Here is a 139,495-nt window from a genome sequence, read left to right as displayed (position 1 = left end):
TCAAGCACATAATCAGTTTCATTTAAAAAAATTTTTTTTTACAAAAGTATTGGTCCATGAGGGATTGGAAATTTTATATATAAAACAACAACAAAAACAAAAACCAAAAACCAGTCCCTTACTGCAGGCGGTGGTACTGGCAATCACGATTCAGGACCGTGGACAGCACTTCATCCTGCCTCCCAAACCCTGAGTCATCACCCCTGCTCCCAGCTCCTGGTGAATGCCCTTGATGAACAGCTAGTTCCCAAATCCAACAGATGCTTTTCAGCTGTTGTCTTAATTGGCCTTTCTGAAGTGTCTGCCTTTGTTAACACCTGCATCTGTCATTTTCGTTTAAAGATCATTCCCAGTGAAGGAATAAAAACGTTCCCCTAGAATTATCAATGGGCCACACTGATAAAGTGAGGGGACAATTTCTGGTAGCTAAAACATATTATTAATCTTTTTTTTTTTTTTTTTTTTTTTTGCGGTATGCGGGCCTCTCACTGCTGTGGCCTTTCCCGTTGCGGAGCACAGGCTCCGGACGCGCAGGCCTAGCAGCCATGGCTCACGGGCTTAGTTGCTCCGCGGCATGTGGGATCTTCCCGGACCAGGGCACGAACCCGTGTCCCCTGCATCAGCAGGCGGATTCTCAACCACTGCGCCACCAGGGAAGCCCCATATTATTAATCTTAAAACACTGTATTGACATTACTTCTTTGCTTTTCAGTGGGCTCTTAGAGGACAAGAGACAGGTTTTACTCATATTCATGTCCAACATGTATCGTAAAGTCTTGCCCAGAGTTTGTGTGAGCAAATGCCTGCCGCTTATCACTGGATGACCTTGGGCAAGTTATTACTCAACCTCTCTTTGCCACTGCTTCCCCAACTGTTAAACTGGAATCCTATTAGAGTCTACCTTATAGAGTTTTAAAAATATTAATTTAGTTAAAACATTTAAAGGTGCTTAGAACAGTGGCTGGCACAGAAGAATAAAAAGTACTATTATTTTCATCATCATTTTATATTACTGAATAAACCAATGAGCATCTATTATCATCAGGCACTAGATGGTGGAGGACTTCATCCCACCACCTGGGAAGGGCTACTGCTTTATACTGACATTTGAGTACACACTGCCCTACTCAGAGCACCGTGAGCTTCGGAATTCCTGAGATTTGCTATTCCTCAGTCCCTGTCTTGTCATGTTGGCCCCACCCTCCCACATCTTTCAGTTGTGTATTCCCTTTCCTTTTCCAGTTGCATTCCTGCCGACTTCTTTCACCCTCCAAGCTCTCTCACAGTCTTTTCTTTTGGTCCCACTGGATGAAGAGTCCCACCTGTGCAAGTTGGTCTAGCAGCTCCTGCCCCCTCAGTGATTTGGCCCAACTTACCTCCTTCCTCCATGTGCCCATAAACTTTCTTCCCCTAGTCTCTTAACTGGCCTACTGCTGTTAGGCAATTCTAAGTCTCTCCACCTAAATTGTTCTTGCTCCCTCACTGCTCAGGGAGATTTTAACCATCCTTCAGAGCTTGAGTCAAACTTACCCCTTGCATAAAAGGGACATTTCTCCGTTCCTTTCCTGAACTACTACGTCAGCCTCTGAACCCCACAGGGCTTCTCTGCAGTTCTCATTCTGTCTCACCATCACTTCTAACCTCCTCGAGGTTCAGGTCCAGGTCATGCCTGGACCTGCCTACACTCTCAACACCCATCTCAGGCAGCCGCTCTGCAAGTTTCAGAGGGCTAATCCCTTCCTTCTCTCTGAGGCTGTTACCACATCAGCAAGATGGAGCTAAAAGCACCCGCCTCCTTGGGTTTCTGCGCGCATTAAGCGAGGCGGGGCAAGGAAAGCGCTGAACAGCTCCTCACTAGTGGGGTGGGAGCTCGCGTGCCCCTCCGCAACGCGAGTCCGCGCGGGGGCTCCTGGGATTTGTAGTCCGTGCCCGAGTTTGCAGTCTCGCAGGCCCCGCACAGACACCTTCGGACTCGGCTGGGAAGGTGGCGGGGGCCTGCGGGACGCGAGGCGCTGGCGGCCCCGGGCGGGGATGGGGCCGAGCGAGGGCAGCCGGACTGGCCCCGCCGCTGCTTCTGGGACAGCTGCTGGCGCTCACGGGCGGCGGAGGCGCGTTCTACTTCGAGGTCAGAGAGCTGGAGGAGAAGTGCTTCATTCAGGAGATCCCCGATGGCACAGCGGTCATAGGTGCGCGCGAGCCTTGCCCTCCCCGCACCCAGAGTCCCGGCCTTGCCCTCCCCGCACCCAGAGTCCTGAGAGGGAATGGGGATGAGGCCCGCGCTCAGGCCCATACCTCCCCTCTGCTGTCCGGGGTGGGCACGGGTGGGAAATGGGTGGACAGCAGTGTGGGCAAAGCATCCTCTCCGTTGCCTGTGCCGGAGTTGGGGGGCACCGAGGAGGCAAGTCTGATCCAGACCCGGATGACAGCAGAAAAGCGGGGCAGGAGAGGGAAGGAGAGAGGCAGAGGGCTGTGGTCAAGCCCCGCAATCAGACATCCGGATCTTCCTGTTCCTCCGCCCGGCCCCCGTGACTCCTGGAGATCCTGGGCAGGTTCTTGGTCGTGACCGTGGATGGGGATGCATCCAGGTTGCCTCCGCATTAGGTAACTACAAGACCGAGCATACGACCCTGCTATGGAAAAGTACCAGCCCTCCCCGCAGTGGATCAATTTGTTCGTGTTTGTGAAGGACCCCGAGAACAAGGTGAGGCAGGCCTTGACTCCCTGCAGCCCTCCCACCCCCACGTCTCCAGCGTCATTGTCTAGTCCTCCCTAGTCCTCCATTTCTCAGAGGAGGGCTCATCTCCTCACAGGCAGGAGGGCTCAAGGAAGGCCATGCTCTTTGCAATCTGTAGAGTATTGTGTACTAGCAGTGCTGGGATCTGAGATTTTCGATCCCAAACTGATGCCATTTTCCTCACACCCTCCCTACTGGTCTGGCCTGTGGGGATCAGAACCTGGGCTACCCTCAGAGTTCCTCTCCTAGAAGCAGGTTTCTGGTCAGCTTCTCTGTGCTCACGGAAGCTGTTTCATCTAGAATCTGCTGGCCCGTCAGTACGGCCCTCGGGGCAGCTTTACCTTCACCTCCCAGTCTCCCGGAGAGCACCAGATCTGCCTTCACCTCGAGTCCATCCGGTTTGCCCTCTTCTATGATGGCAAGCTGGTGAGTATGGAGGAATGTCACCAACCCTTAACATCTCAGTCCCTTGGGTGAGAAGGGTTCAGTAGGCGGTGCCTCTTGAGGAGGGCTGGGCTTTCCATGAAGTAAGCCTACAGAGGACAGGTCCTGAAGAATGAGAGGGGACCCAGGAGGGAGTCACTCTGACTTAAAATCATCCCTCGGCTCCTTGCCATCCCTAGAATAAAGACCAAGCTTCATAATGTGAAATTCAGAGCTGTCCAGCAGCTGAATGCTCCCAGGCTCTTCATTACCACCTCCCACTGACATGGAACTCCTAGGAGCTGCTTGTCTCAAACACTGAGTCATACACATTTTGTTCCGCACATTTTGTTCTGTCCCTTCTGTCTTTTGGACGTGGAACTCCATGGAAGCAGGGCCTTGATCTGGTGTTTGGGCACCTGGAGCAGAGCTAGTCCCCACATCAATGAGTGTGAGGCATTGAACTGCTCAGGAAGCTGGGTTTCTGGCAGGTGCATGGAGCTGAGCTCCCTGACCCCCACCCTTGGCTCCTCTGCTCCCCAGGCCATTCACTTGGACATGCAGTTGGGTGAACACACCAATGATTATACAGAACTTGCAGCCAATGACAAGCTGACCCTGCTGCATCTGCGCATACAGCAGCTGGTGGAGCAAGTGGAGAAGATGCAGAAGGAGCAGGAGTACCAGAGGGTGAGGGGCTGGGCTGGGCCAGTTGGGACAGTGGATGTGTAACCTCCCAGGGGGTGGCTCTTTCAGTTTTTCCCCTGGGGGTCAATTCAGTTCTAGCCACGCCTTCCTGTTCTCCCCTCCCACAGTGGTGAGAGGAGCGTTTCGGGCAGACCAGCGAGAGCACCAACCAACGGGTGCTGTGGTGGTTCATTCTGCAGACCTTCATCCTTGTGGCCACTGGCATCTGGCAGATGCAGCACCTCAAGAGCTTCTTTAAAGCCAAGAAGTTGGTGTAGATGAGCCCCAGAGACCAGAGGCTTAGTCACCACTCATTCCCCTTCTGCTGAATAATGGGAAGTGGCCTGGCCTGGTCTGTCTCCTGGCTTCTGTCTTCTGTCTCCTCCCAACCCTGAGGGACTTCCTTGTTACTAGTGTGTGTGTGGGGGGGACAAAGGACCTCTTCAAACTGGTTTCTGAGCCAGGACTTGGGAGAGGATGGGTTTCCAGCTGGAGACATGTGGGTGGGAGGAGCTATAGGCTCCTTTGCTGCTCTGTGAGGCTGAGCAGGAGTGGGGTGAGTATTACCCCAACCCCCACGTTAAACAGGATGGGTGAACTAAGAGTGAATATAAATTATAACTGTCAAATTTTCTGACCTAAACATTTATTGCCTCCTACTCTGCAATTCATTATATGTGTCCAATCAGATGTTAATATTTGAGGCCCTGCATGCATTAGTGGGGGACTGATCACAAAATGGATGAGGTGAAGAATACTTTTACCCCAGAAGCCTTAGCAACATGTGGAACCTTTTCCAGAAAAGTCCAATTTGGGCCCATCTTTTGGGTAACCTGAGTGCTGGTGGTGATCCTGTGCCCAACCTGCCTTCTCTCTCTCTGGGCTCTGGTCAGGCTCGTGTGCTATCCTATTCCAATCACCTGGACTGCTGGGTTCTTCAAGGAGTCTGATGGGCACCTCTGTCGTCCTGCTATTTTTCAGTTGACCTCTGTCTCTTTTTATGATGCCATTGGCTAATCCTTTCAGGAGATGCCTAAAGATTCCAAGTCAATGTTTCCATTACATCCAGCATCTCCTGTAACTCAACCTTCACAAGTGCACACAGGGGTAGATGCCCCCCCCATTGCTTCTGCCTGATCTAGTCCACATTTTACCAAGCCCTGTGTTGGTTGCCCTGTTGGATTATAGCCATCTCTCACATGAATTTGACATTTTCTGTTATAAGGAAATTCACTGGTTGGCACCCTCAATAAAATCAAGTCCAAATTGTCAAGGTCAGGAATATCAATGAGGGAGACTCCCCATAGGGTGGGGCAGCTGTGACAGCCCTGGCCCCTGAGATAGATGCACCCTCCCCTAGGATACTCCTGAGGGATGACTGCAAGCATCAGGGGTGCTGCTAACTGGTGTGTCTGGCCACAATTAGCCTCAGAAAGTATAATTGAGACTTAACTGAAGGCTGGGGGTGGGGACCACTGGAGAGTAACCTCTAACCAGAGAATGTGACCTTAGGGTCACTTCCCTTATCTGAAGCTGGGTGTGGGGGTGGGGAGGGTGCTCTGCTCTCTGCTGCAGGAGAAGCACAAGACCCAGGTGGGCACATTCTTGCCCATGGAACCTGTGGTATGACACCAAATGAGGCAGAATGTTGAACAAGATGTAAGGGTGATGCATGCTTCTGAGGAGAAGGGCATGGGCTAAGGGCAATATGTCAGGAGTCCTGGCCTAATCTAGGTAGTAATGGAAGGCTGCTTTTTAGAACTGAGACAGAGAATAGGAGTTAGCTGGGGGAATAATGTTCTGGCTAGAGGGAATAACACATACAGAAGCCCTAAAACAAAAAAGAACATGGCTATTTGGGGAAGCTGAGAGAAGGCCACTATAGCAAAATCCCAACTCCAGAGAGGCTGCCTGCAGCCTGCTTTCTAATTTATGATTTCATGTCTAGGACTTGCCTCTTCCCTAGTGATTAACCCCAGAATGACCACCCTTTTCAGAGGGACCCTGTCCTCTACCCACAGAGGTGAGACCTTATCCTGACACTTCAATAGGGAAACAAGTCACAAAAGAGCAACAGTGAGTACATGGTAGAGCTGCACACACACAGTAGAAGAGAGTTACCCATCCATTTCCACATGAAACCTTCACAGTCACTCTGTAGAGGAAATGGCATGTGTCCCTGATTTAGAAAAGAGAGCCAGCTAATAAGGGATGGGCCATGCTGAAATCTGGCCAGTTCAACTCAGTTCTTGGTGTTCTTTTCTCTGTTCTGGCTACTTTTCTCCAGGTAGAGGAAAGAGCTCATACAAAGAGGTAAAACACACTGCCTCTGATTTTAAAGAGCTGGCCATTTGAATTTCTAGTTTCTTGTGGCTACCATAACAAATTGCCATGAAACTTGGTAAATTAAAACAACTGAAGTTTATTCTCTCACAGTTCTGGAGGCCAGAAGTACAAAATCAAGGTGTCAGCAGGGCTGCACTCCTTCCAAAGGCTCTTGAAGAGAATCCTTCGTCTTCTTTCAGCTACTGGTGGCTCCAGGTATTACTTGGCTTTTGTCTACAACACTCCAATCTCTGCCTCCATTTCCTCCTCTGTGTCCCCTCTTCTGTGTCATATGACACTTGTCATTTGGATTTAGGACCTAACCAGGTAATCCAGGATGATCTCATCTCAAGGTCCTTAATTATATCAACAAAGACCTTTTTTTCCATATAAGCTCATATTCACAGGGTCCAGGGGTTAGGGCATAGGCATGTCTTCTGTGGAGCCATCATTCAACCCATGACAGAGAGCAAGAAGTGTACGCCTGGTAAGGTCCCAAGTGATCTCACAAATGGGGTACTCAGAGCTCTCAGAATTCAGGATGATGTGAGAACTGGGTGGATGGATGGATGGATTGATGAATGGGAAAAGGGATGCCAAGGAGGTCTTTATAAAAGAGAAAGTACATGAGTAGAACACTGAGAGATGAAATGGTTTAAATATGAAGAATAGGGAAGGAATTCCATTTTGGGGAAATGGAGCCTGTAGAGATGCAAATGTATAAAAGATTTCAATATAATTCAAAATATAATCCAATACCCATGAATATATAACACTGTAAGACAGAGACTTTGAAAAAGAAAGGAATCAGGAAAATAAGTGTAGCATAAGTAGGATGAAGACAGGAGGAAAGTTAGATCAAACAACGGATGGAAGTGAATATACCTACTGCAAGTTGGACAACTAGAAGTTGGCTGTTATCAGAGGCTGCAGACTGGTGACCTGCAAGTATATTGTTTGTCCTTTTTTGTGTTTTTTTTTCCAAATTATTTAACAACAGTAACAGTGCCACAGTTTCTGTAGTATAAATTTTGGGATGTATTGGATAGGCAAACTGGTTGGATGAAGGAGCTTGGAGCTGTTTTGCAACACTTGACTTGACATAAATGTGAGAAAATGACAGTTGTGCATATCCAGGAGGCATGATAAAGATTATGAGGAACGGGCTTCCCTGGTGGCGCAGTGGTTGAGAGTCCGCCTGCCAATGCAGGGGGCGCGGGTTCGTGCCCCGGTCCGGGAAGATCCCACATGCTGCGGAGTGGCTGGGCCCATGAGCCGTGGCTGCTGAGCCTGTGCATCCGGAGCCTGTGCTCCGCAACGGGAGAGGCCACAATAGCCAGAGGCCCACGTACCGCAAAAAAAAAAAAAAAAAAAAAGATTATGAGGAAGGAGTGGTCCTCTCTCCCTGGAGAACACTGTCTTAGACAATCACTTATGAATAAGAGAGCCTTTGTGGAAGTCCAGGTTTCCAGAAGAGAAATTCCAGCACATAGTTGGAGCAGAAAAATACACATTTGGACACATTGCAGAGGGTAAGAGGAACAGTTTGACTTTACCTGCATTACCTGTCCCCCAAACTGGCACAGCTTAATGCTGAGAAATCATTTTATTGGTCAGTGATTTCTCCTGCAGGGTAAAGTGAGAGTGTGTGAGTGAGCACCCAGCTTCTCCAGCAGTGTGGGATCCTGTCAAAGAGGTCATTTCTCTCTCTCTCTCTTTTTTTTTTTTTTTGCTGTACGCGGGCCTCTCACTGCTGTGGCCTCTCCCGTTGCGGAGCACAGGCTCCAGACGTGCAGGCTTAGCGGCCATGGCTCACGGGCCCAGCCGCTCCACAGCATGCGGGATCCTCCGGGACCGGGGCACGAACCCGCATCCCCTGCATCGGCAGGCGGACTCTCAACCACTGTGCCACCAGGGAAGCCCGGTCATTTCTCTCTTGCTCCATCCAGAGTACTGAGTTGTGAGCTACATGACTCAGGGGTGGGAAGAGGCTCGGTGAGAGCACATAGGACCCTCAGAGGACATTAAAGGGACATGGATCCTACTAACTGTCATGAGCTGCTGGGGACACTTTACCTTTGAATCCTCCCAAATGGCCCACAGGCACTGCTGATGCTCCATGTGCCTCATCTACACACCTCCCTGTGGCTTATCTCCCTGAATGCACTCCTGATGGTGGTGAGAGCAAGCTCTGGCAGACAGTAGTGAGCATGCGTAGAAAGCTGGCCTAAATCTGCTGGCCAGGGAGAGACCACAAACTTGAGCTTTAGCTCTATCCTTGGAAAAGCAAAAGGGAGTCTGTCAGCCTCTGGTCTGGTGCATTGCAGGATGGAGAGAAGCATATAAGCTTAAGAATTCTGCCACAAGAGGCAACAAGGAATGTAGAGTAGGCATATCCAGAAACCTCAGAATCCCTAGCAAGGCTGACAGAAGGTATTTCTCTCCCAAAGTCAATGAGTAAACACTGGAGGAGGTAACTGCTATTTCAAATGTGAAGACAGCATCACAAGACTTCAAGGAACATGAAAAATCAAGGAACTATCACACCACCAAAGGATCACAATAATCTTCTGGTAACCAATACCAAAGATATGAAGATCTATAGTTTTCCTGATAAAAAGTCAAAATAGTTGTTTTAAGGAAGCTCAATGAGCTGCAAGAAAACATAGAAAGACAATTGAACAAAATCAGGAAAATGATACACAAACAAAATGAGAACATTAACAAAGAGAAATATAAAAGAACCAATCAAAATTCTGGAGCTGAAGAGTACAATGAGTGAAATGAAAATTGCAATAGAGAGCATCAACATCAGAATGGATCAAGCAGAAGAAAGAATCTGGAATTAGAAGACAGGACCTTTGAAATTATCCAGTCAGGGAGAACAAAGAAAAAATAATGAAAAAGAGTGAAGAAAGCCTATGTGATCCATGGGATAATATCAAAAGAAACAGTCTGCAAATTATTGGAATCTCAGAATGAGAAGGGGGTGGGAAGCAGAAAAATTATGTAGAGAAATAATGGCTGAGAGCTTCCCAAATCTGGGAAGAGATTTGGCTATCCAAGTTCATAAAGCTCATAGGTCACCAAACAATTTAAAGAGATCTTCTCTAGGACGTATTGTAGTAAAATTGTCAAAAGACAGACAAAGAGAAAATCTTATAAGGATCAAGAAAAAAGAAACTTGTAACTTATAAAGGAACCTTCATAAGACTATCAGAGGATTTCTCAGTAGAAACCTAACAGGTCAGGAGAGAGGGGGATGATATTTTCAAAGTGCTGAAAGGATGAAACTGCCAAGTGAGAATACTCTATATGGGAAAGTTGTCCTTCCGAGATGACGGAGAGGTAAAGACTTTCCCAGACAAACAAATCTGAGGGAGTTTATCACTACTAGACCTGTCTTGAAAGAAATGCTGAAAGGAGTTCTTCAAGCTAAAATGAAAGGATGCTAATTAGCAATATGAAAATACACAACATACTGATAATGGTAAGTATATAGTCAAACTCAGAATACTCTAATACTATAATATGGTGATATATTAACCACTTTACAGGTTAAAGGAAAAAAGTATTAAAATAACTGTAGCTATAATAAGTTGTTAATAAGTACACAACATAAAAACAGGTAAATTATGACATCAAAAACATAAAAGGAAGGGAGAATAAAGAGTAAACTTGTTGTATGTGAGTTAAGTTGTTATCAGCATAAAACAGACTTACTATCTATAAGATGTTTTATGTAAGGCTAACAGTAACCACAAAGGAAAACCTGTAGTAGATATATGAAAGATAAGCAGAAGGGAATCAAAGCATACCAGCACAGAAACTTGACTCACAAAGGAAGGCAGCAAGAGAGGAATAAAGGAACAACAAAACATCTAGCAAACAATAAGATGGGATTAGTATGTCCTTACCTATCAATAATTACTCTAAGTTTAAATGGATTAAATTTTCCAATCAGAAGGCATAGAGTGGCTGGATGGATTAAAAAAACAAGACTCTAATACAGAGGTCCCCAACATTTTTGGCACCAGGGACTGGTTTTGTGGAAGACAATTTTTCCATGATGGAGGGGTTTGGTGGGGGGGGGAATGGTTTAGGCAGTATTGTGAGTGATGGTTCAGGTGGTAATGTGAGCAATGGGGAGTGATGATGAGTGGCAGATGAAGCTTCGTCCGCTCGCCTGCCCCTCACCTCTTGCTGTGCAGTCCAGTTCCTAACAGGCCATGGACTGGTACCAGTCTGTGGCCCAGGGGTTGGGGACCCCTGCTCTAATACAAGCCTCCTACAGGAGACTCGTGTCAGCTTTAAGGACACACATAGGCTCAAAGTCAAGGAATGGAAAAAGATACTCCATGCAAGTGGAAATGAAAAGAGAGCAGAAGTAGCTATACTTATATCAGACAAAATACACTTGAAACCAAAAACTGTACAAAAGACAAAGAAGGTCATTATACAATGATAAAGGGGTCAGTTCATCAAGAACATATACCAATTGTAAATATATGTGCATCCATCACTGAAGCACCTAAATATATTAAGCAAACACTAACAGATCTAAAGGGAGAGATAGACAACAATACAATAATAGTGGGCTTCAATACCCCACTTTCAACAATGGACAGATCATCCAGACAGAAAATCAATAAGGAGACATTGGACTTGAACTACACTTTAGATCATATGAACCTAACATACATATACAGAACATTCCATCCACCAGAACAGAATACACATTCTTCTCAAGTGAACACAGAACCTTCTTCAAGATAGATCAGGATAGGTCACAAAACAAGTCTTAGCGATTTTAAAAAGAGTGAAATTATACCAAGTATCTTTTCCTACTATAATGGCATGAAACTAAAAATCAATAACAGGAGGAAAACTGGAAAATTCACAAGTATGTAAAAAGGAAACAACACACTCCTGAACAACCAATGGATCAAAGAAGAAATCAAGAGGGAAGATTAAAAAATTTTTGAAATAAACAAAAGTGGAAAAACAATATACGGAAACTTTGCGGATGCAGCAAAAGCAATTCTAAGAGGAATGTCTATAGTGATAAACACCTATATTTAAAAAAAGAAAAATCTCAAATAAACCACCTAACTTTACACCTCAAGGATCTAGAAAAAGAAAAACTAAGCCCAAACTTAGCAGAAGTTAGAAATAACAGAGATCAGAGCAGAAGTAAATGAAATAGAGACCATAACAACAATAAAAAAGATCAACAAAACTAAGAACTGGTTTTTAAAAGATGAACAAAATTAACAAACCTTTAGCTAGACCAAGAAAAAAAGAGAAGATAAAAATAAATGAAATCAGTAATGAAAGAGGAGACATTACAATTGATACCACAGAAATACAGAGGATCAAAGAGACTACTATGAACAATTATATGCCAAAAAATTGGACAACCTAGAAGAAATGGATAAACCCCTAGAAACATACAACCTACCAAGATTGAATCATGGAAAAACAGAAAATCTGAACAGACTAAAAACAAGTAAGGAGATTGAATCAGTAATCAAAAACCTTCCAATGAAGAAAATCTCAGGACCAGATGGTTTCCCTGGTGAATTCTACCATACATTTAGGGAAGAATTAATACCAATCCTTCTCAAACTGTTCCAAAAAATTGAAGAGGAGGGAACACTCCCAAACTCTTTTTTATGAGGCCAGCATTACCCTCAAACCAAAACCAGATAAGGACACTACAAGAAAACTACAGGCCAAAATCCCTAGTGAATATAGATGCAAAAATTACCAACAAAATATTTAAAAATTGAATTCAACAGCTCATTAAAAGGATCATGCATCAAATTCAAGTGCGATTTATCCCTAGGATGCAAGGTTGGTTCATCATATGCAAATCAATAAATATGATACACCACATTAATAGAATGAAAGATAAAAATCATATGATTACCTCAATAGATGCAGAAAAAAATTGACAAAATACAACATTCTTTCATGATAAAAACTCACAATAAATTGAGTACAGAAGGAACATATCTCAACATAATAAAGGCCATATAGGACAAAACCATAGCCAACATCACACTCAGTGGTCAAAGGTTGAAAGCTTTTCATCTAAGATCAGGAATAAGACAAATGTGCCCCCCTCAGTACTCCTATTCCACATAGTACTGGAAGTCTTAGCCAGAACAATTAGGCAGGAAAAAGAAATAAAAGGCATCCAAATTGAAAAGGAAGAAGTAAAATTGTCTTTGCAGATGATATGATCAAATATATAGAAAATGCTAAAGATTTCACAAACACACACATACACACAAACTGTTAGAACTAATCAATGATTTCAGTACAGTTGCAGGATACAAAGTCCACATACAGAAATCAATTGTATTTCTATACACTAACAATGAAATTTCTAAAAAGAAATAAAACAATCCCATTCACAATAAAATAAAATATTTAGGAATAAATTTAACCAAGAAGTTAAATATCTATACACTGAAAACTATAACACTTTGATGAAAGAAATTGAAGGAGACACAAATAAATGGAAAAATGTCCCAAGTTCATTGATCAGAAAAGTTAAATTTTTTAAATTTCCATACTACCCAAAGACATCTATAGATTCAATACAATTTCTATCAAAATTCCAAAGACATCACAGAAATCGAAAAAAAAATCCTAAAATTCATATGGAACCACAAAAGACCCTGAATAATTAAAACAATCCTGAGAAAGAAGAACAAAGCTAGAGGCACCACACTTCCTGATTTTAAACTATACTATGAAGCTATTGTAATCAAAACGGTACAGTACTGACATACACCAATGGAACATAATCAAGAGCTCAGAAATAAACCTTCACATATACATTCATCTAATATTTGACAAGAGAGCCAAGAATACTCAATGGGAAAAGGATAGTCTTTTCAATAAATAGTTAGAGAAACTGGACAATCACAAGCAGAAAAATGAAATTGCAACACTGTTTTATACCACACACAAAAATTAAATTGAAATGGATTAAAGATTTAAACATAAGACCTGAAACTGTAAAACTCCCAGAAGAAAACATAGGGAAAAACTTCTTGACATTCATCTTAACAACAAGTTTTTTTAATATGACACCTAAAGCACATGCAACATAGACAAAAATGAATAAGTGGGAATGTATAAAACTAAAAATCTCCTGCACAGCAAAAGAACCAATCAACAAAATGAAAAGGCAACTTGTGGAATGGGAGAAAGTATTTGTAAGCCATGTATCTGATAAGGAGTTAATATCCAAAATATATAAGGAACTCAAACAACTCAATAGAAAAAAATGGATTTAAAAATGGGCAGAGGGGGCTTCCCTGGTGGTGCAGTGGTTGAGAGTCTGCCTGCCGGTGCAGGGGACACGGGTTTGTGCCCCGGTCCAGGAGGATCACACGTGCCACGGAGCAGCTGGGCCCGTGGGCCATGGCTGCTGAGCCTGCGCGTCCAGAGCCTGTGCTCCACGGCAAGAGGGGCCACGGCAGTGAGAGGCCCGCGTACCGCAAAAAAAAAAAAAAAAAAAAAAGGCAGAGAACCTGAAAAGACACTTTTCCAAAGACATACAAATAACCAGCAGGTACATGAAAAGATGCTCAACATCACTAATTATCATGGAAATGCAAATCAAAACCATGATGAGATATTATCTGACACCTGTTAGAATGACTATAATTAAAAAGATAAGAGATAACAAGTGTTGGAGAGGATGTGGAGAAAAGGGATCCTTATGCATAGTTGGTGGGAATGTAAACTGGCACAGTCACTATTTAAAACAGTATGGAGGGACCTCCCTGGTGGTGCAGTGATTAAGAATCCGCCTGCCAATGCAGGAGATATGGGTTCGAGCCCTAGTCCAGGAAGATCCCACATGCTGTGGAGCAACTAAGCCTGTGCACCACAACTACTGAAGCCCGTGGGCCTAGAGTCTGTGCTCCGCAAGAAGAGAAGCCACTGCAATGAGAAGCCCACGCACCGCAACGAAGAGTAGCCCCCACTCACCACAACTAGAGAAAGCCTGCACTCAACAATGAAGACCCAACGCAGCCAAAAAGAAATAATAAATAAAATTTTTTAAAAAAGAAAAACAGTATGGAGTTTTTCAAAAAATTAAAAATAGAACTACCATATGATCAAGCAATTCCACTTCTGGATACATATTTAAAGGGAATAAAATTACTATCTTGAAAAGATATCTGCACCCCCATGTTCACTGCAGCATTATTCACAATAGCAAACACATGGAAACAATCTAAGTGTCTGTCTAGAGATGAATGAATAAAGAAGATGATATGGACACACACACATACACAAATATTATTTAGCCATAAAAAATAAGGGAATCCTGTCATTTGAGACAACATGGATGAACCTTGAGGTGTTATGGTAAGTGAAGTAAGTCAGAGAAAGAAATACTGTATGCTCTTACTTATGTGGGGAATCTAAAAAAGCTGAACTTATTGAAACAGAGAGTAGTCAGGGATTTCGGAGTGAGGGGAATGGGGAGATTTGACATGTTGGTCAAATGATACAAATTTGCAATTAGAAGAAGTTCTGGGGATCTAATGTACAGTATGGTGACCATAGTTTACAATACTGTATTGTATACTTGAAATTTGCTAAGAGAATAGACCTTAAATGTTCTCACCAAACACACACACACACACACAAACACACACACATACATACAAATGGTAGATATATGAGGTGATGGATGTGTTAACTAACTTTAATATGGTTATCATTTCACAAAATATATGTATATCAAATCACCACATTGTACACCTTAAACTTATACAATGTTACACAATGTTATTTGTCAATATATCTCAATAAATGGGAGGGTTTCAAGCTTTTGTACATCAAAGGATAGCATCAAGACAGCAGAAAGCCTAGAGTCTAGTCTGGATAGAACTTATAAAGAATTCTTACAACTCCACAACAAAAGGAGAAACAATCCAATAAAAATTAAAATGGGCAAAGGATTCAAGTAGAAATTTCTCCAAAGATATATAATAGCCAATAAGCACATGAAAAGATGATCTACATTATTAGCATTAGGAACATGCAAGTCATAACCACATGAGATACCACTTGACACTCACCAGAGTGGCTATAATTTTTTAAATGGTAAGTAACAAGTGTTGATGAAGATGTAGAGAAATTGGGACCCTCACACATTGCTGGTGGGAATGTAAACAGAACAGAGACTGTGGAGAACAGTTTAGCAGTTCCTTAAAAAGGTAACATAGGGTTTCCCGGGTGGCGCAGTGGTTAAGAATCTGCCTGCCAGTGCAGGGGACACAGCTTCAAACCCTGGTCCGGGAAGATCCCACATGCCACGGAGCAACTAATCCCATGCACCACAACTACTGAGCCTATGCTCTAGAACCCGCGAACTGCAACTACTGAGCCCACATGCTGCAACTATTGAAGCCCGCACGCCTAGAGCCTGTGCTCCGAAACAAGAGAAGCCACCACAATGAGAAGCCTGTGCACCACAATAGAGTAGCCCCCACTCACCGCAACTAGAGAAAGCCCACACGCAGCAACAAAGAGTCAATGCAGCCAGAAAAAAAAAAGGTAATATGGAGTTACCATATGACCAGCAATTCTATCTCTAGCTACTTTAAAAGATATGTTCACACAAAAACTTGTACCTCAATGTTCATAGCAGCATTATTCCTAATAGCCAAAAAATGGAAACAACCCAAATACCCATCAACCAATTAATGGATAAACAAAATGTGGAATATCAGTCAATAGTGATGAATAATAATGAAGTACCGATACATGTTACAACACGGATGAAACTTGAAAACATTTAGCCAAGGAACAGAAGCCCGACACAAAAAGCCACATATTGTATGATTCCATTTATATGAAATGTCCAGAATAGGCAAATCCATAGAGACAGGAAGTAGATTAATGGTTTCCAGGGGCTGGGGCTGGGGAGTAATAAGGAGTGACTGCTTAATGGGTGGGGTTGCCTTTTGGGTGATAAAATGTTCTGGAATTAGATAGTGATGATGGTTGTACAAGATTGTGATTATACTAAAAACCACTGAATTGTACACTTTTAAAAGGTTAAAATGGTGAATTTTATGTTATCTCAATTTTTTAAAACCTACACATATATTTTGATACTGAAATAAACGAGGACATGAGTAATAATGGCAACAGAACCAGGAAGTAAAGGGCATCACCTCTTTACTGAGCATTGTCAATTAACAGGAAAGAAACTAACCTTTCCTGAATAAATTGCATTGCAGGACAACCAAATAGCTTTCATTGATCAGGGAAAATTCTTCCGTATGGAAATATTCCAGGTGATAAATGTGGAAGAAATGATGTTAGAAAAAGAATTAGAAAAATATCCTCCTTGCCACCCTTAGTGCAGTAACTGAGTCAGGGAATAATCAATGGATGGAGTGTCTAGATGAGAGGTTGATAGGGAACTTCACAACAGAGGGATCAGACTGAATTCATTGATCCCCTATGCCTCCAGATGGCTTACAATATGCTGTCCAGACCACTGATGAAGTAATCTTTCTATAAAGAGTTGAACCTGCTTCTGACTAGGCCTCCCGAGTTCATTTCCATTTGTAGGTATTCAAGAAATCAAAGTAAAAGTTAAGTGACACTCTAAGGAAGAAAATAGACTTAGGTCTCCGAGAAGCACAGTTTGGCCCTAGGATTCTTATGCAAGTGCTCTCAAAAGAAACCTGCAAGGAACTGAGGGAAGCAGAGTAGGACAGGGGAAGAAGCTAAGGAAATGAGTGCTTTCAGTTGAAGTCTAGGCTCTGCCTAGTCCCCTGGAAAGCTCTGGAGCATAAGCACCACTACAGTATTGTCCCTCCTCGGGTCAAGGAAGCTAGGCTTCAGTACCCTTGTCAATCACTGGCTGCGGGCCATGAAGAGGGTGAGCTCGGGTTGGCTAAGAGCAACTTTTTACAAGCAATTCCCCTGAGTGGGGGGGGAGCTGTGAGCCCTTACAGCCAACATTCACTGCAGACAAAAGTTGGGTATGCCATGGACTTCTCTGGTGGTCCAGTGGTAAAGAATCCACCTTACAGTGCAGGGGACACGGGTTTGATCTCTGTTCGGGGTATTAAGATCCCACATGCTGCGGGGCAACTAAACCTGTGGGCCACAACTACTGAGCTCGTGCACCTCAACGAGAGCCTAGAGCCCACGTTCCGCAAACTACAGAGCCCATGCGCTCTGGAACCTGTGTGCCACAACTAGAGAGAGAAAACCCACAGGCCACAACTAGAGGGACGCCCACACACCACAATGAAGAGCCCATGCGCCGCAACAGAAGATCCCACATGCCTCAACGAAGATCCCGCGTGCCCCAGCTAAGACTCGATGCAGCCAAAAATAAATATAAATAAATAAATAAATAAATAAATAAATAAATAATTAAAAAAAAAATGTTGGGTGTGCCAGTAAAGGGAATCTGGCAGTGCAGCAACACTATCTACTATACAGATAAACAGATGGAGAGTCTGATAGCCATTATACAGGATGACCAGTGTCAGCAACATGTCATTGACCCAGAATAAAAGGGAGAATGCTGTCCATCAAAACAGACTTAAGAGCTATCACAACCAAATGTTGGGCCTTACATGACAAACAGTAGTAAAACTACACCAAAGAAATTCAACTATGAACTGATATTAGTTGATACCAAGGAACCATTGTTAATTTTGTTAAGTATGATAATGGCATTATGGTATGAAAGTAGCTGTCATATTTTTGAAAGATGCATAGCAAAGTATTTAGAAGTGACATGGCAAAATGTCTGAGCTTTGCCTTAAAATACTTCAGCAAAGAAAAAGTAACAAAGTAAATACAGCACAATCTTGGTAATTATTCAATCTAGAGATTGGGTACATGTGAGTCCATTGTTGTATTTCTTTACTTCTGTATATTTGCAGGGATAAATGGATAGAAGAATCAGGCCTGGTCAAACACAACTCTTTGACTAACCACCCACTCTTTTCCAGTCCCAGGAAAGTTCCCAGATAATCTGCTCCCTCTACCTGTGACCTTGGGACTGGAAGAGCTGACAGCAGGCAGCAATGAGTACCTGCCTAGAGGGGATCCCAACCTGGGCTCCCAACTCTCCCTCTCGAGTTCTTCCCACGCCCCTGCTTGGCCTCGCTCCTCATCGGCCCCCAAAAGCCTCTCACCAAAGGAGAGGCAAGACACCTCACCACCTCAGGAGCCTCATCCCTTCCTGCCCGCGTGAGGCTTCCTCCGCATGGCAGGTACCCTACTTGAGTCAGTAGTCAAATCCTTTGCTGGAGGCTGCAGAGCAGGGCTCAGGGCTCAGCACCAATGCACCCTTACTTAATCTCACCTGAGCCTCCAAAACCGGCCCCAGGCATGGGGGGGAGGCAGCAATCCCCTGCCAGCTGGGAGGGTGCCTGCCCTCTACCGGCCACAGGCTGCACTGGCCTCCAGGCTCCTTCTCTAAGCAGAAAGGAAAACTGGAAGCAGGGCACGAGGACTTGTCCTGGAAGTTAAGGGCTATGGAGGGAGGAAGGAGGAGCAAGGAAGTGTCCCCTGAGACTGGCAGATGGAGAAAAGCTTCCAGCCTGGGGAAGGGGCACGCTGAGCCGCAGCAGAGGGAAGCAGAGCCTGTGCTTCTTTCTCTACATTCCTATCTCCCAGTCTTGTTTATTCTTAAAACAGACTGTGCTGGTCAATAGGCTGCCCCTAACTTTGACAATGGGATACAGATTACTAAGACTATCTTGGGAGAGGAGCCTCCAGGGGGCTTGGAGAGACAATCACATAAAGAGAACTATGCCCAGGAGTCAGGGCCATATTGGGGGTGACTGGTGTGCTGTGGGCAGCCAGGGGAGCCACAGAGGTAACCCTTCACAGCAGGGTGGGCCCTGGAAATCTCCCAGGAATAGAGCAGAAGCTAAGAGCCACAGCCCCAGAACTTCCAAAGTGGTGGTGAGTAGTGCCGGGGAGGGTGATGAGCCCAAACAGGATTTCAAAAGGACAGCAGAGCAGAATTGCAGAGAGGCGCAGCAGCCTTGGGACACTCCAATGCAAGCTCCGCACCAAGAGGCTCAGGACAAGGGAGGATGAGGGGCAATGGGGGAGGGAAGCCAGATTTCAGTTAAGCTGGGGGGAAGACTGTGAAAAAGCTGCCGTGAGGACTCCAGTAGCTGGTTCAGGGGGTGGGCATAGGTGGAGAACAGCAAGCAAAGTGGTGACAGAGGTCAGATGGCCTGGAGAACTGACTTTAGAGGCTGAGCTGGAAAACACAGGGCTGAGAGCCCTGAGATTGTGACTTCAGGTATTACCAGTCTCTAGCAGCCTCACAAAGAGCTCTGGGCCCCTCCAGGTCATAGTGCTCCAGAGAGAGAGGCCCAGGCCACAGGCAATTAGACACAGACCTGCAGGGACCCAAAACAGCACCAGGTGGGAGATGGCTGTCCCAGTGACTGTCCTAAGGGCCCAATCCTGACGGAGAGCTCCATTTCCCCCGAAAACAGTATCTGCCCAGGACCTGGTCCAGCCTGGCCAAGTCCCCATTGTGATTGGGAAGGAGATGAGGCAAAGAGAAAAACCCAATGTTAATTTCAAATGGGAGCAACACTTTGCCAAGTGTTTTACATCCATTGCTCCTTTATATCAAGTAGTATTTCTGCCTTTCTGTAAGATAACTGTTTTCTACCATATTGTGGAGACGGCTGAATTTTCTCCAAATTCCGAAGCAATGTTTGACATAGTTTGACTTAAAACATGAACTATATACTACAGTTGAAATTTGGTTTTAGAGACATTGGAGCATTTCATTTATTTTTACTATCATAAACTGGAGTGTATGGGTGGGGGATATCCCTGTAAAGATTTTTAACTGAATTCAGAAATTTACATGTATTTAATTTTGCCTGCATTTTGTAGTAAGGGAGGGTGTGTTAGCTCCAAATCTTCATTACTTCTTCCCAAGCATTTGCTTTTGGTCATTCTTTTATTGGAATTACATGTGAGAAAGGATTCCTCATGACTTCCTGTCTGCCTCTTCTCCCAAACCCATCAAAAGCAGCAAAGAAAATGAGAAACAGGGGCTTCCCTAGTGGCGCAGTGGTGAAGAATCCACCTGCCAATGCAGAAGGCACGGGTTCAATCCCTGGTCCAGGAAGATCCCACATGCCTCGGAGCCACTCAGCCTGTGTGCCACAACTGCTGAGCCTGTGCTCTAGAGCCTGCAAGCCACAACTACTGAGCCCACATGCCACAACTACTGAGCCCGCCTGCTGCAACTTCTGAAGCCCTCACTCCTAGAGCCCGTGCTCCACAACAAGAGAAGCCACCGCAATAATAAGCCCACATACTGCAAGGAAGAGTAGCCCCTTCTCACCACAACTAGAGAAAGCCTGCGCACAGCAACGAAGACCCAACAGCCAAAAATAAAAATTTTAAAAATTTTAAAAATTAAATTAAAAAAGATTTACTTAAGGGACCCATATCCATTAAAAAAGAAAAGAAAAGAAAATGAGAAACAGCAACTCTCTGTCTTTGATTAAATGAGGGAAAACCTCTAACTCCAAACTCTGAAATAAAATGAGAAAAACTGCTGGGGGCAAGGAACACTGGGCCATCCACGGAGACCTTCAAGGCAGGGCCAGTGCAGGACAGACCCATGCAGGTGGGTGGCCAACCCGGGGTGGGGGTTGGGACAAAACAGAACATTTGATACAGTAGAGTGGAAGGAGATAAGGTGCTCAGAGAGATAAGAGGTTACATGCAGGACCTGGCAAAACGCTGCCTGGCTAACATGGGGAGTAGGGAGGGGCTCCAGGGGAAGTAGCTGCCGCTCTTGGTCAGCTCAGTAGAGGAGAGATCAGCAGCCTCAATCACACACACCTGTCTTATGAGGTGTCTCCATGAAATAATGCAAATACTCTGGCTCCTCCCCACACCATCCTTGTGAAAACAGCTCATCCAAGAAAAGTTCAACCACAAAATGAATAGGCAAAGAATCTATACTGCAGGAAAAAAAGAAAGAAAGAGGAAAAATCAACAAATGAAGAACATCTCTCCAAAAGATTTTGTCATAGAAAAGATGAGCATCATGAGCAAAGATTCCCCCCCAAGAACTCATAAAATATACTAAAACTATCACCTCCATCATGCAAGGTCTCAAAGCTGAATCGCAGGCATTTGGTGAAGCAATGATAGGACAGCAGAAAGAAATGAAAAAAATGTTTTTCTACCAGAGCTCAGGAAAAAGAGGGAGAGGAGAATTTGACTACCCCTGAAATAAAGGCCACATATGAAGCCATGAAGACGGGATGAGGTATTATGGATAACAATCAGGGACAGAGAGAAAAGGATAGAAAAAATTAAGAAAGATGAATTGAAAAAGAGCAAATCAGAAGAAAAGATTAGAGAAAAATGTCAGACAGAACAAAAGAGATCCCACTAGACACATAGTTGGAATCTCTGAAGAAGATAAGCAAGAGGAAAAAAAGAAATATTCAAAAATGATTCAGGTAGTGGAAGGAACCCTTTTCCATCAGCTGATAAACAGATAAACAAAATGTGATCTATCCATACAACAGAACACTGTTCAGCCATAAAAAGGAATGAAATTCTGATATATGCTACAACATGGATGAACCTTGAAAACATTATGCAGACCAAAGAAGCCAGACATGAAAGATCACATCTTATATGATCCCAATTATGTGAAATGTGCGGAATAGGCAAATCCATAGAGACAGAAGTAGATTAGTGCTTGCCAGTGGTGGGGGTGGAGGGAATGGGGAGTGACCAATAAGGAGAATGGGTTTTTTTCTGGGATGTTGAAAATGTTGTGGAATTAGATAGTAGTGATGATTTTACAATTTTGTGACTATACTTTAAAACCATTGATTTGTATACTTTAAAAGGATAAATATACTAAAATAGTGTGTGAATTATATCTCAATTTTTAAAAATTTAATTTAATTTATTTTTTGGCTGCATTGGGTCTTCGTTGCTGTCTGTGGGCTTTCTCTAGTTGCCACGAGCGGGGGTTACTCTTTGTTGAGGTGCGTGGGTTTCTCATTGCGGTGGCTTCTCTTGTTGCGGAGCACAAGCTCTAGGCATGCGGGCTTCAGTAGTTGTAGCATGCGGGCTCAGTAGTTGTGGCTCGTGGACTCTAGAGCACAGACTCAGTAGTTGTGGTGCACGGGCTTAGTTGCTCCGTAGCATGTGGGATCTTCCCGGACCAGGGCTTGAACTCGTGTCCCCTGCACTGGCAGGCAGATTCTTAGCCACTGCGCCACCAGGGAAGTCTTATATCTCAATTTTTTTTAAAAAAATGATTTAGATGAAAATAAAACAAAACGATTCAGGTAACTCTTGCAAAACAGAAGAAACTTTGAGTGCACGGATTTAAAAGAGCATCACACTACATGCCAGAAAAGAGTTCTCACACATCAGTCAGCACTGAGACATCACCTGCAAAGACACTGAATTTCAAAGATTAAAGCAAAGCGACAATCTCATGGCTTCCAGGCCAAAAAGAAACAAGCACACAAAAATCAAACCACCTGCAAGGGGTAGATCAAACTACCTTCAGAATCTCCACAAAACTGTCAACATCAGCAGATAGTGCAGCAATGTCTGCAAAGTCATCGAGGAAAAAAATGTGACCCAAAAATGTCATGCCCAAATCTCACACAAGTATCAAGGCATCAGAGAGATGTTTTCAAAGTTTCAGAACTCATGAAGAGCCTGCTAGAATCTTGCCACTTGCAGTGTGATCTGCAGCATCAGCCTCACCTGGGAGATACCAGTCCAACACTCAGACTTTCAGACCCCATCCCAGACCTACTGAACCAGAGTCTTAAGATCTCCAGGTGAATCTTAAGAACATAAAAGTTGGAAAATCACTGTCCTAGAAGACAATTTTCAGCCAAAATGAACAGAAAAACTACCAACAACAGCAACAAAGTCAGTAGTGAGCACTGAATACATTCACATGTACAAATGAGCCAAAAATGACTGCAGAGACTTTGGTTCCAGAAAATAGACTTAGAAATAATCAAAGAAACTGTCTTCAGTAAAGTCAGTAAAGGAGAGACAGATTTTCTCATCTTTCCCAGCAGAATAGTAAGTAGATACTGTCATAAGCTAATAAGTAATAAAAATATATTTAAAGTAATAAGACAGGGTGGAAATACCAAAAACATACTAAATGCTGAATGTAGGAGTCTGGAGGGCTCCTCACTGGGGAATCTGACCCCAAACAATTGGCCCACATCATCACCCACTGTGAAGCTCCCAGTTGACAAGGCCCACCATGTTTTTCAAAAAGTCCCCAATTAATCTCTTAGGCCCCATTCTTTTTTTTTTTTTAGGCCCCATTCTTAATCATGAGCAGGGAGCTAGGAATTGCTAGACATCTGAGTAAAATGTAGAACACATTTAAACAAAAGAGAAAAAAAGCAACCTGGAGGAAATAGACACTATGCAGGGAGAATATTTTATACATGGGTTAAAACTCTTTAAATTATACACCAGAAATAGTGAATGCTACTGTATGTAAATTTTTAATTGAGTAAGATTTTTAAAAACTATCATTGAAATCTTTAAGAAATTAAATATTCTTGGGACTTCCCTGGTGGCACAGTGGTTAAGAATCCCCCTACCAATGCAGGGGACATGGGTTCAAGCCCTCATCTGGGAGGATTCCATATGCCAGGGGGCAACTGAGCCCATGTGCCACAATTACTGAGCCTGCAGTCTAGAGCCCGCGAGCCACAACTACTGAAACCAGCATGCCTAGAGCCCGTGCTCCACAACAAGAGAAGCCACCGCAATGAGAAGCCCTCACACCTCAATGAAGAGTGGCCCTTGCTCACCGCAGCTAGAGAAAGCCCGTGCACAGCAACGAAGACCCAATACAGCCAAAAATAAATAAATTAATTTTTTTTAATGTCATGCTTTAAAAAAAAAAAATCCTTAAAACAATAACAATGCTATTTTTAAAAAAGAAAGAAGGATGGAAGGAAAGGAGGGAGAGAGGGATGGAGGGGAAAAGGAAGGAAGGAATGAAGATTCAGAAGAAGAAGAAAGAAAGGTCTTGGAAATTCAAAATCTGAAAGCATAAATGGAAAATACGCAATGTAAAAGTTGGAAGATAACTTGAGGAACTCTCCCAATAAGGAGGGCAAAAAAAAACGCCTGAAAAAGAGGAGAAAAAGGAGAGAAACTCTCCAGGAGCTCAACCATCTAAATGAGAAAATGGAGGGGAGAAGATAATCAACAACCACAAAAAATAATAATAATTTTAGAAATGTTGCCAGAACTGAAGATCTTGACTTGAAGGTTGGAAGAAAGCTTCAAAAACCTACAGACCCACACCAAGGAAAGTTACTGTGAAATTCCAGAACACGGGGGACAAATAGAAGATTCCAAAAACTTGAAAAGAGGAAAATAACAAGTCACACACAAAAAATCAAGAATCACAATGGCATTAGATTTATCAACAACAACTCTGGAATCAAGAAGACAAAGGAGTAATCATTTCAAAATATTGAAAGAAAATTATTTCCATCCTAGAATTTCATATACAAGACAAACCAGTCAAGGGGGAAGGTTGAATAAGGATATTTTCAGGCATGCAAAGTCTAAAAATTGACCTCCCAAGCATCTTTTCCTGAAAGGTCACTGTGATGTTCTCCACAAAAACAAAAGAGATAAACAAAGGGAAGAGATGGGTTAGAAGAACCAGAAGACCCAACATGGAAAGAAGTGATGGAAATTCCCAGGAGAATGTTGAAGGAGAATCGCTTGGTGCTGACTTTCATTGCACCATCTTTATAACCGGAAGACACAGGGTCTACTGAGCCTGGTTCTGATTTTCATCTGTACTTGGTTATACAGGAAAAGTTCCTGCTCTGTTCCATGCCCTGCTGCCTGCATCAGCTGAGGATGCTCAGCCCACCACATAGAAATAGCCCCTTCCTCCTATCATAATGCTGCCAGATGTGCAGCACCTGGAAACTCCGGAACCCTGTGGGATTTCCCACCTGTGGTGAGACCCTCCAAGACTCACTCACGATCTTGCCCACCCATCAACTTCCCTGAGAGGGAAGTTCTGAGGTATGCCTCAGAACCTCTGTTCAGTGTATCCTCTGGAGCTTCATCTAACAGTGGCCATATTGCCCTTTCCTTACACAGATGGGTTTACTACTCGGGTTTTCAAAGCTATACAGTGCATTCTTTAGGAGTACATACATAGAAGTAAGTAAAACCACAAAGAAAAGCAAAGAAGACATACAAAAGTGAGGCCAGTGGTTATCTGGGGGAGGTTAGGGACATTAAGTGGTTTGTGGGTGAGGGACAAATAGAAGATTAGTTATGGTTCTGGTAACAGTCTGTTTCCCAACCTGAGAGATGAGTATGCAGCTATTCCCTTTATTATTTCCTTTTTCAACTGTAAATATACATTTTCTCTATGTATGTTATATTTCACAATAAAGATTGTTTGATTTTTTACATACACGTATGCAGATATTCCATGCATATTTTTTTGCCCCAAAATTCTAACTCAAAAAAAAAAGTCACCTGGCAGATGGTAGTTGCTGTTTCCTTGTAAAATGCTATGCAAGTAAGCAAACAGACACCACTGTTAACTTTCAAATATAAGTGCCTGTTGCAGTTGATAGGGAGACTGGAGCTCAAAAAGAATAAGAGCCCAAGCCTCTGGCTGTTGAGTTTGCATTCCCTGGTGAAATGGCAGCAAGAAACTGGGAGAGGATCAATTCCACCACAACATCTCCCAATACAGATTGGGCCCTGTACTCTCATTCTACCTGCCAGCTAGACTCACAGCCCTCAGCTGCTCACCATAAACAACAGAAGAAAGTGCACACCTCTCATTCAAGACCACTCTCATCTCCACGCTCAAACCTCATGGGGTTTCTCACTGTATTATTCAAGGAACATCAAATACCTTTTCACACTTTGAACTTTTCACTGGTGATTCCCTCTGACTGCAGTTATCCCGCCCCGCCCCCAGCATAATAAAATCCTACACACCCTTGAAGGCTCACCTCAAATTTCCCTCCCTTATAAAACCTTCCCAGAGCCTCTGGGCTCCCACACCACTGTGTGTCCCGAATGTCAGCCCCTATCACATTGCACTCAATGGCCTTGTCACTCTGTGCTCCCTTTTCTAGATCAGGAGCTCCTCAGCCAAGAACAGTATCTTTTTCTTCTAAATGTTTACCTATCACCAAGCTAAGCTGTGACATGGAGGGAGTGCTAACAAAGGCCTACTGAATGAATAAATGGTATTCTTTTGCAATGGGACAAACTGGAAACACACGGACACTCTATCATCTGAATGATTTTTTTTTTTTTTTTTTTTTTCCGGTACGCGGGCCTCTCACTGTTGTGGCCTCTCCCGTTGCGGAGCACAGGCTCCGGACACGCGCAGGCTCAGCGGCCATGGCTCAAGAGCTCAGCCGCTCCGCAGCATGTGGGATCTTCCTGGACCGGGGCACGAACCCACGTCCCCTGCATTGGCAGGTGGACTCTCAAACACTGCGCCACCAGGAAAGCCCCGATCTACATTTTTAACCCAATCTCCATCAAAATCCCAATGGCATTTTATGCACGGTAGAAAAATCCATCCTAAAGTTCATATGGAAGTTCCAGGGAACTTCCAAAAAGACAAAACAATCTTGAAAAAGAAGAACAAGTTGGAGGACTCACACTTTCTGGTTTCAAAACTTACTACAAAGTTAAACAATGTGGTACTGGCATAAAGACAGACATTTAGACCAATGGAATAGAATAGAGAGCTCAGAAATAAACTCTTGCACATATGGTTAAATGAATTTCAGCTAGAGCGTCAAGACTATTCACTGGGGGAAAGATAGTCTTGAACAAATGGTGCTGGGAAAATTGGATATCCACATGCAAAAGAATAAAGTTGGACCCTTACCTTACACCATATACAAAAATTAACTCAAAATGGATCAAATCAAAGGCCCAAATATACAATCTAAAACTATAAAACTCCTAGAGGCATACATTGGGGAAAATCTTCATGACTTTGAATTTGGCAATGATTTCTTGGATGTGACAAGACAATAAAAGAAAAAATAGATAAATGAGACTATATGAAAATTAAAACCTCTGTACATCAAAAGACACAATCCACAGAGTGAAAAAGAAACTTATGGAATGGGATAAAATATTTACAAATCTATATAAAATATATAGAATATATATACTCCTATAATTTAACAACAAAAACCCAAATAATCCAATTTTTTAATAGGCAAAGGACTTGAACAGACATTTTTTCAGAGATGATATACAAATAGTGCACAAGCACATGAATAGATGCTCAACACACTAATAATTAGGAAAATACAAATGAAAATCAGAATGATTCCAGTGTGGCAAGTAGGGAGCTTAGAAATTAACACTCCATTCTAAGAATAAGAAAGAAAGAAAAGAAACTTGGAATATCAGCAACTTTTCTTAGATCTGTCAGAGAAGTGAGGTCACAGGGCAAACCACAGCCCCCAAAATTGGAGAGACAGAAAAATGGATACAGATAATCACAACTTACCATAGCAGAAACCCACAAGCAGAAACCTCCTCAGGAACCAGTACCAGGGTAGGAAAGTCTGAACTGTAATTTACAAATTGCTAGATGCTCAGTGTGGATAAGTCTGAAAATTTAAAACTCCAGAGGGGGCCCTCACTTCTGTGAGTTTAATCCACAGGAGCTCAACCAAGTTAAGTGTCTATGAGTCCCCCTGAATATCAGGGAAAATCTCCTTGGGCTCCCATCAGGGGGAGTGGAAAAGTAACCATTTTGACATATGCCAAAGCATTCTTTTCTTCTTAACAAGGCCTGCCCTCAAGAAAAACTATTTTACCAGAAACTAACCTATTGAGATTTTATCAGTGTATAACACTGGGAGAAGGAAAATACCTAACTTCAGCCATTGGGGGGTGGGGGTGGGTGGGTATTAAGAGGCATTTGTAAACTTCACAGCCCAGGAGCACAGGCTCATTGAAAGACTGAGAGCAAATCATAGGACTACAGAATGCTTCTCCTACTCTGACACCTTACCACCACATTCCTAAAAGACTATTCACCAGAGTTACTTTCACCCAGTACATTATGTCTGGCTCTCAACAACAACAAAAAAATTATAATGCATATTACAAGACAAAAAAATGCAATTTGAAGAGACAAAGCAAGCGTCAGAACCAGAGTCAGATATGGCAGGGATGCTGGAATTATCAAATCATGAATTTAAAATAACTATGACTAATATGCTAAGAACTCTAATGGAAAAAGTAGATGACATAAGAGAACACATGCATAAGGTAAGCAGAGAGTTGGAAATTCTAAGAAAGAGTCAAAAGGAAATACTAGAGATCCAAAACACTGTAGCTGAATGAAGAATCCCTTTGAGTCATTAGTAGACTGGACACAGCTAAGGAAAGAATCTCTGAGCTTGAGGATATGTCAATAGAAACTTCCAAAACTGGAAAGAGAAGAGAGAAAAGACTGAAAAAAAAATGAAACAGACTATCCAAGAACTGTGAGATAACAACCAAAAGTATAATATAGGTGTAACAGGAATACCAGAAGGAAAAGAAAGAGAGAAAAGAACAGAAGCAATCTTTCAAACATTAATGAATGAGAATTTCCCCCAAATTAATGTCAGACACCAAACCACAGATCCAGAAAGTTCAGAGAACAGCAAGCAGAATAAATGCTGAAAACAAAAACAAAAGCAACAAAAACTATACTTTGTTACATCATAATCAAACTGCAGAATATCAAAGATAAAGAAAAATCTTGAAAAAACTGGGGGAAGGGGGACTTCTTACCTATAGAGAAGCAAAGATAAGAATTATACCCAACTACTCCTCAGAAACTATGTAAGTGAGAAGACAGTGAAGTGAAATATTTAACATATTGAGAGAAAATAAACACCAACCTAGAATTCTATATTATATTTTCACAATTCTGTGAAACTATCCTTCAAAAATGAAGGATAGAAACTTCCTCAAACACACAAAACTTGAAGGAATTTGTGGACAGTAGACCTGTCTTACAAAAAATGTTAATTGGAACTTCCCTGGTGGTCCAGTACTTAAGACTACGTGTTTCCATTGTAGGGGGCATGGGTTCCATCCCTGGTCAGGGAACTAAGATCTCATACAGCCACAAACAAACAAACAAACAGTTAATAGAAGTTCTTCAGAAAGAGGGAAAGTAACATAGGTCAGAAACTTGGATCCACATAAAGAGAGCTCCATTGGAGAAGAAATAAGTGAAGGTAAAATGAAAACCTTAAAATTTTTGTTCTTAATTGATTTAATAGATAACAGTTCATTCAAGTTAATAAAGTAACAATATACTCAATGATTATAGCTTAGAGATAAGTTAAATGAATGACAGCAGTGATACAGGGATAAGAAAGAGGAATTAGAAATATTTTGTTGTTATAAGATACTTGCGCTACCCATGAAGTGATATAGTATTGTTTTTTTGGTTTTTTTTAGAGTCATCAACATTAAGTATGATACTTTTATTGTGCCTAGGTATAATATAAACTAAATAAAATCTTGTTATATCTGTTACAAATTAGTCAGCAAGCAAAATAACTCAATGTAAAGAAATGTTTTTTTAATTTTAAAATTTTATTTTCTTTATTATTTTATACAGCATGTTCTTATTAGTCATCAGTTTTATACACATCAGTATATACATGTCAATCCCAAATGCACAATTCATCACACCACCACCCCAACCCCCCCACCACTTTCCCCCCTTGGTGTCCATACGTTTGTTCTCTACATCTGTGTCTCAATTTGTGCCCTGTAAACTGGATCATCTGTACCATTTTTCTAGGTTCCACATATACACGTTAATATACGATATTTGTTTTTCTCTTTCTGACATACTTCACTCTGTATGACAGTCTCTATATCCATCCACGTCTCAACAAATGACCCAGTTTCGTTCCTTTTTATGGCTAATATTCTATTGTATATATGTACCACATCTTCTTTGTCCATTCGTCTGTCGATGGGCATTTAGGTTGCTTCCATGACCTGGCTATTGTAAATAGTGCTGTAATGAACATTGGGGTGCATGTGTCTTTTTGAATTATGGTTTTCTCTGGGTATATGCCCAGTAGTGGGATTGCTGGATCATATGGTAATTCTATTTTTAGTTTTTTAACGAACCTCCATACTGTTCTCCATAGTGGCTGTATCAGCTTACATTCCCACCAACAGTGAAAGAGGGTTCCCTTTTCTCCACATCTTCTCCAGCATTTGTTGTTTGTAGACTTTCTGATGATGCCCATTCTAACTGGTGTGAGATGATACCTCACTGTAGTTTTGATTTGCATTTCTCTAATAATTAGTGATGTTGAGCAGCTTCTCATGTGCTTCTTGGCCGTCTGTATGTCTTCTTTGGAGAAATGTCTATTTAGGTCTTCTACCCATTTTTGGATTGGGTTGTTTGTTTTTTAATATTGAGCTGAACGAGCTATTTATATATTTTGGAGATTAATCCTTTGTCCGGTGATTCGTTTGCAAATATTTTCTCCCATTCTGAGGATTGTCTTTTGGTCTTTTTTATGTTTTCCTTTGCTGTGCAAAAGCTTTGAAGTTTCATGAGGTCCCATTTGTTTATTTTTGTTTTTATTCCCATTACTCTAGGAGGTGGATCAAAAAAGTTCTTGCTGTGATTTATGTCAGAGAATGTTCTTCCTATGTTTTCCTCTAAGAGTTTTATAGGTCTGGTCTTACATTTAGGTCTCTAATCCATTTTGAGTTTATATTTGTGTATGTTGTTAGAGAGTGTTCTAATTTCATTCTTTTACATGTAGCTGTCCAGTTATCCCAGCACCACTTATTGAAGAGACAGTCTTTTCTCCACTGTATATCCTTGCCTCCTTTGTCATAGATTAGTTGACCATAGGTGCGTGAGTTTATCTCTGGGCTTTCTATCTTGTTCCATTGATCTGTGTTTCTGTTTTTGTGCCAGTACCATATTTTCTTGATTACTGTACCTTTGTAGTATAGTTTGAAGTCAGGGAGTCTGATTCCTCCAGCTCCGTTTTTTTCCCTCAAGACTGCTTTGGCTATTTGGGGTCTTTTGTGTCTCCATACAAATTTTAAGCTTTTTTGTTCTCGTCTCATAAAAAATGCCATTGGTAATTTGATAGAGATTGCATTGAATCTGTAGATTGCTTTGGGTAGTATAGTCATTTTCACAATATTGATTCTTCCAATCCAAGAACATGGTATATTGCTCCATCTGTTGGTATCACCTTTAATTTCTTTCATCAGTGTCTTATAGTTTTCTGCATACAGGTCTTTTGTCTCCCTAGGTAGGTTTATTCCTAGGTATTTTATTCTTTTTGTTGCAATGGTAAATGGGAGTGTTTCCTGAATTTCTCTTTCAGATTTTTCATCATTAGTGTACAGGAATGCAAGAGATTTCTGTGCATTAATTTTGTATCCTGCAACTTTACCAAATTAATTGATTAGCTCTAGTCGTTTCCTGGTGGCATCTTTAGGATTCTCTATGTATAGTATCATGTCATCTGCAAACAGTGACAGTTTTACTTCTTCTTTTCCAATTTGGATTCCTTTTATTTCTTTTTCTTCTCTGATTGCTGTCACTAGGACTTCCAAAACTATGTTGAATAATATTGGTTAGAGTGGACATCCTTGTCTTGTTCCTGATCTTAAATGACATGCTTTCAGTTTTTCACCATTGAGAATGATGTTTGCTGTTGGTTATCATATATGGCCTTTATTATGTTGAGGTAGGTTCCCTCTATGAACACTTTCTGGAGAGTTTTTATCATAAATTGGTGTTGAATTTTGTCAAAAGCTTTTTCTGCATCTGTTGAGATGATCATATGGTTTTTCTTCTTCAATATGTTAATATGGTGTATCACATTGATTGATTTGCATATATTGAAGAATCCTTGCATCCCTGGGATAAATCCCACTTGATCATGGTGTATGATCCTTTTAATGTGTTGTTGCATTCTGCTTGCTAGTATTTTGTTGAGGACTTTTGCATCTATATTCATCAGTGATATTGGTCTGTAATTTTCTTTTTTTGTAGTATCTTTGTCTGGTTTTGGTATCAGGGTGAAGGTGGCCTCATAGAATGAGTTTTGGAGTGTTCCTTCCTCTGCAATTTTTTGGAAGAGTTTGAGAAGGATGGGTGTTAGCTCTTCTCTAAACGTTTGATAGAATTCACCTGTGAACCCCTCTGGTCCTGGACTTCTGTTTGTTGGAAGATTTTTAATCACAGTTTCAATTTCATTACTTGTTATTGGTCTGTTCATATTTTCTATTTCTTCTGGTTCAGTCTTGGAAGGTTATACCTTTCTAAGAATTTGTCCATTTCTTCCAGGTTGTCCATTTTATTGGCATAGAGTTGCTTGTAGTAGTCTCTTAGGATGCTTTGTATTTCTGCAGGGTTTGCTGTTACTTCTTTTTCATTTCTAATTTTGATTTGAGTCCTCTCCCTCTTTTTCTTGATGAGCTGGCTAATGGTTTATCAATTTTGTTTATCTTCTCAGAGAACCAGGTTTTAGTTTTACTGATCTTTGCTATTGATTTTTGTTTCTATTTCATTTATTTCTGCTCTGATCTTTATGTTTTCTTTCCTTCTGCTAAATTTGGGTTTTGTTTGTTCTTCTTCCTCTAGTTCCTTTAGGTGTAAGGTTACATTGTTTATTTTAGATTTTTCTTGTTTCATGAGGTAGGCTTGTATAGCTATAAACTTCCCTCTTAGAGATGTTTTTGCTGCATCCCATAGGTTTGGGATCATTGTGTTTCATTGTCAATTGTCTCTAGGTATTTTTTTATTTCCCCTTTGATTTCTTCAGTGATCTCTTGGTTATTTAGTAACGTATTGTTTAGCCTCCATGTGTTTGTGTTTTTTACGGTTTTTTTCCCTGTAATTCATTTCTAATCTCATAGCGTTGTGGTCAGAAAACATGCTTCATATGATTTCAATTTTCTGAAATTTACTGAGGCTTGATTTGTGACCCAAGATGTGATCTATCCTGGAGAATGTTCCATGTGCACTTGAGGAGAAAGTGTAATCTGCTGTTTTTGGATGGAATGTCCTATAAATATCAATTAAATCTATCTGGTCTTTTGTGTCATTTAAAGCTTCTGTTTCCTTATTTATTTTCATTTTGGATGATCTGTCCATTGGTGTAACTGAGATGTTAACATCCCCCGGTATTATTGTGTTACTGTCAATTTCCTGTTTTATAGCTGTTAGCAGTTGCCTTATGTATTGAGGTGCTCCTATGTTGGTTGCATATATATTTATAATTGTTATATCTTCTTCTTGGATTGATCTCTTGATCATTATGTAGTGTCCTTCCTTGTCTCTCTTTTTTTAAAAGAGTATACCTTGGCCTCAGTAGGTGATTGGGATTATGTGCTATAATATAACTATGTTTATTCTTTTTTTATGATATTTTATTTATTTATTTATTTTATTTATTTATTTTTGACTGCGTTGGGTCTTCGTTGCTGTGCGTGGGCTTCCTCTAGTTGCAGCGAGTAAGGGCCACTCCCCATTGTAGTGCGTGGACCTCTCATTGCCATGGCCTCTCCTGTTGCAGAGCACGGGCTCTAGGCATGCAGACTTCAGTAGTCGTGGCACGTAGGCTCAGTAGTTGTGGCTCAAGGGCCCCAGAGTACAGGCTCAGCAGTTGTGGCACAGGAGCCTAGCTGCTCTGCGGTATGTGGGATCTTCCTGGACCATGGCTCGAACCCGTGTCCCCTGCATTGGCAGGCAGATTCCCAACCACTGCGCCACCAAGGAAGCCCCTTCCTTGTCTCTTTTAACATTGTTTATTTTAAAGTCTATTTTATCTGATATGAGTATTGCTACTCCAGCTTTCTTTTGATTTCCATTTGCATGGAATATCCTTTTCCATCCCCTCACTTTCAGTCTGTATGTGTCCCTAGGTCTGAAGTGGGTCTCTTGTAGACAGCATATATATGGGTCTTGTTTTTGTATCCATTCAGCAAGTCTGTGTCTTTTGGTTGGAGCATTTAATCCATTCATGTTTAAGGTAATTATTGATATGTACCTTCCTATGACCATTTTAATTGTTTGGGGTTTGTTTTTGTAGGTCTTTTTCTTCTCTTGGGTTTGCCACTTAGAGAAGTTCCTTTAGCATTTGTTGTAGAGCTGGTTTGGTGGTGCTGAATTCTCTTAGCTTTTGCTTGTCTGTAAAACTTTTGATTTATCCATCGAATCTGAATGAGATCCTTGCTGGGTAGAGTAATCTTGGTTGTAAGTTCTTGCTTTTCATCACTTTAAGTATATCATGCCACTCCCTTCTGGCTTGTAGAGTTTCTGCTGAGAAATCACCTGTTAACCTTTTGGGAGTTCCTTTGTATGTTATTTGTCATTTTTCCTTTGCTGTCTTCAATAATTTTTCTTTGTCTTTAATTTTTGCCAATTTGATTACTATGTGCCTCAGTGGTTTCTCCTTGGGTTTATCCTGTATGGGACTCTCTGCATTTCCTGGACTTTGGTGGCTATTTCCTTTCCCATGTTAGGGAAGTTTTCGACTATAATCTCTTCCAATATTTTCTTGGGTCTTTCTCCCTCTCTTCTTTTTCTGGGACCCCTATAATGCAAATGTTTTTGTGTTTAATGTGTTTAAGGCCCAGAGGTCTCTTAGGCTGTCTTCATTTCTTTTCATTCTTTTTTCTTTATTCTGTTCCACAGCAGTGAATTCCACCATTCTGTCTTCCAGGTCACTTATCCGTTCTTCTGCCTCAGTTATTCTGGTATTGATTCCTTCTAGTGTAGTTTTCATTTCAGTTATTGTATTGTTCATCTCTGTTTGTTTGTTCTTTAATTCTTCTAGGTCTTTTTTAAACATTTCTTGTGTCTTCTTGATCTTTGCCTCCATTCTTTTTCCGAGGTCCTGGATCATCTTCACTATCATTATTCTGAATTCTTTTTCTGGAAAGTTGCCTATCTCCATTTTATTTAGTTGTTTTTCTAGGGTTTTATCTTGTTCCTTCATCTGGTACGTAGCCTTTTCATCTTGTCTGTCTTTCTGTGAATGTGGCTTTTATTCCACAGGCTGCAGGATTGTACTTCTTCTTGCTTCTGCTGTCTGCCCTCTAGTTGATGAGGCTATCTAAGAGGCTTGTGCAAGTTTCCTGATGAGAGGGACTGATGGTGGGTAGAGCTGACTGTTGCTCTGGTGGGCAGAGCTCAGTAAAACTTTAATCCACTTGACTGCTGATGGGTACGGCTGGGTTCCCTCCCTGTTGGTTGTTTGGCATGAGGCAACCCAACACTGGAGACTACCTGGGCTCTTTGGTGGGGCTAATGGTGGACTCTGGGAGGGCTCGTGCCAAGGAGTTCTTCCCAGAACTTCTGCTGCCAGTGTCCTTGTCCCCATGGTGAGCCACAGCCACCCCCCACCTCTGCAGGAGGCCCTCCAACACTAGCAGGTTGGTCTGGCTCAGTCTCCCCTGGGGTCACTGCTCCTTCTCCTGGGTCCCAATGCACACACTACTTTGTGTGTGCCCTCCAAGAGTGGAGTCTCTGTTTCCCCCAGTCCTTTCAAAGTCCTGTAATCAATCCCACTAACTTTCAAAGTCTGATTCTCTAGGAATTCCTCCTCCCATTGCTGGACTCCCAGGTTGGGAAGCCTGACATGGGGCTCAGAATGTTCACCCCAGTGGGTGGACTTCTGTGGTATAAGTGTTCTCCAGTCTGTGAGTCACCCATCCAGCAATTATGGGATTTGATTTCACTGTGATTGTGCCCCTCCTACCATCTCATTGTGGCTTCTCCTTTGTCTTTGGATGTGGGTTATCTTTTTTGGTGAGTTCCAGTGTCTTCCTGTTGATGATTGTCCAGCAGCTAGTTGTGATTCTGGTGTTCTCACGAGAGGGAGTGACAGCACGTCCTTCTACTCCACCAGCTTGGTTCAGGGCCAGGGAAATGGAGAAACCAGTTTTTCTCACCGCTTTCCAGCCATTTTCACTCACTGCATGTGTAGAAAATGAAATTGTTTTCAGCACCCTGGGGTAAATGGATGAGGATGTTTGCTACTGAAGACCAGTGGCCCAGGGGTTCTGGCTGCCTCAGGCTCGACTTGACCATGGGTGAGAGCTAAGGAGATCAGGATCTCATCAGTCCATAAGCCCTTTGTGGCTGACTGCTGGGGAAACTCAATGTGAGGAAACTTTTAAGGAAAGAAAATGCAAATGAGATAAGAGCTTTGGGTGAACTTTTTAGGAATAATTATGTTTTAGGAATGTCCATCTAAAAATAATCTCTCCAGGGACTTCCCTGGTGGTACAGTGGTTAAGACTTCACACTTCCACTGCAGTGGTCACAGCCTCAATCCCTGGTCTGGGAACTAAGATCCTACATGCTGTGTGGGGTTGCAGCTAAAAAAAATAATAATCTCTCCAGATATTCAACAACATGAAAATTTAGAGTTGTGCTAAATTAAGTTAAATGATGGAAGTTTATTGAATAACTGGGTCATTTCCAAATAAAATAAGATACTGAAACATTAATTACTGAACATTGGTTTCCTTTTACAGAGAAACAAAAGGTTTAGAACTATTAATAAATGTTTGGTGGGCTTCCCTGGTGGCCCAGTGGTTAAGAATCTGCCTGCCAATGAAGGGGACATGGGTTCAAGCCCTGGTCTGGGAAGATCCCACATGCCGCAGAGCAACTAAGCCTGTGCACCACAACTACTTAGCCCGCGCGCCTAGAACCCATGCTCCGCAACAAGAGAAGCCACCGCAATGAGAAGCCTGTGCACTGCAATGAAGAGTAGCCCCCGCTCATCGCAACAAGAGAAAGCCCAAGCACAGCAACAAAGACCAAATGCAGCCAAAAATAAATAAATAAATTTATTTTTTAAAAAACTCTCAGAAAACAAGGAATAGAGAGGAACTTTCTCAACTTGATAAAGATGATCTACAAAAAACCTACAGCTAACATCATACCTAGTGGTGAGAAACTTGAAGATTTCCTGCTAAGATCAGACATGAGGCAAGGATGTCCCCTCTCATCGCTGTTTTTCAATATCATACTGAAAGCCTAGCTAATATGATAAGACAAGAAAAGGAAATAAAAATAAACAGATTGAGAAGGAAGAAATAAAACTTTCTGTGATCAGTTTTGTTTTTTTTTTTAGAACAATAAACACCTTTATTACATGAGCTAAGATAGGCGGGAAGAGGATTTATTTGCCTTTCCGGGCCTTGATTTTCCTCAGACAGAACTCCAGCTCCTTTCCCTCTAGCACATAAGCATCTTCTCTGCCACACTGTCCTGGTCTTGAAGCGATGCATGCAAGAAACTTGCCCTGCTGGAATTGCTCCTCTAGAAGACTGCTGATTTTGGCATTCTTTTTCCTTTCATCATATTTCTTCTGAATTTTTTTTGAACATTTTTTGTTTAAAATCTCTTCCTCCTCAGGAGTCAGCCTGGCCCCCTTCTTGCGGCCCAGGGGCAGTGTATAGTGAGACTTGTACCACTGTTGGTACGTGTGCTGTCAACGAGCACGACGCAATTCTTCACCAGGGTCTTAGTACGGACCAGTTCGTTGTTGGATGCATTATAGACAACATCAGTGATCCTTGTCTTGCGTGTACAACACTCTGAGCCCCAGGAGAAGTTCTCCACGTCCAGCCTCAAGGCCCGGTACTTCTTGTCGCCTCCTCACACACAGACTGTGTGTATGTGGCGGGGGCCACTCTTGGTGTTGGCAGTGGGGTGTCCCAGCTCATACTTCCACTTCTTGTGGTAGGGCTTTCTCTTGCCCCCAGTCTTGCAGCGCTTGTGCCAGTTGTCCCAAGAAATGCCTCCATGTGGAAGTGGGGTCAGGAGCCTGAGCCAGGGAGCCCGGGGCCAGCCCACCAGCCCAGCACCCTGCCTCACACTCAGCTCTCCAAGGTTGGCTCCCCCATGATCAAACAAACTTTGATCATCTATGTAGAAAACCTGAAAGAATCAACATTAAAAAAAAAAAAAAACCTCCTGGAACTAATAAGTGATCCTGGTTGCAGGATACAAGATGGATATTCAAAATTCAATTGTTTTCTTACAATGAAAAAGTGGAATTTGAAATTAAAAATATAATATCATTGTGAAATCTAAAATATGGCACAAATAAACTTATCTATGAAACAGAAACAGATTCACAGACATAGAGAATAGACTTGTGATTGCCAAGGGGGGAGGGGTGTGGGGGAGGGATGGAGTGGGAGTTCCGGGTTAGCAGCTGCAAACTAGCATTTATAGAATGAATAAACAACAAAGTCTTACAGCACAGGGCACTATATTCAATATCCTGTGATAAACCATAATGAAAAAGAATATAAAAAAGAATGTATGTATATGTATAACTGAATCACTTTGCCGTACAGCAGAAATTAACACAACATTGTAAATCAACTATAGTTCGATAAAAAGAAAAGAAAAAATCTAGTATCATTTACATTAGCACCCCCAAAAATGAAATAGGTATAAATCTAACAAAATATGTACAAGATTTATATGAGAAAAATCTACAAAACTCTGATGAAAGAAATCAAAGAAGAACTAAATAAGTGGAAAGATATTCCATATTCATGGGTAGGAAGATACAATACTGTCACAATGTCAGTTCTTCCAAACTTGATTGTGATTCAACACAATCCCAATAAAAATCCCAACAAATTAATTTATGGACTTTAATAAACTGATTCTAAAGTTTCTATGGAAGGGTAAAAGACCCTGTTTGCACCTTGATTTGTCTGCTGAAAATCTGAACTAGTAAAAATGAAGTAACTGGAAAAAAAAAGCCAACACAATATTGAAGGAAGAGAATAAAGTTAGAGGATTGACACTACTCAACTTCAAGATTTACTATAAAGCTACAGTCATCAAGACAGTGTGGTATTGGTGGAAGAATAGACAAATAGAGTAACAGAACAGAGTAGAAAGCCCAGAAATAGAACTACATAAAAGTAGTCAACTGATCTTTGACAAAGGAGCAAAGACAATACAATGGAGAAAAGAGAGTCTTTTCAACAAATGGTGCTGGAACAGCTGGACATCATATGCAAAATAAATGAATCTAGGGACTTCCTTGGTGGTGCAGTGGTTAAGAATCCACCTGCCAATGCAGGGGACACAGGTTCGATGGCTGGTCCAGGAAGATCCCACATGCTGCGGAGCAACTAAGCCTGTGCGCGACAACTACTGAGTCTGTGCTCTAGAGCCCGTGAGCCACAACTACTGAGCCCACGCACCTAGGGCCCATGCTCCACAACAAGAGAAGCCACCACAATGAGAAGCCCGCGCACTGCAACAAAGAGTAGCCCCCGCTCGATGCAACCAGAGAAAGCCTGCACACAGCAACCAAGGCCCAATGAAGCCAAAAATAAAATTAAATTTAAATAAAATATTTAAAAAATGAATGTAGACACAGACTTTACACCCTCCACAAAAATTTACTCAAAATGGATCGCAGACCTAAATGTAAAACAACAAAGCTATAAAACTCCTAGAGGGTAACACAGGAGACAAACTAGATGACCTTGGATACAGCAATGACTTATAAGAGACAACACTAAAGTCATGATCCACGAAATAAATAATGGATAATAATTTCATTTTAATTAATATTAAAAACCTCTGCTCTGCAAAAGACACTGTCAGAATGGGAAGACAGGCCACAGACAGGGAGAGAATGTTTGCAACAGGCATATTGATAAAGCATTGTTATCCAAAATATACAAAGAATTCTTAAAAGTCAACAATAGAAAACTAACAATCCAACTTAAAAATGGGCCAAAGACCTGAATAGACAATTTGCCAAAGAAGATATACATATGGTAAACACACATATGAAAAGATGTTCCACATCATGTCATAGGGAAATGCAAATTAAAGCAACAATGAGATACCACTACACACCTATTAGATTGGCCAAAATCCAGAACACTGACAACACCAAATGCTGATGATGATGTAGAGCAACAGGAGTTCTCATTCATTGGTGGTGAAAATGCAAAATGATGCAGTCACTTTGGAAGACTGGCAGCTTCTTACGAAACTAAACATACTCTTAGCATATAATTCAGCAATCATGCTCTTTAGTATCTATACAAATGAGATGAAAACTTATGTACACACAAAAACATGCACATGAATGTTTATAGCAGATTTATTCATTATTACCAAAACTTGGATGCAATCAAGATGTCCTTCAGGGCTTCCCTGGTGGCGCAGTGGTTGAGAATCTGCCTGCTGATGCAGGGGACACGGGTTCGAGCCCTGGTCTGGGAAGATCCCACATGCCACGGAGCAACTAGGCCCGTGAGCCACAACTACTGAGCCTGCGCGTCTGGAGCCTGTGCTCCGCAACAAGAGAGACCGCAACAGTGAGAGACCCGCGCACGGCGATGAAGAGTGGCCCCTGCTCGCCGCAACTAGAGAAAGCCCTCGCACAGAAACGAAGACCCAACACAGCCAAAAATAAATAAATAAATAAAAATTAAAAAAAAAAAAAAAAAAAACTAAATTCACAAGACTGTCAAAGGGATTAAATTAGATGATACACATGAAAAAAAATAAAAAAAAATAAAAAAAATTAAATTAAATTAAAAAAAAAAAAAAAGATGTCCTTCAGTAGGTGAATGAATAAAAATAACTGTGGTATATCCAAACTATGGAATATTATTCAGTACTAAAAAAAAAAAGAACTATCAAGCCGTGAAAAGACATGGAGGATCCTTAAAAGTATATTACTAAGAGACTTCCCTGGTGGTCCAGTGGGTAAGACTCCATGCTCCCAACGCAGAGGGCCTGGGTTCGCTCCCTGGTTGGGGAACTAGATCCCACATGCATGCCGCAACGAAGATCCCGCATGCCGCAACTAAGACCCAGAGCAACCTAAATAAATAAATTTTTTTTTCTAAAAGTACATTACTAAGTGAAAGAAGCCAATCTTAAAAGGCTGCATACTGTATTATTCTGTAGGGGAGGAAAACTTTTCCTTTCTTCCCTTCTAGGTTTCGTGGCTGGTTTAATAATTAGACATAAGACAGATTAACAGGAGAAAATTTTAATTTGTACATATGAGTGCTTGAAGTAATGTGAGACTCAAAGAAGTGACCAAAGCAGGCTGCTTCTTAACTTTTTGACAAAGAAACAATTACTTGTGAAGATTTGACAAAACAATGGGGTTTGGACTTGGGGTAGCAAATTAATGAAAAGTAACAAAATTTGTTTACAGAGCCTTCTCAGCCTTGAATTCCCTATCTCTGACAATAAGGATGATTTCTTGGGGTGGCCTATTCTTCTCTCCAATTCCAGCTATATGACATTCCTAAAAAGACAAAACTATGGAAACAGTAAAAAGATTAGTGGTTACAGGGGTTAGGAGGGGAGGGTAGTAGGGATGAATAGGCTGAGCATAGAGGATATTCAGGGCAGTGAAATTATTCTGTATGATAATATAATGATGGATACATGTCATTCTACATTTATCAAAACCCATACTATGTACAACACCAAGAATGAACACTAATGAAACTATGGAGTTTGGGTGATAATGATGTAAGATTCATCGATTGTCACAAATGTGCCACTTTGGTGCAGAATGTTGCAAGTGGATGAGGCTGTCCTGTGTGGGGACAGAGGGTTTACAGGAACTCAGTGCATTTTCTGCTCAATTTTGGTGTGAACCTAAAACTCCTCTAAAAAATAAAGTCTGTTTAAAAGGAAAAAAACCCATAATGAGACATCATCTCACACCCATTGGAATGGCTACTATCAAAACAAAACAAAACAGAAAACAAGTGTTGACAAGGATGTGGAGAAAGTAGAACTCTTGTGCATTGTTGGTGGAAATTTAAAACAGCACAACACTATGGAAAATGGTATGGCAGTTCCTCAAAAACTAAAAATAGAATTACCATATTGATTTGGCAATCCTACTGCTGTATATCAAAAATAATTGAAAGCAGAATCTCAAAGAGATATTTGCATACTCATGTTCAAAATAGCAGCATTATTCACTATAGCCAAGGGGTGGAAGCAACCCAACTATTCATTGAGTGGATGGATAAATAAAATACGATGTATACATACCATGGAATATTATTCAGCCTTAAAAAAGGAAGGAAATCATATCACATGCTACAACATGGGTGAAGCTTAAAGACATTGTGCTAAGTGAAATAAGCCAGTCGCAAAAAGACAAATATTGTGTGATGCCACTTGTGTGAGATATCTAGAGTAGTCAAATTCATAGGCACAGACAGTAGAATGGTAGTTGCCAGGGGCTGCGGGGGAGGAGAAAATGGGGAGTTATTGTTTAATAGGTATAGTGCTTCAGTTTTGCAAGATGAAAAATTCTAGAGATCAGTTGCACAACAATGTGAATATACCATACTTCACACTACTAAACAGTACACTTAAAAATCATCAAGAGGGACTTCCCTGGTGGTCCAGTGGTAAAGAATCTGCCTTACAATGCAGGGGACACAACTTCGATCCCCGGTCAGGGAACTAAGATCCCACATGCCGCTGTGCAGCTAAGCCCACACGACTACTGAGCTTGTGCGCCTCAACTAGAAAGCCTGTGGGCTGCAAACTACAGAGCCCACACGCCCTGGAGCCTGCATGCCACAACTAGGAAAGAGAAAACCCACATGCCACAACTAAAGAGAAGCCTGCGCACCAAAACGAAGTGCCCATGTGCCGCAACTAAGTCCTGACACAGCCAAAAATAATAAATAAAATAAACAAATAAATCTTAAAAAAAAAAAATCATTAAGATGGGGAATTCCCTGGCAGTCCCGTGGTTAGGGCTCCACGCTTTCACTGCCAAGGGCATGGGTTCAATTCCTGGTGGGGGAACTAAGATCCCACAGCTGCACAGCATGGCCAAAAAAAATAAAAAATAAAATAAAATGATATATTTTAAAAAATCATTAAGATGGTAAATTTTATGTTTTTTTACCATGACTAAAAATTAAATAAAGTAAAATTTTAATAACGTAAATTAAAGAAGCTAATTATTTTTTAGTGGATCAAAGACCTAAATATAAGAGCTAAAACCATAAAACTCTTAGAACAAAACATTGGGGAAAAGCTTCACAACTTTGGATTTGGCAATGATTTCTTGGATGTGACACCAAAAGCACAGTTCAGCAACGGAAAAACTATATAAATAGAACTACTTGAAAATTAAAAAAATTTTTCATCAATAGACAAAATCAACAGAGTAAAGAGGCAAATCATGGAATGGGAGAAAATATTTTTAAATTATATATATCTGATAATGGATTAACATCCAGAATATATAAGGAACTCCTACAAATCAATGACAAAAAACAAACAACCTGATTTTTAAATAGACAAAGAACTTGAATATACATTTCTCCAAAGAAGATATACAAATGGCCAATAAGCAGAGAAATTGGAACTATTGTGCTTTGCTGGTGGGAATGTATGCAACTGCTGTGGAAAATGGTATGGCAGTTCTTCAAAAAATTAAATGTAGAATTACCGTTATGACCCAACAATTCTACTTCTGGGTATATACACAAAAGAAATGAAAGCATGGACTTGAGCAGATATTTGTACACCAATGTTCATAGCAGCATTACTCATAATAGCCAAAAGGTGGAATACCCAAATGTCCATCAGTGGATGAATGAATATGCAAACTGTAGCGTAAACATACAATGGAATATAATTCAGCCTAAAAAACAAGCAAATTCTGACATTCACTGCAACATGGATGAACCTTGAGGACATTATGCTCAGTAAAATAAGCCAGACACAAAAGGACAAATATTGTATAATTCCACTTACATGAGGTACCTAGAATAGCCAAATTCATAGATACAGAAGGTAGGACAATGATTCCCAGGGGCTGGGGGAAGGGGAGAATGATGAGTTAGTGTTTAATGGGTACAGAGTTTCAGTTTGGGATGAAGAAAAGTTCTGGAGATGGATGGTGGTGAACGATCGCACAACAATGTGAATGTACTAAGTACCACAAAACTGTACCCCTAAAAATGATTACAGTGGTAAAATTTTATGTTATGTATATTTTACCACAATAAAAAAAGACATCCAACATTATAATTTCATTTAGTGAAATAAAACTACATACATATCTTTCATTTTAAACAGGTTATGGAAACAGTGGTAACTTACGTAACTCATAAAATGGATCAGGAAATTTAGAAAGTTTAAATCATGAGAAATTTAACCCTGGCCATGTACAAACCAGAATATTGTGTTGACATTATTTTTATATGGTAAACTACTTTTCCAAGACTCTCAATCATGCCCAAAGCTGTTTTATCTTGGAATTAAAGCTTCTTCTTATCTTTTAACAAAGGCTATTATGCACATAGACTTTCGAGTGTCTACACACATAAAAAACACAGTTGAATAACCTTGTTTTAGACAACTTTTACTATTTACTTGGACTAGACAGTTCTAGAGTGTGCACATAACAACCGAATGTCTTGTTTTGTTTTTTGTTTTAATGGTAATCTTTAAGTTTACTGAGAGAATAAGAGAGAGGAACAGAAAAAGTGAGAAGCAACTGGCTTTAGACCAATCTGAAATTGTTAGTTTAAAAGACTACTTATGGGGCTTCCCTGGTGGCGCAGTGGTTGGGAGTCCGCCTGCCGATGCAGGAGACGCGGGTTCGTGCCCTGGTCCGGGAAGATCCCACAAGCCGCGGAGCGACTAAGCCCGTGAGCCATGGCCGCTGGGCCTGCGCGTCCGGAGCCTGTGCTCCGCAACGGGAGAGGCCACAACAGTGAGAGGCCCGCATACCGCAAAAAAAATAAATAAATAAATAAATAAATAAAATAAAATAAAAGACTACTTATGAAAAAAAAAAGGCTTATGTTTTCTTTACTTATGTTTTCTCTGCAAGGGAAGGGAAGAACTTTAGAAACAGAAAAACAGAAGAAACCACATTACAGCTTGTTTAGAGAGTAACTTGGGCCTTTGACAAACTTCTCAAGCCTCACAATTAGAAAGCCCACATTTACTAATCCCCGAGGTATGGAAATGGAGGCATGGAGTTCATCCTACATTAAATAAAATGATCTCTCTTTTCAACAAACAAGACAATCTCTTCATGAGAGTTTGTTTTTTGCTCGAAGGTGTCTCTTAAATGAACAATCTTTTCAATGTCAAAAGCCCCCCAAAGTGGCCACTGCAATTCCAAATTGTCACTGGTGAAATTGTAGCAGTCAGAAAGCTAAGTACAAGTTGGTGGTGTTGTGGTGAGAAAGCATGCAGCAGGTAAGTGTTTGACCAGGAAGAAGCCCTTTTTTAAAAGAGCCCGTGGAACCGAATGGTCCATAAGGATGGTTCATGTGTAACTTTAGTTCTCTGAAGCTTGGCCAAAGGCCAATCAATCAGCACCCATCAGAGCCAGATACAACCTCCTAACTCTAGGCAAACTAAGCTAAACAAAATAGTTCTCAGGGATACAAGGACAAGATCAAGGAAGAAATCTTTACAAGGTTTTGAAATGATGACCCAAGACAAAGAATGTCCAACTAGAGAATGAACTTATCAGGGTTATGCCCATGTCTCCCATAGAATTTTCATTCTCAAGAAGTAGCAAATGCTGCAGAGGATGTGGAGAAAAGGAAATCCTTGTGCATTGTTGGTGGGAATGTAAGTTGCTGCACCCACTACAGAAAACATCATGGAGTTTCCTCAGAAAATTAAAAATAGAACTACCATATGATCCAGCAATCCCACTTCTAGGTATTCATCTGAAGCAAACAAGATCACTATCTTAAAAAGATATCTGCACCCTCATGTTTATTGCAGCATTATTTACAGTAAATCCAAGACATGGTAACAAACTATGTGTCCCATCAACAGATGAATGGATAAAGAAAATGTGATACACACACACACACACACACACACACACACACACACACACAGAGGAGCATTTTTCAGCCATAAAAAAGGAGATCCTGCCAATAGTGACAACATGGGTGGACCTAGGGGACATTATGCTAAGTGAAATAAGTCAGACAGAGAAGACAAACACCATATTATCTCATTTACATGTGGATTCTAAAAAAACAAACAAACAAACTCATAAATACAGAGAACAGATTCGTGGCTGCCAGAGGCGGCAGGATAGGAGTGGCAAAATGAGTGAAGGTGGTAAAAGGGCATAAACTTCCTGTTACAAGATAAATAAGCTCTAGGGATGTAATGTACAGCAATGAGGACTATAGTTAATAATACTGTATTGTATATTTGAAAGTTGCTTAAAGAGTAGATCTTAAAGTTCTCTTCACAAGAAAAACATTGTGTAACTATATGTGGTGATGGATGTTTATTAAGTTTATCCTTGTGTGTGATCATTTCACAATATATACATATTTCAAATCATTATGTTGTACACCTAAAACTAATACAATGTTGGGACTTCCCTGGTGGCATAGTGGATAAGATTCCACGCTCCCAGTGCAGGGGGCCCAGGTTCGATTTCTGGTCAAGGAACTAGATCCCACATGCATGCCTCAACTAAGAGTTCACATGCCACAACTAAGGAGCCCGCCTGCCGCAACTAAGACCTGGTGCAACCAAATAAATAAATATTTTTTAAAAACTAATACAATGTTATATGTCAATTACATCTCAATTTTAAAAAAGTTTTCATCTTATGAAAAAATGCTCAAGACACTGGGCAGGCAGACCATAGAACAAGTGTTAGAAGGCTAGAAACAAGTAACTAAAACAACCTCAAGAGGCCTTACTCCTGGAAAAAAAATAATAAACTCAGTGCTGAGGGATTTCAACGAAACATCAGATCTCAGTTCAGCATGAGCTTGTCTCCTGACCATGGACACCTCAAATAGGTAGAGACTGGGAGGAGTCTCAGATGCACACAGTATTACTGATTACTGTGATGCACATCACAGGGGAACCCTGAGGCAACTCAGCAAGAGGGTGTTGGAAAGAATTTGTTATGGGATTAGGGCTCCTGCAGGCATTTGGGAGGAGGGTTCAAGGCAGTGGGTTTTCCTCTGGATTGGATGCTGTCAAGAAGCGGGGGTAATTTTACGACCAGGTGTCTTAATAAATCCTATCTGTAAGGCAGGAGGAATGAATGAAGACTAAAGCTGTGATTGATAAAGCAGCAGCCCTCGTACGTGCCAGGACCAGAGGATGCTTGGTCATTCTGGGAGGTTGGGACAATGGTCAAGTTTTTGTCTGTGGTCAGACCTGATTATTGAGTGGAGTCCTGTTTCTTGATCCATCACAGTCACATAGTGACCTTGTCTGATGTTGAGGTCCTGTGAAATTAGTCATGTTCAACAGAACACCAAGGCCTACCTGTGATTGCCAGGCCAGCCCTAGATGTCAGGGGCTGTTTTCCTCTTTCTTGTAGTCTGATTTAATAATATAATATGTAAATAAATGTCTAGTTATTACTATGACTAGTTAGTAAATTAACTGATAAATGAATTTGAATAAAACCAAAATCTCTGTTGTATGATTTAGCTTATAGTAGTCAAATTCATAGAGACAGAAAGTAGAATGGTGGTTCCCAATGGCTAGGGGGAGAGGGAAGGGGGAGGTTATTGTTTAATGAGTACAGAGTTTCAGTTTTGCAAGATGAACAGAATTCTGGAGATGGACAGTGGTGATGGTTGCACAACACTATGAACGTACTTTATGCCACTGAACTGTACACTTTAAAATGGTTTAAATGGTAAATTGTGTTATTTATATTTTGCCACAATTTTAAATATAAAATAAATAAAAACATCTACAAAAGGTTTGAGGCAACTACTAAATCGTACCACTGATGAAATATTTTATTTTCTTGATTCATTTTTTAGTAAAAAAATTAACAATTTAAAACAACTATCAATTGTAATGATATGGGTCAAACTTAATAAAATACTTCATATATGAACGAAAATCTAACAAGATTATTACACCTCACAGTTTGCATTTTTTCCTCTCTCACTGTTTTACATGTTAAACAGAAATAAATGTGGTCACATGTAGAATGACAGAAATGAAGTAACTCTATTACAGAGTTCTCTATTACAGAGAAATTCTATTTCTCTGTCTTTAAAATCATTAGGCCATCGGGACTTTCCTGGTGGTGCAGTGGTTAAGAATCTGCCTGCCGATGCAGGTGACACGGGTTGGAGCCCTGGGCTGGGAAGATCCCACATGCCGCGGAGCAACTAAGCCCGTGTGCCACAACTACTGAGCCTGCACCCTACAGCCCGCGAGGCACAACTACTGATCCTATGCACCACAACTACTGAAGCCCGCGTGCCCTAGAGCCCGTGCTCCGCGACAAAAGAAACCACCGTTGGGCTTCCCTGGTGGCGCAGTGGTTGAGAATCCGCCTGCCGATGCAGGAGACACGGGTTCGTGCCCTGGTCCGGGAGGATCCCACATGCCGCGGAGCAACTAAGCCCGTGAGCCATGGCCGCTGAGCCTGTGCGTCCGGAGCCTGTGCTCCACAACGGGAGAGGCCACAACAGTGAGAGGCCCGCATACCGCAAAAAAAAAAAAAAAGAAAAAAAAAAAAAAGAAACCACCGCAATGAGAAGCCCACACACCACAACAAAGAGTAGCCCCCAGGAAAATTCCACACGCAGCAATGAAGACCCAACACAGCCAAAAAAAATTTTTTTAATAAAATAAAATCATTAGGTTATCATTGTTTACTTCAAGTCTTTTGTTTAAACCCCAGAACGTGTACTATCACAGGGGTGAGGCACAAACTGTCCTTGACTGTATGTAGCTGGAACAATTCCAAACTGTTACAATCTTAGTCTCATAATGAATGCTTGTAGGCTTGTGTTTAGGGGCAGTGGGGGGATGGCTGTGGTTGTGACTGTATAACTGGGAGTTCTCTCAATTAACTTCCATGTGGAACACAATATTTATGTTTATTGAAGGATAAGTAATAAAAACGTGTTGATTTAAAGCACACGTGTATGATTAAAACTCATCAGCGACCACAGCAATTGTTTAGAACTTAGATGCATGGAAGATTCTTTTTTCAGGGAATAGTATTTTATCAGTGACATTGCCAGCATGTGGTGATGATAATAAAATGCAGGTCATCTTTTACTTGGTGTTATTGTTTTTAAATTCTCTGCAGACACACCACTTATTGCCTGCATCCTGGACAGGAGCTTCCACCACCCATCCTTGGTCAGCTGCCAGATTCCTTGCAGAGGGAACAGCAAGTACAAAGGCACTGAGGTGGGAGCATGGAAAGCAAAGGGCTTGGTAGCTGAGGTAGAGAGAGCAAGTGGGAGAGGAGGAGCTCAGAAGTAGGAGGGAATCAGGTAAAGCCTTGCAGCTCATGCTGAGGATTTTGACTTTCACTCTGGGTGATGTATAGAAGGTCTAGCTGAGGACTGAAATGTCCTAGAGGTATCTGAGCACCTGGAGGAAACAGAAGACTCACCCATGGGAGATAAAGGTATCACCACTATAAGGGAGGCCTCGAGAATAGGCAGCAGTTGCCAGACAAGGCAATGAGAAAATGCCTCCTCCGTGGGTTTTTTTTTTTTTTTTTTTGTGGTACGTGGGCCTCTCACTGCTGTGGCCTCTCCCGTTGGGGAGCACAGGCTCCGGACGCACAGGCTCTGTGGCCATGGCTCACGGGCCCAGCCACTCCGCGGCATCTGGGATCTTCCCAGACCGCGGCACGAACCTGTGTCCCCTACATCGGCAGGCGGACTCAACCACTGCGCCACCAGGGAAGCCCCTCCGTGTTTATTGATCCAAGCTCTGTGAAGGGTTATTTTGTATGCGGAAATCTTCAGCCCTGGAGGACCAGGCTAGAAGTACAAGACATCTCTACCACAAGGTGACCTCCAAGAAAGGGCTTTTGGAGGGAGGTCATCAACCATATAACTAACTGCGAAGATTTACCTGCAGAGGAGAAAATAGCCAGGTTAGTTTCCTCCCATTTCCCCAAGCGATGTCCCTCTTCTGGGATAGGAAATGAGGGTAGGCTTTGGAATAGAGGAAAGGAAGTCTCCTCCCAAATTCAAGGCTACCAGTGTGGTCCAGCCCAACATCAGAGAGTCTCTGGAGGCTCTAATGCAGCAGAACTGCTTCTTTCTTCGAGAAGATGGCCAGGGTTAGCCAGAACCTGAACCTTCCATCACTTTCTCTCTCCTGGAGCCACTGATGGTGGCAGAAGTGGTAACTGCCAGGCCGATGGGAGCAGAGCCCCAGCTTCCTAAGGGCACCCCAGCTGCACCAGAACAGGGTACCCCACCCCTGTTGGACCTCTGGCTACACAGTGAGGCTTGGCAGCAACAGTAGCCAGAGAAAATGGGGTGCTTCTGGAGATTCCCCAAGCTTTCTGGGGTCCTAGCCAATAAACATCTGCACCCCAAACTAGCCAGGGCAACTGAGTTGCAGACCTACCACAGGAAAGAGGACATCCTTGGGAATGTGAGTAGGGCCCCAAGCCAATTATTAGGAATATTAAAAGACATGTAACTTTTTTTTTTGATGAGGGGGAATCCAAGCTTTTCCTGTCAGCATGGTATCATCCATGCAGTAGATCAACATGATGTCCTGTAGGTCAAGGTTGCTGTGCACTGACTTGCCTAGAGCCAGAGAACCCCAACCCCTAAGATTTATTCACTCATCATTGGCCACAGGCCTTCAAGGCTCACTCACTGCAGTGTTCCTCTTTCTCCTAGCTCTGAAAATGCCCCTTCCTTCTTTTCTAGCTGAACAATGTATCTAAATTTTGTATACTGAGAATGGGGGGAACCTCTCCTCTTCCCCCATGTCTTGGCAACACAAGGATGTCTGAGACAGCATCCCTGTGGTAGCCAGCCTCCCAGACAGTCCCTAATGATTTTTCTTTACAGGTATCCATGGTCCTATGTGGTCCCCTCTCACACTGAATGGTGTTGACCTATGTAACCAATAGGATGCTGCAGAAATGACAATATGTGACTTCTAAGGCTGGGTCATAAAGGCATTATGCTTCCACCTTGCTCTCTTGATTCTCTCACTTGAGGGAAGCCAGACACCAGTGCACGAGGACACTCCAGTCCCCCTGTGGAGAGGCCCTTGTGGTGAGGAATTGAGGCCTCTTGCCAATAGCCATGTAAGTGAGCCACCTTGGGAAAAGATCCTCCAGTCCCACCAAGCCTTCAGATGATGCAGCCTTGAGTAACATCTTGACTTTGTGAGAGACCCTGAGCCAGAACCACACACCTAAGTTGCTCCCAAATTCCTGACCCACAGAAACTAAGGGATATATGTCTATTTTTGTTTTAAGCTACTAAATTTTGGTATAATTTGTTGCTAAAACAGTTCCCCTCCCCAGTTTACTACTCTTCAAGAAACCACCTCCTCACCTTCATCCAGAACGCCCCCATCCCCATAATGGCATTCTGGATGTGAGCAGTGCAAGATCCCCACTGCCCACAGACTTGGGTCCCTGGGTGTGGGCTCCAAGCCCATTGGAGTTCACGTCCTTTGCAGACTACTAGAGTTCTCATCTCCTGGCCCCACTTAAAACCAAGAGATATCAGTGGGACTGGGAAGTGTGGGAGTGGGGTGTCACCAGCAGACTCCCCATCCATACTCTGCCATGCCTATACATTCTCAGGGTATACATGAGACCCTTCCTAATTTCCAGTGATGTAGAAGAATTTTTCCTATTACTTCTGTTTGACTATTTTGGGGAAAACTGGAAAAGGGTATAAGTCTAAGGCACAGATCTGGAATATCAGTTTGGAATGGGAAATTACTAAAACCCTGGGTTACAACATTATAATACTTACTAGAAAAGTCACTCTAAGGTGGCAGGGGGCCCAAGGGGACAAAACTGGAGTCAGAGTGCCCTGTGATGGAGCTAATATTGGCCAATGAGCAGTGATGATATCATTGTTATGATGCCCTCATAGTTATTGTCATGATAAATCATTGTATTAGCTGAATTCTGACAGTGTGGGCTCCATTAGATATCAGAGTGATCTGAGGTGCTCTGGCCTTTAACTCTCTCTTGGCCAGGGCCTTGTTTGTGAGCTCTTGTTTATGAACACCCTACTGTATATGCCAGGCACTGTGCTGAAAGGTGGCAGAATATGCCATCCCAAATATGCCACTTTGGCATAAGAATTATTGAGCTAAAGGCTCTTGAATAAATAGCAGGTATGTGAAGGGTACTCTGACCTCCGCTTTTCTTCCTGAAAACAGGAGACAAAATTTGTGAAAGATGCTCTCTCTGTAACAGGAGGAAAGATTCTTATCACCAGAGATGGGAAGTTGAGACCAAGAGAAATCTGCACAAACAGACCTTATTAAAATAACTCATCTTTAGTCTCCCCATTTTTTCTTTTTTGGCCGCGCCACACGGCATGCAGGGTCTTAGTTTCCCAACCAGGGATCAAACACTTGCCCCCTGCAGTGGAAGTGTGGAGTCTTAACCACTGGACCACCAGGGAAGTCCCTCCCCATGTATTTTAGTTACTTTTCCACAATTGTCTCTCTTTGTCCAGCCTACTATATAAACACTTAGGCCTGGCCACTTCTCTGGATCTTTGTTTTTCCTGTGGGGGCTCCCATGTAAAGATCTATACACTTTTCTTCTATTAATCTGTCCCATGTCAATTTAATTCTTGGAACCAGCCAGAGATTCTAAGAGGACAGAGGTAAAGTTTTGCCTCCCTACTGTGCCAAGGTCTCCATTTCTGTCTCACAGTCCCATGAGATACTGCTTTCATCCCCATTCTCTAGATGGTGAGACTGAGACCCAGAGCAATCGAGGACATTCCTAAGGTCACATAGCCATAAAGTGGTAGAGCTTAGGTGGACACCTGAGTCTATCTGAATCCCCATCTTTTCTACCACAGTGTACAGAGGAATGAGTCACAGATGGCTTCCAAGAAGAAGAGACACTGGCCTGGCCCAGCCCTTGAATAATCAGAACAAGTTTATCAAACCCTGGAGGGGTAAGGGAGAGAATGCAGTGTTGAGCACATCAAGGTTGTATGACAGGGCTGAAACCCAGGGTTCAAGCAAGAGAGTGGTGGGGAACAAGGCTGCTGCATGCAAAGGCCAGCTCTTGAAGGGTCCTAAGTACCAGGCCTTAACCTGGAACTTATCCTGTGCAGGGTGGGGGGGCTCCTGGTTGTCCTAAGTGGGGGGTGACATGGTCAGACTTGGTGTTTGAAGACTATCTGGGGACAGCATGGAGGCTAGATTGGGACAGCAGTTCTCAACATCAGTGAGCATCAGAATCATTCTGGGCTCCCTGTAAAAAACACCTGGAACCACACTCAAGAGTCTGATTCAGGGACTTCCCTCGTGGCACAGTGGTTGAGAATCCGCCTGCCAATGCAGGGGACACAGATTCGATCCCTGCTCTGGGAAGATGCCACATGCTGCAGAGCAACTAAGCCCGTGCACCACAACTACTGAGCCTGTGCTCTAGAGCCCGCGAGCCACAACTACTGAGCCCGTGTGACACAACTACTGAAGCCTGCGCGCCTAGAGCCCGTGCTCTGCAACAAGAGAAGCCACTGCAATCAGAAGCCGGCGCACCACAAGAAAGAGTAGCCCCCGCACACTGCAACTAGAGAAAGCCCACGCGCAGCAACGAGGACCCAACACAGCCAAAAAGAAATAAATTTAATAAATTTTTTTAAAAAATCTGATTCAGCAGGGCTGGAGAGGGGCCCAAGATCTGCATTTTAACAAGTTTTCCGAGGGATTCTGATGCAGGTGGTCACATGAAGAAACACTAGTAATCCTGAGGGAGAAAAGCAAGGAAACTAAGAACAAGGTTGTTGCCAGAGACAAATGATAAGTCCTTGAACCTCAACTGTGGCAAGGAAAATGGAAACAGTCTAACTACTATGGCAGGATAGTGTCTTTATAATGTTACCACTTTTTTTTCCCCTAGTAATTCACTCTGACCCCGTTTCAAATAGCTAGTCCATTCTGTGCTCATTGCTCCTCATGGGTGGAATGTGATAGGGCAGAAAATAAGAGTCTTTTCGGCGTGATACGTTGGACTTGTTTCAAATAACACAGGAGCTGGGATGGGGGGGAGAAGGTAAAATTTATAGATAAATCAAGACTGGCTATGAGTTGATTATTGTGGAAGCTGAGTGATGACTGCAAGAGGACTCATAGAATTCTGTCTACATTTGTCTATTTTTATAATTTTTATTTTAAAAAGATTTTTTAAAGTATTTCTGGATTTGGTTTTAACAAGGACTCAGGGCAAAGGAGAGAAGGGTCAGCCACAGCTGAAAAGGGTTTTTTTTAATTAATTAATTTATTTATATTTGACTGCATTGGGTCTTTGTTTCTGTGCGCAGGCTTTTCTCTAGTTGCGGTGAGTGGGACATACTCTTTGTTGTAGTGCGTGGGCTTCTCATGGCAGTGGCTTCTCTTGTGGCCGAGCATGGGCTCTAGGCACATGGGCTTCAGTATTGTGGCACATGGGCTCAGTAGTTGTGGCTCGCAGGCTCTAGAGCGCAGGCTCAGTAGTTGTGGCGCATGGGCTTAGTTGCTCTGCAGCATATGGAACCGTGTCCCCTGCATTGGCAGGCAGATTCTTAACCACTGTACCACCAGGGAAGTCCCTGAAAAGTTTTAAGAAACGGGGAGAGGGAGAGGGAGAGGGACGAGGGAGAGGGACGAGGGACGAAGGACGAGGGACGAGGGAGAGGGACAGGGAGAGGGACAGGGAGAGGGAGAGGAGAGAATTGGCCCAGGGTGAAGAGGTTCCATTGACGGGAAACTTCTGCTCCTGGGAGAGAGAACTCATCTGATTAGTGTACTTGGGAAGAACATGGTACATGCTCTACTCAGCTCTGCCCTTCTTCCTCTTAGGATCTGCCACATCCACCACCCCTCCAGGGGCTCTGGAAGGGAGGTCCACCCATTCTAGCACTGCCATGACTGGGGGCTGGGGGTTCAGTTGCCCACATTGAGCAAATGCTCTGGCCTGTTCTTTGTCAGTAATAAGGTAATATTCAGCCTCCACCTGCCTCTCCTTTGCTTCATTTTCCAGTATGTAGAGAACTCTATTCAAGAAGACAGTGCCATTGGGACTTCCCTGGTGGCACAGTGGTTAAGACTCCACACTCCCAATGCAGAGGGCCCGGGTTCGATCCCTAGTCAGGGAACTAGATCCCACATGCGTGCCACAACTAAGGAGCCTGCCTGCTGCAATTAAGGAGCCCATGTGCCACAACTAAGGGGACTGCAAACCGCAACTAAGGAGCCCGCCTGCCACAACTAAGACCCGGTGCAATCAAATAAATAAATATTTTTTAAAAAGAAGAAGACAGTGCTATCTACTGGGGCTTCCTCCAGATACCTCAAAAGGAGGACTTCAGGGGTCTGGAGAAATGGAAGTGTTACCGAGTCCAAGCTCACTCTGCTTGCCGCACGACAGACAACAGGCCAATAAATCGGGAGACAAGGTGTTGAGGCAAGGAGTATGACTTTATTCGGAAAGCCAGCAGACTGAGAAAATGGCCAACTAAATTCTCCAAAAAAACATCTTATCAGGGTTTGGATGCCCGTTTCTTTTACAGAACGGGGCAGGGGTGCGGGGGGGGTGGGTGGGGCGGGGGTAGGAGATGAGGAACTAAAGTAAAAAGACCATACGTTTTGTAAATATCCCCTGGAATGGCCAGCCTCTTCCCTGGAATGGCCAGCCTCGGGGAGGGGGAATGTGTTAATTTCTTCTTACTTGCAGCCATCCACAGGTGGACAGGGTGAGGATGCTTCCCTGAACAAAGGCACTTTAGTTTAACATTCAGGAAGAGGGGCAGGGTTCCCCGAGGCATTATTAGGCCATTCTGTATAGACAGTATCCTTTTAGTGAACAAAAGCAGCAGAAAGCAAAGGTTAAAGTAAAAGGAACAGATCCAACATGTAGTCAGATTTGGCTCTCCCCTGTCAGAAGTAAAGAAGAGGAGGATGGAGAGAAGCGATGAGAGCAGAGAGAGAGGCCGGAGGAAGGAGCAAAGAATCCAAGAATAGAGGGGAAGGTTGCCCTGGGAAACAGCACCAGATAACCTCATCAAGATTCTTACTAGGAAGGAAGAGAGCTGGGGTCTCTAGTAGACATGTGAGAATAGCCAGTTCTCAGCAGCAGCCACTGGGGACAAATGACATCTCCATGAACGCCTGTGTGGATGGATGACCTTGAGAACTGGAAACACCTGTACACACACACACTCACTCTCACTCTCTCTCACACACATACACACACACTCACAGTTGAGTACTAGATAAGACTCCAGGGCCTTAAACACAACCCCAGGGAAAGGGTAAAACTCTCAATTAGCTGTGTGAGGCCCATGGTGTCCAACCTCACCTGTGCAGATGGGACACTATGCTCATCTGGTAATCTGGTTTGCATCACCCTTATAGTTTCCCCTTCCCTCCTCACCACTCAAGCAGTTAGTTCTGTAACTGTTGCTTGCAGTAGGAGTAAAGTAGATCACAGAGTGGAAGGTAGGAGCACTTGCAAACCATCCTGGATGCTGTGTTTCAAAAGCCCAAGCTCTTACAGACTTGACAGTCGAGGCCAGTGGCCTTCCAACTTTTACTTCATGCCCCCAAAAAACAGTTTTAAAAACTACACACCCTCTCATTCAGGACCAGCTACATAAACTGGAGTGCCTGGTACAAAATGAGAATGTGAGCCCCTTGCTCAAACATTATTAAGAATTTCAAAGGACTTCCCTGGCGGTCCAATGGTTAAGACTCCGCGCTTCCACTGCAGGGGGCACAAGGTCGATCCTCCATGCGCACAACATGACCAAAAAAAAAAAAAGAGAGAGAGAGAGAATTTCAAGAAGGTGATGGCAGAAAGTTAAGCCAAATTCAAAGCCCTTCCGAATAAGGGACCCTGAGTGGCTGTGCAGGTTGTACATCCATGAAGCTGGCCCTGCTCTCACACATTTTAAGGTAAGCATATTAAAAAAATATATAAATGTAAGCAGTTGCAAAAGATGTGATTTTAGTACCTTGCATACATGCTTTAAAAATATTTTCTTCCAGTTCTCAGAGCAGCATAATAAGTTAATTAAATGTATGAGAAAGGTCTGTCATGACTATTCATCAATATTGAATGGATAAACAAACTGTGGTACTTCCATACAATGGAATACCACTCAGTACTAAGAAGGAATGAGCTATGGATACACGCTACAAAATGGATAAATTGAAAAATAATTATGCTGAGGGGAAGAAGTCAGGCAAAACAGAGTGCATACTGTATGAAAATGTAGAACATTCATAGAGACAGAAAGCAGATCAGTGATTGCCTGGGGAGAGGGGTAGGAGTGGGAAGGAAAGATTACAGTCAGGTGGAGCCATGTGGCTGAAATCTCCCCAACAGAATGTGAGTGAAAGTGATGTATAGTAATTACTAGGTATTGCTCATAAAAACAGCCCAGGCAACCCTCGCTCTATCTTCTTTACCACCCTCTCGTTGAATGGAGAGAACCTGATGAGGGCGGAGCCACAAGACAGAGAGGGAGTGGACCCCTGAATGACTGCATTAAGCAAAGTCCCCTTCATCCAGCACTGAATTGTGACATGAACAAGAACTAAACTATTATAGTATTAACCCCCTGACATGTTGGGGTCAGTTGTTACAGCAGTTAGCCAACCCTGACTAAAACAGAGTCCAATATAATCTTCCTGCTACGAGATAGCTGGCTGGTTCCCTCAAAGTAAGGCTCCACCTGGGGGCTCAGGCTGGTTCCCTGTGGCTCGCAAATTGTGTTCAGCACAAAGAGTAGGCCAGCCGTGGGAGGCAGCAGTCCGTAATACTGAGCCAGTCTTCTCATAAACCCATCGAGCAAGTCCTGAGATGGCTAGGGAAGGAGACTGCCTGATAGCCACAGAAGGAGCCAAACTGCCCACCAGCCTCTTAAGAAGTTCTTCTGTAGTGAGACCCTTTGGTGAATGTTCATCTGGCACACTAATAACCCTATGCTCTGAAGCAATTCTGGGCGGTCTATCCACATTTATCTTCCTCAAAACTTCTTGTCACTAAGCCTTCAGTCTGATTCCTTCCAAGTCCCTGACCAACAGACTAAACCATTATCCAACAGCTAGGAATCAGTGCATCTTTACTTTGGGGCCTCTGGGTACACTTCCCTTTTCCAGGTCCCTCAGGCCTTCTCGGAGGAAGACTGGAAGACCCCAGCAGTCCATTTCCGGCCAGAGCCAACATAATGTGCAAAGCCATTTATAAACAGGGCTTTAGATTATTCTTCCTTAGTCAACCCATCACAAACAACTCTCCAGGAGACCATGAACATCAGTAGAAGGAGAGGAATGTAAACAACTTGCTCAGGCAAACTACTTGTGCCTTTAGGGCCTGCTGGACCCAGGCCATATATGTCACTTCTTCTTCATGATGGAGTACTGCTGGCCACCCCTAATTCTATGACTAGGTAATCAGATAACATGGTAGCTCAGGTCATGTGGTCACCTGTTATGCCATGGTCAGGCATCCAATTTCCACACACTCCAGAAGCAAGCCAGGAGATGTTTCTCAGAAGGAAAACAACTGCTGAACAAGGTCATAACTTTGCTCCAAAAGCTAATGCCTGAACATAAGGGCCAAAGGCAGAACTACCTACTTTGCAGCCTGATCCAGTAAGAAAACCTTCTCTCCTTGTATGGTCCCCCTTAAAGTTGATAGCTTTCAAGTGACCCAGTAATAGGTAAAAATAATATACCTAAATATGGTATATTTTATACCCAAGTAAAGAAGCCCACCAAGTACAGTACTGCTTTCTTAGTGGTCAGGAGTGTGATGTTCAGCAGCTTGTCCTTTATTTGGTGCAGAATATCAAAACACACCCCAGAACCCTAGATAGTTCACTGAGTAGATAGGCCCCTATATATTCGTGGGATTTATTATCTGCCCTCTGGCACACACATCATGCTTACCAAATCATCTAGGGTATCTGCTACTTCCTGTTCTCAAGGTCCTTCAGGATATTGTCATCAGCATCACAGTAGATTAGCCTGATATCCACTGAAATGATGATTTGGTCAAAAATTCCAATAAACTGAGTGTGTCCAGAGAGTGACATACCCCTAAAGCAAGACAGTAAAGGTCTACTGCTGCCCCTGCCAGAGGAACACAAGCTTTTCCTAAGGTTTGGTACAGAATAAATAGCATTGACTAGGGTCTTCCCTGGCGGTCCAGTGGTTAAGACTCCACGGTCCCAATGCAGGGTGCCCAGGTTCAATCCCTGGTCAGGGAACTAGATCCCACATGCTGCAACAGAGATCCCACACATAGCAATGAAGATCCCACGTGCCACAGCTAAGACGTGGCACCGGCAAATAAACAAATATTTTTTTTAAAAAGCATTGATCGGGCTTCCCTGGTGGCGCAGTGGTTGAGAGTCCACCTGACGATGCAGGGAACACGGGTTCGTGCCCCGGTCGGGGAAGATCCCACATGCCGCGGAGCGGCTGGTTCCGTGAACCATGGCCGCTGAGCCTGCGCGTCCGGAGCCGGTGCTCCGCAACGGGAGAGGCCACAACAGTGAGAGGCCCGCGTACCGCATTAAAAAAAAAAAAAAAAAAAAAAGCATTGATCAGACCTATAACTGTGGGCCAACAATTGCACTGGTCTCCTCCAAGAATGACCACTCTGAAAGAGTCCCTCAGTTGGGTTCCTTACCAGAATGAGTTTATCATAATGCTCGGTCATGATTTAAGACCATCTACCTTCTCTGGTTTTGTTTTTTGTTTTTTTTTTACTATTGCTTTTATAAATTTATTTATTTTTGGCTGCATTGGGTCTTTGTTGCAGAACGCGGGCTTTCTCTAGTTGGGGCGAGCAGGGGCTACTCCTTGTTGCGGTGCACGGGCTTCTCATTGCAGTCTCTTCTCTTAATGCAGAGCATGGGCTCTAGGCACAAGGGCTTCAGTAGTTGTAGCACACGGGCACAGTAGGTGTAGCTTGTGGGCTCTAGAGCACAGGCTCAGTAGTTGTGGTGTATGGGCTAAGTTGCTCCACAGCATATGGGATCTTCCTGGACCAGGGCTCGAACCTGTGTCCCCTGCATTGGCAGGTGGATTCTTAACCACTGTGCCACCAGGGAAGCCCTATCTTCTCTGTTGATGTATGAATGGATAAAGAAAATGTGATATAGACAGATAGATGGATAGATAGGTTTTCTGTTGATGATGAATGGAAAAAAATGTTATATAGATGGATAGATATCTGTATATATGTATATGTATATAAAGGAATATACAAATATCTACAATATATATAGGAATATATATGAGGAATATACAAAAAGTATATATATATAATATAAATATAAAGGAATATTATTCAGCCATAAAAAAGAAGGAAATCCTGCCATTTGCAACAACATGGATGAAACTAGAGGACATTTTAAGTGAAACAAGCCAGTTGCAAAAAGATAAATATTGCATGATCTCACTAATATGTGGAATATTTTTTTTAAAAAGGTAATTAATGCACAGAAATCTCTGGCATTCTTATACACTAATGATGAAAAATCTGAGAGTGAAATTAAGAAAACACTCCCATTTACCATTGCAACAAAAAGAATAAAATATCTAGAAATAAACCTACCTAACGAGACAAAAGACTTGTATGCAGAAAACTATAAGACACTGATGAAAGAAATTAAAGATGATACAAATAGGTGGAGAAATATACCATGTTCTTGGATTGGAAGAATCAACATTGTGAAAATGACTCTACTACCCAAAGCAATCTACAGATTCAATGCTATCCCTATCAAATTACCACTGGCATTTTTTACAGAACTAGAACAAAAAATTTCACAATTTGTATGGAAACACAAAAGACCCCGAATAGCCAAAGCAATCTTGAGAACGAAAAATGGAGCTGGAGGAATCAGGCTCCCTGACTTCAGACTCTACTACAAGGCTACAGTAATCAAGACAGTATGGTACTGGCACAAAAACAGAAATATAGATCAATGGAACAGGATAGAAAGCCCAGAGATAAACTCACGCACCTATGGTCAACTAATCTATGACAAAGGAGGCAAGGATATACAATGGAGAAAAGACAGTCTCTTCAATAAGTGGTGCTGGGAAAACTGGACAGCTACATGTAAAAGTATGAAATTGGAACACTCCCTAACACCACACACAAAAATAAACTCAAAATGGGTTAAAGACCTAAATGTAAGGCCAGACACTATCAAACTCTTAGAGGAAAACATAGGCAGAACACTCTATGACATAAATCACAGCAAGATCCTTTTTGACCCATCTCCTAGAGAAATGGAAATAAAATCAAAAATAAACAAATGGGACCTAATGAAACTCAAAAGCTTTTGCACAGCAAAGGATACCATAAACCAGACCAAAAGACAACCCTCAGAATGGGAGAAAATATTTGCAAATGAAGCAACTGACAAAGGATTAATATCCAAAATTTATAAGCAACTCATGCAGCTCAATAACAAAGAAACAAACAACCCAATTCCAAAATGGGCAGAAGAACTAAATAGACATTTCTCCAAAGAAGATATACAGATTGCTAACAAACACATGAAAAAATGCTCAACATCATTTTAATCATTAGAGAAATGCAAATCAAAACTACAATGAGATATCCTCTCACACCGGTCAGATTGGCCATCATCAAAAACTCTAGAAACAATAAATGCTGGAGAGGGTGTGGAGAAAAGGGAACACTCTTGCACTGTTGGTGGGAATGTAAATTGATACAGTCACTATGGAGAACAGTATGGAGGTTCCTTAAAAAACTACAAATAGAACTACCATATGACCCAGCAATCCCACTACTGGGCATATACCCTGAGAAAACCATAATTCAAAAAGAGTCATGTACCAAAATGTTCATTGCAGCTCAATTTACGATAGCCAGGACATGGAAGCAACCTAAGTGTCCATCAACAGATGAATGGATAAAGAAGATGTGGCACATATATACAATGGAATATTGCTCAGCCATAAAAAGAAATGAAACCGAGTTATTTATAATGAGGTGGATGGACCTGGAGGCTGTCATACAGAGTGAAGTAAGTCAGAAGGAGAAAAACAAATACCGTATGCTAACACATATATATGGACTCTAAGGAAAAATAAATGTCATGAAGAGATTAGTGGTAGGACGGGAATAAAACAGACTTACTAGAGCATGGACTTGAGGATATGGGGAGGGGGAAGGGTAAGCTGTGACGAAGTGAGAGAGTGGCAGGGACATATATACACTATCAAATGTAAATTAGATCGCTAGTGGGAAGCTGCCACATAGCACAGGGAGATCACCTCTGTGCTTTGTGACCACCTAGAGGGGTGGGATAGGGAGGGTGGGAGAGAGGGTGATGCAAGAGGGAAGAGATATGGGAACATATGTATATGTATAACTGATTCACTTTGTTGTAAAGGAAAAACTAACACACTATTGTAAAACAGTTATACTCCAATAAAGATGTTTTTAAAAAAATAAAATAAAATAATATAAATAAAAAGGTAAACTCATAATAACAGAGAGTAGAATAGTGGCTACCAGAGGCTGGGCTGTAGGGGAAAGGGGGAGGTTTTTTTAAGTAGAATGGTGGTTGCAAAGGGCTGAAGGGACAGGAGAATGGGGAGTTATTATTTAATGAGTACAGAGTTTGTTTTACAAGAAGAAAAGTGTTCTGGAGATAGATGGTGGTGATGGTTGCACAACAATATGAATGTACTTAATACCAATGAACTTAGAAATGGTTAAGACAATAAGTTTTATGTTACACAAATTTTACCACAATGAAAATAAATGAATGGGAAAAAATACCATCTATCCTCTGTTCTGGACAAACTGAAGAGGTAATGTTGATACAGTGGGAATCACCCTGAATCTTTCAAATCTTTGATGGTGGCGTTGATCTCTGTAATGAGATGAAGTATTATTTTTTCATTTGGCAGTTAGGGAGAGCTCCATGGCCTTCCATTTAGCCCTTCCTCTAAAAATAGTCCTTGCTCCCTTGGGTTGGGCCAATGTCAGAATTCTGCCTTTGTTGATGGATCAACAGCAACTCACCATATGGTTTCAGGACACCACTGGCCCTGGCATGAGACAAGTTGCACTCAAAACTATTTTTAAAAATTTGTACTATACGCATGTCATATATTCAAAAAAGAAAGGGAGGGAAAATATCCCAATTTTAACAATCAAATACATAATTGTTACTTTTTTTTTTTTGCGTTACGCGGGCCTCTCACTGTTGCGGCCTCTTCCGCCGCGGAGCACGGACGCGCAGGCCCAGCGGCCACGGCTCACGGGCCCAGCCGCTCCGCGGCACGCGGGATCCTCCCGGACCGGGGCACGAACCCGCGTCTCCTGCATCGTCAGGCGGACTCTCAACCACTGCGCCACCAGGGAAGCCCCGTTACATTTTTTTAATGTTCTTTTGCGTACCACTCAAAATCCTCTCGCGCACATACCACTTTTTGGAAACACTGACCTAGTACATGCCCCAGTCACCTCATCTTTATCACATTTGTAACTGTGTATTTAAGTGTCCACTCTCCCCACCAGACTGAGAAGGTGAGTCTCGCTGTCCCAAGTACCAAACGCTGGACTCCCCGTGGACCATACACTGAAAATACGAACCTAGACAATCCCTTTGTCCCTTTCAGTTCAGGCTGTCCACGAGCCCACGAGTTCTGACTGGCTGATGTTGAGCAACCATTTCGCGTTTTGCAGCCTCGGTTTTCTCCGCTGCAAAATGGGAACTAGTGTACCTGTCACTCAGTGTAGGTACGAGGAGTCAGGTCATGGCTGTGAAAGTAGCGTAGCACTATAGAAATTACGAATTCACTCATCCATTTAACAGTTATTAAGCGCCCAGGGCCGTGCCGCACGATTACTACAGCGCACACCCTCCCCTGGCGCAGGCCTCATCCCTTGGATCCTGGGATGGGGAGGGCGTTTCCTCACCAGGTTCACTCTTCCGCGGAACTCCGGGTGGTGACCTTACTCAAAATGGCGCAGGCAGCCTCGGGGGCTAGTGCGGCGGCGCGGACTCCGCGTGCCCTCTGACCTGTTGGCAGCGACAGAGGGGGAGCCGGGCGCCGCCATATTGGCTGTTGTCCTGAGAGGGGAGCGGCGGCGGCGGCGGCGGCGGCGCGAGTGAAGCGAGGGAGCGGCGTGAGCAGCAGCATGACTCGGAGGCGGAGCAGGCCGAGTGGCGGCGCGGGCCGGCGCGAGCGGGCGCGGGCTGCGGGGCCACAGAAGCCCCAGGCGCCGGAGCCCCCGCCGCCACCGAGCCTGGAAGCAGGAGCGGGTGCAGGGCCCCCGGAGGCGCCGGCGGAGCCCTACCGCGACGGCCCCAGGGAGGAGGACGACCCCAGTCTGGCTCCCGGTCCCCAGGTAGGAGCGAGCGAGGCGAGTCTGGCTGCTCGGGCTCTTTCACCTCCCCGGAGCGGGGCCGGGACGGGTTTGGGGATGGACCATCCTCCCCCGGCTAGGGCCAGAGCCTTACCCCCTGGGCCAGGGCTGAGGCTTTCTCCCCCAAGGCGGGAGTGGAGTCTGGATCCTTTGGTCCAAAGCCGAGGCACGGCACGTCCGGTTCTCCTGAGACCAGGCTTCCTGCCCTCTCGCGCCGCCTCCGGGAAACGTTCTGGTCGCACACCCACACTGGGACCGCGCACCAATCTTGAGGCCACAGCTTAGTTCTGTTCCCTTTACCTCTCCTGGGCCCACCTGCGTCCCCACCCACCCACAGGCCACCTCGGGGCGCTAGGGCCTGGAAGGCTGCAGCCTCTTCCCTCTCCCCCCGGGAGCGGCTCCACCCCTTCCACTCGCTACCCTGACAGCAGCTGTGCCCCCAGCATATGTCTCCCGGGGCCTCCCTCCTCTCCTTGCCCAGCGGAGCAGTTGTAGCAGACAGTCAGGCTGCCCAGTAGACTATTTGGTGGGGCTCCTGCACCGAGGTGGAAACCCAGCAAAGCCTGCTCTTTCTCCCCTGTATACCCCCGACCTACAAGGCGGCCCACCCAGACCCTCAAATCCCTGGGTTTGGCGAATCCTGCTGAGAGTGAGCAGTAGGAAGACTCTCCAAAGCTTCCAGTTTGCCACCTGGGAGAAGGTCACTTTCATTTGAGCAAAGGAGATAATAGGAGGTACCCTGCTGGTGTTCACTGCGAAGCTGGGGTGGCCTGAGCCACAGTGGCTCTGGGAGGGTTACGGCACCTGGGGCTGGGTGGCTCGCCCTAAGCTTGCTCTGACAAAAGAGTTTTGAGTTGGTTTTTTGGATGAGCCTGCCAAGGAAGGCAGGCTCCTGCAGGAGTCTTGGAGGGTCGGATGCAGCGCCGGATGAGGATGAGGCGTGGCAGAAGATGCGTTTGGCTCTGCAGACACTGCATCGGGCAGCAGGGGACTCTGGGAGGCTGGTGCAGCCAGAAGGCATGGCTCTTGACAGCCTTCTAGTAGAATCTCTGGAATTGTGCATGTGAGTGGGGATGCTGTTTGGGGTACCATTCCCAGAAAGCCTTCCCTGACCTCCCCAGATGCGTGAGGTGCCCCCTCTGTCCCACAGCCCCCTGTGCTCCCCTCTGGTAGCACTCCCCATTCTACAATGAGATAGTCTGTTGATGTGTCTGTGCCCCCCCCACCACTGAACTTTGAACTCCACCAGGGCACGGATCATGCCATCTATTCCTGGTCCTCCACATCTAGCCCTGGGCCTTGCTGACACAGAGTAGGAATAACTAGGTGAATGAGAGAATGAATCCGTTGAGAACCTGTACTTATTGTAACCCAGTTTTGATACTGGTCTCCTTTGTGTCTCAGATCACAATCAGATTTTTAATTAATGAAGATGTCACCACTTATTGAGTGTCAGAAGCCCCACCTTCATCCACACCCCTACCCTGGGCTGAGACTGGTTCCAAAGGATTTGACTCCTCAGGTTGGCCCCTACCCTTGCCTGGTCCCACCCTGAAGCTACTTTCCCCTCTAGCCTTCTCTTTCCCTTCTCTGGGCCCCCTGGGAGTGCTGTTCTCCAGAAGGGGATAGTGGGGGAGGAGAGAACCAGGGAGCTGTTGTCTTCTCTCTTTCCCATTCAGGGTCCCCTGCCACTTAACCAGCCTATAGTATTCATGGCAAGAAAGTTTGGTTGATGGCTTAACCATTTAGTTTTTATATAGGACACAACTTTAACATGTAGGTTCCTACCTACTCCACTGCTTGACCTGCCAATTCATTCATTTATTCATGTTAGGCACTTTACGTATCTTCCCACCACCCCTGTGTTCTCCTCAGCATTTAGCACAAATGTGATGAGTTAGCTATTTTTTTAATTATTGGTCTGCTTTTGCTATGTAAACTGAGAGTGCAGGAACCAAGTCAGTCACCATTGTACCCCTATGCCTGGTGGTTAACAAATTTTAATGAATGAACTGAAGGATATAAATACTATTAACCCCATTTTTCAGATGAAGAAACAGAAACTCAGAGAAGCTAAACATTTGCCCAAATAACTCCTGCTGTAGGTGCCCCCACTACCACCAAAAACAGGACACTCTGTGTACTGTGGGGTATTTAACAAGGCATTTTTTTATTCTAGCCACAATAGGTGAAACAAACTGACAAACTCTCCTTTGATTGTGCCCCATTTTTGTTGGGGAAGGGGGTTCTGGGTGCCAGAAGCAGGCCTTTGTGCCTTGGTGAAAAGCACCTGCTGAAAGAATTGGGATCAGTCATTGCTCTACCCACAGGCATACCTTTGGTGAGGATCTCTGGCTCCCACCACCACTTAGAACCCTATCTTAAATACTTAGAGTGGGTAAGTAAGGTGAAATTCAGTGTCATATGCCAAACCGAAGCCAAAGATGGCAAATGAGATCACTTTCAGTCCACATACAGGTTTAAATGCCTCAAGTCACATGTATTTTTGTTTCTGTTTTTGTTTTGATTTGAGCCAGTATTTTTAAAGGTTTCCCGCAAAACTGGATTTGTACCATCTCTTAAAACAAAATCTGGTGCTCCTGGGCCCACATTTCCAGGAGGCAGTAATCTGCAGTCTCTGGGAAGTGTCTGCCCTCTTTATCATATTAAGGACACCTGATCTGTGACAGGCCGTGGGCCAGCTAGAAATGCAGAAGTGAATCAGCCGTGGTCCCACCTCACAAGGGGCTCATTTAGTCTAGAGACTAGCTTATAGTAGTTTGTGGTAAGGCTAGAAGATCATTACTTCCTCTGAGTTAAGGCTTATAGGCTACTCTGGTTGCATCCAATTTCCTTTCCTCATTTTCGTAACCTGTACACATTTAAATGCAGGACTTTGAGCTTAATTGGAATCCCAAAAGTCCTTCTAATTGATTAGGCCACTAAACTACATTGATACATTCACTAAAAACCTCATTTATTTCACAAGAAGACTAATAAAACAGTTACAGCCTTATTAGCAAAGAAAAAAAAGAAAAACACCCAACTTACAAAGCAGTTGGAGGAGGCAGTGAGACATAGTATTTAATGTTACAGACTTGAGGTGAGCTTCCTGCTCAGTCTCCTAGCTTTGTTGCTGTGGTCATGTTTCTTCCCTTCTTTAAGCCTCTTCCACAGCTTTACCAGAGAATGTGGAGCAACCCACATAGCACCTAGTGCTCCTCATGCCAGAGCTAGAATTGGACGTGGCGTGTGGCAGGGAGCCATTTGGCCATCCAAAGCCTGAGTGTTCTCACCTGCCAGCTCTGCTGGCTGTCTCTAGTTCTCTTGGACCACTCAGCTTGTAGTCCAGGTGCACACTCAGTAAACCCCCAGGAGACTTGCTAGACTGTAAACTGGCATTTGGTGGGGGTTGAGCTCATCCTGCCCTTCCCATTTCTTATCTCTACAGCATCACCTGGGACTTTGCCCAGCCTAGTTTAAAGGAACTCTATAGAGACCTGGCTCCCCCACTGCTCAGAGTTAAACCTGCTCCCTCATGGGACTGGAGCAGATGATCAGCCAGTATCTTTCTTAAAATCATCTCATTATGTTTAATGCACTCAGCAAGTATTAATGATCTCTGTGCCAAGGCCTTTATTTGGGGCACACAGATGAATGAGATAATCCCTATACCCTGAGACTTCCCCCTTAAAATCACTGCCCACCCAGCCATTTTCATTGCAGATAGGAAGAAATGGTACTGAGGAGAGATCTTTGTCACCTCTGGTTCTTTGTAAGCCAGTAGAGATTCACTATGTAGAAATGCCAAGTCTTCATCTTTTGAAGATGAAGACTTACCTACTAAGATTTTAAAATTTTAAATTTCTGGACTTCCCTGGTGGTCCAGTGGTTAAGATTCTGAGCTGCCAATCCAGGGGGCATGGGTTCAATTCCTCAGGGAACTAAAGAGCCCAGATGCCATGCAGTACAGCACACACACACACAAAAAAGTAAAATTTTAAATTTCCTTAAAATGTCCCAGAGCTATAAGCTTAATAAATGATATCAGATGTACTATTAAGATCCTAACACCTTTACTTACTAAACCTAGAATTTTTGAGAGCATGGGCTATGTTTTAATTCATTTCTGGTGTATTTATTACGCATGGTCCTTATGTGTTCGATGAATGGCTGTTAAACTAAATTACAATAAAAGAGATGTTAGATTTCTAGCACTTTATTCTTACCTGCCTGCACTGCTAGGCCAGGCTGGCAGTTACTCATTCATTCAGGCACATTGCACACACACCATGCCCAGTCTTCCTCTCTCCTGACCTGGCGTTCATTTATTCTACCAACACTAATGGACACCTGTTCTGTGCCAGGCCCTGGGCTAGCTGGGAATGCAGAAGTGAATCAGACATGGTCACTGCCCACGGGGGCTCATGGTCTAAAGAACATACATATAATAATTGCAGTTAGACTAGAAGAGCATCACTTCCTCTGAGTTGAGTCAAATCCTAGATCCTAGTACACGCCTTTAGAAGTATTTCAGCCTTTTGGGTTTTTTTTTTTTTTCATGTATAAAATGACAGTGATGCTGGGCTCACACTAGGGTTCGGCAAGTACTGCATGTCAAGCACTGAGCACAAGTGGTAGCTGTGATTATTATAGATGCTTTGTTCTGAGGATGCACAGATGTTATAGCCTAGAAAAAGCTGCTCAGAGCTGAGGCTTCAAGGTCAAGTAGAAGGTCCTCCAGAGAAGGTGAGAGAAAGTGTCTAACTAAAGCAGACAGCATAGACAAAGACCCAGAGGCCAGAACTGCCCAGCTCATGGAGAGTGGTGAGAGGTCTAGCTGGAGAGTTTAGTAGGTTCTTGAAAACCAAGAGGTTTGGGCTTTATCCTGTAGGCAATGAGGAATCAATGAAAGGTTTTAAGTAGGAAAGTGAATGTGATGTGCTTCATTAAATTCTCTCTGATAGCATGGAAGTAATTCTCAGTGGGAGAGGCAGCTGTGATTGCTTGATTCTACCTCTACTTCTCCCTCACCCCAGCCTAACTAATAATCAGATCCCTTGTGCTTTGCTGGACCCTTTCCCAGACCTAGAATCTTTAGGTCTGGAGCCCAGCATCTATTGTTATCAAATTGCCCCAGGTGATTCTGATTTGTGGCTGGGTCTGGGAATTGCTGAACTGAGGGTGCCATGGGCATCTTTGCGGAGGCCTGGGCTATTCTTTAAAGAATGGGGCTTCCTCGGGGAGGAGAGAGCTTTTCCATAAGCAGGAGAAGAAACAGCCTTAGTTTTTAAAAAAAACAAACTTTTTCCAGTTCTCCAGTTGTTGCCCATATTCTCCAACTGCTAATCTTACTTCATTTATCGAAACACGTGCTGCCACCTCTACTGAATGATTGGGATGCACTGATTGATGAGACACAGGCCCTGCCCTTGAAAAGCTGTCTTCTGTGCAGAAGACAGATTTTAATAATCAGAATACACTTGATAAGCTCTCTACAAGAGACATGTAAAAAAGTGTTAGGGCATCCCAGAGCAAAGCACAGTTTATTTTGCCTGTGGACTTAGGAGAATGTAACACCCAAATTGAGCCTAAAAAGGAAGAGGCAGAGGGAGCAGTGTGAGTGAAGATGTGAGTTACGTATTGGAGACAGGGATGGCTATTGTGGAAAGGAGTGGTTAATGGTTCTTCGAGGCAAAATATGCAGAGCAGAGAAGGACTGAGGAGAGGCATGCTTGTGTCCCGGGAAAGGCATGCTTGTGTCCCGGGAAAGGCCCAGTGTTTGCACCCTTCAGTTCTGTGCCCATGTTCCCACCCTCATCCTTCAAACTCTAGGTGGATGAACATGGTGCAGTCCTATAGGCCACCTGCCCTTTATTTCCTACCCAAGGCTCTTAGCTATCCAGATCCCTTTGTGGTTTCCCCCTCCATTCTGAAGTTAATAGATATAGGGAAACTAAGGCAGAAAGAAGGGCCCGGAAATATTGAAGGTTCTTATTAGGAAGTTGCAGCCAGAGAATGTGGGCTGGGGTGGGGGGGTGGCGGTCAAAGAGACCTTGAAGGTCACCTGTCTAGTCTTCTGTCCTGTGCTTCAAGTAATAACTTTGGATTGGGCAAGTCTCACTTAGTAAGTTTCCCTGTCATTTCTTCCAGGACAGAAGAGGAAAGAAACTAACGGGTATTGAGCACCTACTGTGTGCCAGGCCCAGGCCAGGTACTTTATATAATTTATTTCCTTCTGTCCTCACAACTCTGTGAAGTATGGTTTTATTCTCATTTCATAAATGAGGAAATTGAGGTGCAAAGAAATTCAGTAATAATCCAAGATCATACTGAAAATGGCAGAACTGGGATTTGAACTCACAACAGTCTGTCTCCAAAGTTCATACTCTTCCACCCATGAGAACTCTGTGTTGCCATTACAGAGTAGTCGGTGATAAGGTTTGCCCAAGGTTCCAGGTAAATAAGAAGCAGCTTAGGCCTTCCTGTGGCTGGTTACACCCAGGAGGCAGGTTTGACAGATGAACTAGGCTTGGTGGGTAGAGGGCCCCTGGGGTCAGAAAGACTCACTGCCCTATCCTTGACTTAGCTTGTACAACCGAAGAGAATTCTCCACAAAGTGGCTTTATGTTGTGAAACTATTGTCCTACCTCCTGGAAGGACCTGAGCCAATAACCTGAGTGGGAGTTCAGGTGAAAGCTCCAGGGCACTGAGGTGGTATCACTCCCTAAGAATTAACTACACCCTACACCTCTGATGGCCAGCAGTAGAATGGTCTGAGATTCTTAGCATTGATGCCCTCCCATTAGTGGCGTGGAGTGACGCAGCCATGCCTTTTCAACATGGTATGTCGGGAAAGGGGCTGGTTTGGCTGTGTTTTAGTTTCTATCCTTTGTGTAGAGCAGCTGAGACATGAGCCAGATGGGCTTTAAGGATTCGTTCATTTATTCAACGAATGCCTACTATGTGCTGGGCCCAAGCCAAGCCTAGTTCCTGGACACACTTAAATGGCCGCAGTCTACTCCCTGCCCCCAAAGAGCTCCCATTCTACCAGGATTTGGAGTAGGCAGAGGATATGTCTTTGGCACAATGTGATAGGTGCTATACTGAAATAATTCTACTCAGCCTGGTCCAGCAAAAGCTTCAGCGACCTTTGACCAAGATTTTAGGGGATAAGTAGGAATTTCCTGAGGAGTAAAGCTGAGGTGCTGGGGTTTGAAGGGGCAGGGTGTATCTGAGGAACAGTATGAATAGAACCTATGGCTCTCAGGTGTTAAGCATGGAAATGGAGTATGGAGAGGTCAGTTGGGGCCAAGTTATAAGTGCCAGGGGCCAAAGGGTGCCATGGTAGCGAGCTCCACCAGAAAGGAGCCTAGAGATCAAAGAGAGACCAAGGTAGGAAAGAGGAGGTAAAGGAAAGAGATCCTCAAACTGGATAGGTATGTGAGAAGGCACATAATAAACTTATATTAAGTAGAGAAGCCCAATGTCCTAATCAGTTTTTAATTTATGTATTATTTTGTTTATTAATTATAATTGTATATTATTTTAATATGTGTTCCTACCTGATTCTACAAAATGATTATGAGGCATCCTGGGAGTTTGGGAGCATTGACAACCCCGTGCATGAACCTGCCTGGTTTACGCATGTGTTTTTAAGGCAGGAACTCTATGGTTCCCAGCACCTAGCACAATGGTTGGCACCAGGTAGGGGCCCTGAGAATGTTTGTTGAATGGGAGAATGAATGGGTGAACGGAAGAGTGAGTGGTGATGACTGGGCTGATAAGTTTTTTTAGGCTGGGGATTAATCATTTTCTCTGCTTTTGGAAGGGAATTTTAACTGTTGTCCTCTGCCTGCCTCAGTGACAAGGAGGCTTTTGGAGTTGGGTGACTTGAGAGTAGAGTGCTCTACTGGGCCACTTCAGAATAGAATTTGGAAACTGTTGCAGGGCTGCTGGTTAGATACAGCATGTGTCTTGGAATCCTCCCAAACATACACAAACTCTTGGGAGTAAAAAGAATCCATGAAAGGAGTGAGAGCAGGTTTGGTTCTGGAAATTAGATACAGCTTCAAGAGCAGTCCTTGACAGCCATCTGGCCTAGTGACACATAATTCCCAAGTTGTGGCGAGAAAGTCTGAAGTGCAAAATTTACTCATGTCCCCAAAGAGCTATCCAGATATACCATGAACTGCTATATGGTTGTTAATAATCACTGTTGCTTATAGTGCACCCACTGGGTGACAGGCACTGCTGGATGCTTTGCATCAGCAGTTCTCAAAGTGTTTGGTCTTGGGACCCTTTTACATTCCTAAAAAATTTTGAGGACCCGAAAGAGCTTTTGTTGATTAAACTATTGATATTTACCAAATTAAGTATTAAAGCTGAGAAAGTTTAAAAATATTTAGTTACTAATTCATTGCAGAATAACAATATTAAACCTATCACATTAACATAAATAACAACTTTTAAATTAAAAATAACAATTTTCCAAAAAAATTAATGAGAAAAATGGTCTTGTTTTCACTTTTGCAAATTTGTCTGCCTTAATAGAAAGAAGTTAGATTCTCATATATGCTTCTGTATTCAGTCTGTTGCAATACATTATTTTGATTGAAGTATGTTAAAAAAAAAAATCCAACCTCACACAGATACATAGTTGGAAAGAGAAAAGTATTTTGATAGCCTGTCCAGATGATTGTTGGTGTTCTTCTTTGCAATATGGAATCTGAGACCATATCAATGAACTCTTTATACTCATTTACATTAAGATCTGTTGGTTCACCTAACACTTTGAGTGGACTTTATACCAGTGCATGATTTTGTAACATTATGCTTTGATCATTTGGAAAGTAGGTTCACTGAGTTATGTATATATTCCAAATGTTTTCTTGTTTCATTTTATAATATCAAAAGATAACACTTGTTAATATCACCATCAATTTCATCATAACATCTTTAAGTATTGGGAAGCTGTCAAGCTCATTGTTGTGGATACAACTTTTCCAAAATTCTAATTTTCTCCTAAAACTTGAATTTTATCATTGACCATAAATACAGAGTTGTTTTCCTTGAAGTGACAGGCTCGTTTTGGTCATTTTTTGAGAAAATGTCTGCCAGTAACCCAAGTTTGAATAACCATAGTTTGTCAGTCAGTCATTCTTTGAAGTAAAAATGGTGTTCCATGAAAAAATTGGCTTCCCCTTTCTTTGATTTTATCTCTTTTTTCACAGGAAAAACTAGATTGTCTTAGCATAATGCTTCTCAGACAAAGACAGAAAAGTCTTGGGCCTGGTCAGGTGAGGGAGCAGGTACTGGTTTTAATGGCTGCACATGCCAGCCTCCTGGGCTGGGAGTGGCCACAGTCTAGGGTTCCCCTGGCTCATTGACTGCTGTGGGGATGTGTGTGCTACAGCACCGATCCCCTGTGTAAGTAACCCCACACTGTCCAGAGATTTGGGGTTTGCTCAGAGAATGAAGCAGAATTATCTTGGAGCTTTCTTGAGCAGATCCGAAATCTAGAGAACCACTAGAACTTTTCTTTTCTCTCCTCCATGTTTTACCTAAAGCTAGACCGGAATCTGGAGAGGCTCTGAATTTAAACTGAGGTAAGAAGGAATAATTAGCTGTTGCCCAGGGTTGCTGGATTTAAGAATCAGTTCCATCAGCCTTTGTGATGAAGAAACATGGTTGGAATTTTCATTCATTTGATAAACATTTATTGATCATGTTATTCATGTGGGAATACTGTGCCAGGTGCTAAAAAGTACAGCTTGAGAACAGCTAGCTGAAACCCTGAATTGACTATAGTGGATAAGAAGTCATGATTGCCAGGAATTTGGAAAATGGCAGGAGATTGCAGTCAAAGGGAACTGTGAACCAAGAGCTTTTCTCTGCCAAAGCAAAAATTTGAAAAATCTGGTAGTATTAACTGTATATAATATCTCCAGGGATTAGAATTCTCACAAACCTCTGGCAATTAAAGTAGAGATGAAAATGTCAGAGGGAAAAGTCCCCAGGCTCCACTGGGAGTTTTACCCAGGGGCAGGCACCAAAGATTAGAGTTAAGACAGCTTTGAGGGTGGCCCCCAGAACTAACTGGGCCTAGAAAGAAAGAATCTAGTATATCAAACTCAAGACAGTGGATAAGCTAGTTTCCAGTGTAGACTTATTAAGAACAGACCAGCCAAGGGGCCTAGATAATAGATTGAATACCTCCTGTATGGATCCCTTGAGCTAAGTACTCTGCATCTCTAATGTCACTTAATCCTCTGGGCAACCTTATGCAATGTAGGTGGTATATCCCTGCTTCAGATTGTACTTAATTAGCTTTCCAGATCCTGTGTTTCTTCCTTTAACTAGAAAGACAGCCTGCCGTATAAATTCACTTCCATTGATGGCTATTCTTATTTATCATGTGTACCATTTTAGCTCTAGGGAAAGTCATGTTATTTCCATGAATGTGGAATCTCATTGTAATCCCCAAGGAATGCGATCTTCCACTCTTCCACACTTGAGATTGGAATCATTTAGGTGGAGGTCCAGGGTGGGGAGATGGCCTTTTTCTGTGGGAAACAGTAATTTCAAGCGATGTCTCACCAAACTGCCTGCCAGCTGTATTGCCATGGGGACACTTAACAAATCTGATTTAGCCACTATGTGCCCAGATGAGCCTGTGCCCTTTGCTGTACTGTGAGGGATCCAGACAAGAATCAGATCTGGTACCTGCCTTCTAAGAGCACAATCTAATAGAAAGGACAGATAAATAAGTTAAGTGGAAGGCACAGATGTTGTAACAAAGGCACAATGTGCTGTGGGGATATGGGAAGGAGAGGTGAATTATAAGAGGGAATCTCTAGGAAAGCTTGGGTGAGATTGGATCTAAGCTGGGCCTTATTTAAGCCTTGCCCTTCTACTTATTGGTAAATGTGGGGAGGAAGGGGGTTTTAGGCAGAGGATCCCCTTTAGCAAAGGCATGACATAGGAGAGTACAGGGAGTATTTGGGGGAACTTAAAGAATGACTTCATGGAGTGAGGACAGATTAAGATGCCTAAAAATCACCTTCAGTTCATTGCATGTGAGAGACTCTTGCATTCTCTTAAAATACAGTGATTGTATATTCTATATTTTCAATCGTAATCCTGATTTTAAATACTATTTCCCATTGCCCCCATCATGTTCATAATTAGTGCCATATGTTGAGCAACATATATGCCTGGCACTAGGTGCTTTATCACAATGCTCACAGCCAACTCTGCAAGTCAGGACTTAATCCCATTTTATAGATGGAGAGATGTAGAATAAGTAGAACTTGCCCAGCATTATACAGCTGGTAAGTGATGGAGGCCCAGGATTAATGCCAAAGCGAGTGTTGTTTCTGCTATACCCCAGCACCTCCCACAAGTACTTTGGCACTAAGTACAGTCACATTGATTACATATTTAATTGATAAGAATTCTGTTTTCACTTTTAAAAGAAAACAGAAAAAATTACTTATTACACATTGTCATTTACATTATACATTTGAATTGTTGTACCTACAAAACCATATATACTGTACTTAACCGGCCATATAAAAAATTTCGAGAATAATTTTACTCATACAAGATTTTCATCTTATGTAATAACTATAGAACATAACACTGAAATGAAATGAAACTCAATTGTAGTAAAATTACACGTACTGGTGTTTACCTTAAAAATATGGTCACTGGGCTTCCCTGGTGGCGCAGTGGTTGAGAATCCGCCTGCCGATGCAGGGGACACGGGTTCGTGCCCCGGTCCGGGAAGATCCCACATGCCGCAGAGCAGCTGGGCCCGTGAGCCATGGCCGCTGAGCCTGCACGTCCGGAGCCTGCGCTCTGCAATGGGAGAGGCCACAACAGTGAGAGGCCCGCGTACCACAAAAAAAAAAAAAAAAAATATGGTCACTTTTCTATTTCTCACAGGGGAAGGGACTTGGGCATTGACCCCACCTCCTTCTGGAGTTACTGTGGCATTTTGTAGCTATGGAAAGTTTCCTGGGTACACATCTCAGAAACGCTTCCCTTGCCGTAACTTATCTGAACACCATCCTTCTCCATTAGCCTTCCACCCTTTCCATGAGATACTCATCACCAGTGGGTTCTAGAAGCCTATATTTTTGCAGCTGCCATTAAGCAGCTGACTTGCTCACTGAAATGTCCCCTTGGCACAGACTGTTGAGGCAGCATCTCACATGAGTTCCATATGTAAGATTCCTTTCTTTCTCTCTCTGGTACTCTTTTCCAAGGTCCTTGTACTTCCGTAAATGTTTCAGTATGCTCCTGGTACTACTGTTTGATTCCTTTCTTTTTCTAGAAACCAGGGACCCAGGTCAGTGTAATTGTAACATTACAGATTTAAGGATACCCTGATGCCAACTTATTGTGAGAAGGTGATTTTACTCGAAAAAGATGATGCCATTTATTTTATTGGTAGGATGAAAATGATACTCTTATTAATTCCTTTGCTTAGGCCTCTGCAAATACCTGTTACCTAGTGGTGGGTAAGTTTGGAAGGTATATCAGTTAACTACTGTGTGTAACAAACCACCCCAAAACTTAGTGGCATAAAACAATACTATTTATTATTTGTCATGAGTCTCTGGGTTGACTGCGTGTTTCTGCTGATTGGGGCCTACTTGGCTGATCTCAGCTGTGCTCACTCGTGTGTCTGATCTGCTGGCCAATCAGCTGGGAAGACTCAGTTTTCCCCACATGTCTCTCACATCCCTCCAGCAGCTAGCCTGGTCATGCTTACATGGCATGGCAGGGGTACGAGAGCAAGCAAGCCCAGCCATGCGAGGAGGCAAGTAGAAATGCATACACATTTTTCAAGTTTATGCTGGCAGCATGTTTGCTAACATCCTGTTGTCTGAAGTGACATGACTGTCAGAGTGAGAAGGGACTATAGTACAAAGTTGCAGGATATAGGAAAGCCATTAATTGGGGTCATTAGACACAATCAGTCTCCCAGTCAGTACCCCTCAATGTGACAGAAAACCTATAGACTTACTACATTTCTAGGCGAAGTTTGTCCTAGAAGGGAAAAACAAAATCCAAATAATAATTACTGTGTACAGGGACCATGCTATTGGCACGCACAGGGCTAGGCACTTTCCCTATCTAGGCACCAACCCTCACAACAACTCTGCAAAGTAGGCAGGAAATCTGAGCTTAGGAAGTTCAATAACTTGCTCAAGGTCACCCGGCTAATTTGTAGTCAGGGAAGGATTAGAATGTGTGTCAGTCTGACCCCCAAAGCCCAGGGTTTTTTCACCATACCTCACTGCCTCTCAGAAGCACCAGGGTTGGCCTTACTCTCCAACTCAGCTTTCAGCTGAGTTGATACTCTTTGACTGGTTCCTCCAAAATGCTGCTGTGATCCTAATGGAATTGTGCAGCTCTTCAGGAAACCTACATGTTCCCCCAAACTGCGTTAACTGAAACATTTTTTCTTTCAGGTGGGGATTGGTCTATAGACTTCACAGACACCTAAGGATTGTGGCGTCTCCCAGACATGCCAGAGAAGGAAGGGCCATCTTCTCATTAACCTTCAAGATTTGGGGACATTGGGGCATTAGGGCATTTGAGCATGAGCTTTGGAGTCAGCCTCACTAGGGTTCAAATCCTAGTTCAACCACTCACTAACTCTATAACCTTGGGCAACTTATTTAACTTCTTGAAATCTGTTTCTTCTTTAAAAAAAGAAGAGAAGAATGATAACACCTAGTTTGCAGAGCTGTTACAAGGACTAAAATTAGGTGAATAAAGTGCCTAACCCAGTGCCTGGCACGTAATAAGTGACGTCATTAGTATTGTTAATATTATTTCTAAGCAGAGCCCTTCCCCTTCTGGGAAACCCTGTTTCTGTCTGTTGGACAGGTTCCCCCCACCTCCAACCAGTCTGTGCAGACTTGCTGCCTGCTGTGTCACCGGGAACGCAAAGGCTGGGAAGAAGGCCCTTCCCAAAATGGACTGGTGTTGCAGGGTGAGAAGCTGCCCCCTGACTTCATGCCAAAGCTCGTCAAGAATCTCCTAGGCGAGATGCCTCTATGGGTCTGCCAGAGTTGCCGAAAGAGCATGGAGGAAGATGAAAGGCAGACAGGTCGAGAACATGCAGTGGCGGTAGGTAACCGCTGAGAAGGGTTCCCTGAATGCAGGAGCGCTGCCTGACCAAAGAAGTCAGGCTGCTGAGCTGTTGCTGCCTTGTCCTCTCAGGTGGCTCTCCTCAGGCAGCACCTATGCCCTGGTGCCAAGAGGCTGCTGGGCTGCATCCACACAACATTAGCAGCTTGGGTTCACATTTGGGGGAAGAAAAGAGGGGTTTCAGGCAGCCCACCAGCCCCTGAGGACAGTGCACAGTGTGAGGGCTGGCTCAGATGTACTGGTAGATTGAGATCCTGACCGTTCTCTGTGACTGTGCTGCCTTCAGCTCTCTGGCAGCTCAAAAGCCAACCAATATGATATGGAGGGCAAAGGTCAGTTTGAGGGTCTGCAATGTACCTCCATTAGAAGGCTTCCAAGATGCCTAGGCACTGTCTAAGTGCCATCTCCTGAATCACAGAGGTCAGACTCCTTGTTTCTTACTCCCCCCAGCCCCTCTCTTTTACCCAGAATCAGTTCAGCTTCAGGACTCCTAAAGACTGTTAAAGACTGTTCCTCTCCTTGCCAACTCTCAGGACTCCCCAAAGGCCCACAGTTGACATGCAGTCTCTGCTATTACCAGAATCTCTCTCATCATATCCACATACTTCACTGGGAGCACCACAGCCCCTCTTGGCAAAGGCCTGGCCCACATTTGCCCTTGCACCTTTAGTTGTGGGAACTGTGCTTTGGCCATGGCTTGGGGGCCTGGAGGAGGAGGTGTCCCTGGGGAAGCTGAGGCAGCAGAGGGTTAGCTCTGATGTTTCCTCTTTTACCATGAGCCTTTTTCTTCCCCCTTCCCCAGATCTCCTTGTCACACACATCCTGCAAATCGCAGTCTTGTGGGGGTGACTCTCATTCCTCTTCGTCCTCCTCTTCATCGTCCTCATCCTCGTCCTCCTCCTGCCATGGGAACTCAGGGGACTGGGATCCCAGCTCGTTCCTGTCAGCACATAAGCTCTCGGGCCTCTGGAACTCCCCGCACTCCAGTGGGGCCGTGCCAGGCAGCTCGCTCGGGAGTCCTCCTTCCATCCCTGGTGAGTCTCCAAGCTCGGAAGACAGCCAGGCCCCATAAGTGGAGAGAGCTCTCTTTTCCTGACCGCTTTGTTCAAACAAATCAGAAGATCTGTTATTAAAATATTAAGCTGGCTGAAAAGTTCGATTGGGTTTTTCCATAACATCTTGTGGAAAAACCTGAACAAACTTTTGGCCAACCCAATAAGTAAAAGTGGAGCTGTTCTGGTGGAAGCCAAGCAGGGAATCTAGCCCTTGACTGTCTTGGTGGGAATCCTTTCCCCAGGACTGGCTCTGATAGCTGTTCCCATTGGATCCAAGAGGGGACCTGGTAAGCACTGGCTGAACAGAAAGTGAAGCCTGGAAGGGCCTTTAGGGAATTAGGAATCAGATCACCTCACTCCTGCAGCAGCACAGAGGGCCTGGGTGCCTCCTTTTCTCCATCTAGGGGATGGGTGCTTTTATAAAAGCACTGCACTTCCATCCACAAGAGATGGGCAGTATGAGCTCCCTTGATTAGTAGCCAGTTTTGCAGCTGTGTAAGCCTTTTTTAGATCCTGAGATAACGCTTAGTGACCCAAAGAAAAAATATTGGGTTTTTGATGTACTGTGTAAATATGAATTACTGTCTACTTCTAAATGGAGGACCTGAATTCTTCAAAGGGGTGCTGCCCCCAGAATTGTGAGTTGAGTAATGTATAATTCCAGTTATTTTGGTGCATAAACCAGAGAGAGTCATCAAAGCCCTTTCCCACTTGTCCTCTGAAATCTGGGGCCACCCGGGAGTCTGGCATACCCTGGCTGCCTCAGTCCATGTGGCCCAGAGGCAGAGCCTCAACCTGCTGCTCCACTGGCTTCTGTAGATCCTGCCCTGGGCCTGAGGAATGCCTGTTGACAGGCAGGTCCTAAAGAGGCACTGAGAGACAGAACATGTATCCCCTGTTTATGCCAGCAGAGGTGTTGTGGCCTTGCATGGGGCTGGCATTCCTGGTACCTTCTCTCTCAGGCCTGGACTTCAGCCTGTCCAGCTGCTGCCTGAAGAGAAATCTCTCCAGCCCAAGGTACTGCTGGGCTTTTCCAAAAGCTCACAAGTCCACCATGCTGAAAGGCTGTGTCCAGACATGTTCCCTCTGGTCGCAGTAAGCAGGGTGCTGCAGCAATGAGCCGTTGGGCTTCCTTCCCAAGGTCTGGGCTCCCACTGACACCTCTCTCCCCCGTCCGCCCACAGGTGAGGTTTTCCCCATCTCGGAGCACCACCGGCACTCAGACCTCACTGCTCCACCTAACAGCCCCACCGGCCACCACCCCCAGCCAGCGCTGCTGATCCCATCTCACCCCGGATCCTTTGGCTCACCACCCCACCCGCACCTGCTGCCCACCACCCCGGCAGCACCTTTCCCTGCCCAGGTTTCAGAATGCCCTATTGCCGTGGCTGCTGCCCCCCATACCCCAGGGCCATGTCAGAGCCCCCACCTTCCCTCCACTAGCATGCCGCTCCTGAAGATGCCTCCACCATTCTCGGGTTGCAGCCACCCCTGTAGTGGGCATTGCAGCGGGCACTGCAACGGGCCCCTCCTCCCACCACCCAGCTCTCAGCAGCTCACTAGCACTCACAGGTAAGTGAGTGGTGCAAAGAGCAAACTCCCTGACAGCTTGAACTTAAGAATTTTGGGAAACTTTGTAAAGGGTACCTTTGGGATAGAAATTAAAGGGTAGATTGTGTTTATGTTTTTTTCATAGTTCAATTATAAAAGAAATATGTGTTTATTACTTAAAAACTTGGAAAAATTTAGAAATTATAAATATTTAAAATATATAAAAGAAGAAAATAATTCCTGGCAACCTAAACTTCAACACTGTAGTACATTTTTTCTTGATGGTTTTTTAAAATATATACATGTATATATTTATTTATTTGGCTTCGCTGGCTCTTAGTTGCAGAATGCGAGATCTTTAGTTGCGGCATGCGAACTCTTAGTTGTGGCATGTGGGATCTAGTTCCCTGACCAGGGATCGAACCCAGGCCCCCTGCATTGGGATTGCGGAATCTTAGCTACTGGACCACTAGGGAAGTCCTGTGATGTTTCCATATATAAATAATATATATAAATAACAAAGTGAGGTCCACATTCTATATATTTTTGTTTATTTTTTAACATTATACCATGATCACTTCCCCAGTTAAAATTATTCAGAAAACTTTTCAGTGGTCACGTAATGTCTTGTTGTACAACTCTAGCATAGTTTATCATTCCCCTATTCCTGGATATAGGCATTTCTAGTTTTTAACTGTTATAGACTAGGCTGTAATAAGCATCCTTGCACACAAATCTGTTTGAGTCAGGAGTTCTGTCCTTAAGATAGATTCCTGGAAGTAACTCTTAAGTACTGAGAAAGTTTATATTAATATATATATGAAAGGTACAAATTTTTGGAGAAGGTAGATTTATCTTTTTATATTGTAAATCACATGTGTGTGATTTTTGGCCACGCCTGGCAGCATGTGGGATCTTAGTTCCCTGACCAGGGATCCAACCCGTGCCCCCCTGTAGTGAAAGCGTGGAAGCACGGGGTCTTAAGCACAGGACCACCAGGAAAGTCCTCTAAGCACCTTGATAATGATTCCTTCCCCGTGGAACCTCCCTCACCTTCTCCAATCTCAGAAGGTGAGAAAGGCACCAGGGTATGGGGGTTGTCAGTTTTTATAGGGGTGGGTAATTTCATAGGCTAATGAGTGGGAGGAGTGTTCCTGCTCTTTTGGGAAGGGGCGGGGATTTCCAGGAATTGGGCCACAGCCCACTTTTTGATCCTTTTGGTCCATCTTGGAACTGTTACAGATGGTGCCTGTGGGTGTGTCATTTAGCTTGCTGATGTGTTACAGTAAGCATATACAGAGGCTCAAGGTCTAGTGGAAGTTGACTTGTGTGCCATTTTGGACCCATTTGATTCTAATCAGTTTATGTCATGTCCTTGGGCTATGTCATTCTTTCAAAGGCTGTGCTCTGCCCCCTTCCCTCCTGTTTCATTCCCCGCTCAGAGATTTTACTCCCGTATTCTTATGGGAAGCATAAGCATAAGAAGGGCGATGATCCGATGGTCCGTCTTCAGTAACTGCTTCAAGGCTGAGTAGGAGTGTTGACCCACCCCTGCTCCTTGCCCCACCCTTCCTCCTGCCTCCCTTGGCCCTAGCCCTGGGGCACTCTTACTGCTGATGGCCAACCCAGGGCTCTGACTCTTCTGGCTCCAATTCTGGGACCTTGCAGGCCTGTCTCTTCCTTACCCTGGGAAAATAGTCTATATTACAGGATGCTTCCGGAAATCCAGAGGCAGACCAGTGCAGTGTGAGAGCATGAGCTGTGTACACAGACTGAGTCCTAGTTGATCCTTGGGCAAAGCAGTGAAGCACTCTGAGCTTCGGCCTCCTCCACTGCAATGGATTTTTACAATCCTGCAAAAATCCTATTTTGCAGGATTTAGGGGATTGTTAGAAATAATATGCTGTATACAGTATCTGGCGCAAATAGTAGCTCTTAGAGTCTGTGGCCCACAAGACACATTTGCTTTCTTAACTTCAAGGCCCCATGGCTAAGGCAGCTCTGTCCAGTGATTCAGACTCAATCATAAGGACCTTAGAGGGAATTCCCTGGTGGTCCAGTGGTTAGGACTCGGCACTTCCACTGCCAGAGTCCCAGGTTCAGTCCCTGGTCAGGGAACTAAGATCCCACAAGCCGCGTGGCATGGCCAAAAACAAACAAAATGGGAAAAATGACCTTAGTAAAAGGACCTTGACCTCCTTTGGATGTTCCAGGGAGCCATCAGTCCACTAATCTGTTCAGACACATACTTACTGAGCACCTACTGTGTACAAGGTTGTTATGCTACACACTGGGACCCAAAAATAGAAGTGGCAAAGTGGCATAGTCCCTGTTCTTGAGAAATACACACTCTGGTCTGAAAGAAAGATGGATAAACAGACCATCACTATAAAGCGTGATAGTAAGATAGAGGTATACCTGGCATCCTCAGAGTCCAGGAGGCTCACATGGTAGGTGTGGGCAGGGGAGGCATAGGGAACCTTTCCAGAATAGCGCCATAGAGCTGGGCCCTGAGGGACAGCCAAAGTGTTTGCCCTGTTTTTGTGAGGTTCTGATTTGGTCTGACTGCCTTGGTGTTTGTGGGATGAGGCAGGTGAAGGTGATGGTGGGGATGCTTCCTGGGCTCCTCGTGGCCTGCTCCTGCCCTTCCCTTCCTCACCTTTGGGCCTGTCTTTCTCCCCCATCAGCAGGGACCCTGGGTGCAAGGGGCACAAGTTTACCCATAGTGGCCTGACCTGCCAGCTGCCCCAGCCCTGCGAGGCAGACGAGGGGCTGGGCGAGGAAGAGGACAGCAGCTCAGAGCGTAGCTCCTGCACCTCATCCTCCACCCACCAGAGAGATGGGAAGTTCTGTGACTGCTGCTACTGTGAGTTCTTCGGCCACAATGCGGTGAGTGAGCCCTGCCCAGGCCAGAGCGGGCTTGTGGCCAGCCCAGGGGAGCCAGAGGAGCACCCTGCTCTCCCCAAGGACCCCTTGCTCATGGGGCTAATAATTGCGCTTGGACTTTGTGAGTCCTTACACCAGCGTCCACTCGCTTGATCCTCCCAGCACATTGGTGAGGTAGAGATTTCTCCACATTTTGCTGCCTTTGCTCTTCTCATGGTTTCTCTTAAGATTCGCTTTTTTTCCTTAGGCAAAAAGAAAGGAGGTGGCAGAGGAAAGCTATGATTCTGATGAGTATGTATATGTGTGTAATCACAGAGAAGTGAAGGCTTCTGCATGATGAAGGCAGAGTGGAAGCAAAGGCTCTCAGTCCCCAGTGTGAGAGCCAGCCGAGGGACAGGTAGTGAACACAGATGGTGCCAGGAAGGAGGCTCAGAGCAGAGTACATGCTGTCTCTGGACAGGGAGAAAGCAGTTCAGAGGTCTCATAAGGTGAAGAGGAAAGGGCTGCTGGCTAAGGGAGAGCAGTTGAGGACAGAAGAAATGAAAGTAATTACATCGCTGGTCACCTTTGAGCTAGCGGTTGTTATCCTCATTTTAGAGATGACAAAATTGAGGCTCACAAAGGCTCAGTGAACCTGCCCAAGGTCATACAGCTTCTGAGTGACAAAGCCTGGGCTCAAACCTGCTTTCCTGGCTCCCAAGTCACTGTGCTCCCAACACTACTGCGTTCCTCTCACTCCCTCCACCCCCCACTGCCTTGGCTCCGGGCCTGGCTGAGGGTGAAGCCATTTGGTCTAAGTGGCTGTGGTAGAAAGAACAGTTGTCTCGCTTCTCACCACATGTTTGATGCCAGTGGGTGGGAGTGCTATGGGCTTCCCAGGCCCAGGGTGTAACGTCAGCACCTCCCCCTCCCCCAGCCACCCGCTGCCCCGACGAGTCGGAATTATACCGAGATCCGAGAGAAGCTCCGCTCAAGGCTGACCAGGCGGAAAGAGGAGCTGCCCATGAAGGGGGGCGCCCTGGGCGGGATCCCTGGGGAGCCCGCCGTGGACCACCGAGATGTGGATGAGCTACTGGAATTCATCAACAGCACGGAGCCCAAAGTCCCCAACAGTGCCAGGGCTGCCAAGCGGGCCCGGCACAAACTGAAAAAGAAGGTGGGTGTGGCGGGAGCCCAGCTCTACCACCTCTTCTCCCCGAGGAATCCCTCGCCCCAACCCCCAGGACTTTTGGGGCATGAATGGTGCTGGCGGCTCTCTGCTCTGGGAAGGTCTTAATAAGTTTGGGAGGCATCAGGGTGAGGGAGCCTGGGGGCCAGTGATTGGAGGAAAAACAAGTCATAGCGTCAGAAGCCGCTTGCTGGATTCCACAAAGCCCAGGACTTGCTTCAGTCAGGTATTCATTCAGCAAACACTTCTGCAAATACTGGGAGCTAAAATATGATGCAGTTAAGTTCTCACCCTGGAGAAACTCAGTCCAGTGGAGAGAGTGACACAAAACTGGACAAGCACGTTAGTGTGTGACAAGTGCTGGGATGAGGGAAGCCCCCCGTCCTGCCTCGTGCTGGAAATGGCTGTACCACGAGACTGCCTTGGGAGCTGAGTCGTAGGGAGTGAGTACAGATTCATCAGGAGGGCCCTCCTGGCAGCAGGAATAGCACATCCACAGCTCCTTTGTGAAGCCAGAGCTCAAACCCAAGAGAGGCAGGAGAGATAGTGGAGGTGAGGGAGGGGCCTCTTGGGCCCTGCTGAAGAGCTTTGATTTGATCCTACAGCTGCAGGGGGTGGGGTGGTTGCTGGAGGGCTTTAACCACAGAATGCACTTGCCAGATCTGCATCCCAAGATGACCCTGTGGCAGTATGGAAGGTAGCCTGGAGGGCTGATACTCCAGGCTGGAGAACCAAGAACCAGGGAAGAGATGATTGATAATGGGCCTGGAGCAAGAGAGATGGGTTTTTCAGAGGAGGCAGGTGATCTGATTGCAGGACAAGGATATGACAGAGTTAGGGATTATCTCCCAGGTGTTTGCTAGGGTGACTGTCAGGAGGGCGTACCTTTAATGAGCAAGGGTGGAATTGGCAGAAGACTGGGAATTCACTTGGGACACGGTGATCGGAGATTCTCTTGAGACGTCCAAGTGGAGATGGAGGTGTGGGGCTGGGAGTTGCTGGCATGGGGATGTAGTTCAAGCCATGGGAATGACCCAGCCTGAGGGCTGAGTGAGCTCCTCCCAGAAGGCTGAGGATAGAACCAGGGAAGCTACTCCTGGGCAACCCTGCTGCCAGGCGAGCACCAGAGTTTGATGGCTCATCCCCTGCCACCTCATCACCTCTTGGCCTGCCTGCCCTCTGCTTTGTCTGCACAGTGCCACACTCAGGAGCTCAGCCGTAAGAGAATGGGTTTGACAGCTAGCTAGCTCCAGGTCCTGGGTGGTCAAACAGCCCTGGTGCTCTGGAAAGCAGCAATGATTCTCCATCTTTTTCCAAACCAAAGGACAAACCAGGACCCCTTCCCTGCAGCCTGAAGTAGTAAGCCAAAGGGTCCCACCACTGCCTTCAGAAAATGGTCAGCATTTTCTGTCTCCTAGCCAGCATTGCCTGGCCAGAAGTGTGCAGTGGGCAGCAGTGGTCTCTTTGGCCTTTCCTGGGCTCCCAAGGCAGTGTTTCCTAGTTAGGTCCCAGCAAGCACACTTCACAGTTCCCAGGCCTGGGGTGCTTTTCATAAATTGCTATGCCTGGATATCCTTTCTCCTTCATGTCTGCCCCCCTCCTTTTCCTTCTGAAAACCTCCTCCCAAGCCCAATTCATGTTTCCTTCTTTGCAGTCTTCCTCAGGTAAATCTTCCGCTGTGCTACGGCTGCACCTCGCCCGTCTCTCTAGTCTGCCTTTTATCATTCTCTACTCACTCGTTCAGAAACTTCCTGCACAGCTCCTGTCTGCCCTGCCCAGTCTGAGGCCAAGATACAACACAGAAGTGGGTAGTTCTGATATCCTGTAACTAGCGATCATGGGCATTATCTGTTTATACATCAACCTCCTCCCCAGTACCCCTCCTCCACCTCCCAGACTTAACTACAGTCCATCAAAAACACAGCTTCCACCAAGAACCATCCACCCATTACCCACCTGGGGAGACAGGTAAAGCTGGGTATTTTTCTGCGCGCGTGCTCGCTCGCTCGTGCTCTCGCTCGTGCTCTCGCTCTCTGTCTCTCTCTGTCTCTCTCTCTCTCTGTCTCTGTCTCTCTCTCTCTTTATTGTCCTAACCCTTGCTCCTTTGAAACCAACCCCTGGCTGTGTCATCTGCAACCTCCCACCACCACTCCTCTTCATCCACTGAAGACTGTCAGTACTGTCCTGTACTTCTTCCCTTACCTTGACCATCATTCATTCACTCTCCTACCAGTCCTCTTAATTCCTTGCTCCGTTGCCCTTCCTTTACACCCGCTCAGAAAAACCACAGTCCTGGGTTCGATCCCAGCCTGCCTCTCCCCTTCTGTACCTTGAGGAAGGCACTGGATTGAATCTATCTGTGGCACCCAGGCCAAGTGGTCTCCTGAGTACCTGAGCCCCCACTTTGCTGCTCTCTAGTCTTCTGTCTCCTCGTCACTTCCGTTCTCCCCAGTCCCTTTGTCAGACCTCCATTCTGCTCCAATTGCCAGGCTCTCCCCACCCCCACCTTATTTTTTTGGCAGATAACCTTACTTACTGTTTCAACAAGGATTAAAAGCCAAGTGGACAGGCACTCTTTCAATGTTTTACCACCCCACCTGCAGACTTCCTTGTCATGAGGAAAGAGTTAGCCCTTTTCCTACCTAAGGCCTTTGCAGTCCTTCCTGCCTCCTCAGTCTAACACCAGCTTCCTGCTGTGTGGCTCCAGCCTCTCTGGGCTGTTTCCCGTCAGCAGTTCACTGCGCCCAGTACTCTCTTTTTTGAAAGCAGACTGTCCTTTGTGCATACAACCTCACACTACCCCAGTCTCTTTCCTCATCACAGAAAAACATCATCTGCATTTACTCTGCAATTGTCAGCTCACTGCAAATTGTTTTCCACCTCCAGTGCTCCACAGAGCCACCAATAAGTTCTTTGTTGCCAAATCATTCTCTCCTGTTCCATCTTCTTTTCCACTAGGCAACATCTCACACTTTGTTTTTTCTCCTTTTCAAACAGTTTTCTTTGGCTCCTCCAACTTCAGCCTAGTGGGGGTGGGGAAAGGGCAATGGGGAGGCCACATTCTCCACATTTCTCACTTCTTCTCTGCCCTCTGTCCTGTCTCCTTTGTGCGCGCCTCTTCCTCTGCCTGGCCCTCCCCCTTGAGGACAGGTCCCTGGGAAAGAGCCATCTAGATAGTGTTGCCTCCCAGGTCATTATGTCCACCTATTTCCTCCCTGTGCTTCATGGTGACATCTCCTACTGCTGCTGGGCACCTCCTCACAGATGTCCCGCAGATACCCGAACTCAGCATATCCCACACTGAGCTTGTCATCTTTGTCCAAAGAGCCCGCTTTTCCTTCTCCATTGTCTGTCTAGTTAACGGCACTACCATCCACCCAGTTGCCTGAACCAGAACCCCCGGTGCCATCCTGGGAGGACTACATCATGGTGATGGAGAGCAGCGGGCCTTGGAATTGGACCCCAGTTTGAAACCTGGCTCTGCCATACTTGCTGTATGACCTTGGGCAAATCACTTAACTTCTAAGCCTCAGTTTCTTCCTCCATAAAATGAGAATAACCGTAGAACCTAATTCAAGGCTTTTGCAAGAATAAAATGGAGTGATGCACAGAAAGATTGGGCAGAGTGAACGCTTGGTCAGTGCAGCTGCTGCAGCAGCAGTAGTGGTTGTCAATGTTGATTTCATGACTCATCTCATTCTCTCTCCCCATCCGTAACCAAAAGTCCTGGCTGTGCTACCTCCCAAGTAGCTCACACCCTACTGCCACTGCTTAAAAAGCCTTCAGTGGCTGAACATTGCCCTTAGGGTCAAATCCAGGCTTAAGCATGGCCTGCAGGGCTCTTGAGGATCCAGCCCCTGCTTAGCTTTCCAGCTTCATCTCTCAGTCTGCCCCTATCGCCTTCCTGCCCACTCCCCCCCACCAGAAGAAATCTGTGCTGCAGCTGTCCCTCTAAATGTTTGCATTCCCTAAATATTTCACCTGTTCCCATTTCCCAGCCTTTCTATTTCCTTTTGTCTAGAAAGTGCTTGTCTCACACTTCCCAGGATAATCCTGTTCACCCTTCAGTGCTCAGTGAGATACTGCCTTCTCTGGCAACCACCTCCTGATGGCCCAGTCTGGGTTCCCAAAGCACTCTGCTTTTTTCCCTGTACCTCTTGTCACTGGCACTCAGAATTAAACAGCCTGTTTGCATGTCCGTCTCCCCGGCAGATTCAAGTCAGTGAGCAGAGACTGTCTCACGCATGGCTGAATTCCCAGTGCTTCATAGAGTCGCAAGTCAAAACATGATTGTCAAAGGATGTTGAAAAACATAAGAACTTCTGAAGATCACTCCTGAGTGTGCTTTCCCGACTCTGCCTCTTAATTAGCATCTAATCTTGGGCCAGTTCCTTATTCTTTCCAAAGTCGAGTTTCCTCATCTGTAAATTGAGGATAACGACACAGCAAGGGCAGTTGTGAGGATTAAGTGAGACAACATGGGGAAGTACCAGACTCATGGTACATAGCAGAAAATGCGTGGTTCTGTGCTTTCTCCTCTGACTACCAAATCATACATGATTCCACGTCACTCCCTCTACACCAGTAGTTTTCAGTCTTTTGTAGAGCAGCAAAACTCTTTTCTGCAATTGAAATCTTCCATGGAACCTCAATTCCTAACAAATAAAAGCAAAGCTATTCTGGTACAGAGGAGGAGCAGAGTGAAGGGCCTTCCAGTTCTTTGTCCATCCCCATGGCCTCAGAGCTCTGTAGCATTGAACTCCACGGCACACAGCTGCTCTAGACTGTTTCTCTTCCTCACCTGAGTACCACATTGCCAAGGCACAGCCTTATTAGTGCCCAGAGAAAAGGGCACACACCCACTCAGGTGTCCTCATAGTGACCATCTGATGTATATAGGTTGACAGTTTTTCTCCCAATTTGCAAATGGAGATTTTAAGGTTCAGGGAGAATAAGTGATTTGTCCAAGGTCCCACAGTTGTGGTCCTAGTCAGCTGTGGAGCTAGTATTTTTAAAAGATGAGAGAATAAATTATGCCCACTGGGGCACAGGGTCACCCTCTTTAAGTTGATGTTGAGGTGGTCGCAAGACCTCTTTTCTCACTTTACTCATCACTGTTTCTCCCTCTCCATTCCCATATCAGCTGGAAATAGGTGAAATGGTGAAATCATCTGGCCCCTAGCACACCACTACCACCTCATTCCCGTTGGCTTTTGACAACTGTCTCCCATCTCCCTCTAAAGGCCTCCTTAGCCTGCTGGTGCCTTGAGGTTAGGCAGAGGGGTGGGCTGACTCAGAGCCCACAGACTTGTTTTCACTTTCCAGATCTGACTCTGTCAATGCTGAGTGGCAGGGTCCAGCCTTCCTCAGCCTCGTGGTCCTCACCAGGGCAAAGGGGCTGCTTTTACATCTTGCTGTGGGGGCCCCATGTGGCTGTCTGTTGTATGCCACTGGGCATGCTTTAGGCATGGCCTTGATTGCCTGAGGCCAACTAAGCACTCAGTGGCCTTCCTATGGGAACTTGGCCCTCTCCAGTAGCCTCCCTTATGTGACATCAGGAGGGCACACACATTCCCAGCCACCCAGAGCAGTCTGATCTACCATGGCAGTCTCACAGCCCCACATCTTTCTTGAAAGACCTACCTGTTGTCATGGCTTATTTTCCCCTACCACCTGTAGAATTGGAGAAAATGCCTCTGTAGCAGCCATCTTCCTTAATGCATCCCCACGTTGGTCTTCACTCCAGAATTATTGTCCCCATTTTGAAGATGAGTCCACTGAGACTCAGCAAGTGAGTGAATTGCTTTAGCTTATGCCTGGGAGGCAGATCCTATCCCTTTTGAGTCCTAGCCACCTTAGCCTTTTTAGGCCCTAGAACTGATACTGGGACCCTGGATGAACAAGATGTAAAAACCCTACCCTCTGTGGGTATAACTGCCTCCATCTGTACCTGTCTGATTGCATTTCATCCTCATTACTGCAGGGTGAGCAGGCCAGGATTGCCAGGCCCTGCCTCTAGCCAGTTAGTGGCAAAGCTGGGCCAGAGGCAGAAGTGTCAGGTGTTGCATTGTGCCTGGCAGCTGCCAAGGCCCTGCGGAAACTGCCTCTTGTATTGGCAGGAAAAGGAGAAGGCCCAGTTGGCAGCAGAAGCTCTAAAGCAGGCAAATCGTAGTGTTTCTGGAAGCCGGGAGCTGAGGCCTGCCAGGGAGAGGCTCTTGAAGTGGCCCGATCAGGAGCTGGATCGGGTCAACAGCTTTCTGAGCAGCCGTCTACAGGAGATCAAGAACACTGTCAAGGACTCCATCTGCGCCAGCTTCAGTGTGTGTGAGCTCAGCATGAATAGCAATGACTTCACTAAAGAGGGGGCTGCTGAGCCAGAGCCTCAGAGTCTAGCCCCCTCAAACCTCAATGGCTCCTCAGAGCAACGGCCTGACATTAACCTTGACCTGTCCCCTTTGACTTTGGGCTCCCCTCAGAACCATATGTTACACGCTCCAGGCGAGCCAGCCCCACAATGGGCAGAAATGAGAAGTCTCCACCCACCATGGACAGAGGTGAGGGGCCCCCCTCCTGGTATCCCTGAGAATGGGTTAGTGAGGAGACTCAACACCGTGCCCAACCTGTCCCGGGTGATCTGGGTCAAGACACCCAAGCCAGGTAACCCTAGCTCTGAGGAGCTAAGTGTAAAGGAGGTCCCTGGTTGCAAGCAGGAGCTGCCTGAGCCTGTGGCCTCAGGTGGCAAGCCACGGAAGGGCAAGAGACAGGGTAGTCAGGCCAAGAAGAGCAAGGTGAGCCCAGCTCCCCAGTCCCCAGCCTGCCTTGAGACTCCCAGTGCCAAGGGCCAGACCCCCAGCCCCAAGCAGCCAAGCAAGGCCCCAGAGCCTCCCAGAGTGGACAGCTGTGCCAAGGCTGGAGAAGGGAGCCAGGGGACCCAACCAGGACCAGGCTGGGCTAGCAGCCCCAAAGCTGACAAGCAGAAGGGCAGCTCCTGGCAGAACTGGCCAGGTGAAGCCAAGGCACGGCCTCTGGAGCAGGAGTCTGTGCAGCCCCCAGGCCCAGCAAGGCCACAGAGCTTGCCACAGGGCAAGGCCCGCAGCCGCCGGAGCCGCAACAAGCAGGAGAAGTCAGCCTCCTCCTTGGGTGAGTGCACCAGGAACTGAGTGGCTGACCCCCAACCCAGCCAGGCCATGGGGTGGAGGGCAGCCCTCACACGTGAGCAGCATTACCCCAAAAGCGTGACCCAGACGCCTGCCACAGCACTGAGCCCTCCTGGCTGTGTCTTCCTAGACGATGTGTTCCTGCCCAAGGACATGGATGGGGTGGAAATGGATGAGACTGACCGGGAGGTGGAGTATTTCAAGAGGTAGGTGTGAGGCTGCCTGCTGTCCCGCTCACGGTGGACTCCAGGGCCCCCCACACCCACACAAACACTCGAACCTCTCAGAGAGGCCTCACCCTCAGCCATATGCCCTTGGAGGGAGAGCTTGTCCAGCCCCTCCAGGCTCTCTCCCACCAGCCTATCTGCTGGGACACAGGTAGCCAGGATGATTTGGCAGGACAGGTCATCTGGGAAGGTGCAAGGGATGGAGCAGGAGGCATGTCAAGCCCCAAGAACAAGGGCTTTCTCCAGTCTTATTCACCTGCACTTCCTCTACTCTGCCTGTGATGAGTTTTGGGGGCAGAGGCAAATCAAACACAGTCCATCTAGGTGGGGAGAGAGAGCCATAAACATACAATCCAGTGATAAGTGCTGTCTGAGGAGTAAGGGCATGGGGCTAGGGCCTAGGAATGGCCAAGCTGAGAGGTGGGGTGGCCAGGGCAGCCCTTCCAAAAAAGGCGGTAACCAGGCTGAAACCTGAGGAATAGGAATGAGTGGGCCAAGTAAAACGAAAAGAGTTTGAGGGCAGAAGAAACATATCATCCTTGAAGGAACAGAAGGCATCTCAGTATAGCTAGAGTAAAATACAGGGTGAGGAGGGAAGCTGTATCCTAAGGCATTGACACTTTCTTTACACATTGTCCCCTGGGCCTGGGGGAATCTTATCCAGGAAGCCCCATACTGCTAGACCCCAACACCTGGGAGCCAGAGGGTTTGTGCAGAGCTGACCTGGTTTCTTTAGTGACCATGATAAACAGGTCTAGAACAGGGTCCAGTGGGGAGAGGAGGGAACCTCTGATTGTGCTTCTCTGGCATCTCCTGAACCTAACAGGTTCTGTTTGGATTCTGCAAAGCAAACGCGTCAGAAAGTTGCTGTGAACTGGACCAACTTCAGCCTCAAGAAAACCACTCCCAGCACAGCTCAGTGAGGTATAGAGACCCCCTTCAAGTGTTGCATGCACCTCCTCTTCCCATGCTGTGCCACCTTTTGTGCCCCTGCCAGGCCATTTCATGCTCTGGGGCATAGAGAGTTGGACTAGGTGCTCAGCCAGCCACATCTCTTCTCCTGAGAGCCCTCCTGCTTGTGTTCCTGAAGGGCCCTTCCAGCCCTGCCATCTCCTGGGGTATCACTGCCAGGCCTCTACTTCCCTCACCAGCTGCCTTCCAAAGTGTCCAGGAGGCCATTGGCCTCGGAGGGCTGGCTGCCTCCATGCCTGACATTATCATCCTGAGGGTTCAATCTCGTTTGCCTGGCCTGCCTTCTCCATGCAGGCTACCAAGGTGCTTCCCAGTTGAAGCCATGCGAAAAGGACCCAGCCCCAAGGGAACAGTGACAGGGCAGCCATGCTAGACCAATGCCTTGGAAGTCATTTAGGCATAGAGGAATAGGTGGGCCCTCTTCCCCAAACAGGACAGATTCCATGAGGAAATTGGTAGTGAAACCACCTCCTGGAAGAAGAGCCTGGCCCCCACCTAGGCTCTGGCCTCCTCCCAGTCACCTGCAAGTGTCCTTTTGTCTGAAATATTGACATATCAGATGATGTTCCAGGCTGAAAACTGAGAAGACCATGGTGGGCTGGGAATCAAGGGCAAAAGAGATGGTTGGCTGGCAGGTCTTGGTCCTGGGCTTGGGGCTAATGGCTGTGCAGTGCCATAGTTCACCCTAAGATGCGTTCCTGGGATCAGGCCTTTTCTGGCTGGCAACCACACAGCTGCCTTCAAGGCAACAGGAAGCTGGGGCAAGTGGGCTGAGCTCAGGGACCCCCCAGGAGGATGTCCTCACCTGTCCTCTTCCTCCTCTTTCCAGTGCCAGGGAAACAGACTTCCTGGACCCTGGGCTGAGTCCCTGAGTCCTGTTTTGGGTCAGAATCCCCCCACCCTTGACACTGACCTCAGCTTCCCAGGGGCAGCCTTCAGGGCTGGGCTCCCTATGGCACCTTTGTACTACCCCAGAGTCAGGACTGTTCTCAGACTCACCTCATCCCCTCTGCTCTGTGGGCCTGAGCTTCCTGATCCTTTGCCAGACTGATACATCACTGCCCCCAGGAGCTTCTGCTAGGGCTGGGTTGCCCTCCTGCCTTTCTTCACCACCTCCACAAGAACCAGGAGCTACAAGGACCCCAGGCACCTTCATCTGTTGCCCTTCATGAGAGAAAACGGGTCACACCTCCTCCCACAGCCCAATGCCCCTGTCATCTAGAAAACCTCATCCAGCCATAATCTCCCACTCCCTCTTGGCTGATCTCTTTCTCAAGACAGGGGATGCTCCCCTCCAGTGAATGCTCTCCTCTGACCTTCTCCACCCTCCTCATAGCGTGATTGTGAGCCCCAAGCGCGTAAGAAAGCAGTGCTGGCACAGACTCGGGACCCAGCCCGGGCCATGTACCTGGAACCTGAGGCAGGAGTCTGAGTGCATAGGTGGCCTCTTCACTGTCAACAGGAGTGCAGTGCCAGAGGCTGGGCTCTTATTCCACCCTGGCCTACGGCAGACCATTGTGGGCTCCTCGAGTGTTGTCTGCATTCCTTGAGATTTAGGATGATGTTCACTGGGGCTGGGGCTCTGTCCCCCAACTGTGACTTAACCTTCATCCCCTGCCGGAGGTGATCGAGAAAGTCTGTTCAATGTTTTCAGCCCAGGGGACAAAAATAGTAGGCAGCTGTCCCTGCCTCCATGGGCACTTGTGGAGACTCAGAGCCAGCATTGGGAGGCTAGGGTGGGGGCCATTGCTCACCATGTGGCCATGCTCTTCTGTTTTCTCAGCCCCTGCCAGATCAGGCTTCTTCAGGGTGTCCTGAGACCCTGACCGCCAGCTGAAGGTCTACATCTTTTTCCTTCACATCGCCACCCACCTGCCCAAGACCCTCCCCGCCATCCCGGACCAACCAAAAGCTGAATAGATGCCGTGTATGCTGGGGCCCCTCAGGACCTCTGCAGAACTGCTTCCTGGTGCTACGCAGCCTCCACACTCAGAGCCCGGGGGCTGGGCTGGCCTTTGGGCTTGGGGGCTGATGGTACTGCTGGCCCAACACTGCTTTCTTTGTGTTTGGTTTTTTGGTTTTGTTTTACTTGTTTTTTCAATTCTTTTTGATACTGTGAAGATCTTTCCTGCCGAAAGATAAAGCAACATTTGGACACAGAGTTGGTATGTTGGTGGTTTGCTTGTCTGGGTGGGGAGTGAGGGTGAAGGATGTACTCAGAAGCATTGGAGTCCTTCTTAGTCATTAACCTTCTTGAGCATGTGCTACCTGTCAACAAGTTGGCATCGTTTCTGCTTAATTCCAAAGCAATGCTAAGTGGGACTGTTATTCCATTTTACAGATGTGGAAATTAAAGCTTAGACAAGAAGGTGACTCTACTGAGTTCAGTTTGGCCAGTTAGGATTAGAGCATAGGCCTGTATGCCAGCAGCATCTGTGCCATTTCCTCCTGTTGGGAGGACTCTGGTATGGAAACCCTGAGCAACCTCTTCCCCACACTGTCTCAGTTTCCCTCCCTCCAAGATGGGTGAGTTGGAGGTGTGTGACTTGATCTCTGCAGCTGGTGTGAGAAGGTATCAGGGAAAGGCTTGAGGGCTTTGTGAACTGTGCATCTATAGCCTGGACGATTGGAGTTGTCAGGGGAAGTTGGTGGTAAATAGAGTTTTTATAAATGGGATTTGACTTTACAATGGGAATGAACGTGTAGCCTAAGTAGTTGAGAGTTAGGAGAGTAATGAACTGTCTCATCCTCCCGTCCCCACCGTGGATCTGGTTTGTGAATTCAGATTTTAATATAATAGTTTGCTAGAAATGCCTCACACTTTTGTCCCAAATCCTCACCTCCAATGTCATTTTCCTCTTATAACCAATTCTTAGCTTGAGTTCAATGTGCGGAGCGACAGTGGTAGTGGCCACACAGTCACTAAAAGCCCTTTGTGGAGTGTTGGGAGCAGGATCGGAAAACACTCCCTCCTTCCTCCCAGGTTGAACATCCCCCCCACCACACACACACTGGGTTGGCAGTACAAGCTTCCTCTTCCAAAGAGGTGAAACAGCATTGACCATAGGCTCACAGTTCCTGGTCCCTTGGCCAATCCCCAAGGAAGTGTGGACACTTCTGTGAAACTTTTCTCTGTATATTTATTACCTGTGCACCTCTCTCCCTTCAGCTCTTACACTAGGCTCCTGCCCTGCAATTGATTTGTCACAACTATCTAAAATTCTGCCTCATCTTTCAAAGTTACAGGTCTGATCAAGCTTTACCTACAGAGAAAGACTTTTGAGAATAGCATTGAGGGCCCTCTAAGCCCGGCCCCTGCCTCTGGCATACTCTCTCCACACCTGATGACCTCAGTCTCCAGCTAGGCCTGGCACCCTCGGGGCTTCTGACTTTTGCTCACTTGTTTCCCTCTTCCCAGTTAACACTTTGTTCATGAATTCCACCTTAACTTTCACATCCCTTTCTTTCAACTGAGAAGCCACTTTTACTGTGAGAATCAAGTTTGCCCTGCATTTATGCTAATTGCAAAAGTGGTACCTTTTGTGTCTTAGAGGAGATTTCTTAATCTCAAAACCAGCTATCTATGTTTGTCTCCTCACCTAATCTGTAAGGCCCTCACAAGCCAGGTTTGTGTCTTGTTCATCTTTTATCTGCTTCGACACTACACACAATGCCCAGCACATACTCATGTTTAATATATGAAGGAAGAAAACAGCACTGACCCATCACTCCTCTTTAAAAGTTCCCAGTGAAGTTGAAATCACCCTGACAGTCTCGGCCCTGCATGCTCTGGGTCTACCTTAAAGCCTTAGCTCTGACTACCCAACCCCACACGGGCCACGTGATGACTTTGTTCCCTGGGAACTTGCACATTGCCAGAACTTCACTCCTGCTAGACCCTCTATCAGGAAGCCTCTCCCTCTCTTACACTCCCAGCTCTGAGATTCCACACTTCCTTGTAACTTCAGATCCAGGTCTCCTCGAAGCCTCTGGTTCCCCAGTCACTCTCTGAGCTGTATTACAGCATTTACATTAATAATCGTTTACATACATAAACAGGCCCTCAGTTAAAACCCACCGTCATCATTATTTTGTTTATCCCTCACCACTCTGAACATAGGTGTCTCACACATGAGAACACCAGTCAGAGTGGCAGCGTGTGTTGAGTCACTTTTTCTGCAAGCGCCGCCCTGCCCTCCTTGGCCCGCGCCGGTTAATGGGGGCGGGATAGAGAGCGGGGCGGGATCCCAGCTGGCTGGGTCCCACAGCTCCCCGGCCATGAAAGGGCCCAATGTCCGCCGGCGGAGGCGTGCCGGATGACGTCACGCCCTGGGCGAGGCTGGGGACCCAGCACACCGCCGTCTTCGGGATCAGCGGTCCCCACCACTCAACCCGCCTCGGTTTGTGCCTTCAGCGTGAGCTCCAAATCCTCCAGCGTCCCATAATGCCTTGCCTGACGCTTTCGCCCTCAGCCCTGGCAACAGCTGCGTAGCCGCCCACAGGGGGCGGAGGCGCCACGCCGCAAGACAGGGGCTCAGGAGAAAGTTTGTCCCTCTTCGCGATCCGGCACATAGAGGTCGTTGCTAGGCGCCGACGTCCGCTTCTTCACATCTGATTGGATCTCATTATAGGTGAGGCGGGGTTTTACCGTGGTGCGCATGCGTGCAGCAAAGGATGGAGGAATCGGACCCCGAGCGGAAGGTGGGAGCCAGGCGGGGGTCCGCGCGGGTGGCGAGCGATCGTGAAGGGGGGGACGGGGGTCCGGGTCTGACTCGTGTGTATCTGCAGCGGCCTCGCACCGACGAGGCGACTGCCACAGGAAGCCGCTCCGAGGCAGACGATGAGGACGACGAGGACTACGTGCCGTACGTGCCGTTGCGACAGCGCCGGCAACTGCTGGTGAGGGCCCCGACTCGAGGGAGGAATGAGGGCAGGAGATGGGGGGTTGGCGGTGGGATGGGGGGTGGCCCCCGGTCTGCGTAGTGAGGTGTCAGTACACGGGAGCGTGGTCCCCAGGCAAACGAGGAACTGGCGACCTGATCTGAGGGGTGGGGCAGCTGTGCGCCTCGGGGCACAGGATCCTCTCCCAAAAGCCAGGATCCTGATGCAGGCCCCTGGGCCCGATGCCCCACTGTGCGTTGGGCTCGGCTCTGAGGGGCGTTGGTGGAACCTCAGCTCCAGAAGCTGCTGCAGCGAAGGCGCAAGGGAGCTGCAGAAGAGGAGCAGCAGGACAGCGGCAGCGAGCCCCGGGGAGATGAGGACGACATCCCGTTGGGCCCTCAGTCCAACGTCAGCCTCCTGGATCAGCACCAGCACCTCAAAGAGAAGGCTGAAGGTGGGCTGGGCAGCAGGCGGGAGGCTCAGCTTGGTGCACTGCTTTGGTGTCTCTCTGACACCTTCTGCTTGTTTGGTTAGCCCGCAAGGAGTCTGCCAAAGAGAAGCAGCTGAAGGAAGAGGAGAAGATCCTGGAGAGTGTGGCTGAGGGTCGAGGTATGGCTGTAGTTAGGGCAGAGAGGAGGTGGACTGAGCCTCCTCCCCCAGTCCTAGGCATGTTATATTTCAAAGGGCCTGGTCTCTGGGAAGCAGGAGCCAGCCCTGAGCCACGTCTGTTTCCTCAGCCTTGATGTCAGTGAAGGAGATGGCTAAGGGAATCACGTATGACGATCCAATCAAAACTAGGTATGTCTTTCCGGTCTGGAAAGTCAGTCACTCTTATTTCATACGTATGTGGTGGAGACTGGCGGGAACACCCCAAAGCCAGCTGTGCCCAGGGGCTCTCTTGACTCTTGCCACCCACCCACAGTTGGACACCACCCCGTTACGTCCTGAGCATGTCTGAAGAGCGGCATGAGCGTGTACGGAAGAAGTACCACATCTTGGTGGAAGGAGATGGTATCCCGCCACCCATCAAGAGCTTCAAGGAAATGAAATTTCCTGCAGGTGCCTGGGAGCTGGGAGCAACACCACATTTTGATAAGGAAACATCTGTGAGGTTGCAGCCTAACCCCCACCAAGCCCAGCAGCTGCAGCATTGGGTCTAGTCAGTGGGGATGAGGGATTTGAGAAGGAGGGATTTGTCTTTATGCTCTTTTTTCAGTTGTTGCAACTGTTCATATTTACCAATTTCTGTCATTAAGGAGTTTTGGTGGGCAAGTGATGACGGCCTTAAACAGACCTGGGTGTGAATCCTGCCTCTGCTTAGCCTAGAGGCCTTGGACAAGTCTGTGTGTTTGTTTTTCTTTCTTTTTTTCCCTGGGTCTTAGTTTCATCATCTGTAACCTGACGGACATAGTGCCAATTTTATAGGCTTTGGGGGTCTGTTGAAGTACCTATGAGACACAAGTATGATGCCAGTGTTGTTTTCTGCAGCCATCCTGAGAGGCCTGAAGAAGAAGGGCATCCACCACCCAACACCCATTCAGATCCAGGGAATTCCCACCATGTGAGTGTGAACCTGGTGGCCCTGGGGAGAAGTGGTTGCTAGATGAGAAGCAGTCCCTGTATTCCACTGAACCTGACCCTCAGGCCTCTCTTCTCTCACCAGTCTATCTGGCCGTGACATGATAGGCATAGCCTTCACGGGTTCAGGCAAGACACTGGTGTTCACTTTGCCGGTCATCATGTTCTGCCTGGAGCAAGAGAAAAGATTACCTTTCTCTAAGCGTGAAGGACCCTATGGACTCATTATCTGCCCCTCGGTAAGACAGGCTGGCCTGGAGGGCAGGGCGCAGATGGGGCCACCTCTGGTGCCAGCCACTGCCCCTGTACCTGCAGCGGGAGCTGGCCCGGCAGACCCACGGCATCCTGGAGTATTACTGCCGCCTACTGCAGGAGGACAGCTCGCCACTCCTGCGCTGTGCTCTCTGCATCGGGGGCATGTCCGTCAAAGAGCAGATGGAGACCATCCGACAGTGAGTATAGGCACCCCTGCCCCAAGGGCTTCCCCCAAAGCCCCTACCTAGACAAGCTAAAGGACCCTTTGCTTTAGCCACTCGACAGATCCTTACGGAGGCCTCCCGTGGGCCCAGCCCTCAATGAGCTCCCAGTCTAATGGGGAGGTAGTTTGGGGTGGAACAGAGGGATGTGGTGAGGTACTGTGGGAACACAGTAGATGGAATGGGGGCATCTGAGAGGTCAACGAGTCGGAGCATTCCAGGCAGAAGGCACAGAGGTGGGGGCCCCGGGGTGTCCAGGAAGGTCAGGGTTGTTCAGTGTGACCCATCGAGGGGCCGAGGCTCTGGGGCATGGCTGGACCTGTGCCCTTTCCACACAGTGCAGTTTCCAACAGACATCACTAGATATCCAGGGTTACAGACAGGCCAAACCCAGTTCCTGTTTCATAGGCATTGCTAGTCAGGGAGGATGCAGACATGGAAAAGATGAGTCCATTGTACCACAAAAGTGAGCCTTTGAGGCCTACCAAGGGAGCTGTGGGAGCACAGGCTGAGGCCTATCTGAAGATTCAGGACTGTTCTCCTGGGGGCAAGAGGAGTGACCTGGAGGAGGGGTGTGTGGGGCCGAGGTGACCACATGGCTCAGGTAGAGCAGTGGAACAGAGTGGTGGTCGAGAGGGTTGCAGCGCTCTCCAGGAGAGCCTTGTGCCGTCCATAGAGCAAGGTGGTGGCAGTGACAAGGAGGGTCAGGTGAGGAGAGATGGAAAAGAGGCCAGAGGGCAGAACAAGGTGGAGTGCTGGCCTCTAGGTAGGGCTTAGCAGGTGGCCCTGCCCTCAGTGTCCCTCCTTGGTCCCCAGTGGTGTGCACATGATGGTGGCCACCCCTGGGCGCCTCATGGATCTGCTGCAGAAGAAGATGGTCAGCCTGGATATCTGTCGTTACCTGGCCCTGGACGAGGCTGACCGCATGATCGACATGGGTTTCGAGGGTGACATCCGTACCATCTTCTCCTACTTCAAGGTGCCCTTCCCCACCTGGCCGGGACGCTCCTGCCACCTTCCCCCTACACACCACATTCAACTTTGGAGGGCCCTAAGGCCCTGTGCTGCCCACCCACTGTCCCAGCCCCTCAGGCTCCCCAGCCCCCACGTGCCCTCAGCCCCAGCCCTCTTCTTCCTCAGGGCCAGCGACAGACCCTACTCTTTAGTGCCACCATGCCTAAGAAGATTCAGAACTTTGCCAAGAGTGCCCTGGTAAAGCCTGTCACGATCAATGTGGGGCGTGCTGGGGCTGCCAGCCTGGATGTCATCCAGGTGGGCAAGCACTCCTGATGGGCAGTCTCACCTGTGAGGGCTGGATCTGGCGAGGCTCCCTTAGCTGATCGGAGCCGGGCGGGGGGCCACCTTGTGGGCACTAGGGGTTTCATTCACAGCCATGGCCCATAGCAGGAAGCCTTCTCATGGTACCCAGCCCTTGGCAAGAGGCTCTCTGGTTACCTCCTAGCCGGGACTGGGGGCCCATCCTCTGTGGCAGGGCCATGGCTGGTGAGCCTGTTCTCAGGACCACCTAACCTGATCCTGGTGGTGGCAGGAAGTAGAATATGTGAAGGAGGAAGCCAAGATGGTGTACCTGCTTGAGTGCCTGCAGAAGACACCACCGCCCGTGAGTGCTGCCAGCCAGGCTAGCCCAGGGGCAGCATGCTGGTGGAAGGTTGCGGGGGCGCCCAGGAGTCAGCCCCTGTAACTGGAGTTGGCTTTCCTGGACAGGTGCTCATCTTTGCGGAGAAGAAAGCAGATGTGGACGCCATCCATGAGTACCTGCTCCTCAAGGGGGTCGAGGCTGTGGCCATCCATGGGGGCAAAGGTTAGGGTGGCACGTGCATAGGCATGGACCCCGCTGCCATAGCAGCCCCTCATCTTATGCCTTCCCCTACCTGGCCGGCCAGCCACTAGTCCCCATACTCCTGCTGTCGCTCTAATAGCTCCTGTCTGACCCTTCCCAGACCAAGAGGAACGGACCAAGGCCATCGAGGCATTCCGGGAGGGCAAGAAGGATGTCCTAGTAGCCACAGACGTAGCCTCCAAGGGCTTGGACTTCCCTGCCATCCAGCACGTCATCAATTATGACATGCCTGAGGAGATCGAGAACTATGGTGGGCTGTTTGGGGGGCTGGGGTTGCGGCATAGACCCCAGCCCCTGGGCAGTGGGCCAGATGCTCTGTTCCCTCTCTCTTCAGTGCACCGTATCGGCCGCACTGGGCGTTCAGGAAACACAGGCATTGCCACCACCTTCATCAACAAGGCCTGTGGTGAGTCTGCCACCAGGGCCACCTTTGGCTGTCCCCCGGGCCCTCCACCTATGACCAGCCAGGTCCTGGCTACAGGGCCCAGGGCTGGACCTGATCGTTCCCCGCTACCCCTACTACCCCCACAGACGAGTCGGTGCTGATGGATCTCAAAGCCCTGCTACTGGAGGCCAAGCAGAAGGTTCCACCCGTGCTGCAAGTACTGCACTGCGGGGACGAGTCCATGCTGGACATTGGAGGTGACATGGGGTGGGAGATACTAGTCCAGTGGGGGCATGACGGGAACACCACGGAACAAGTCCATTCTGCCCCTCAGTGGTCTGGGGGTCTGATGGGGGCGCAGGGTCTGGGGCACAGAGCCTGGCCCCATCACCATGCTGACCCTCCTCCCCCACCCACCGCTACCCCATTCCCCCAGGAGAGCGTGGCTGTGCCTTCTGTGGGGGCCTGGGCCATCGGATCACCGACTGCCCCAAACTCGAGGCTATGCAGACGAAGCAGGTTAGCAACATCGGCCGCAAGGACTACCTGGCCCACAGCTCCATGGACTTCTGAGCTGGCTGTCATCCCTCTTTCTCTCCAAGGGGCCTCCGTCCCTGGGGCTCCAGCCACCTCCCACACACCTCTGCCCCGTGGGCAAGAAGCCAGCATCCTCGGCCCAGCTGGCCTGGGTTGGGCCAGGCTGGACCTGGCTGCCTGCTCCCTGTGCCCCCCAGAATTACTATTTTTGCTCCTCTTTACCCCAGCTGCCATTAAAACACCAGCCTTTTTGGTCTCAGCCTCTGTGTTTTGCCTCATCTGCCCTGTGCTTCCTGGGCAGGCCTCACTCTCTGACCTCCAGAGCCCCTCTCAGGTAGGGCCTTGGCATCTCCCACCACTACTGCCACACCTGCTGGTACTCAGTTGTGGAAGGAGCTGCCTACCCAGGTTCCCCTCTGGGGGCTTAGGGTATTTCCTCTAGTCTACCTGGATTTATGACTCAGAAAAGGACCACATTGATGGACCAAGGGGAAATGGTTGGTTGGGTCTGCTGGTCTCTCTGCTCGGCTGTTATAATCTCCAGCCCTGCCCCAGCCTCCCTCTTCTGTCACTGTGTAAAGGTCCTGGGGCTTCTCCTAAGGCCCTTTAGGAAGAGACTTCCTGTCTCAGGCCCCTTGCCCACACAGGCTCCCAGTAGGGAACCCTGTGCTCTTTTTGCCAAGGGGGCAGCAGATTCCACAGGACTGCCTCTCAGGCCACAAGCACCCACTGACCCAGCTCTGTGCCCAGATATCTGCTGGGCTCAGAACACAAATGAGCCAGGCAGATGCCCTCTGAGGAGTTCACAGGTGAGTGGGACAGACAGATCAGCCATGAATAAATGTGGACGGCGGTCACGGGACTGCTGGCTAATGGGCCAGGATTTCAACATCTTGCAAGGGGTAGACAGAAAAAGCATTGGTGATAGCTCCTCTGTCCAGGCACTACATGTGCAAGGCCACATGCTTATCCCAGCAGGACAGCAGTTGCTCAAGCCATGTTTGTCACTTGGTGTGTGGCCTAGGGTAAGTTACTTAATGTTTCTGAGCCTTGATTTCCTCATCGCTGAAATGGCAATGAGAATGCAAAGGACATGGTGTCTGAGGGTGCCAGAGCTCAGGGCTGCCTGAGGCCACAGTGGGCACAAAGCCAGGTGAATGAGGCCCTTGGAAAAGATTTCCTGCCGGAGAAGCTACACACCCCACATGTGACCCCCAAACAGTATTCAGCCTGTTTACACATTCCTTCCCAGAGGTAGCACTGAATAAATGAAATGAGGCAGTCCCCAGGATTCAGATTCATATGCAGAGCTCCCATACTGGCCTCCAGGAAGAAACAGGACTCCAGCAAGAAGCAAAGCTTAAAAAGCCTGTGAGCTCTCCTGGGAACCCGCTGGGGGCGTGCCACCCATGCTCACGTGGCTGGGGCCGTGCCATGAGGGCTAGGGCCTTTGTGCTCTCAGCGTGGGGTGGTCTGGGGAGGCCTCCCAGAGGAAGAAGTCCCAGAGCCCTGAGCAGCACGGTGAGAGGTGCCCTGAAGGGGCCAGGCTGGGGGAGGTGGAGGCCAGAATACCCAGCACCCTGAATGCTGGGCCAAGGAGTCCAAGCTAGACCTCAGGGCACTGGGAGCCAGGAAGCATTTAGGGAAGGGAAAGACAGGTTGGTTTGGGGTTAGCAGAAAGGGCCCCCACCGGTGGGCCCAGGTGGGGACGTGGTTCAAAGGGGAGATGCCAAAGCTGGCAATGGATAGGGGCTGTGAAGATGGAGAGGAGCAAGTGAACATTAGAACTATTTCCAGAATAAAGACAAGCAGACCAACCAGGACTCCAAGGGGGAAAGTAAGGAATTTGCCAGTCTGGCTAGAGAAAGGTCCTGGGGCAGGGACCAGGCTGTGGGAATGGCAGGCCCCAGGGTACACAACTGCCCCAGGATGGGGGTGGGGTCGGAGCTCCTGATTCAGGAGGCAGCCTATGGTCAGAGGCTCACACCCAGCTGACCCGGGCAGGCACGGGTCATCTGCCCTCAAGTGGTCCAAGGCCCCTGACTGGCATTAGTGGGTACCTTGGGCCAGCTGGAACCCCAAGGAAGAAATATGTGATGCCCTTCACCCCCATCCTAGCTCCTTTTCCGAAGACAGGGTTCCCCTCCCCCAACCCTGCAGCCGCCTCTCTGGACAGAGGGAGGGGGAAGTGGCCAGAAGGGGAAGTGTGAGGAGTTCCCCTCTGGTCTGTCACCAGTCTCCTCAGGCCCTCGGAGCGGCGGCCATGGCCATGGAGCCTCTGGAGACACCCATCAAGGACGGCATCCTCTACCAGCAGCACATCAAGTTTGGCAAGGTGGGGACCCTGGCTGCCAGGCAGCTGCCTAGGACAGGTGGTGGGCCTCTGCCCCAGCCTTGGACAGCCCACCAGAACCTGAGAGAATGGGGGTAGGAGTCCAGGTGGGGAATCCAACCCAGGTGTGGGGAAGTGGAACAGAGCCCCATTCTCAGCCTGAGCGGGTTGGGATGAGTGGGCCTTTTCGAGACCCTGCCTCATTTACAGATGGGAAACCAAGAATGGAACCCTTGGGGCAGGGCAGGGCTGAGAGGCTGGTTAATCCAACAGTCTTCCATCCCATCTACTAGTGGCACTGTGGCCCCCTCGAAAGGGCTGGACGCTGAGCTGGAGGAGCCCCCAAAAGTGGAGCTCCATCCTGCAGAAGAGAGCTCAGCTCCTCCCAGCCCTGTCCTGGGGTAGCAGGCCCTGCACACCCACAGCTCAGCTGCAGCTGCTGCCCAGGCAGATAAACCGTCTGTTTCCTTTGCTCGATGCTATTTGCATGTTTCCTTCCTTGCCATCATGAGACTGAGGCCTCCCTCCCGCCCCAGCCCTTGTCCCGTGGCCCAATTGACCTTTTCTTTACAGGGGGTGGGTGCACCAACAAAGCAGTAGTGTCAGGTAGTCTGCTCCGGCCACTAGATACTTTACAGACATTGCCCAATAGAAGCCCCAACCCAGTGTTCTCATAACCTTTTGAGAGACGAGGATCCTAGTGCTTATGGGGGGGTCACAGTTAGGAAAGCGTGGGGTGGATTTGAAGCTAGGGCTGACTGACTCCAGACGCAGACACTTCCTGCTGCCGGGCTGGCTCTGGCAAGGCATCCTCTGTGGCCTGAAGAGCTGCGAGGCAGAGGCCAGCCTGGGTGGCCAGGAGTGTTTGCTAAGTGGCTTGTGCTGGGCTGAGCTGCACGGAGAACTGCCACCCGAGGGTCATCTCCGCCATCTTCATCTCCTGCAGAAGTCCTGGCGGAAGGTATGGGGTCTACTGTATGCAGGAGGCCCATCAGGCGTGGCACGGCTAGAGAGCTGGGAGGTCCGGGATGGTGGCCTGGGGCCAGCAGGTGACAGGTCTGTGGGGCCTGGCCGGAGAGGAGAGCGGCGGGTCATCCGCCTGGCTGACTGCGTGTCCGTGCTGCCGGCTGACGGCGAGAGCTGCCCGCGGGACACTGGTGCCTTCCTGCTCACCACCACGGAGCGAAGCCACCTGCTGGCCGCACAGCACCGCCAGTCTTGGATGGGCCCCATTTGCCAGCTGGCCTTCCCGGTGAGCACAGGGTGGGTGGGTAAGGCATCCAGGGGCCAGCCAGGGAGACCAGTTCACTCACACCTTGTTCATCTCCATGCTCATTCACATTTCATCACTCAGCAAGCACCTGCCAAGCACCTAGAAGCCTGGGAAACAGCCCAGAAGCCCGCAGAACAAATCTCAGATGGCCATGCATGTTATGGAGTAAATGAGAGGATGGGTGGGACCAGGAGTGAGTAGGGGGATGTTAGGATGGTCCAGAAAGGCTTCTCAGGAGAGGAGAGTGCGCCTGAATCCTTAACCCACCAGGCAAAGATCTGAGGAAAGAGTGTCCTAAACACAGGTCTGAGGAGTCCCCTGAACTAAGGGAGCAGCATGGGCAAGGGCCCTGAGGCAGGGAAAAGCTTGATGTTCAAGCAGCAGAAAGGCCAGTGTGGCTGGAAGGTAAGGAGTGAGAGGGGGCCCAGGAGGAGGCAACACCGGAGAGTCCGGTGGGAGCCAGCTGAAACTGCCTTGGGCCACATGTGGAGTTTGGGATTTTATTCTGAGTGGTAGGAGAAGCCTTTGGGGAGTTGGACACAGAAGCTGAGAGTTTTAAACCTTTACAGGGCCTGTGATGGACCAAAAGGAAATGAGTGGCGGTTCCTCAAAAACTAAACATAGAGTTAACATATGACCCAGCAATTCTCCTCCGAGGTGTATACCCAAGAGAACTGAAACAGGTGTTAAAACAAAACTTGTACGAGAATCTTTAGAGCAGCATTGTTCACAATAGCCCAAAGATGCAAACAACGCAACAACAGAACATTACTTGGCCATAAAAAGGAACAAAGCACTGATACATGCTACAACATGGATGGACCTTGAAAACATGCTAAGTCAGAGAAGCTAGACACCTAAGGCCACACATTGTATGATTCCATTAACGTGAAATACAGAAGAGACAAATCCATAGTGACAGAAAGCAGCTTAGGGGTTGCCAGGGAATGGGGAGGGGGGGAATGGGAAGTGACAGTTAATGTGTACAGGGCTTCCATTTGGAGTGATGAAAAAGTTCTGAATCATACACTTTAAAATGGTTAAAATGGTAAATTTTTTGTTGTGTATTTTACCACAATTCTTATAATTTAAAAAAAAAAAAAAAGGAAATAAATAGGAGCAAGGAGACCAGTGGAAAGCCATTGCATTTGACCCTGGCCATGGTACCATGGGCCAAGGTGGTCATGATGGAGAGCTCAGGGTCAGAGCCCAAAGGACATGGTGGGAGATGGGGAAAGAGGCCAGAGATGGGAGGAACAAGTGGCCATTCACTCGTGGGTCCCACGCTTGAAGTTCCCACTCCTTTACTGCTCCAAGCTGTCAGGGACACACACAGGCCGGCCCAGTCGCTGACCAACCTCAAGGGCAATGGAGGACAGCCTCGTTTGTGTCCTCTGCTTTACAGCACTCAGCACCCTCAAGGGGGAGCCGGTGGGGATTGCAGGTGGGGAAATAGACTCAGAGGGGTGTCCAGGGTCTTGCAGTGTGTTGGGGGCAGAACTGGGACTGGCACTCAGCTCTCTGGGTGCCCTTGCTTGTCATGAACCCCAGAGAAAGGATGTGGGAAGAGGAGTGGATGGGACACTAACCTCTGACCTTGTCCCATTCCCCAGGGCACAGGGGAGAGCTCCCAAGGATCAGGGGAGGCAGGGGCTCCCAAGAGGGGCCTGGTCCAGATGGAGGAGAACTCCATCTACTCCTCCTGGCAGGAAGGTGAGTCGGGGAGGTACAGGGGCAGCCTCAGCCCTAGCACAAACAGGGCTGGGATCTTTCCGGGACCCCCGGGGGCTGTGTTTGTGGTCCTCACGGTGCCGTGCCTGCAGTGGGCAAGTTTCCAGTGGTGGTACAGAGGACGGAGGCAGCTGCCCGCTGCCAGCTGAAGGGTCCCTACCTCCTGCTGCTGGGCCAGGACTCCATCCAGCTGAACGAGCCCGCCAGCCCCCAGGCGCTCTACACCTGGCCCTACCGCTTCCTGCGCAAGTTCGGCTCCGATGAGGTGAGGTGCTGGGCGGCCCGCCCCACTGGCCCCGCAGGGAAGGGTAGCGGTTGGCGGGCGGCCCCTCAACCACTGACTCCCCGTGCCGCCCGTGCCCAGGGCGTGTTCTCCTTTGAAGCCGGCCGCCGCTGCGACTCGGGCGAGGGCCTCTTCGCCTTCATCAGCCCCCGCTCCCGCGAGCTATGCGGGGCCGTAGCCGCTGCCATCGCCCGCCAGCGGGAGCGGCTCCCGGAGCCGGCGGGCCCCCAGCCCTGCCCACTGCCGCGGGCCACCTCCCTGCCCTCGCTGGAGCCTCCGGGGGAGCTGCGGGATGTGCCCCCGGGGCCCGAGGGGCCCTGCTCCCGGAGGGCACGCGCGGCGGAGCCCGGGCCCCAGAGCCTACCCCCTCTGCTGGGCCCCGCAGCCCCGGACGAGCCGGCGCCCGTGCTCTACGCGTCGGTGTGCAAGCGGGCCAGCCGGCCTCCGGACGCCGCCGAGCACCTATACGAGAACCTGTGCGTGCTGGACGCTGGCCCCGCGCCCGACGCCGGCTGTCTGGAGCAGGAGGGCCCGGGCGGCCACAGCTCCCTGGACAGCCCCATCTACCACAATAGCCAGGACCTGGGCTGGTCTGGCGCGGCCCATAACAGCAGCCTGGAGGCCCAGTACCGGCGGCTGCTGGAGCTGGAGCTGGCCGACAACGGCGACGAGGCCGGGGTCTCCGCCCGCGCCGGCGCCCACTTGGGCTTCAAGGCCAAGCTGGTAACGCTGCTGAGCCGCGAGCGCAGGAAGGGCCCGGCTCCCTGCGACAGGCCCTGACCGAGTGACAGGCCCTGACCGAGTATCGTGGCGGCCAGAGGAGAGGAAGGCGCTCTCCCTGGGACAAGAGGGTGGGGGAACAATGGACATCTGCAGACACACCCCCACACTCACTCTAGCCTGGAGGGACAAGGCAAACAGCCTGGGGAGGACCCCTCAGGTGCCTTGCCGGCCCCCAGTGTATAGTGTACAGATTTGCTGGTAATAAAGCCTTTTAGTTCTCCTCTCCGTCCCACCTTGTGGCCCACAGTCCATACCTCCTCCCTACGGCTCCTTGCAGTGGCTTGCCCGGGTCCACACAGACCCTCAAACACAGGCACTGCAGCAAACACCAGTGCCCTGTGCTGGGTTCCAGGGACACATGTGACCTGGACCTGACCTCTGCCACCAGTAGGCTCAAGTCTCCTGCAGCAGGAGGGTGAGATGCAGATAATTACGGCTCCACGTGGTCCTGTTCAGCAGAAATAACTCTGACAGTAGGGCAGAGGGAGAGATAAGGCTTGCTGATGGGAGAGGTGCCCCCTGAATTGAATGTGAAGGGCAGGCAGGCTGGCAGTAAGCCCTGGAACTTTCCAGGATGAAGGTGGACACCGTGGGTGCAGAGAGCAAGGGAAGACCATAGACCCGGAGGGCTCCAAGGGGCTGAGGGAGACTTGGCCGCACGTGAGAGGCCTCACCATCCTACAGTGAGCTTGGTCTCATCCTCAGTAGAGGGACAGAGTCAGCCAGGGAAGCAGTGTGGAGGCTGATTTTGAGGGACCAGAAAGCCTGGGCTGGGGAGGAGTTGCGGGGGGCATGATACGGGCCAGTGGAAGGGAGTTCAAAGTGCACACACCCAAAACACTCCCCACTGAGACTCAGAAATGCACAGACACTTATGTGGAACCCCTGGCCTCAGTCTTCCTCAACTGTCAAGGATAAAGATCAAATTACATACCAAGCATACATTCATTCAAGTTTGATCAGGTGCCTACTCTGTGCCAGGCACTGAGGTCACGGCCATGTTCATTATAGCCACAGTCCTGTTCTCAACGAGTCCTCATTCCAGAGGGAAATAAGGAGTCTCTTGAAGACTGTAGTGCCTGCCTTACTGTCCTCCCCTTATTGCTGTTCCTGTCACCAACACTGGGCCACCATGCACACAAGGATCATGCCCCCAAAGATCCAGCCTCCTGGCCCCTTGACCTCAACTCCACCTCAGCTGCTCACACCCTTGGTACATCCCAAACCTAATCTTTATGACAGTGGTGACACTCCACTGTCACTTCACAATGATGCAGTCTTTTTTAAAAAAAAATAAATTTATTTATTTTATTTTTGGCTGCGTTGGGTCTTCGTTGCTGCACACACGGGCTTTCTCTAGTTGCAGCGAGCAACTAGCGGGCTACTCTTCGTTGCGGTGCGCGGGCTTCTCATTGTGGTGACTTCTCTTGTAGCGGAGCACGGGCTCTAGGCGCGTAGGCTCCAGTAGTTGTGGCACACGACTCAGCAGTTGTGGCTTTAGGTCTCTAGAGCGCAGGCTCAGTAGTTGTGGTGCATGGGCTTAGTTGCTCTGCGGCATGTGGGTGGGATCTTCCTGGACCAGGGCTCGAACCCGTGTCCCCTTCATTGGCAGGCGGATTCTTAACCACTGCGCCGCCAGGGAAGCCCATTTATATAATTGAAGTATAGTTGATTTACAATGTTTCAGATGTACAGCAAAGTGATTCAGTTACATATATACATTCTTTTTCAAATTATTTTCTATTATAGGTTATTACAAGATATTGAATATAGTTTCCTGTTTTATACAGTAGATTCTTGTTGTTTTGGCATACTTTTTAAAATTACAAATCTAAACCTTTTTGTTTCATGGCTATTTTTGTGAGGTTCCAACCAGACTGTGGAAGAAGAGAAAGTCTTTGGAAACATCTAGGGAACTGGCCCTGGAGCTGCAGGTGTCCTGACCACCAGGGGGCACTGTGTCCTAGCCCAAGGCCTGTTTCTACCCAGGGGCTGCCTGTGCAGGGAGCTCTTAGTGGCACCATCTAGGTCTGAGCCGTGCAGGGGCCCAAGGAATGGGATCCCAGGGCCCTCTCTGTTGGAGGACTGCCCAGGGCCCCAGGCTGCCACTTCTTCCTTTGCTCATTTGCTGTTTCACTTTCTCAGTCCTTCCTTCATCTGTTCATTCATATCCACTGTGTGCAGGCACTGGGGAGATGCTGAACAAGACAGACAAGCCCCTGCTCTCATAGGACTGACTTTCTAATGGGGACAAAGGGCAATGAAGAAACAAACACTTAATATAATGTCAAATGGTGGTAAGTGCTATAGGGAAAAATAAAGCAGGATAAGGGACTAGTGCATTAGGCAGGTGAGGTGTCGGGGGCTGCTGTTTTAGATAGGACAATCAAGGAAGGAGGAGGCAACATCTGAGCAGAGACCTGAACACAATGAGACAGCCTGTTGTTTAGATATCTGAGAGAAGGTCTTTCAAGCAGAAGGTGTCACAAGTGCAAAGGCCCTGAGGCAGGAATACAGTTGCTGTGTTGGAGGACTAGTGAGGAGGCCAGAGTGGCTAGAATGGAGTGAGCGAGGGGAAGAGTGATGGGGGATGGACCCAGTTTATCAGTGTCATGTATGTCTGAAAGACTAGTTTTAAGCACAATGCCAGCCCCCTGGAATGCTAAAAGCTGTGGGTGATGTGGTGTGATTTCTGCTTTAAAAATACCACTTTGGGGACTTCCCTGGTGGTCCAGTGGTAAAGAATCCACCTTAAAATGCAGGGGACATGGGTTTGATCCCTGGTCAGGGAACTGGGATCCCACATGCCGTGGAGCAACTAGGCCCATGTGCCACAACTACTGAGCTCGTGCGCCTCAGCTAGAAAGCCTGTGTGCCACAAACTACAGAGCCCACACGCCCTGGAGCCTGCGCACCACAACTGGAGAGAAGCCCGCGCAATGAAACTAAAGTCCCTGCATGCCTCAATGAAGATCTCGTGTGCTGCAACTAGATGCAGCCAGAAATAAATAAAATAAATGAATAAAATAATAAATACATCTTTTAAGAAAATAAATAAAAATACCACTTTGGCTGCTGCATGGAGAAGGCTCTGGACTGGGTAAGGGTAGAAGCAGGGAGCTCTATCAGGAGACTGTTAAGACGTCCAGGCATGAGACAAGTATCAGGGACAACCATGGAAGCCAGGTGTGGAACAGATTCTGAAGGTGGAATTTGCAGAATCTGATGTATGACACAGAAGATAAAGGAAGGAAAACCATAATTTTTACTGGACCAGGCAGATGAATAGTATTGCGGGTTTTTTGTTTGTTTGTTTGTGGTGGTTCGTGGGCCTCTCACTGTTGTGGCCTCTCCAGTTGCGGAGCACAGGCTCCAGACACACAGGCTCAGCGGCCATGGCTCACGGGCCCAGCCGCTCCATGGCATGTGGGATCTTCCCGGACCGGGGCACAAACCCGTGTCCCCTGCATTGGCAGGTGGATTCTCAACCACTGCGCCACCAGGGAAGCCCTTGTTTTTTGTTTAACCGAAGTGAGGAAGGAGTTAGGGAGCTGGGGAAATTGCAAGTCTGTTGGATACTAGAGTGTTGGGGCTCTTGGGGGAAGGCCAGAGCTGGACATATAAGTTGGGAGTCTTTGGCATATAGGTGTTATTGATAGCCACAGAAAAGGATGGGGTCCCAGAGAGTGAATATAGAGAGGAAACATCTGATTGTCACTTTGGGAAGTAAATGAGAAGCTGCCAAAGGAGCTGGAGAAGGAGCAGTCAGTGGGGCAGGAGGAAGGCATGAAGCCATGGGAAAGAGGGAGTGCACCTGGACCAGAGCTGCTCCTAGACAGGATAAGAGGAAAGCTGAGAAACCATCATTGATTTGATAACCTGTAAGTCATTAGAGACCTTTTGAAGAGGGAATTAATTCAGAGGACTGGTGGGGACAAGAGCCTGACTGGAGTGGGTTCAAGAGAGAACGGGAGGAAAGCAACGATGGCAGGGTGATAGGCAGCTCAGAGGAATTTTACTCTCAAGGGGAGTAGAATAAAAGAGAGATAGCTGGAGAGGGATGTGGGATCAAGAGAGAATTTCTTTAAAGATGAGAACACTTACAACGGTTTCTGTAGTGAGGGGGATGATGCAGAAGATGATGGTGGAGGGGGGAGAATAGCATGGGCCATGCCCTAGAAGAAGTTGAGGGGTGGACGCCTATTCGTCCACCCACACACTTCGGTCCCTGCTCAATTTCCCCCGCCACCTGCACTCAGCCGCCGGGGCTGAGCACTGGGGCAAAGTGGGGACGCTGACACCACCATTGGAGGCACTGACCGCTCAGGAGCGGGATACCAGGACACAGCTCATCGCGACAGTCAGCCCTGAGCCGTGGTTGCAGGGCCACAGGCTGCTGACTGCCGGGGGTCAGGGGGTAGGAGTAAGGTCAGGGCCCACAGGTCAGGATCGGGGCCGAGCCAAGGGCCCTTCCACCTCCGTCCGCTGCCATTGTTTTCTGCATTCGGTGGAGTGTTCTGCAAATTTAACTTCAAGCTCCCCTGTGTCCTCCACCACTAACCCCACCTCGAGGTACCCCACCCCCGCAACTCTCTACCAAATCCGTCCGATTTAGAAATTCTGGAGCCGCCAACGGCTGTGCCTTACACCAAACTGTGCCTATCTTCACGGCGGCCCTGAGAGGCGAGTATTATTGTCCCATTTTTCCGAGTTGGAAACCAAGGTTCAGAGATGACTGAGGTCCAGATCTGTCTATTTTCCAAGGCGGCTTTCTTTTCATTCCTCCAACGGGAGGCGCAAAGGGCCAGGACAGCGGCGGGTCGGGCTCCGGGGCAAGGAAGGTGTCCAGCAGCCCAGTCCCCGCCCGGGCCCCGTCCAGGCCCCGCCCCACCAAGGGGACCCTGGAGGGCCGAGTCTTACAGCTCAAAGCGAGATGGGACTTCGTGATTGGGCGGAGCGGAAGGATTGGGTGGGGCTTCCCACCGCCCGAGAGGCCGTGACTCTAACAGGGGTGTGGTATATGGCTCCGCCCCCTTACGCGGGCTCAAAGCGGACGGCGGCCACGGGGGCGGGGTCAGAACTCGGGCGGCGGATCTCAACGCTGGTCTTTGCAGCCCGCCGCCGAGCAGCGCCCCGGCGGGGCCGAGCAGGTACATGCGACAGCGCGGGGCGTCTCGGGCAGGACCAGGCGGGGGGCAGAGGCCTACTGGGGACCACAGCGGGTACTGGGGGTCTTAGCCAGGTCTGCGCTTCCTCCGGTGGGCCGGAGCTCCTACCCACGCCTTCCTGCGGCAAAGCCGGCTGCGGCGGGGCTGATTGGCGCCTGCGCCGCTCCCTACTCCCCGGATTTGGCCAGTGCATGAGGCCCGGGCGGGAGAAACTGAGTCACGTCGGGTTGGTAGCAGGCCTGTGTGGGAGGCACCACCCCCACTGAACTCCAGGATGAATCCCCTTCCTGGCCACGCTTTGGAGTCCCAGCCCCCACCAGCCACCGCAGGGGCCGCGCCCCCGCGCAGCCCGCCCCCCCAGCGCCCAGGGGTCCCGCCCCGGCTCCCAGCAGCTTCGACTGGGCCTGGAATGGCTAGGACCAGCTCCAGCCGCCTCCCTCCCCACCCCTCCCCCTCGCGTCCGAAGCCCCTGTGTGCTCCCTCCGCTGGCTCTCCGCACAGTGTCAGCTTACACGCCTTATATAGTCCGAGCAGGCTCCAGTCGAGGCCTGCCTGCCGGGACCTGGGGGCGGGGGAGAGGAGCGCCGGCCCCGGACTGGCCTTGCCGTCCAGTCCGAGGCTCAAGGTTGGCTTGGGAGGAGGCCGTGCCAAATTAGCCCTGCGGTCCACTCCTGGATGAGAGGAACCTCAAAACTGGATGCTGACTCCCCTCACCCTCCCAGTTCCTTAGGGAAGGGGGGTTGCCCCTGTCTTTCCAAAGTGAGGTCTGCCAGCTAGTAGCCCAGCCAAACCTAACAAGGTGCCCACCTACCCTCCCCCGGGTGTGCTCAGCGTCTGCCTGTGCCTGCCTGGCACTAGTCCGAGGCTGGTGTCCCATGATGGGCCTGCCTGTGCACCCACCATGCATCATCACTCACCTTTTCTCTCCTCTCAGGAGCGGCACCATGGATTCCTTCAAGGTGGTGCTAGAGGGGCCAGCACCTTGGGGCTTCCGCCTGCAGGGGGGCAAGGACTTCAATGTGCCCCTCTCCATCTCCCGGGTGAGCCTAGGTTGAGGCAGGAATCTTTGGGTGCTCAGATCTCCAGTGAGTGATGGGAGGAGTCTGAGCAGGAGTGAGCTAAGGCCAGTAGGCCAGGAGGTGTCCAGGTCCAGAGATGTGGGCACCTGCCACAAGGACTCCCAACTAGGCAGATACTAGGAAAGGAGCTCCCACACTTCCACAGCACTGCACTGTACCTGACGCTAGTCCACAAAGCTCCTGGAGCCACCTTTGAGGCTCAGGGAGATGCCATTTCTGGAGGAGGGGAGCCTGAGGTCTCCAGGAAGGGTCTAAGCTGCTTCAGGGAGCAATGCTTGGAGCTGGACCCCAGGCAGGGCACTCTGACTGCAGGATCTCACTTCATCCTCATTGCCATCCAAGGAATAGCAACTGTCATCCTGTTTATCCAGTTGAGATAACTTGGAGAGGTGAAGGTGCTCCTTCAGCAATTCCATGGCAAAGCAGGGATTGGAATTCAGGCACAGGGATGGCCTGCAGTTTTTGTGGGTGGGTGGGTTGCCTCTCCCCAGCCTACGTGAGGACCTTTATCCCAGCCACTGGTCCCATTCAGGATGCAGTGGCCTTTGACCCCAAGCTGGGGTTGGGACGGGGCTCTAGGGCTGTGACTTCTGCTCCCAAGAGCCTGTTCTGGTGGGGGCGGAGCTGGGGGCTGGCTCCTCCCTATGGCAGGGGGATTGCCTTATAAGCCCAAGAATGCAGCCCCATGCTGGGATGGCCACCTGGTGGCTGGAGTCTGCAGAGCTGGAAAAAAGCTGGCCTAGGCCTGGACCCCTGAACCCCGTGAGTGGGCCCCTCAGCTGATCACCACCAAGCTGTGGCTCCAGCTGTGGGGTCAGTTGTGGGACACAGAACAAACTGCCTGCCCTGAGAGCACGAGGCCAGCCCTTGGGTTGGTGTCTCTGACTGTGGCCTGGGGGTCGGGAGGGGGTGGGGACTTCCTGTCACCATATCCGCTTGTCCAGAGAGGCCCACCCAGGCTCCTGGTGGGCAGGCAGCTATTGGCAGGAAGCCCAGGGCAAGCACAGCCTGGAGGGGGCCAGAGGGCCCAGCTAGAGGGGGCCCCAAGGCAGAGTCTGTCAGAGTTGGGCTTGGTGGCTAGGGCAGGCAGGCAGTCACTGTTCCCAGGGACCCTTCCACAGGGTCCCCTGGAAGCTGCCCTACCAGCAAGGTAGCTAAGGGCAGTGGTATCCCTACCACATACACCCACCCTACACCCAATACTCAAGCCTTGCCAGCCCTGGAAACCTACCCTATACTCCCCTCCCTGGGAAAGTGCTGGCCAATGTGGCTGGGACCTTGGCTGACCTCTGAGCCTCAGTTTCTTCATTGGTGGGGATGGGCAACGAAGTAGCCTAAGGGATGGATTTTCAGATGTGGCCTGTTGGGGGCACTCTGAGCCCAGGCTCCCTTGTCAGCAGCCCCAGCATATGGGTGGGGCCACTAGCCGATCCCATCCCTGGAGTTGGACCTAGGCCCTGGTGGGTGGGTGTGTGGGGTGGTCTTTTCTGAGCTGGGCTGGCACCCTTTCTCTCCCCTGACCCCAGCATGGAGGGGGGCAGGGAGGGGCTAGGGCTGGCTGTAGGCCCGGGCCTGGGAGATGAGGTAATGTCTGGGACTTGGGGGTTGGGCTGCTCAGTGGAGCCCTCAGGCTGACTCACCCCCTACTCCATGCAGTGTCCAGCCCCCTGGCTTTTCCCCTCCTTGGTCCCTTGGGCCCTCTTGCTTCTCTCTCCAGACACACCCTGCCCCCCTGCCCCCCCCTCTTGCTTCTGTCTCCACCTCTCTGATCACTCCCCTATCCCTCCTGTGCTTCCTGTCCTCCTCACTCCAGAGAAGGAAATAGTCCCCAGCTCCCCATCCCCTCTCTGGGAGCCAACTGCTCCCACTCACCCTGAGACCCCCACCTCAGGCTTAGCCCACACCTCCCAGGAGCCAGCCAGTATGGGTGGGGAGTGGCCAGACCAGGTTTCCCGTCTACTGACTCACCACGACCTTGAGTAAGTCACTTCCTTGCAAGGGCGTCACTTCCCCATGCCCATTATAAGGGGTTGGATTGGACTAGAGGTAAGATAGGGGATCCAAGCCCTAAACCCAGCTAGGAGGTCAGGGGGTCTTTTCAGCCAGAGGGCTGACCTCTGAGTTGGGCCCCAGCTCTCAGCAGAGATGGCCTGGTAGGGTGGGGCCTTAGGGTCAGGGTCCTGGCCTTGCCTCTTGAGTTGCTAGCTTGGCGACTTGAAGCAAGTTACTTAACCTCTCTGTTTTTCCATGTGTAAAATAGGTATATTCCCAGACTCTACTCCACAGGGTTGTTGAAGGATTCAGTGTGTGGCAGTACTAGGTACTCAATAAACGTAAGCTGCTATTACCATTTAGCAGGTGAAGAAAGGGCCACCCAGCTGTCTTACCCTTCTAACTTCCCAAGCATGAAATAGAACCATCAAACCCAGGTCTCCCTCCTTGCCCTAGTGCCATTAGTCTCTGCATCTGGTCCCTCTGCCATCTCTCTGGAACCCCTTACGTCCTCTCTCCCTGCCTCAACTGAGTCTGAGCATCAGCCTGCCTCATGGGGCCACAGGAAGCCTGTACCCCTCAAATCTCACAATGTGAATCTGCCTTCCAGCACTTCCGCACAAGTCTGCTCAATGCCAGGCCCCTTGCCAGACGGCCAGGCAGCCCTGTGGACTTAGACTTATGAACAGCAGTGCCACTCCTGCCTGTGTTGCTGCCACTAGGCTAGAGTGCTGGGAGGGCCCAGTTGGGTTCTTCAGCATCACCTCTATCTGGACCCTGGCAAATACTCCACCCCGGGCCTTAAAACTGCTGTTGGTTCCTCCTAATCTCAAGGCCAAATCCTGGTTCCTACCAGCATTTGAGGCCTTCGTAAATAGCTGGACTCTCTCACACCACAGGCAGCCCATCCCACTCTCCTTTCGCCAAAGCCCACCACTTCCCAGAAGTCATTCTGATGGTTTCAGCTCATGCTGGTGGTGACCATTCCTTCCAGCATAGTATTGCTTCTCATTTGCCATGGGAACCAGGGATTCACAACCCAGAGCCTGAAGGATTGGGGGGAGAGGGTGATGTGGCATTTGAGGGCATGGGGGTGACATCCATATTTATTTACAACCTATGAAGCCCCAGCTGACATCTTGGACCCCATTCAGTCACACTGATCACTGGGAACCTAGAGGTGATGGGGCCTATTCTTGGCGCTCAAAGTGTTCCGGTAGGTCCCTGCAGATGGCCCCAGGACAGGGTGCTAGGAGTGTAAGAGGTCAATGAGAGCACCCAACAGTGCTCAGGGAGGTACTTGCCACACGCACAAGCCAGAGGGCATGTCTGGTGGGTGGAATGGCCTGGGCGAGAGGCCAGCAGGGGCCTCAAAAGGCTGCGGCTGGAGCTGAGAATCTTGGGTTTTAGCCTGAAGGTGGCTGCTTGTTGATGTCAGCTGTTTCTGGACTGTGGGGAGGGTCCCTGGAGGTGAACGAATAACTAAGCAGGGTGATTGGGGCAATGGTGAAGCTCACGTGAGCCCCACCCACTTCCAGATGACTTTAGTATGCAGCAGCTGCCCAGAAATATGCTGAATGAAGAGGCCTCTGGGTTCTGCAAGTGGGGCAGCAAAGGAAAGGCAGGGCTGGCTGCTGTTGGCCTGAGTTTGGCCTGCAGAGCCTTGGGCCTCCATGATCCTCTGTCTCTCCATAGCTCACTCCTGGAGGTAAAGCTGCGCAGGCCGGCGTGGCCGTGGGCGACTGGGTGCTGAGTATTGATGGCGAGAATGCGGGGGGCCTCACACACATCGAAGCCCAGAACAAGATCCGTGCCTGCGGGGAACGCCTCAGCCTGGGTCTCAGCAGGTATGCGGGCGCTGAGCAGGCCTGGCAGGTGGGCACGCCATTGGGGCTGCCCATCAACACCCCTTTCCCTTCTCTTTTAGGGCCCAGCCGCCTCAGAGCAAACCGCAGAAGGTATGTGAGGGGCTTGGGACATCTGGGCGGCAGGCGGGGTGGGATTGAACGTCCGGGCTGACCTGCCCTCCCTGGTGCATCCTTGGTATCCCCATCCCTGGCCGGGAGTAGAGGGTGGAGGCTAGAGCTGGGGAGTCTGGGGACTGGGAGTTGGGCCGGGGGCTGCCGCACGGTCAGGGTATCACGCGTATCTGCCTGTCTGTCCGTCTGCCTGTCTGCCTCCCGCCGGCCTGTGCTGCAAGCTGCACTAGTCCGCCCTCGCCCTCGGGCCTCGGGGGCTGAGATCATCGCTCCCAAATGGGCCCCTTGAAACCCGAGTCGCCCCTTCCCTGTAGCCTCAGGCCAGATGTGTGGGGGTGGGGCTGGAGCGCCGCAGCCCTCTCCGCGCCAGGGGGGCACCCCACTCTAGCCAGGTCCCCGCCCCTGCCCGCCCTGCCCGCTCTGTCTCCGCCCAGGCCCTGGCCCCCGCCGCGGACCCCCCGCGGTACACCTTTGCACCCAGCGCCTCCCTCAACAAGACGGCCCGGCCCTTCGGGGCCCGCCAGCCCGTTGACAGCGCCCCGCAGCAGAATGGGTACGTCCACCCTGCCCGCCAACATCCCTCCTGCCCGCCCACCGCCCACGCCATCTGTCCACAGCCCCACGCCCGCCCGCTGCCCGCTGCTGCTCAGTCTGCGCTGCGCCCCAGCCCGGCCGGAACCGTGCGGCAGCGACCCCTGGCGGCCTGGGCGGGGACTGCAGGCACAGGGCCCCTCCGAGGGTGTGGCTCCTGCCTGGGCACTGTCCTCCTGGAGGCTCTGAACGAGGCAGCGCCCCCTCGCTGGTGGCCTGGGGTTGGGGTTTAGTGTCGGGCCATCTGAGCCCTAGACACTCAGTGCAGCCTTGCCTCAAGCTATTCTGACCCCTTGCCATCTTTCTTCCTCCCCTTGTCTATTTCTTTGTTCTTTTATCTGTCCATGTGTCTATTTCCTTCACAGGTGCAGACCCCTGACAAGTCAGTGAGCCCCCTCTGCCTGTCCCTCTCTTTCTTCCTTTTGGCACTCTGGGTGGTGGCCCCTCCCCACCCTGGCTGCCCTCCTCTCACCTTGATTACCCTCTTCCCCTCTCACTTACCTATCCAACCTCCCACCCGGCAGGGCCCTGGCCTTGCCCTTCCCCACTCTGCCATCACCATAGCCCACATGTACCAAAGCTGGGGAGGGGCTGCCCCCACTGCCCACCCCAGCATGAGGTTCTGAGCCACACCCTCCCCACAGACAGCCGCTCCGACCGCTGGTCCCAGACGCCAGCAAGCAGCGGCTGATGGAGGACACGGAGGACTGGCGGCCAAGGCCTGGGACTGGCCAGTCCCGTTCCTTCCGCATTCTCGCCCACCTCACGGGTACCGAGTTCAGTAAGTGCCATCCCAGGGCAGGGCAGACTCTCTTCCTGGCCCCCAACCCGGGCCTGGGCTTAGCTGGAGCCTGCTCCGGCACCCCGTGACCCTCTGCCAGGGCTCAGGGCTGGGGTGGCCTTCTGTCTGCTCTTGGTCAATGCCTGCCTCTGCCCTCTCAGTGCAAGACCCGGATGAGGAGCATCTGAAGAAATCAAGGTAACAGGACGAGCTCCAGCCCCTCTTTCTCACTTCCTGCCTCTCCCATTCCACCCACCACCCTGTGTCTGCTCCTGGCCATCCATAGCCAGGCTTCTCCATTCTCTTTCCTTTCTTCAGTCCTCCCTCCCTTCTTCCCTTCCTCCCTTCCATCTCTCCTTCCTTCCACTTTCTCCTCCTTCTCTCTCTGCCCCTCAGGGAAAAGTATGTCCTGGAGCTGCAGAGCCCACGCTACACCCGCCTCCGGGACTGGCACCACCAGCGCTCTGCCCACGTGCTCAACGTGCAGTCGTAGCCTGGCCCTCGCCGGCCGGCCGCCCTCTCTGTCTCTCTCTTTCTGTTCCTCCTCCCAGGGCACCCCCCGACCTTGGTGCCTCCAGCTTCTGCCTACCTCACCCCTCCCTTTCCTGCCCCTGGACTGAGCCTCCTACTGGCCTGGCCTCGGCTGCCCTCCTGGCACAGGGCCTGGCTCCATCTGACACTGTCTTCACTCTTTGCCCTATGGTACTGCTGTCTGCCAGGTCTGTGCTGGCTTAGGCATGAAAATAAACATGCTCGGCCCTGCTTTTTCTGCCTCTGTCTTCTATCTTTGTGGGCTTGGTTTGCATTTGGGGTAAGGGGGTGTTAGATGGATAAAATCCAGTATAGGCCCTGCCAGCCTGGGTCTCAGTGGGTGGGAGTACCCAGCAAAGGGGGCCCTGCCATCAGAAGAAGACCTAAGAGTTGCCCCAGAAGTGAGAGCCCTGCTCCACCTCCTAGCCCTGTGCCACAGACCAGCCAGCTGGAACCTGGCTAGGAGAAGCTGCCCTACCCATCCCTACCCCAGTGGGGCCTGGAGTCCAACCCAGCAGCTCTCATGCACCCACGCATCTCCCATGGGGCCAGCAGGACCAAGGTTGGGGGGTGGAGCCATGCCAGGAGCCTCAGCTGTGCAGGGCCTTGAATGGCAGATCTTACAGCCAGGTGCCCAGGACAGAAGCCCCAGCCCCAGCTTCAGCTACACCTCAGGAACCCTGGCCTGGTGAGAGAGAGTGGGCTCCGGCCTGGGGAAGGGTGGGTAGCCTCCAGAGGCATGGGGGTGGGCCCCCCCAAGCTGCCCCGGGGTCTCCCCACGGTCCTGTGGCGTCCCTGGGCACCCCCTTGGAGTCACTTTCCTGGCCTTGGCAGGCCCTACCACCCCCAGCCCCACCAGCCGCCCGCCCTGGGCTGTGGACCCTGCGTTCGCTGAGCGCTACGCCCCGGACAAGACCAGCACGGTGCTGACCCGGCACACCCAGCCAGCCACACCCACGCCCATGCAGAACCGCACCTCCATTGTGCAGGCTGCCGCTGGAGGGGGCCCTGGAGGCGGCGGTGGCAGCAATGGCAAGACTCCCGTGTGCCACCAGTGCCACAAGGTCATCCGGTGGGTGGCCCTGTTCCTTTCCTACCGTGGTCTTTCCTGACCTCAAGTCGAGCCCTGGTGTCTTTCTGATCTCTGCTCCCCCATCTATCTCCCCACTCATCTCAGCTGCCCCTGTGGGAGGATGAGGATTCGGTTCCCTATTGGAGTGAGGGTAGGGACCTGGGCTGGTTCCTCAGATTCTGAATCCCGCACTCCTTACCCGCAGCCCACCCGTCATTAGCCTCTGCTCAGCATTTGCCCTGGTGAAATGGAGGAAGTGCCAATGACACAGCCGAGCTGCAGCCCTAGACTCGCTGCTCTCTGGGCAAGGAAGGGCCTCCCCTTCCCACCCCTTCTGCCTCTCTCCTTCCTGCTCGCTTGGTCTCTCTCTGCTAAGCCTCTGAAGTCCCTCCCTCTCTGCACTGCTCCCTGGGGCCCAGCAGAGTCACACAGCCCCCCAGAATCAGTATGACAGTGTGCCTTCTTAGTTCTCATCCCAGGCCCTGTACCTTTCTAGATTCCTGTCAGCTCTTAGGCTCTGTGAAGCACCCCCTCCTTCAGACATCCCCATTTACCTGGGACCTGCAGGGCCTTCCCCAGGCCAGATGGAACAGGCAAGCAGGACAGGGTGGGCACCAGGCTCAGCTCAAGTGCCCACTGGTCTTCAGGGCTCACGGGCACTCCAGGCCTCCTGCCCCCACCAGGGCACCAATTCCTTGGGTTCAACTTATTAGGCCCAAATCAACAGCTCTCACCCAGTGTAACCTTCCTCCCTTTTCCAACACTGCCCTTCTCCCTCATCTCCTGTCATCAAAACAGTGCAGCTTTGTCTCTCTTGCTGTGTGACCTTGGGTGAGTCACCTCCCAAGCCTGTTTTCTCCCCTATTTGGAGATGGAGAGAAAGAACTTTCTCTTCAAGGCTTCATAGTAGGTGTTGGGTAAACCCTGTGGGGTTCTGGCCAGGAACCCCGACTTCGTTTGCATCCATTCCTGCTTACTGCCCTTGCCTCCCGCCAGGGGCCGCTACCTGGTGGCGCTGGGCCACGCGTACCACCCTGAGGAGTTTGTGTGCAGTCAGTGTGGGAAGGTCCTGGAAGAGGGTGGCTTCTTCGAGGAAAAGGGCGCCATCTTCTGCCCGCCCTGCTATGACGTGCGCTATGCACCCAGCTGTGCCAAATGCAAGAAGAAGATCACTGGCGTGAGTGGGGCTGGCGGGTGGCTGGGAAGGCAAGTCTGACCCTTGAGCATTGAGGAGTGTTGTTGAGCAACTCCTGAACCTGGGAGCTCTCCCTGCAGGAGCCTATTGGAACCTTACCAGCCTAACAGTCGGGCTGCTATATTGACCTTACTTTTCATTAATCAGGGTCCTCTTAACAAATGACCTAATTCCTACTCAAAAGGGCTCAAGCAAGAGAGTGTTGGCACAAATAATCAGAAAGGCTGAGGGGTGCTAACTTCAGGCCCAGCTGAATGCGTATCCCGAGGTCATCAGGAGTCTTTCTACTACTTGCCTCTGGTTTCATCTTTGTTGGCATCGTTCCCAGAGTGCTTTTCCCTAGAAAGCGGCCAAGATAGTGCCACAGTGGCTCCAGGGTTACATCTCCCCAGGTTAGCACCACAAAGTGAAAGAGAGCATCTTTGTGCCAGTTGATGTATCAACGAGTCCCAGTGCTGATGCCCATTGGCCTGACTTGCTTCACATGCCCATCTCTGAACCAAGCCCCATGACTCTAATTGGCCAGGCCTGGGTGACACCCCCTCTTGGAATGGGGGCTGGTGGCCTTGCCTGAACCACAGGACTGGTTCCTTGAAAATAAAACCAGGATGACATTACCCAAAGAAGAGAGGTAAGTGCTAGTCAGGCCAAAACAAGAGATGGCTGCTGTGTGGGGATTGCATTCAGCTTCGGTAATAGAAAACCCCACTATAGAGGTTGAAACAGAAGGAGTAACATTTACTTCAATCACAAGAATTCCAGGAGTGGAATAGCAGCTCAAGGATGCCTTTAGGCTTTTCCTCTTTTTAAGTTCCGAAACCCTTAGCATGTAGATCTTTGTCCTCAAGTGTATTGTATCGTGGTTGCCAGATAAATGGTTGGGGCAGATGCTTTTCTTTTTCTTTTTTTTTTTTTTTTTTTTTTTTTTTTGCGGTAAGCCGGCCTCCCCCTGTTGTGGCCTCTCCCGTTGCGGAGCACAGGCTCCGGACGCGCAGGCTCAGCGGCCATGGCTCACGGGCCCAGCCGCTCCACAGCATGTGGGATCTTCCCAGACTGGGGCACGAACCCGCGTCCCCCGCATCGGCAGGCAGACTCTCAACCACTGCGCCACCAGGGAAGCCCAATGCTTTTCTTTTAATGAGGTTTTGCCTTTTGACTCTGGAAAAAAAACCAGGAACTAGCATCTTTATCCCAGTTGTTGGAATTGTTAGCCTGTGAGCACCTGGGCCATGGGGGAGGCTGGCAAATCCAGTATTTTAGCTTCTGTCCTCTGTAAGAGAGAAAGGCAAAAGAGAAGGGGGTTGTGACAGGCTTTTGGGAGGCTAATGCACAGTGTCTGCCGCCCCTAGTACATATGAAAACGGAAACTCTGAAAGATGACTTGATGGGCTTGAAGGACACAGGACTATTGATTTGCAAAGTCAGAAATTTAGGCTCAAAAACTTGTGATTAAAAATCCTGTTCTTCCCACTGAGGCTAAATATGCAGCATAGCCTGGCCTGGTCTCCTGCAGGGCAACCTAGCTGCCACCCAGAGCTGGGCTTGGGACTTCGGTCAGCACATGTCATGGGTTAAGAGTGATGCACTATCTACCTTCTCCCATTCATTCTCTTTACTGAGTGTGGGCAGTGTGCCCCACGCTAGGGACACCTTGTGAAGAGACAGGCGTGGCCCTGCCCGCAGGAGCTCACACAGAGGAAGGGGACTCTGAGGGTGTCAGGGGCTGAGCAGCCTGAGGAAAGGGGAGCATAACAGGCAGGGTTACAAGTTGAGGGGGGTTTCAGTTTTACCTGTATGGAAACTGAAGTCCAGAGAGAGGCAGAAATTGCCCAAGGCTGCAGAGCATGAGGGCCGAGCCAGAGCAGCCCCAGGCACTGCTGACTTTCAGCTTGGGCTCTTCTTGCCACTCATGCTTCTCCCCATTTCTGGATTCATAGGCAGGGCTTCCAGATGTGGCTAGAGAGCTCTGCAGTGATGGTCATGTTAGTGACGATTACCTTGACCGCAAGTGATAGAAAAAATAATGGCGGCTATTACTCACCTAAGAATGTCCAGAGGTGGGCAATCTGGGACTTGTAGGCAGATCCAGGCTCCTGGATCTTGTTTCTCGGACATTCTCAACATTGGCTTACTTACCACTCATAGTCCAAGATGCCGCTTGAGCTTCAGGCAAAATTTCCACGTTCTAACCAGCAGGATGTTGGAATGAGAAGAAGGGGTGGAAGGCTCTTGGGAGTCATCTGTAGAAGATGCTGCCACCCAGCCCTTCCGCTTCCATCCTGTTGCCCAGAACTCAATCGCATGACCACACTGAGCTGCAAGGGAGGCTGGGAAATAGAGTCTGGTATAGATATGTGCCCAGCAAAAAAATGGGGATTCCATCAGTAGACTGGAAGGGAAGAAAGGATATTATCACAGTCTTGTGTTGTGGGTCATTTACTATGTGTAGGCATCCAGCTAATCATACTACAAAGTCAATTTGATTATTCTCATCTTACAGATGAGGAAATTTTGCCCAAGATCACAGTAATTTCTCCACCAGCCTAGGCCATACCCTGTTGGACTGTTCTAGCAGAACGGGCTGGATCCCAGGAACTTTCTTAAGCTGGCATCTGGGTTTGTCTCCCACAGATCAAGGCCCTTCTGTTCGCTGATGGCCCTGCCTGTGTTGCACGGTGCTCTTGGCCCTCCCTGCCCCAGTTTTGGGTGGGCAGCGTTATCACCCAGGTCGCAGATGAGGAGGCAAGGCTCACAGAGCCTGACTGGCTCCTGGGTCCTAGAGTAAGCCCAGAGTAAGGTGGCAAGCCCTGCTCCTGCCCCAGCCCAGGCCAGTGGTTCCACAGTGTGGCCCAGAGGCCCTCAGCTTCCCCTCTTGCAGGGACTCCAGGGCCTGACAGACCCCAGGAAGCTCCTACCTCACCCTCCCATGGGGCAGGAAGCTAACCTTCCCAGTTGACCATGCGCTTTGGGCTCTGCCTGTGCCTGGTGCTTGGGACTATGCCTGCTCTCGGAGCTCAGAGTGGAGCATGGGGAGAGAAACACAGGACAATCAGGTTGTTTCAGCAGAGTTGGAGGGGACACATTAGAGGGGACCCGTCCCGTGGTCTGGGGACCCTCTGGAACACTATGCTCTCAAGGCTCACCACTCACCACCAGCCCCCCTCACTCTGTGCTCCAGCCACATGGGCTTCTCCATTTTGCCAGTGTGCTGTTCCCTTTACCACAGGGCCTTTGCACAGGCTGTCCTCTGCTAGGAATACTCTTTAGCACTCTCTTTACCTCATTTCTTCTCATCTGGGACTCAAATAGCACTTCCTCAAGGGCACTTTCCTTGATACCCACCCTCCCCACCAACCTAGGCTCCCCACTCTTTGCTCACTACCTTCCAGTCCTGTTGTCCCATCTCTTCCCCAGGGTGAACTTCATGGGTTGGGACCAGGGCTGTTTTGCTCACACATTATGCTGTGCCCCATATATAGGAAGTGGTCAATTAACACTTGAAGGAGTGGATGGAAGTGGCGTCTAAGCTGAACTTAAAACATGAGTAGGAATTAGCTTGGAGAAGGATCAGGGGAAAGTGCTCCAAGAGGAGGGAAGAGCGGTGTCACAAGGCAACACCCAGGGAGGATGTGAGATGAGGCAGAAGGGGGTGGCAGGGGCCATGTTAGAAGTTCAGAGCTGGGGACTGCTGAGGTCAGGTGTGCCTGGCAGGCTTCCCCAGGGCAGGGGGAGACAGCTAGAGGAGGAGAACTGAGCTGCTGGCCCTGGGTCAGCATGGTGGGATGGGAGAGGCAGATAGATTTAGGAAGCTTTGGGCATAAGATAGGGGAAACTGGCTCACGGGTTCTTCTGGATACTGGCAGAGACCTGCCTCCCTGGCCATGCTCCCACTGGGCCCAGCTCTGGGCTTCCCATGCTCCTGCCAAGACCCTGTTCTGTGGGCTTACAGCCAAGTTCCTTCCCCCAACCCTTTGTCTTATCCTTGCAAAGAGGCAACACCAGGCAGTGGGAAGAGCCAGCTTTGTAGAGAGCCAGACTTGGGCTCAAAACACATTTCCACCATCTATTGGCTGTATGACCTGGGGCAAGTCACTTTCTCTGGGCCTCACTAAAATGGAGGTGGCAGTAACTTCCTGGCCAGGGTGGTTGATAGGTATATGTGAGATGTGACAAATTTTTTTTTTTTTCTACTCCACACAGCTTGTGGGATTTTAGTTCCCCAACCAGGGATCAAACCTGGGCCCTCAGCAGTGAGAACATGGAGTCCTAACTACTGGACTGCCAGGGAATTCCCGTGACGGATTTTATAGAGGTCACACGGGCCAGCTGAGGGCTAGGTGCTTCCCATACTAATGTCTTACTTGGTCCACACTGTTTCATTTTTAAATTAATGGCCAACATTGAAAAACTGGATTTGACTTTAACACCTAGATCTCCACCTGAGCCTTCCAGGCATTCCTGAACAACGTGGTCACCACCACCCCTGTGGGGAGAACAGGTGCTCTCCCACAGCACAGTCCCCACCTGGCCCTGGCAGGCACTGGGTCTGGGACCCCTGGCTTCAGATGTGGGACCATCTTTACAACACCCCTGCAAAGCTGGGATTAGGCTCTCAGTTCAAAAGGGAAGGAGCCAAATGTCAAGAGAAGGGAAAGCTGTTGGGCAAGCCACCCAGCTAAGGTCTGGCTGAACCCAAAGATCTGATTCCCCCTCTGGGCTCCACACTGCCTTCTGCCTGCTCCAGATAGGGATGCTGCTGCCCTGGTTGGCCCGAGGGTCCCAGCCCCAGGGAAAGCTCAGCCCACCAGCAGCCTCTGCTTTGGCAGGCCTCCAGCAGAGCAGGTTAACTCAACTCACGAGCACTTGTGATGCATACCCATGGACCAGGCACTGTTGGGATATACCTGCTAACAGAACAGTTGGTATTTCACGGCGTCCTGGACCTTACACTGGATCAGGAAGAAGGGGGTGGGGAGCAGACAATAAGCAATGACAAAATAGGTAAATTACCTGGTAGTATGTTAGTACGGAAAAAAGGAAAGCGCTATTGGGAGTGTGGCTTTGGGAAAGCGGGTTGGCCTATGAACTGGTGTCAGAGTGGCCCTCATGGAGAAGGTGGCCTTTGAGCAGAAACTTGAAGGAGGTGAGGGGTGAGCCTTGCAGGCATCTGGTGCAGAGCAGTCCAGGTAGAGGGGACAGCTGGTGTGAAGCCCCAAGACGCTGTGCCTGGTGTGTCAACCATGGATGAGAGGCCGTGTGGGGAGAGCAGAGAGACGGAGGCCAGACTTGCTGGTCTCTGGGCCCTTCCCAGGTCTTTGGCTTTTGCTCAGAGAAATGTGGACTAGGCAGGAATTGGAGCAGAGAAGGATGTGGTCTGGCACAGGTTGATAGCAGTCTGTAGGGGCAGAGAGGGAGGAGCACAGAAGCCAGTTTCATGCAGTCATCCAGGTCACATCAGGGAGCCTGTGAGAAGTGGTCAGAAAATGGATGCATCTTGAAGGTGGACCCAGCAGGATTTCCTGGTGGACCTGAAGTGAGGTGTGGGAGAAAGCAGGGAATTTGGCCCATGCAGATGGAGTTGCCGTCAACTGAGATGGAGACAGCTGTGGGAATGCGAGAGGTTTGGGGTGCAGAGATTGGGAGCTGAGCTTTAGACGTGGCATGGTGGACAGCCACGGGGAGACCTCAGGGTTGGAGAAAGAAAGTAGCAGCAGTGTACCGATGCTAACATTTACCGACGTAACATTTACCCTGAAAGAAAGAGGACCCAAGCCTGCTTTCCTATGTCGCTGGCTCTGGAGAGGAGGGTGTTGAGCTGCCAAATGACTGTTGCTTCCTCCCAGGAGATCATGCACGCCCTGAAGATGACCTGGCATGTGCATTGCTTCACCTGTGCGGCCTGCAAGACACCCATTCGGAACAGGGCCTTCTATATGGAGGAGGGGGCCCCCTACTGCGAGCGAGGTATCGGGTGGAACAGGCAAGGAGGCGGGGCTGGGTGAGGGGGCGGGGCGCGGGCAGGGGAGAACCCAGGGTCCCCTTCCTCTCCGTGTGTCTCCAGACTATGAGAAGATGTTTGGCACAAAATGCCGAGGCTGTGACTTCAAGATCGATGCCGGGGACCGCTTCCTGGAGGCGCTGGGCTTCAGCTGGCACGATACGTGCTTCGTGTGCGCGGTGAGTGCCCCTCCTCCGACTCAGGCCCCGCCCCCAAAGCCCTGTGTTCTTCACCAGCCTCCCTCCCACCCCTGCCTCTGGGATTCTTGAGGTTGGGAAGGGACCTCTCTTGCCACCTCCAACCCCATGTAACTGGACCTTGGCTGTTCCCAGATATGTCAGATCAACCTGGAAGGAAAGACTTTCTACTCCAAGAAGGACAAGCCCCTTTGCAAGAGCCACGCCTTCTCCCACGTGTGAGCCCCTCCCACTCACTGCTGCCCACCCCGCCCTGTCCAGCTGGAGGGGTTGCTGGTTCTGGAGTCATCGCCCCAGATTTCTGGGTAGGGCCAGCAAAAGTTGCCCAACCCCGACTCTTGGCCTGAGCCTGCGGTTCCCTGAGCCCCTGCCCACCCGCTTCACCTCCCCCAACTCCCTCCACCACCTCCGCACACTGGTGCTGGCCACACCGGCCCCTCTTCACGTCCAGTGCCACAATAAACCTGTATCCAGCTGTGTCCGGTGTGCACTTCCCCCTATGCATCAAGAAAGGTGGGCTCTGAGGCATGTAGCAGGGTGGAGATTAAGTTTTCCAGGGCTTACCATCCTGGTGGTCCTGTGATGGGGACATGGAGGACTCTCAGTCAGCAGGAGGAGGCAAAGGGGAATTGCATGTGCTGGGCCCAGGACCTGCAGAAGTGGGGGGAACCTGGGCTGGCCTGGCGTGGAGGTCAGAGAAGAGGAGTTGAGGGGTATCCTCAGGGATGGGACATGGAAAACAGTACACCAGAGTGAGGGCCTAGAGGGACCGCTGCCATCTGAATGCTGCAGGCAAAGAAGGTGGGGCTGGAGAGGGCAGCCCTCCAGTCCTGGAAAGCCACAACTGCCAGGACAAGGAGCCAGGACTGCTTCCTGAGGGCAAGGTGGCGGTGGGGAGATCAGGGCACAGAAGTGTTCAGATCTGTGTTGTAGAAAAAGCCCCGAGAGCCGCGAGTGGGGTGAACAGAGGAGAGAGACTGAGAGGAGGGGCAGGACTCAGGGGAAGAGAAGAGCAACAAGCCCAAAGGCAGAGATGGGATCCAGTGACAGGTCCCAGGGAGCCCGGAGTGGAGGCCTGGGATGAGAGATGAGGAGAGGAAGGAAGGCAGGTTTGCTAGACATCTGGAGTATACCAGTCATTCCTCACATCATCTTAGGTGCCTGCAGTTATTTTATAGATGAAAGCTTAGGAGACCTGACCAAAGTCGCACAGCTGCTGAGCCATGAGACAGACTAGAAGGCAGGCACGAAGCTGGCTGCACTGTCCTGGGAGGGGCCAGCACTGAGTGCCATGCTCCAGGGATGCTGCTTCAGAAGCTTACTTCTGTCTGCTACCTCAAAACCTGGAGGCTATGGTGGTGGCCCCATCTTTCCCTGGGGTCTCTTGCTTCCCACTGGTGCCCTCCACTACCCCAGGGGGACTGTCATTTCTCCTGTTTCAAGTTTGGACTGGAGAGGGACTGAGGAAAGGCCCCAAACTAGGCCAAGACAATTCAGTGCGCCCATGGCCACCTGTCCTCCAGGGCTCCCTTGGCATGAGGAACCTCAGCACATCTAAAGTTGTTGGCATTCTCAACAGGTGCTTGGGCCTGTCCTCTTTAAGAGAAGTGAAGGGCCTCTCTGTTGTGTTCTCTCGAGGACCCCTGGAGCATGAGTGCAGGGCTTCCTGTGTTATTGGATTGGTCAAAAAGTTCATTCGGGTTTTTCCAATTTCATGTTGTCTTGCCAGAGCCTAGAACAGTGCCTAGCACACGGTGGATGCCCAATGAATGTTTGTTGAATGAATGAATGAGGTGCCTATGGGACATTTTGGAGACCAATTCAGGGAACAGCAGAATATTCAAGTCTAGATTCACCTTGGATTCAGTTTGGGAGTGAGTTTGGGGCAGTTATCACAGATACTTGTCTTTGATGCCCAGAGAGGGGCCCAGGCAGGTCACATCAGGAGTAAGGCAGGTAGGATGTCGTTTTCTTTCAACATAGTTATCCCTGGCTTATTTTTTTAAAAAAGATTTCTTGTTGCCTTTTAAAAAATATTTATTTGGGCTTCCCTGGTGGCGCAGTGGTTGAGAATCCGCCTGCCAATGCAGGGAACACGGGTTCGAGCCCTGGCCTGGGAAGATCCCACATGCCGCGGAGCAACTGGGCCCGTGAGCCACAACTACTGAGCCTGCGCGTCTGGAGCCTGTGCTCCGCAACAAGAGGCCACGATAGTGAGAGACCCGTGCACCGCGATGAAGAGTGGCCCCTGCTCTCCGCAACTGGAGAAAGCCCTCGCACAGAAACGGAGACCCAACACAGCCAAAAATAAATAAATAAATTTTAAAATATATATATATTTTTTTTAAAAATAAAATAAAATAAAAAATAAAAATATTTATTTTATTTAGTTTTTTGGCTGTGTCGGGTCTTTAGTTGAGGCATGCGGGGTCTTCATTGAGGTGTGCGGGATCTTTCATTGTGGCGTGGGCTCTTTGTTGTGGCTCACGGGCTTCTCTCTAGTTGTGGCGTGCGGGTTTTCTCCCTCTAATTGTGGCACGCGGGCTCCAGGGCGCGTGGGCTCTGTAGTTTGCGGCACACGGGCTCTCTTGTTGAGGCACGTGAGCTCAGTAGTTGTGGCACTCAGGCTTAGTTGCCCCGCGGCATGTGGGATTTTAGTTCCCTGACCAGGGATCAAACCCACGTCCCCTGCATTGGAAGGAGGATTCTTTACCACTAGCGAAGTCCCTAGACATACTTGGCATATTAAATGCAGAGTATCTTTCACTTCCACAAAGAAATATACTCTCTCCCACTTCTCTTGAACCATGAAGCTCTCTCAGTCCATCCTTGGTTTCCATGGAGAGGGGTGGATGGTGAGTGCTGCTGGAAGCCATCTATGGGGGGCCTTCTGGGGGCAGCCGTGTGGGAATGATGAGCTGTAGCCAGATCTGCCAGTTTACCAACGGCGTCAGAGATTCAGAGTTCTATGTGAAACTTGGTTTTTCAATGTTGGCAACTAAGTTAGATTTTTTAAAATCCTATTAAAAAAAATAAACGTGGGCCAAATCCAGTGTGAGGATGGCCAGGGCCGCAGCATAAAGACATGAGAGATGGGGCAGTAGCAACATCACAGCACAGGGCAGAGAAAGCGGAAGGAGCCGCCAGAAGTGGAGGACCACTGGGCTTCCCTGGTAGCGCAGTGGTTGAGAGTCCGCCTGCCGATGCAGGGGACGCGGGTTCGTGTCCCGGTCCGGGAGGATCCCACATGCCGCGGAGCGGCTGGGCCCGTGAGCCATGGCTGCTGAGCCTGCGCGTCCGGAGCCTGTGCTCCGCAACGGGAGAGGCCACAACAGTGAGAGGCCCGCATACTGCAAAACAAAACAAAACAAAAACAAAAACAACACAAGAAAGCAGTGGAGGACCACAGCCTCTGGAGGGAGGGAGCTCGAGGCAGGGAAGCCTGGGCGGGGCAGGAGTGTCAACCAGGCAGTTAAGGCCGAGGAGTCCCCATTGCCTTTTGCAACAGGGTGACGTTTGCCAGATCAGTTTAGCAGAGAGCTGGGGCCGATGCCAGGGTTGGAAGATCAAGGGGGAGGGTGTAGAGAGTGTGTAGATGAGAGTGTGACGGCTGTCTTAAGAGGCTTGGCTGTGGTGGGCCCAGAGGACCACTAGCAGTCGTGGTCAGCTGAGTAGCCAAGAGGGGTGGAGGAGGCACCTTGAGGCTCCTGCCAAGGGAAGGTGGTTGAAGAAATTGGAGGGCAGATGTAAAGGGAGAGTAGAGCAGAGAGCTGGGGACTGATCTCAGGAAAGCAGAGCTGGTCTGGATGGAAGTAAAAACAAGCACGGGCACCTGCTCTGAACAGCCACCTCTCTCTCTGCCAGAACCACAGAGCAATCTCTTAGATGTCATTTAATCACCAAAACATGCTTAAGAGAGATGTCATTAAAGGCATGTTTCAGATGAGGGACCTGAGGCTCAGAGAGGGAAAGTGACCTCTGTCCAGAGCCACCCAGCCTGAATGACCTGGGTCTGCTGCTCCATGGATCAAAGACCAAGGTGCTCCCCATGGCACCTCCAAGCACCCGCCCTCCCCAACACAGAACTGCAGGGATCGTGGTGTTCTCAAGCTTGTGTGTGAGGCTATGCAGGTGGAGGCCAAGGGTACTGGGAAATGTCTTTGTACCGGGCATGGGAGGCCATTAGCGCCCTTGGAGAGTGCTGTTCCCCCAGCAGAGGGGGCAGAGCCCTTGGCGGGGGGCTGAGTGGGCAACTGGAGAGACAGCAGGCCAGGGAGGGGCATTTTCCAGCTCTGAGCAGCTTGAGCTCATTGGAAGTCGGCAGGGAGACAGGCGGTGGAGTACAGGGTACACAGGCAGGAACTGATGATTCTGGTGCTGCATTCTTGGTGCTGGGCCCCACCTGGGCCTTGGAACACTCACAGGGTACACAGGGTCCTGCTCTAGCAAGGGAGCTGAGGCTAGGGGCTAAAGGGCCCTGCCCCATGGCACACAGGGGGCAGCAGCCAGGGCTGGGATTCGAACCTGAGTTGGCCTGAGTCCAAAGCCAAACCTGAGAGTGGAAGAAGGGCTCCTCCCCAACTGGGACCTAAAGTGGGGCAGGGTAGGGCGTGTGGGGGTGACCCTAGGGTTCCAGGAGCTATGGTGGGGCAAGAAGCAGCTTGCTGGGAGCCTGTGGAGAACTCAAGAGGCTGGGGTCAGCCCTGGGAGATTGTGCAGTGGGGTCACTACAGAATGGCCAGGGAGAGTCCCAAGACCAGCCAAGGTTCTCCCACTCAGGGCCCGGCGGCAGTAGAAGGTCAACTCAGCTTTCACCCGTGTCCCTTGCCACTGACAAAAATGACTACTACTTGGAGACTAGGTCAACTGGGAAGGACTCTCAGCTGCATTTCAAACTAGTTTAAGCAAAAACAGGGATAGCCCAATGATTATAAAGAGACACGTTATTAAGAGGACTTAATGCTGGAATTCCTTACCTTCTTTCTCTGTTTTCTGTACTTCTATGTTTGCCTGTCAAAGAAAAAAAAAACAAAACAAAACAGGGATAATTTGTCTCATTTAACTTAAAAGGTTAATGGCTTCAGACATGGCAGGATCCAGTACCCATAGATGTATATCAGGAGTCTCTGAGCCCCTGGGTGTGCTCTCCGCAGCCCCCACCCCCAGATCTCCCCCCACCTCCATTTCTCAGTTTTGCTTTTCTCAGTGCTGGCTTTATTCTCAGGCAACTCTCCCCATTATCAGTAAAGACGCCCCTCAGCCAGCTCCAGGCCCTCATCCAGTGGGGCCAGCTCAGGGCTGGCTCCCATTGGACTGACTTGGGTCATGTGTCCATTCCTGAAGCAGTCACTGGTTCTGACCCACTGGCCTGAATCACATGCTCCCCTCTGGAGCCTGCAGTGGAAAATTAACTGGAAGACGGGCAGGGATGCCTGACCATGGACGTCCACTGCACTGGGTGGGCAGACATCCTGCTCTCCACGCCTAGGATCCCTGCCCCCTGACTCCTTCCCTAGACCCCACAACTGTAGCCTCAGGAGCTACTACCAAATTTCAGGCCAGCCCCTGGATGCAAAAATGGGGGTGCTAGAAGGGGAAGCAGGGAGGGTGTGTGCTATGCTGAAGTGATGCAGGACAGACTGGGGTTCCCATACGGATTTTGCCACTCACCAGCTGTGTGTTACAGAGTGAGTAACTGCCCCTCTCTGAACCTGTTTTCCCAGCTGTGAAATAGTAATAATGGCCAACGCGTCAATAGCACCTACTATGTGCAGTTGCCATTTTAAGCATTTTCTAGATACTTTTAAAAAATCCTCAAACAGGGTCTTCCCTGGTGGCGCAGTGGTTGAGAATCCGCCTGCCAATGCAGGGGACATGGGTTCGAGCCCTGGTCTGGGACGATCCCACATGCCATGGAGCAACTAAGCCCATGCGCCACAACTACTGAGCTTGCGCTCTAAAGCCCGCGAGCCACAACTACTGAGCCTGTGTGCCACAACTACTGAAGCTCACACGCCTAGAGCCCGTGCTCCACAATAAAAGACGCCACCGCAATGAGAAGCCCGCGCACCGCAACAGAGTAGCCCCCACCCCCCACTCACTGCAACTAGAAAAAACCACGTGCAGCAACAAAGACCGAGTGCAGCCAAAAATAAATAAATAAAATAAACAAACTTTTTTTTTCTTTTTTTTTTGCGGTACGCGGGCCTCTCACTGTTGTGGCCTTTCCCGTTGCGGAGCACAGGCTCCGGACGCGCAGGCTCAGTGGCCATGGCTCACGGGCCCAGCTGCTCCGCAGCATGTGGGATCTTCCCGGACCAGGGCTCAAACCCCTGTCCCCTGCATCGGCAGGCGGATTCTCAACCACTGCGCCACCAGGGAAGCCCACAAATTTATTTTTTTAAAAACCTCCTCAAACAGACCCTATGAGGTGGGTACCATCATTATCATCCCCATTTTATAGTCAGACAAGAAAGGCCAAGCAGAGTCTAAAGGCACAGGGTAGTCTGTGCAGCTCAGGAGCAGAGCTAAGTGGTGAAAGTGGCTGGCCCCATGCCAGGGGCAAGACGTGGAAAGTGCTGGGAGCATTGTAATGATGAGGGGGCAAATTTTGAAGGTGTGCTTGGTAGGAACTTGCAGAGGGAGGGTGAGGGCAGAGAAGACTCCACCAGCTGGTGCTGAAAAAGTCCTGAAACCTACATGTCAGCCTTGAAGCCTTCTCTGAGAGGTGTGGGGGAGCGCAGAGCAGGAAGGTGGGCGTGGGAGGGCGGGGCTGCAAGGAGGAAGGGGAAGGGGTTCTTGCTTCCGAAGCCTACATCCAGTCACATCTTACCCTCACATGTTATCAAAAAGGAAACTCAGAGAGGGAAAGCATTTTACTCAAGGTCACACAGCAAGTGACCAGCTTCTGGATCTGAATCCTCCCTCTTTCTTGGCTTTTCCACTCTGGGGACCCAGAAGCCATTGGACTAGGCTCCCAGTGCTGAGGGGGGGAGGGGCAGGGAGGAGCTCGAGATCTAGGAGTGGGAGAGACTTGAAGGGTGATCAGTGCTGGGAGTGGTAGACGTGAAAGCCTGGTGGGAGGGCCTCCAAGGAGGCACCCAGCACACACCCACCAAGGCTGAGTGTGTGGGTTTCAGGGGCAGCAGGTAGCTGATGGGAGGCAGATTTGCAGAAGAGGTAGTGATCATTGGTCACCCTGCTCCCACCGGTTGAGGAAACTGAGGACTACAACAGGGCCACTGAATTTGGCAATTTAGTGGTCTCTGGTGACCTTGGCCAGAGCAGTGCCAGGGAAATGTGGGAAGGAGACAGATTACAGATGTACAAATTATAGGATGATAATGATGTGGACGGGTGAAGGGTAGGCTCCAGGGAGTGTGAGCAGGGAAACTTCTTGCTCCCCTGAAAATAGAGAAAACTGGGCATGGGGCATATGGGGACTCTCTGTACTATCTTTGTAATTTTTCTGTGAATTTCAAACTGTTCTAAAATTAAGTTTGTTTAAAAATATAGATGGCAAAGAGGTAAGAGTGGGTGTGGCTGGAGTTTGTAGGTGGCTGGGAGGAAGCAGGAATTTGAAGAAGGGAGAGCATGCAGGTAGGGCTTCTGTTTTTTGGATGTGAAATTGAGTGAGCAGGAGGCTGGGGAGGGGGCTTCGGGATGGGGAGATGAAAGGCATTCTGGGCTGGGAAAAGTCAAAGGAAGCAGGAAGGGACTGAGGCCGGAGACCCCTCTACCTACTGCTCCCAGGCACCCCTCATCCCTGCTGTGGGGTCTTCCTCCCTCCCCAGAATCCTACTGACTCTGCCTGGGACTTGCTCCAAGTGGGGGCCGTGGAGAAACTGCCAGGGCCAGGGGTCCATGGGCATAGTGGACACAGAGAGTTCCCCAGGTGGGGATCCATGAAATGTATTGAGTTTTAAGAGGTTCTTCCCACCCCAAAGCGCTGGGGCCCACTGCTGGAGATCAGTGCACACACTGCTCTCCTCCTTTTGGCCCAGCTGGTTACCCAACTCAGAACTCAGAGGCCCAACCCTGCCACCTCCCAGATTGGACCAGGTAAAGTTTGCTCAGGTTCTGTTACCTCCTCTGGGAAGAAAGGGGTGGGAGGCTTTGTAGGTGGTGGTAAAGGCTTCTGAGAGCTGCAGAGGGTTTCAGGATTCCAGCTCAGACAGGAGCAGAGATGCTCCAGGAGGCCCTGGCAGTTGTGTCCCCTTCCCCTTGAGGGACTCCTCTTAGGCCCCAGTGTTTTCTGTGTTCAGAGCTTTGGGAAATTAAGGTGCCAGGAGGCTGGCCCTGGAGTGTCCTTGGAGGAGCCCTGCCCTGAGAGTCTGGGGTTAGATTCCTCGGGGAGGCCTGAGGCTTGGGAGAGAAGGCAAAGGATTTCCTAGTCTGGCCTCACCTGAGAGGACTCAGGGGGCAGCTGGTAAGGGAGGGGTGCTCAGCATAGGGTAGGGCAGGGATGGGGTAGAGGTTGGCAATGTTGGGGTAAGGAGCTGAGAATGGTCTAGGAGGCAGGGATGGAGGGGTGTGGTTGGGAACAGCGATCAGAATGGGAACAGGATAGGTTGGAAAGAGGAGGGTGCAGCTAGGGATGGGGTCTGATGAATGGGTAGAGGGGGTGTGCTAAGCATGGGGTTGGGAGTGGGGCTGGAGCTGGAAGGGGAAAGAAATGGGCTGGATTTGGGGATGAAGACAGCAGTGGACAGTGATGGGGATGGACTAGGAATGGGCCTTTCAGAGGTGGGGACGGGCTGCAGATGGGCCAGGGGTGGCTGGCACGGGAATTGGGTTGGGGCTGGAGGTTGGAATGGACCAGGGATAGGGGTGAGGCTGGGTGGAGATAAATTAAGGACGGAGTGGGGCTG

The 139,495-nt window shown here is 48.3% G+C and overlaps 4 protein-coding genes, 1 non-coding gene and 2 pseudogenes across 24 annotated transcripts; 6 read left to right on the top strand and 1 right to left on the bottom strand.

Moving 5' to 3' along the window:
* Positions 1-1,871: 1,871 nt before the first annotated feature.
* Positions 1,872-4,487, top strand: LOC131755264 (transmembrane emp24 domain-containing protein 9-like; annotated as a pseudogene).
* Positions 4,488-37,464: 32,977 nt separating this feature from the next.
* Positions 37,465-49,753, bottom strand: LOC131755752 (small ribosomal subunit protein eS8-like; annotated as a pseudogene).
* Positions 49,754-64,366: 14,613 nt separating this feature from the next.
* FAM193B (family with sequence similarity 193 member B) lies at positions 64,367-96,083 on the top strand. Of its 18 annotated transcripts, none has more exons than XM_067031966.1 (12): positions 64,726-65,800; positions 66,142-66,259; positions 70,891-70,951; positions 78,643-78,885; positions 79,709-79,940; positions 81,146-81,533; positions 84,203-84,401; positions 85,315-85,554; positions 91,686-92,706; positions 92,854-92,929; positions 93,777-93,874; positions 95,706-96,083. In XM_067031966.1, the coding sequence occupies exons 4-11, from the start codon at positions 78,772-78,774 to the stop codon at positions 93,871-93,873; spliced, it is 2,367 nt and encodes a 788-aa protein (XP_066888067.1). In that variant the 5' UTR covers positions 64,726-65,800; positions 66,142-66,259; positions 70,891-70,951; positions 78,643-78,771; the 3' UTR covers position 93,874; positions 95,706-96,083. The 18 variants fall into 18 exon arrangements, with proteins under 18 accessions (XP_058917607.1, XP_058917605.1, XP_058917606.1 ...); XM_067031963.1 differs by having other exon boundaries at positions 84,200-84,401; XM_067031965.1 differs by lacking the exons at positions 64,726-65,800; positions 66,142-66,259 and adding an exon at positions 64,632-64,719 and having other exon boundaries at positions 84,200-84,401.
* A 2,457-nt stretch (positions 96,084-98,540) lies between these two features.
* DDX41 (DEAD-box helicase 41) lies at positions 98,541-103,899 on the top strand. Its single transcript, XM_059061639.2, has 17 exons — positions 98,541-98,623; positions 98,711-98,821; positions 99,098-99,257; positions 99,338-99,412; positions 99,541-99,601; positions 99,726-99,862; positions 100,292-100,364; positions 100,467-100,620; positions 100,697-100,833; positions 101,674-101,836; positions 101,998-102,129; positions 102,407-102,478; positions 102,583-102,679; positions 102,819-102,968; positions 103,053-103,124; positions 103,250-103,360; positions 103,540-103,899. Exons 1-17 carry the CDS (start codon positions 98,597-98,599, stop codon positions 103,674-103,676), a joined length of 1,869 nt encoding a protein of 622 aa, XP_058917622.1. The 5' UTR covers positions 98,541-98,596; the 3' UTR covers positions 103,677-103,899.
* Positions 103,900-105,090: 1,191 nt separating this feature from the next.
* Positions 105,091-110,267, top strand: DOK3 (docking protein 3). The gene is made up of 6 exons (XM_067033410.1): positions 105,091-105,161; positions 105,877-105,975; positions 106,919-107,224; positions 108,859-108,958; positions 109,069-109,241; positions 109,341-110,267. Exons 2-6 carry the CDS (start codon positions 105,904-105,906, stop codon positions 110,037-110,039), a joined length of 1,350 nt encoding a protein of 449 aa, XP_066889511.1. The 5' UTR covers positions 105,091-105,161; positions 105,877-105,903; the 3' UTR covers positions 110,040-110,267.
* Positions 110,268-115,071: 4,804 nt separating this feature from the next.
* Positions 115,072-131,104, top strand: PDLIM7 (PDZ and LIM domain 7). 3 transcript variants are annotated; one of them, XM_059061663.2, is made up of 13 exons: positions 115,072-115,192; positions 116,145-116,250; positions 119,977-120,128; positions 120,209-120,239; positions 120,695-120,813; positions 121,496-121,632; positions 121,794-121,830; positions 122,790-122,851; positions 122,998-123,235; positions 124,232-124,412; positions 130,274-130,394; positions 130,492-130,607; positions 130,761-131,104. In XM_059061663.2, the coding sequence occupies exons 2-13, from the start codon at positions 116,155-116,157 to the stop codon at positions 130,845-130,847; spliced, it is 1,377 nt and encodes a 458-aa protein (XP_058917646.1). In that variant the 5' UTR covers positions 115,072-115,192; positions 116,145-116,154; the 3' UTR covers positions 130,848-131,104. The 3 variants fall into 3 exon arrangements, with proteins under 3 accessions (XP_058917646.1, XP_058917647.1, XP_058917649.1); XM_059061664.2 differs by lacking the exon at positions 120,695-120,813 and adding an exon at positions 121,217-121,233 and having other exon boundaries at positions 115,108-115,192; XM_059061666.2 differs by lacking the exons at positions 122,790-122,851; positions 122,998-123,235; positions 124,232-124,412; ... (1 more) ...; positions 130,492-130,607; positions 130,761-131,104 and adding an exon at positions 122,029-122,397 and having other exon boundaries at positions 115,108-115,192.
* Positions 131,105-135,542: 4,438 nt separating this feature from the next.
* On the top strand, positions 135,543-135,672 carry LOC131756519 (small nucleolar RNA SNORD97). The gene has a single exon (XR_009335691.1). It is a non-coding gene; the product is annotated as a small nucleolar RNA SNORD97 (small nucleolar RNA).
* Positions 135,673-139,495: the final 3,823 nt, after the last annotated feature.

Source organism: Kogia breviceps, chromosome 4, assembly GCF_026419965.1.
Source record: "Kogia breviceps isolate mKogBre1 chromosome 4, mKogBre1 haplotype 1, whole genome shotgun sequence".
Classification (NCBI taxonomy): domain Eukaryota; kingdom Metazoa; phylum Chordata; class Mammalia; order Artiodactyla; family Physeteridae; genus Kogia; species Kogia breviceps.
This window is presented reverse-complemented; position numbering and strand designations above follow the sequence as displayed.

What these genes read in the sequence shown, in the direction of transcription:
- DDX41 (XM_059061639.2), top strand. Translation starts at nt 98,597, where the DNA reads ATGGAGGAATCGGACCCCGAGCGGAAG. An exon ending in AATCGGACCCCGAGCGGAAG is followed by an intron (nt 98,624 to 98,710) that starts GTGGGAGCCAGG and finishes GTGTATCTGCAG; the next exon opens with CGGCCTCGCACCGACGAGGC. An exon ending in CCTCAAAGAGAAGGCTGAAG is followed by an intron (nt 99,258 to 99,337) that starts GTGGGCTGGGCA and finishes TTGTTTGGTTAG; the next exon opens with CCCGCAAGGAGTCTGCCAAA.
- DOK3 (XM_067033410.1), top strand. Translation starts at nt 105,904, where the DNA reads ATGGCCATGGAGCCTCTGGAGACACCCATCAAGGACGGCATCCTCTAC. An exon ending in TTTGCCAGCTGGCCTTCCCG is followed by an intron (nt 107,225 to 108,858) that starts GTGAGCACAGGG and finishes CCCATTCCCCAG; the next exon opens with GGCACAGGGGAGAGCTCCCA. An exon ending in CTACTCCTCCTGGCAGGAAG is followed by an intron (nt 108,959 to 109,068) that starts GTGAGTCGGGGA and finishes CCGTGCCTGCAG; the next exon opens with TGGGCAAGTTTCCAGTGGTG.
- FAM193B (XM_059061621.2), top strand. Translation starts at nt 64,510, where the DNA reads ATGACTCGGAGGCGGAGCAGGCCGAGTGGCGGCGCGGGCCGGCGCGAG. An exon ending in CAGCTCACTAGCACTCACAG is followed by an intron (nt 81,534 to 84,199) that starts GTAAGTGAGTGG and finishes CTCCCCCATCAG; the next exon opens with CAGGGACCCTGGGTGCAAGG. An exon ending in GAGGTGGAGTATTTCAAGAG is followed by an intron (nt 92,930 to 93,776) that starts GTAGGTGTGAGG and finishes TGAACCTAACAG; the next exon opens with GTTCTGTTTGGATTCTGCAA.
- PDLIM7 (XM_059061663.2), top strand. Translation starts at nt 116,155, where the DNA reads ATGGATTCCTTCAAGGTGGTGCTAGAGGGGCCAGCACCTTGGGGCTTC. An exon ending in ACCTCAGGAACCCTGGCCTG is followed by an intron (nt 122,852 to 122,997) that starts GTGAGAGAGAGT and finishes TGGCCTTGGCAG; the next exon opens with GCCCTACCACCCCCAGCCCC. An exon ending in GGCCCCCTACTGCGAGCGAG is followed by an intron (nt 130,395 to 130,491) that starts GTATCGGGTGGA and finishes GTGTGTCTCCAG; the next exon opens with ACTATGAGAAGATGTTTGGC.